This window comes from Agelaius tricolor, unplaced genomic scaffold (assembly GCF_023055355.1).
Source record: "Agelaius tricolor isolate 1412-34295 unplaced genomic scaffold, bAgeTri1.0.p SCAF_3, whole genome shotgun sequence".
Lineage (NCBI taxonomy): Eukaryota > Metazoa > Chordata > Aves > Passeriformes > Icteridae > Agelaius > Agelaius tricolor.
Window position 1 is genome coordinate 34,423,283 of NW_027269263.1, and position 144,179 is coordinate 34,567,461.

A 144,179-nucleotide genomic window follows, 5' to 3' on the forward strand; every position below is an offset into this window, starting at 1 on the left:
GAGGAAGAAAAAGGAAGGAGAAAGGTATACAGTCACCATTCTTGGATGCAGTGATGAGATTTGATTCTTGCAATTTAGATCTCTGCAGGTCGAGGTGATGGTGGCAGCCTTGGTCTGCCTGGGGGAAGCCCATGAAACACAAAGTCCAGTGTGTTAATATATGCTCAGGCTCAGTGGGAATGCCCAGGTACCTCCTCTGACAGGGCAGATTTACACTGTCTGATGCAACACTGTGGATCATGTGGCACTTCAGGGATCTTTGATGGTTTATGACACCTTCTAAGATATGACACCTGCCTCTCACATCAGCACAGTTGAACCAATTATACCCCATCACAAGGGATGAACCTTTAGACCTACCTGTAAATGTCAGAGGTAAGTTTTACACCTGAGCCAGTTACGTAACGTAAGATTCTGGGATGATAAAAAGCACTATCCCATCTCCCAAGATCTGCTTCTTCTCTTCCCATATCTGGCTCAAACCCCTGTTTGTAGCCTCTGGTGGAGGGTGTGCATCCCCTCTGCACCTGGGCTCTTCCCTTGCATGTCTTTGTCAGCAAAGCCCCTGCTGCTTTTGCAAATGGCCAATTGTTTGAGCCATTCACCTCCAGCATTTCAGTGTCTCACTCTGAAGCACTGATTTCATATTCCAGAATTCATTCTCTGGCCACACAAAGCTCTCTGGAGTTCATTTCCATAGTCAGCCAGTAAAGAGGCCTAGAAGGACTTCCCAGAAGGCTGTGGAATAAATAATGGATGTTTCATCTCATCTCCTATGAGAGATGAAACACCTGTTTTGAGTAGAACAGTCTCCCCTATTACTTTTTTCTTAGAAGGCTGGGAGAGCTCCTTCCTCCAGGAATAGGTTAGTTTATGAATGGGAAATGCTGAGCATAACTGCAGTGACCTCTATAGATAGTCCTGAGAAGCTGTTGTTATGTATGGAACTGAATTAATAACTGCAGACACCTGTCTAAACAGTGATTGCATGTAGAGAATGACACCAGATGCAGAAGGAGATGCTTGAAACTTCCTTCAAGAATTAGTTTTGGAGTCCTGAGACCTTCAAGGCTGCCTGCAGAAGACTCTGGTATGTGCATGCATAAAACTTAGTGGAAGTATTTAGATTCACAGATGAACAGTTTTCCTCTTGTAAACAAAGCATATTTTTTACTTGACAAGTGGAAGTAAAGGTGACAAGTTGCCACCTGTGAAAAAATTAAATAGGGATTTTAAGTGGACTCTTTGTCTGTGGCTAAGTTTTTTAGAAATCCTGGCTATGGGCCAGCTCTCAAGAGGAATATTCTTAATGTTTGTTTTCTCTTATGACTGAGATTGGATCTTTAGATAATTTTGAAAATGCCACAACATATTTTTTTATGGAGAGAACATAATCATGTTTCCTTTATCTCCAGAGTCACTGGAGCACAAGTCTGTGATTCTCATTATATGAACAAGATGTTCCTAATGTTGATACTGCCTTTTCTTTCCAGTATATTTGCCAGGGTTAGGTATAACACATGGGATCTCTTCTGCTTTGTATATTAGCATGGGTAAATTTGCATTTTCCTTTAAAATTTCTAATCACATGTAGCTGGGATTCTGTTCAAGCAAAGACATATAAAGTGTTCAATCAGTTTTCTAGGCTTAGCTTCACATTATTTTTCACAATAACATTGTTGCAGAAGGACAGACTTATCCCTTGTTTGGAACATGGTAATGAAAGAGAACATGAGGTGTTAATTATGGCTGGTGGAGACCCTGGTCCCTCCCTTGCTGGTGGAAGCAGTACAGCTCTCCTGGAGTTTGAGAGCTGTCTTCTGCAGCACCTGAGCATCTGCACAATTACTCTGCTTCATGGATCTGGAAAGAATTTTCTGACACACTTGCTGCAGCTGTTGTGATCCTATTTCTGTTTTTATATTGTCAGCTTTTTGTATCCATGTTCTTTCTCTTCTGTCTCCACTACCTTGTCTTCCAGTTTCTTCCTAAGGAAAACATTACTTTTACTACATTTAAAATTATTTGAGTCCTTCTTAAGTGTTTGATCAATGAAATTTTCAGCAGCTTACCTTTCATATAGCACCCTAAGCTACGACAGAGAAATGTCTGATTATGATATTTTTATTACAGTTTTACACAATTTTTATTACATTTCAGAGGAAAACAGTGGTGCCCCCAATAAGCCAAAATTCCTGTTACAGGTGATTTGGATAGGAGATAGTTTGGTACTTTACATGGTAGCAGCTTTCTCACTGTCCAGTATACATAGGGTCACTACTACTGTCTAGTACATGTAGGTCACAGAGGGATGAAGCAAATATGGAGCAGCAGCAACAGCAAGGACTGCACAAGTGGCTGGTCTCCATTTGAGATCAATTATGATCACCAGATTAGTCAGGGACATTCTCCCCTCTTTTGGGGGCAGAGACTGAAGCTGCATGCCCACCTGGTACAGCACTGCTTATGTGGTGTCATTCTCTGTGCTTCTCTGCTGGTGTCTGCTAAGGCTTGGCCTTTTTCCCATCTATTATTTTACAGGTGATCCCACCTTCTTTATTGCTTTCACTGTATCTCTGACTGACTCTTTCTTCTTGGACATCTGCAACTTTTCTGGGGACTGAGTTCCCAAATAGAACTCAGTGATGTATCTAGTGAGCCTGAGTAGAGGCATTCTATGTCTGGCCTCCCTAAATAACCCATTGCACAAGCCTGCAGTAAACTCTGCTTCAGTTGTTACTGCAGAGAACACTACAGGTCTGTGGATGAGTGCTTCCAGGGAGAAGTCCCCTGTGCAGGTGTGCTAGCACATTGCTCAGAACACTGAAGCTGTGACCTCAGGCACTACTGCTCACTATTTGGTACATAGTTAATAAAAGTCTTTCTTCCACATATCAAGATGTATAACCACAGGGCCTGTTTTTCCCTTCTGCATTGAGGCTTTCACCAACCAGCTCATTCTTCCTTTGTAGGTATTCTCTTTCTCTTCATTATTCAAGTTATACTATCTTCCTCCTAAAATAATGCAATTTCATTCTTCTTCCTTATGGTTCCTGTATTGTTTACACTGTCTAGTGCACACTTGCATGTGAAATTATCTTTACTTGCTTGTTTTCTCACCATTTCTATGTCCTTAGCCATCACAACACTTCCATCTTTTTGTATCCACTCTGAGCTCCCCATTCTTCACAAAATTCCATCATGCTTCTTAACATCTCATAAATATTCATTAATATCTAATAAAATTCCACCCATTTGCATCCTGTCTCCTGAAGGCCTCTGTCCTCCCTGAGTTATGCATTCCCCTATGCTCTTTGCTATACTTCTGGTTTTTGCTCCTAAAGATAATTAGTGACTTATTCCTATTCTCTGTTGGTCCTGTCCTATCAAAATAAGACTATTGTAAAACTCACCCAACAAACATACTTCTTCTGCACAGGCCCTTCTGGCTGGAATGACCTTCCCCAAAGTAGCCTCATCCATCCTGAGAACCTGCATGCTAGTCTAAAATCCATTTAAATAAAGGAGAATTCTACTTTCTTTTAAAAAAATCTTTATAGTTCATTACTTGCCACATGAATTCCTGACTAAACAATTGCTTTCTGAGAGTTTTTGATGGAGCTGCTGTCCCCTGTCACATATCAGATGAGCCCTGCCAGCTCTTTGGTTATCCCCTCACTGGCTTCACCTGCCAGATTAGGGGTTGGAGAGAAAATAAGGAATGATGTGGGAGAATTTGCTGTCTTATAAGAAACAGCAGGATTAGAAGTGCAGCTGAACTGCACCTCTCTTGTGTAGGGTCTGCAGGCTGTGGGTAACTTGTGCCTGACCTGAGGCACACCCTTGTCACACGGCTGGAGGTGCTGGTGTCACCTGTGGCAATTGTGAGAGTCACCAGCGAGGCACAGCACCATGCACAGGGAGTGGGATCTGCTCATAAGGGTCTGTGAGGGAAGTTTTGGTAAAAGATTTAGTCTGTGTTGAAATGAAACACTACTATTCTTTTTTTTTCCTACACTATTCTTCTTTTTTTCTTTTTCTTTTTTTTATGGCACACAACGTGTAACTTATATTTTGTCAAGAATTTCAGACACCTAGGGAGGTTAGTGTAAGTATTACAATAAATTGGAAAGGATTAATTGAGAAAGCACACCATTTTGTGAGGTGTTAGGTCGTGATTAAATGCTCTTTACTGTGTAGTCACATTTTATTACAACTTACATATGTTCAGAACACTGATAGAAAAGAAAGCATGTCACCTATTTACAATCACTACACATTTACATTATATTATTTACAGATAATGAATCTAGTAAACTATATGAGCAGAAAGTATAGCAAATATCAATATGAAACTGTACAGGGCTTAATCTCATGTCCTTTACTGTAGTTGCATTTCACTGTAATAATAAATACAGTTCTATATTTACACATTTTACTTTAAAAATCTGTTAAATGAATTTTAACAATTTCAAGTTAAAAATATCTGATCAAAATATTTCAAACATGCTTATAAAAATAAGTCACAAAGCCTTTAGGACCTTCTGCAAGCTAGAAAAGTTCTGATAAAAGATTTTTTTAACTAGCCTTCAGAATTACAACATTATTTTGCTTCTCAAATTTCTTTACAAACTTCTTAAATATAGCAAGCTGAAAGGAACCTCACTGACATTAAGCAGAGCAGCACAGATGGACCCCAGTTAAATTAAAGCTAAGTAAACATGGTAATAGGTATTGTGCAATGGTTGACTGATCCTCTGTTTAATCCAAAGTGGTTTCAGGCATAGTTTCTGCAGCTGTCTGCTGCACTGCTTCAAAAGCCACAAGAGATAAAGGATTAAGATATGTACCCAGCTGACTTTATCATACATAATTTCAGAATTGGTTCATTTTCTTTTTCCTGAAGGATGAACATGTCAGCCAAAGTCAACTGATGCCATCTGTAACTGCAAAACTAAAAATATGCCAGTGTGAATGGACAAGAAAATTAAGGCATTTGCACTGTTGGCAGCAAATTCTTCATTGTGAAAATCCATTCTTGGAGTCCCAGGTAGTTTTATGTACAGGAACAGATGAACAACAGAGATCATCTGTAACAGATTACCTTAATTGCTGGGCCTAGCCTAACCTTCCTAATGTTAAAAAATTGGTCTCATTCACCTGGAGGCTGAGTGGCCATTAACTGAGCAGTGAATACTGGGCTATTAAATGTTACTCCCCAGGGAGCTCTTTTTAACAACAACAAAAATAGGTAAATTTGTGTATTTTTCTGTCTCAAACGATCAGCTTACTTAAGCAAAAGCTGCCAGCTCTGAGAAAACAATACTGGGATATCCCCTGATGGCTTGGATGAGGTCAAAGAATTATATTCTAGGTGGCTTTGTTGTCTGAGATATTTTAACAGTAGACTTGGCAAGGACTGAAGTCTCTTCTTTCTAACTAGGATGCTTCTGATGTGTAAACATACATGCCTTGATTCAGCAAAGTATTAACAGGTTTAAAGTCAGAGAATTCTGTTAATCTAATCAAGCGTTTTCCTAAACTAAAGCCATCAGAAGTCCCTGGATTTCAACAGCTGCTCCAGTATCTTTTTTGGCAATACATCCAATATGAATTTAGAAATTTTTGGTGACAGTAATTTCACTAGCTAATGACCATCTCTATCAACAATTTTCACCTTTATTTCTATGCTGCATGCCCCTAATGTCAATTTCCAGTTAAGCACACCAGATTCTCCTCTCAGATGAGTAGTCCTCTGCCTTCAAACTTCTGTATCCCAGAAGTAGCTACTTATAAACTGTGATAAAATCACCTATTTCTTAAGTTCTTTTAAATTTATGATATTCATATCCTTCCAATTTCACAATGTTCTTTACAACATGTGAATGCAATAAGTGTTTGCAATATCCCAGGAGTGCTTGCATCAGTGCTTAGAACACAGATCACAAAACCTCTTCACTCCTACTTGATATTGCCTTGGCCAAGGATATTGGCTATCCTTATCCAAAAGGACATGGTGACCTCTAAACCTTCAACTGACTAGTGACTAAGAACTAGCAGCTTTCTAGAATCACTATTTCATGAGACAGAGATCATGCCATGAGCAGGATTACAGTTTTTGTTCCTAGACAAATTACCTTAAAGTAACGTTTCTGTCTGAGTGCCTTTGGTGTCCTTTGAAAGTTCTCAGCATGCCAATTTTTTATATTGATGACTTCCTCGGTAGTATTTCCACCCTCTGATTAAACAAATCATCTGTCAATTTTATCTTCAGTAATTCTGGGAGTAATTCTACTGGCATGAAAGCAATTCAGGACCAAACTGTTCAGAACCTCATTAGAAAAATACCCATGTGACAATGTCTTGCCATTTACAATTACATTTTAAATGCTTGACAGGATTTTGATTAACTTCTTTCACATCATGTTAATTTTTTAGCTTTTGCTGACAATCAAAAATGTTTTGTCAAGTTAGATGACTTCCAAAATCCAAACCCAGTGCCAGTTAAACCATTTAATCAGCTTTATCAAACATGAACTTCATTAAAGGTATTCGGCAGAAACGTTTATGGCTTGAACAGGACTACTCTTCAATTTAGATACCTTGCTGAACAAATGCCATACACAAATCCTTAGAAAAAACAATCATGGCACTGAAAAACTGTAATTAAAACCAAATTGCAATAAACAGGAAAAAAATAACCCAACCCTGAAAACATCAGGTGATGCTTTGAAAAAATATTACAACTTTAATATGCTATTTTTGTTCTTGAGCAACTGATGCCCTTGATAGATATCAGACCTTGATAACTGAGTAGTGCTACTTTAAAAGAGAGCAGCTGACATAACTGCACAAACTTTACCAGCTTTCATTTCTTCTCTTCATCCCAGCATTTCAGGAGCAGGCTGAGCAGGCTCAAGTATTGGATTTTCAGCCTGCCTCAAGTTTTGTCATTGTCTGTTTTCTGAGGTGTGTCATAATAATTTAGAGGCACTCTACACTCGTATGCACACATTCACACTTAACTTTTGGGATTAAAAATTTTGTAAACAGAGGTATTTTCTGTACTGTTTCTGCAACTAGCGACAGGGAACAAATGCGACTGATGAAAGACTGCAGCCTTCTGTCATTTGATAAGAGGGTGGCATTAGGGAACTGCTGGTGGGCATATCATATGATATGCTGGCACTTGTGAAGGTTACCAATGCCTGTGTTGAGTCACAAGATTGTTTTTCTATGTCTTCTGAATTCACAGAGATCAGACTGGCATGTTTTGATCTCCTCCATATCAAAGTTTGCTTTCGCAGACTTCCCAAATCCTCCTTAAAATGTGGATTGAAAAGTATATAAAGCAGTGGGTTTAGGCATGCTGGCAGTGGGACAATCACTAGAAGTATTGACTTAATCACTTCTGGGCTGATAAAAGTGAGGTTTAGTAAGGAGGAAAAAGATAAGAAGGCCACAGGGCAATAAAGAATGCAATTAGTAAAAAGTAGCAAGGCTATATGTTTGACCATAGAACAATCCCAAATGTTGTCTGGTTCTCCCTTTTCTAAACTGCAGTAGAGCTTTGTATAAGCAACAGTCATTACCAGAAAGCAAAGGGAGTTCAGCAATACCAGTGCTACCATGTAGCCCATAGCAGTGGACTCTCCAAAGGGGAGTGGCAAACAAAGCGGAGAAACCCCATAATCACTTCCAGTGAGAAGGGGTATCACGGCAATGATTAGTGCCAACATGAAGCAAAAGGAAATGGCGATTTTTATGCTAGCAGTGGAGGATTTTGTTTCAAACTTTGTAGCATGCTTTGCAGAGAAGGCACGTTCGAGTGCAGCTAGGGTAAGGAGGAATATGGAAGCCTCTGAAGCAAAAATGGAGAGAATGCCAGTTATTTGGCAACCAATTCCACTTTCCCATTGTGCTCCGTACTGAGCAAAGCTACCAAAAGTGGATGCATCCACGCCAGCCAGTACCCCGCTGGCCAGGCCCATCAGGGCATTTACAATGGCCATTAAACCAATCAAGAGCTTTATGGAGGACATATACAATGGAGACCTGAAAACTGTAGCAGACACCAGTGCATTACAAATAAAGGTCAAACCCACTATGGTCCACACTCCAATTCTGATCAGCCAGCTACCAAACAGATGGTCACATGGTTTGAAGGGACCTGAAATGCCAAAATAAAAAGGGTAAGGGAAGCCCATGTAAACAAAAAAACACTTGTGCTTTCTACGACCCTAAAGCTCATGCTTCCTGCAGATTCTCAGCCCAGCCAAAGAGTGAGTTTTAGTATAAAAAGGGAGCTGGAAATTTACTCTTTCTCTGCAGAAATCTGAGACCTTGATAACTTGCTGCTAAATGTGTGATGCATATTGCATTAGTGGTGCACATGAGTCTTTGTCCTTCATCACAGTAGCTTTTGTGCCTGGCAGTACTACTGCAATGTGAATGTCAACTCTTGCAGTTTCAAGAAATGCTGTGATATTTGTCAGTGTGTGAAAAAAGCTGAAAATGTTACCTCTAACTAAATTAAAACAGGTTCCTGATGAGTCCTGGTGATGTAATGGATATGGGGAGATGCACTTTGGCTACCTCATAACATGTCATTACACAGTCCAAGAAAATTGTGTAATTGTCCAAGAAAATTGTGTCTCTCTTTGCATTTGGGAGTGCTGCCTTTTTGGATCTCCTGTGTCTGAAGTCAGGTCATTATGACTGAAGCTTGCTGAACACTTGAAGTACTCTCTGTATACTGAGGTGCATATGCTGTGCGGTTGAAGCTGAAGAATGCTCTGCAGCCAGAGAAACATTACATGCCTTGGTATGAGCCAGCTAGGCAAGCCCCTCACAGTAGCCTGTGCTTTTCCATGAAAACATAAACCCTGCAGCTGAAATGACCTCCCTATAACTACAGCTGTGGCCATTAAGTAAGCAGAAGGATCTATTGCATCTATTGCAATTAAGCATTAAGTAAGCATAAGGATTTACTTGCATCTATTGCAAGTTTTTCTAAGATACTATTTGAAAAATCCAAGCTAAAATTTCTGTCAGGTCTGGTGACAACTTACCTTGAAGACAGAAATGTTTTAATGAACTCAGAACTTATCTTGAGTCCATTAGGGAATATGTGACAGTCAAACAACTCTATTCTTTGACTTCCTGCCTTTTCTATTCCTCTTTATATAACTTAAAAAACTTTGCTATTAGTTGCTGTTGCAAACAAGAATCATGGCTTAAAATGAATGCTGAAGTACAAGTTGTCACTTGGGGTTTTTTTGTTCATGTTTCACAATGAAAGAATGGCTAGTGATATGGCTCAGTGTTTGCTGAATCAAACAATCAAAACTTATGACCATAACATTCTACGAAGACAATAACAGTGTGCTGGGTGTCCTTTGTGAGGGACTGTGCACACCAATGCAGTAGTGATTGGTATTTCCTAGACATAGACCTAAACTATGTGTTGTTCAAGTTGCTCATGTGTAAAATAACTCTGTGACGTTCAGAAGAATTACTTCAGCTTTGCAAAAGACTGAGAGAGCAAAGATTCTGCTGCCTTTATCATCTGTATGTTAGTAGGAGAGTCTTTCTCATTTTCTTGATTGGGTATCAATTCTGGTGAAAAGGGGCCCAGAGCTTGGTGACTGGGCAAAGCTTGCTACACTCATAGTGGCTGAATAGTTTTGTAGAATTCAATGCAAAACTGTATATTACAGTGCTATGTATTTGTATTGCACTCATCAAATTACTGCACATCATGTGGCTGTCCTAGTATCTGATGCACAGTTTGTTCTGCATCTCAAACATCTACCAACACTGTCCTTGAATTCCTATCTGTCTGGCAGTTTCATACCTGGAGAAGGTGAGCATTGCACTGAATGATGAGATTTCAAATCTTCTTCAAAGTCAAGAAAAAAGTCCTCAAAATCACGTTCATCTATTGGGGGGAGAAAAACCCAGAATTGTTACTGCAATTTTCAGGAAAAGCTCTTTTAGTAAATGTTGCAAAAATGCCTATGGTATTTAAGGTCTGGTCTTATCTCTTTCCCTGCTGAATCGTGAGCAGAAGCAGACATATATCTACTTGGTTTTGAATTAATGTACTCAGGTTTATTTTCTGTAAAAATAATCATGTACAGGTACATGATTATTCTCTATTGCCTAATTTCAGTGTGATGACTGCCTAGGAAGGAGTTTAAAATATGAATTCTGCTGTTGTGCCATATTACTAAGAATTGTCAAGCATTCTGTGTTTCTTTTGTCATCACTAGCACATATTCTTGGCTCTATTCTTGCTGAACTCTGAGACTTACTGGTTTGCAGGGGCAGAGACAGCACAGAAAGCAACAGGGCGGTGTCAATGTATGTGTGCCCCTACATAACAGATCTAGTAACAGACCTGGTGCTGAAGGGGAAGAAAAATGCAGTAGTCTTGTGTTCTGCAGAGCAAATGCCCTCTCTGGCAACCCTGGTTATGTGCATAGACTGGGGAACAAGAGGCTTGAGAGCAGTCCTGCAGAAAGGGACCAGGGGGTAATGGACCATGGCAAGTTGAACACGAGTCAGCAGTGCCCTGACAGCCAGGAGGGCCAGCCCTGTCCTGGGCTGCATCAGGCACAGCATCACAGCCAGGCAAGGGAGGGGATTGTCCTGCTCTGCTCTGCACTGGGGCAGCCTCACCTCAAGTGCTGGGGGCAGGTTTGGGTGCCACAATATCAGAAAGATATAAAGCTGAAGATATTAGAGAGCTTCCAAAGGAGGGCCGCGAGGATGGTGAAGGGCCTTGAGGGGAAGGTGTATGAGGGGCTGAGGTCACTTGGTCTGTTCAGCCTCAAGAAGAGGAGATTGAGGGGAGACCTCATTGTGTCTGCAACATCCTCACAAGGGGAGGCAAAGGCACAGGTACCAAACTCTTCCTCTCATGACCAGGGACAGGACTCAAGGAAATGACATGAAGCTGAGCCACATGTAGGTTGGTTATAAAGAAAATGTTTTTCACTCAGAGCACTGGAAGAGCTCCAAAGGAAAATGGTCACAGCACCAAGCTTGTCAGAGATCAGTAAATGTTTGAAGAATGCTCTCAGGCACATGGAGTGATTACTGGGGCTGTCCTGCACATGGTCAGGAGCTGAACTGGATGGTCCTCGTGGGTCCCTTCTAATTCAGCATATTCTATGATTCTATAAGACAATATGTCAAAGTAGCCACATATTTTGGCTATTACTCATCCTGAAGTCTAGGATGTGTTCCCTTTTGAGGCTTGCAAGAAACTACGTCTTTGCTGGCTTGCTCTTGTATGGAGTTACATACCAGCTGATCTACCCTGTCTCTCATATAAAGGGAAGATTTAATTTACCACATTATTATAGCTATTATTTGGATGAAAAGATGAGTGCATAAGAAAGTGAGATTTTTGAATGGCAGACTTAAAATAATGTGTTTGCTAAGCACAGGAACACTTAAATAACATATTATTAAGCAGGAGACAGGGAGAGGCCACGCCTATGACTGTAAAGACTTTTGGATTTATTTAAAAGCACAGGTTGCTCACAGGTAGACTTAAAAGCCTAAGATGATGGTTACCTTGAATTTGTAACAGTCCAGAATCCTTTCTATGAAAGTCATCAAGGCTGCTATTATCATCTTTGTTCCATTGGCTGGAGATTCTGTAGTGGTTCTCACAAGCTCCAAAGGCACAGCACTGATAGGCATAAGGCATTTCCATGACCCTGCAGAAGAATTAGGCAGCATACCATGATAGTGGTTAAGCAACAGAGTTACTGGATTGCACTGCTCCTCTACAGTTAACACAAAGGAAATAGTTTAAATATCCACAACTGAAAGCAAACCCATCTCTGAATAAAAATTAGTCATGATAATGCAAAATGAGAATTCACAAATAAAATTCCTCATTGGAAATGCAGATGGTTTCTAGGCTAATTTTAGAAAAAGCATACTGAAGTTTTCTTATGTGTTTTCATAGGAGATATGAAAGTGGGAGATCTATGCCTTGCTGTTGAGTGAATGTTACTCAGAACTGTATTTCTGCTTTTATGATTTTCAATGATTTTACTGTGCAAATCAACAGTTTCTCCAACAGTTACTTTCTTAATGATTTCTTTCAAAAAAAAAAGCACATCCAAAGATCACAACCTGCCTACCAGGAAAACCAAAACACTTCCAAAATTGAATTTCTCCACTTCAGGAAGTATGAGATCTTTTGGAAATCAAGCTTTATTCACCTCTCTCCACCTTGAACTCATTTCACAGTAAAATGGCAAAAAGGAGATTGTTTCTTGATCTTCTGCACAAGAAACAGTGTTCTAAACCAAAAGGTGAGTGAATCAGGCACTGTGTGTGAAATGTCACTGAGAGCAAGGTTTTACTTTATTAATTATCTTTAAAAGGCGAACAGTCATTGCAGGACATAGGATACTCATTCTTAATTATTTTAAAACCGTTTTTATTTCTAACACTAATATATGTCAGTGAGTTCCAATGTTTATGAAGGCTCCTGTTGTCAGAAAAGTGCACATTTCTGCTATGCTGTGAATTTAATTCCTTTGTGGATGTGCAAATTCAGGGGGAGCATGGAAGAGCTACTTTCTGAGTTCTTTAGACTACTTCTATTCCATAGATATATTTTATGCTTTGGAAGCAAAGCTATTTAATTTGCACAGTTCACCAACAGCACATAGCAAAACCTAATAACTCACCTTAATTCCCAAAGCCCAATATAGCAAAAAGTTCAAAGATAAAGAGGTGATTAGAAGTTATTCTGAATTAACTTAAAAGGAATAAAGTAGAACTAGATCCTCCTATCAGATTACTTTCAACAGGTTAATCATGTAAATTAACATAATGAGTGTAATAAGCAACCTCTAACCCCCTGGGAAATCTGCAGAGAAATCAAGCTGAATCAGGCCCAGTGCCAACAGGACTTAAACTTGTGCACTGGCCAAAAACTCGGTACAAAGGGGAACAAACGGAATCCTAAGTTCTAAAGTGATTTTTTAAATTAGTGCATTTGGGAGCTTTTAGGTTATATAACCTTACATTTCTGTTGGAAATTAACCACAATAATCTGTAGTCTTGTACCCAATACAAAATTTTTAGGGTACTCAATAAAAGTTCAAGATAACCAAGATCCAACTGTCAAGCAACCACAGGCCAGCAGATTTAAATATTTAATTTCTAATGCATTCATCTGCATGCCATCCTTTAACATAAGGAGATTATCTTGATTAAACATTTTTGAACACATTTCCCACAAGCCCTTCTTAAATAAACTAGTATTAAACCCATTGATTGCTAGACTAACCCATAGCTAATCATCTGGGATAAAAACAATCCCAATCCCCAAATAGAAATTCCCTTTTTTTTGGAACAACAAAAACAATTATCAAAAGTAATGCTGACAGTTCTGCGAGGTGATCCCTGCAACTTGTGGCTTCAGACCTTTGGAAGGACGTTGATATAACTGGGGGAATGAAGAGTTAGTGGATATTTTAGGCACAAGAGACTGACAGAAATGTATTCTATTCTCTGATTATTCAAACAGCTCTATGACAGATTTCCAGATCTTGTGCTCCTCCCACCCTGCTGTCCTCTCATACACTGGAAATGTGGACTTCCCACATTGTATTGGTCCACTACTTTGATCATGTAGCCAAAAATATCCATGGCTTTTAAATGATATTTAAAGACCAAGACTCCCATTTCTTATCCTCTCTGTAGGTATTTCTAACATCCATTCTTAAATCTGGACAGTTTATGTTTGTTTTTTCTGCAGCCTGTGTTATTAGGATATACACATAATCCTTAAATTAGCAAATGCTGCTTAATCTGTGTGCAAAGCCCAACTGCACACAATGGCTGCAACCCAGAACACAGAGGACAAAACATAATTTACAAAGCAGGGAAATAAGTATGAAATTTTCTTGGTGACAGAGGGGTTGTTTTTTTCCTCACAAAAGCTACATTTAACACAAAAAAAAAAAAAAAAAGAAAAAGAAAAAAGAAGGAACTTTCAGGTGTACAGTGCTGGAGGCAGTGCTTTTTATGGCTGGTGCTTATTTGATGTGGGTGATTAGATTTGGACTTTGTCAAATTAAACTCTTAGAAACACTGCCTAACTTTATTTTTATGTACTCCTTATCTTACTAATGATATCTGTATCTTTGATAATTTTTTTCCTCTAGCAAGGAATGCCTCTTTTTTCTGTTTTTAGATTAAGCAGCAGAGAACACAAGGTCATTTTCTCCCTCACAAAGGTGTGGAGTTAATGGTGAACAGGAAGGCACAGTTATGATGAATGGAGCAAAGCACTGAGTTCTTTTCAGCACTGAATCAAAGCATCAGATAAAGAAGGAAGGAGTGGCTGGCAGCCTGACTTTGCCTCCTCAAGGCTTGCTGCAATAGGCTGGGCTCAGCTCTGCAGAGTGTGCTAGTGCTATTGCTGATGATGGGGAAGGGGATGCTCAGCTCTTTGATGTGTCTGTTTTGATGAATTTAGATGAGTAGGAGTTTTTATACAGGAATTTGTCTTTAATGTAACCACTGGCTGGTTACAACAATTGTAAATGGTGAAATTTTGTTTTAGATCTCTGTTTAAGTTTGGTGCTTGGTGCATTTTCTGTGCAGTGATCCTGTGTGAAATCTTGACGTCATTTTGATTTATGGTAAAAGTCATGCAGACTGTAGCTCAGGATTTTACCCTATTCTCTCCTGACTGGGTATAATTTGTTCTTATGGATGTTAATTAACTCTAGATATCATACTTTGAATAAATTTTAAAAAAGAATTAAGTTAGTTGGACACATCCTTGTTAACAATTTGCCCAGATGAAGTACACTGTACTTTCATTTGAGTAATGTACACAATTTTGCTGAAGGGAAATTCATATAGAGTATAATTTTGAGAAAAGAATTTAAAAAAATCTTGGATTATTCTAGAACTACTGCAGCACCTCTTATGCCTCTAGGTCAAGGTATATGCATCACTATATATTTGCCAGGTTGGAGTAATCACTTGTGTTTACATTCTTTTAAAGAAATTTCAATTATTTTAGAATTGTCACCTGCCTCAGCATTTGGGCAAAGCCAATGAGAGAAGAAAAAGTATGACATTAGCTCAGTCATGATTTTTATGGTACTTGCTCCTTGGCCTCTGAGACCTGTCTCAAGATCTGTAATGTAAAAGAGGTTTAAGGCCTCTAGTACTTTGAATGCTAATGTTATAGTTTCATGCACATGATGAAGAGACTGCCTAATTTCCCCTGTGACAAACTACAACTTTTGGGTTTATTAAGACCTTTAAGGCATTGTTTCCTGACTTTGGAACCATTTTTTGCAGCTCTTATCTCAGTTTGTGATAACATGCCATCACAGAAATGTTCTAGGGTGGATCCCTCCAGTGCCGCACACAGAGCCTTAATCAGCTCCACACTTCTATTCATCATTCCCCTCCTGAGAACTCCAAACACTCCAGCCCCTTTCATTAATGCTCACTTCTTGAGCTGTCTGCTGCTCAGACTGTTGGGCCTTTTCCAGTGCAAAAGGCAAATCTAGTGAAAACCTAAGGATGGGCTCTCCATCTTCAGAGATACTCAAAAGCTCTCTGGGTGTGGTCTTGGGCAACAGGCTCCAGGTGCTCCTGCCTGAGCAGATGGTTGGACAAGACAGCCTCAAAGGTCCCTTGCAACCTCAACCACTCTGTGATTTTCTAACTATGTGCATACTGTTTAGCTGCTTCATATTTTCTGATACCAAACTTTTTACAGGAAAACATGATAAAGTATATGCTGCACTTGGCATCTTCTAATTAAAATATAAAAATGAAAGGAGAGTTAGGGGAAACTCCCAAATACTCTGAAGTCAGAGACAAAATGCTCTTTGCTGTGACCCTGAAATTAGTTTAGCTGGTTATGGCATTGTGCTAATAAAGCCAAGGTCATGGGTTCAAGCTCCATACAGGCCATGGTCATCCAGTGAGTGGAAGAGCAGGAAAACATGATAAAGTATATGCTGCACTTGGCATCTTCTAATTAAAATATAAAAATGAAAGGAGAGTTAGGGGAAACTCCCAAATACTCTGAAGTCAGAGACAAAATGCTCTTTGCTGTGACCCTGAAATTAGTTTAGCTGGTTATGGCATTGTGCTAATAAAGCCAAGGTCATGGGTTCAAGCTCCATACAGGCCATGGTCATCCAGTGAGTGGAAGAGCCGCAAATGGTCATTAGAGGACACTTCCTTCCTATATCACAGAGGACCCACAGAAATTATTGGTATCAAAAGGTGTTAGTAATACTGGGAAAACATTATCTGAATCTTAATCAAAAATAATGTTCAAACATAAGAGGTGAAATCTTTTGGTCTTTCAGCAGTATATTCTTCCCTTGTATTTGCTGTGTTCTCATGATGTTTAATGGGAGTTCTGTGAGCACAGTCCCACAGAAGAAGGACATATCACTAAGCTGCCAGCAATATTGTTTTAACAGCTTTTGAAACATATCTCCAGGAAGCAGATGTGGCTCGTACTAAGCAAGTACTGGGGTTAATATTTCAAAACCTTCATAGTTTCTTCAGTTGAAAGTGAGCATAATAAAATAAGTCTATCATTTTTATCATATTTGCTTTAGTTTTAATGGCACAGATCAAAGACTGACAATACGAAGTAACATGCGTTACACACTGACACACCTTCCATTGCACATGAACACAAATGTGGCTTATTAGTTTTAATGATATACTCACTTGAGTTCTGGAAAATTTTCAGATGTTATCAAACTTTGTAGGGCATGATTTCCTGTTAATTTTAAATGAGTTAAACCATGTAGCCCCGTCACAGGAAAAGAGGACAAAAGGTTGGATGACACATCCCTGCGTAACAGCAAATAAAAATCAGCTTATGGTTTTCATTTTTTTTTCAGCACTAGAAGTGTCACATTGAAAAAATAGGTTAAAGTTTTCTAACTCAATAAAAAATGACTGTATTAAACAGAGGCCCCAGTGAATGCAGCAAAGCTGCAGCACTGCTCAGGAGTACTCACCTTTATGTCTAGCAGGAAGCTAACAGTAACATCTAGCAGTTAGTTGGGTCTCTGTTCCCAAATTTTGACTCAAAGCATTCATAGTGACAGTTTTGAGACTAGCAAATGAATTTAAAACCTTCTCCCTAGACTGTTGGAATTCAAAGGAGCTGAAGAGCTTCCCAGAGTTTAAAAGATTCAGTGGGATGCTACAGGGCATTTTCAGGCACAGCTGCCCTGAAAGCTGCCCAAGGAGCAGGTCAGGTGTGTGGGGAAGATGTGCATTTCAGGAAGGGACAGGTCTGGGCTGGAGCAGAGGGAGATGACAGTTCCAAGCTGGTTTGTCTGAGTGGCTGAGGGAAGACAGAATAGTGCAGATGAACACAGATAGGTAACTTGGGGAAGGCAAAACAGGTGAATGAAAATGTGGTAAGTGATCAAGGAGATACAGCAAAGTAGTGAAAGAGGGGGAGTCCAGAGGTACTGTTTTCTATTTTGTTCTCTCTCTCTCCCATTTATTCAATGAGTCTTTTCAGTCCTCCTCACAATTATCTACTCTCTATACTTCAGATGGGCAACAGTCAAAGAGGAAGAAGCAAAGTCTGATGCAGTTGAAATGCTTTTATGTACAGGAAAGTCTGGACTATACACTGAAATCTAAAGCCTAGGCATAAAATAAGGTATGTTGATGGACTGGGCTTCTACCTCTCTGGTTTAGTGTGTGTCTTCTTGCACACAGCACCCTTAAAGACCAAAGGTGAAATTCAGGTCCTACTGCAATGCTAAAAGTGACCACTGACTTGAGGGGGACCAAGGCTAAAGACTCCCATTTCAGGAAACACTGGTACACTGTGTTACTGTTTGTGTTCAAGGGCTTTATTCTTTAACCCCCTCTGACTGCTGTACATTATTGTCCAAAGCTGCAATTTACTGCTCACCTCACAGAGTAGGTAAGTTCTGAGAAGGGCCCCAAAAGGGATATTATAGACAAAATTGTCTGTGTGGGCATTTGTCAGTGCACCATTGAGAGGGCTTTGCACATCAACAGAAATGAATACCTCTCCAAATTTAGGTTTAGTAGCTACCGGATTATCTGTGAGCAAATGCCCAGCATCATATATTTGTGTCAACCATGTAGCAAGACTCCAGAAGAATTTTTTATCATATCTTCCCCATACAGCCAATGCCTCAGTGATTCATATCAAAAGAGCATTACAGTGACAGTTGGAAATAGGAAAAAAAATTAGTATGCACTGAGAAGTGCTTGTGAACAAAACTGGCTGCTGATGTTTTGACCACTAACTGCTCTGGCTGAACTTACTAAAGAGGAAAAACTATTTCATCAAATGAGGAACAATGAAATAGAGATGAATTCTGGAAAAAAGTTTCTTATTTAATTTTTAATCCAATTCCTGAGGCCTGAAGCATGAATAACAGAAAATCTTTACCACTGCTACAACAGATTAACTGCTAAGAAATTGAATGATAAGAGACAGATGCACTGATAATCTTCATGGACCTCAAATGATTACACAGTGTTGTATGCAGCTTTGCTGTAATACCTAAGTGAATTGGGGAAGTACAAGAAAGCAGGCATTTAGAAAAGGATTCAACAGACCAGATGATTAGAACAGAGAAACCCTCAATTTCTGCTGGGCACCAAGTTATTAAACTTTTGCATGCTCTTGGAAGAAAAATGCAAAAAATTGAATGTATAAGATATTCAAATACTTACAGTTTGATCAGAGATGGTAAAGAGGAGAAGGCATTGGGGTGAATAGTTTTAATTTTGTTCCAAGCTAAATCCCTACAACAAAAGTGAGTAGAAAATTACATACCCACTGAGTGAATATTGAAGTTTTCAAACACTTGGTTAGAAGGCCTAAATATAAAAAAGGTATCAATTACATGCCAATATTTTCAATAAGCTCCTATATGTCTCATGGTGCAAAGTATTTTTAAACTTTTTATTAGTCAGTTGTGGTGTTATTAAACTGGCAGCTTAAATTGTCTCAATTCCTGCCACAGCCCAAGGCATTTCAGTCTGCTTCACAGCCTCCTAATGCAGCAGAAAAAAGGGTAGGTTATATGGACTAAGTCTTCTAAAACATTCTCATGTGACTAAGAGCAGCAACCCATGGTCAATAGGCTTAACTTCATAATCTCAATTTTCACCACCCCTAAAAAGTCAAAGAGACTGAAAGCAACTCTTTAAAAAATGTACGGCTTCAATTCTGCAAAAAATTCCAACCATTAGTAATTTCTTGATAAAATCACTCCTCTAGCACATGAGTCTGTGTGGAAACTGGAAACCTGCACATGACTGGACTCCACATCTTAAGATGCTGCTCTCTGTAAAAAGACTTCCCACTCCCCAGAGCTGATTATAACATGAACCTGCCAACAGATACCAGCTCTGCCCCAGTCAGTCTCTCTACTTCCACCAGAAACATTTAGAAATGACAGTTTCTATTGCTATAAGCTTAAATATTTTAATTAATTGCTGCAGGTGCTAAACCTCACAAAGTTTGCTCTCCTTTCCCAGTTATGAGCTCATGGTGAAAGACCATAGTGAGGAAAAACTGAAATAAGGATCTTTTGGGGTACATCATGAGCAGACATTATGCAGCCCATGTTTTTGAGAACCTGTGTGAATGTCTGTCAGGGGGTACTCACAGAGAGCGAAGAGCAGCCAGCTGCCAAAACGTGTCTGCTTTGATTTCAGCGATTTCGTTGTGATGCAAGTCACTGAAATAGCAATAAGGATCTCCTCAGTTTCAAAGACACTTGGAAGGCACTTTGGGGTGTTTTGGATTGTGCTTATGATCCACTTCAATAAAGTGTATCTGGGGTATGTCGAATCAGCCAGCAATAACCAAGTTAATTATACTCAAACACACATGGATGATTCTTTTTAAGCTTTTCAGGGTGGTTTAGCACTTACATTTTCTGGAGTTTTTTACATGCAGTAAAACAGGGTAAATCTTCCAGCAGGTTATAAGACAGATCCCTGAATTATACAAGAAACAGATAGATTAACATCAAAAGAATGTTAAAAGAAAAAATAGCTTTCATTGTATACCTTCATGCTCAATTAAAAATAATTTCTATCCACAGTGACAGAAGTGTACAAACTCACTTATTTCTCATCTGTCACATTTTGATTTCTAACTGAAGAGGAGAGAGGAGGGGAAAAGGCAAGATTTATTAACTCCATATCCACATTTGCAAATTCCTTTCATTGTCTGAAGATTTCCTGCTTGAAGCGTAGACTTCTGTTGAGTGTTTTACAGCAATGATATTGGCCATCTGGATTTATGTCAGAGATTTCATATTTATCATGTTTAAATTCTGATAAATACTTTAACAATTTTAAATAATCTACTAAGCATATATACTCATATTTTCTTAGAGAAGATCCTGTATTTTTCTGATGAGAGTCACAATCAGCTTCCCATTCTACACTTTTAATTAAGCAGTATTGTCTCTGATCCTTAGACTGCTACATCTTATAACTGAGGGAAATGGTCAAAAAATATTGGACCTAACTTTGAAATCAATCACTACATGGGAGGAAAAAAAAACCTTAAAAAGACTTGAGCCAAAACTCAACAAATTACAGAATAACTGAAACATCTGGACTGATTTACAGTATAATATAACTAATCAAAACCAAGCCCAGGCAATTTGCAGAAACTGAAGGGGATAAAAAAAGGAACCAGACACCAGCCCCCACCACCCAAGAGTCACATCCAATATATATATATATATATATATATATATATATATATATAAATACATGTGTGTGTGTGTGTGTGCGTATGTGTGCATGTTTGTGTTGTTCAGGAAAACAAAAAGGGAAATGTGCGTGTGAAAAGAATAGAGAAAAAAGCTTATGCCTAGAATTAGAAAAAATGTCCTTGTTCACAGTTATCCAGTATTATCACATTAAATAGATTCACTTTTCACTATCTGAAATTCTTCTCACTTCTCAAATTCCCTAAAATTGGTTCACCTCCACCTATTTAATCTCTTGGTAAAACTGTAGTTTCACTGTTATTTTTCCAAGAGGGGCACTTGGACTATTTTATATTTGATTAGAGGAAGTAGTGCAAGTAACGACTGTGTGCGTCTTTAAGGTATTCTACTCTGATTTTACTCTGTAGAAAGGCAAACATCAGCATGTTTGGGGTGTGGGGTTTTTTGGTTGGTTGGTTGGTTTTTGTTTGTTTTGGTTTGGTTTTATGTGTGTACAAATCGGATGTTACAGAGTAGGGTTCAAGTGAGCTAGAGGCTTTTAGGCCAAGGTAAAGGATGTTTTATATGTCTGGCAGACACTGGCTATTCTGTCATCCACAGGTTTATCACTTAGGTCTTCTTAAAAATATGTTACCAGCTTGAATTTTGTGCATCCCCTCCTCACATATGGAAAAAAGCCCTGAACTTGACACCCTTCTCCCTTCAGTTTCTGTCAGAACTCAAGGAAATATTTTACTTGTTTATTTTTCAGGTCTTTTTTCCCACTTTCTTAATACATGAGGCTCTTGGCAGCAGCAGAGGGCAAGTGGCTTTGTTCCCTATGCCCAGCTGTGCTGAGGGAGCCTTTCCAGGGCTGCTGGGATTGTGCTCTCTCAGACACCTTTCCTGCAGGTGAGCACACATCCAGGGAGCCTCGAGCACATTCACCTCAGTAGGATGCACAAATTGCCTTCCAAAGCACTTGGATGTGAGTTGAGTGTATTTGTTTGTGAGTGTGTCTGAGCCAGGGAGCCCCTGCAAGGTCGCAGTCTCCACGCGAGGCATGGGTGGTGGGTTCAGTGCACCAATATCCTCCATGGCACAGACAGAACTGATGTGCAAAGCAAAATGGGAACTCAGCAGGCTCATTCCAGTCTGGCAGCAATGGGGAAAGAGCAGCTCTTGAGTACCAGAAATTGCTGATAAATCTGTTCCCTCCTCTTTTAAGTATCAGCTTGAATTATATGCGGTAATACTCAAAACCCAAAAATGAGCATTTCCAAAGGACAGTCCTACTCTACTATGAACTCTGTAAGTTATTGATTGCTGTATTATTTGTTTGCACTCTGTTTTGAGATTATTTATTGTTTTTGAATGTTGCAGGACATATTTAAACTTAATTCTGTGGGCAGACTTTTTTTCTGGCAGTAGACTGTCTTTTATCATTCTGGAAATGGTTATATTGAGTCCATTAACTAAAACTTAATGTTTTCTGGAAATGTTCTTGACATTCACTCTGGTATTCAAATAATGCATTATAATTAGTGCTATTTCAATGTTGGCCAGAGAACTAATACCGAATAGATTCTTAGTGATGTAATACATAGAGGAAAGTGCTTTTGGCTCATTCTCAAAGAAGTGGACACAATGATTACTTTCATTAGTGATTAGGCAAACTCCAAGGAAATTTCCAAGCTAAAATGATATTGTGTATTTAGTATACCAAATATGGCCAGCTATGTCAAAGAATAGTCTATTAAACCTTCAGTCAGCTACTTATGTCTGGTTGGGAAAGAAACTAAAAGAGGAACATAGCAAGTGCTCAAAACTGCTGTCCTTACTTATATTTTCTATTTACTTCAATGAATTATTTGCCTTAGTGAGAAAAAAATCCCAAACTACTGTAGGAGAGACAGAATGAATGAAAATAAGTTGGTGTGTCTTTTTTTCAACAAAATCAAGAACCTTTTTATCTTTTCCTAAAAATATACTCAGTAAATATCTTTCTCAGCAATGTATGAGAAATCCTGATTGGTAAGTAGGTTGTAAACTTTTTAAATAACACAGGGGCCAACTCCCTGAGCTGAATTCCTAAGAAGTAATGTGATACACAGAAATAGCAGTAATTGGGTAATTTTGAAATCATAATAGTTTCATTTCTCTATTAATCTCTTGCATTAATGTCATGTTAATAATCTTACTGAAACGTACAGCACTTGGAGATTAGGTAACTGGTCACAAGCTGATTTGGGGAGAGAGGTGATCTGTGCTCCTGTGAGTGTCCTGTAGAAAGAATTTATGAAAAACAATTACTTTTTGAAGACTGAAAACCAAAATTTTTTTAGCACATGCTTTACAATAAGTCAGTATACAAGAAAATAAAACAAAGCAGAAATACTTCTCTAGCACTTACAAACTCTCCAGACTTGTAGTCCCTGTCAGATCAGGAAACTCTGTTAACTGTGAAGCACCATTTAAAGTCCTAAAATTAAAAAAACCAATTTCAGCAAAATTCTGGTGATGGAAGTGTAGGAAAACTCTAGTATTACAATATAAAAAGAAAACTAAAATAAAAAGTAAACACATACAGAGTTCTTAGTTCTGGTAAGTGCTGAAAAGCAGATTTTCCAACGAGCTGGATAGGGTTATCATAAAAATGTCTGAAAAAGAAGGATAAAAAGACATTTAATGAAAAATATTTTAAAATATTCTAAATATATTATTATACTATTATCAAATGAGTAAACTCTCTATGATGAATCACAGACTGTGCCCCTCTGGTTGTAGCAGAGGTCACTTCTGAGCTTTTCTCACCCTCTAATCTATATTCACCAGCCACATGTCACATTTTGGACATTCAATAAGTCCCTGTTTTCCTGTTTTAATGCCAAAAGCCAGTCAACAAAATATTCTCTCTTCCTCCCAGGTTTGCAAAGACAAAATTTCACATATGAAGAATTTTGTTATGACCTGAGACAAATGTAAGGATAGCACTTGTAGAAGTCAGAACTTCCCCTATTGAGAAGAGATTCCCTTGCCCTCTTGAAGTCATGCTGCTTTTGCTCATGGAATATTACTCAAGATGAATCATTATTTTTCTTACACTTATTTTGCAATTTCTTAATTTGAAGTTGTCCATTAAGTTCATTTTCATGTAAGACGATGCGAATTCAGAATGGAGTCCATCAAGAGTAATTTTTACCAGCATTTATGTTGCCAGTAATGCTAAGAGATTTAGAAGTAACCATTCAAATAAAAGGTCAAAGGCCAGGGACCACTACTTGCTTCCCTTAATCAGTGCTTGAAAACTGCCATTCTTTCCATGAAGCTGGGAAGATACGAGCTTGTTTGCTTGTATGGTGACGTGCTACAAAGTGTACTCACAAAAAAGCTATTAACAATTAGCCATAAATATGATACTTAGTTCCACATTCTCCAATACAAAGAGTCATTGAAAAGATTCTTATCACTTACATTGTAATAAGTGAAGGATTACCCACAAATGCACGCTCAGGTATTGACTTGATGTTATTGCTATGAAATCCCCTACGGAGAAAAAAACGTTTATATGTCAAGGAAAAAAAAAGTCAAGACTCAGTCTGTAATCACAATGCACAATGATGGTTTTCTGTTTGTAGAAAGAAAAGTGTCTGTATGTAAAGGTAAATCCTTGTTTTCTGGAATAATACAGAACTGAAAAAAACAAAAGCAAAGGAAAAAGAGAAGAGAAGAGAAGAGAAGAGAAGAGAAGAGAAGAGAAGAGAAGAGAAGAGAAGAGAAAGAAGAGACAGCAAAACTGCTGAAATTCTGCACTTCTCTAAATGAACAAAACTATTCAGATGAAGAAAACTTCAAAATGGCATTTTAAAATTCAGGGTATATGCATGTATGTATATTGATATAATGTGAATATATACAGGTATATGAACTAAGAACATCAATATTTAGATATTAGTAATTAAATAGCTAACAATATATTTCACCCTGTGCTTGTTAAACTTCAACTATTTTTTTGCTAGATGGCACAAGTTTATGAAGGAAATTATTTTATACACTATATTGTAATGTTGATCCTCCCACAACCACCTTTTTGTTGAGATATTTTAAATGTGGACACAAACAAAATGTAATTGTGCCAGCTGGGTAGAGAGCCAAATCTTTGTCTCATCATTAATTACTGGATTTCATTCATATGAGTAATTCTCCATTGTGAAAAACAAAAGGAACAACTAAGATTTCAAAAGAACAATGATGATTTGTGTGGGAAACTCCCATTAGTTCAGTCGGGTATGAAGAAGGCTTCCCAGCTTAAATTTATGCATTACTAAGCCTCCAATTGTTCACTGAGGCAAGCACTCTTGGCCATTACTTGAACAGGTCCCACATTATTGGTTTTAGCTGTTTAGGCATTGAGCTACTGGTGATGAGCTGCAGAGTAAGGCTTTACATCCCTGCTTGCTTTGCATACAGGCTCTAAGCAGAATGAGCATCTCATCTAGAACCAGTAATCAGATTGGTTTTGAATGGGTTCCCTTGCATGGCAGAAAAAACCCAAGGAAATGCCATTACTACCTCCCAGAGCAATATCTGCTACTAGCTGTGCACAAAAAGGTCACAGTTTGTGTTTTCAGCACAAACTGTGAGAGAGACACGAGGTCCCACCCAGAACCAGCCGTACGAAGGTGGCCCTGCAAGGAGCTGAGCCTCGGTGGGGCTGGGCTCCCACGAGGGTCTGTGGAACACATCCCCTCCTTACAGCATCAGCTTCCAGGGCCACACAAAGCACAGAACCACATGGTCTCATGTCTGTGCTGCATTTGGGGTGGCAGGTTGCAATTTCAGACCCCAAATGTTTCTTGCACATAGTTGATACTCAGAGGTGAAACCCTGTGGGGGCCAGTAGCAACCTCAGGCACATCAGGCAGTTTGCTGGTACATTTGGTGTAAACTGAGTTACCCATTTTTGGCTGCTGACTCCAGAGGGCATCAAAAAGGCAATCCTTTGAGGTCACTGGATTTCATACAATTATTTTATGGCATAAACAGCAGCTGAGAACATTTGGGCTGGGAAATTCATAGCCCTGCTGCCTCTTGCAGAGCTGCATTCTGGCAACACTGGAGGTGCTGAGCAGGAGTCTACAGTATCTGGGGGTACCTGCTCTGGGAAAAATCTCAGGTGGCTACCTAAAGTTGGCTTTTAGATCAGTTTGTGATGTAGCAGGGGTAAAACCATGTCCAAGTAGTATGTGATGAATTATTTTTGTTAAAAATCTATGCTGATAGTACCATTAACATGGTAAATAAGTCAAAGGAAAGAGTTCTGAGCATATGCATTAATGTGTACCTTGTGTGTATGATGTATGAACATAATTTAATTACTTTCAGTTTTTTATAATTCCATTGTTTTTCAAAATAAATTTGAATAATTTAATTTCATTGTTGATTTTCCTGATGCAAACTATGCTTGTGCATACAAAAGTGTTTTATTAACAACATTACAAAGAAATGACTATATATATATAAAATAAATTGCTTTTAATTTAATAGAGGTGAGGGAGAGAAGTTGGTAAAATTTAATTAAACTTGATGGACTAATAAGGTTGTCATGCCTTCTTAGCTAGAAGACTAATACACTGGATAGTTTGCAAAATCTATCTCTTTTGTTTGGGACTAAAAGTGAATTTATTATGTTTGTTGTTTATTGTATTCCAGAAAGCAAGTTCCTGGAAAAGACCCACTGCACAAGGCAACATAAAAGTAAAAGTTGTCAGAACTTGAATGGCCTAAACTGAACACTGAAAATTATTTTTTATGTATTTTGGCACGCTTATTAGTTTTTCCTAGGATATCAGTTTTTAAGGATTACTGATAAAATCACCAGCATTAAAAAAAGAAAAGAAATAAAGAAATCACATACTAGACAAAACATCCTTCTTCCTAATATGAGCCCTGTACTTACAGCTCTTTTAGGTTTGTTAGTGTCCTGATAGCAGTGGGGAACTCGTCCAGACTGTTGTAATTTAAATCTCTGTGTGAAAATAGATATTATTATTTCGGTTATGCACTGCATAACAGATAACATAACATTGTTGGCATTTGTAATGAACTATCATTTTCTATGCATTGCATAAATACATACAGTAAAAAGACAGGAAATCCTCAAAAGTGTATGGATATTTTCCAACAAAGTCTATTTAGAGCACATTATCATTCCTATTTTTATCAGCATTCTATTTTTAGTTACATTTTAGCTATTCTGTAATAAAAAAAGCAAGTAAATTCAAGTACTACTAAGGGATTTGCTGTTTTATAAATTGCCCACCCTTAGCATTACATTAACAGGGAAAAAAGTCTTTCAAAATAATATTCAACGGTTTTGGTGATCTGCACTTTACATGCCTAATACATTTCTCTATAAATATTTCTAGCTGTATTGTTAATTTTAAGACTTGATAACAGTCAAGAGAATAGTTCTAACCACACAAATTGTAAAAAAGATAGTGTAGCTACCATAGTGACCTCTGCTTTAAGCAATGCTCATGCTGTAGCAGTAATTAGACTTTATTCTGGTAGGCTGAATGGATTATAATCCTACTTCTGCCCTCAGCATGACATATGTATCCTTTAGCATTTAGGAGATGGCTGAAACTAAAATTGAGATATGCCAGTTTACTGTGATGCTCTCTGGCAACACTTTGTGAGGAAAACAGCCTGAAAAACTGGAGCAAAAGCCTTTTTAAACAGGCAAAACCCAAGCCACAGTTTACAATAGACTGAAATTGAAATAGTATCAGGCTGAAGTAATGCAGGCAGGAAACTGCTGTCTGAACTCAACAAGGCTTTCCTTCCTGCTTGTAAATCTCTCCTGCTTATTGACAAAAAGAGATTACAGGCATGTATGGTTTGGTTTTGCCCTCTAGTGATATGTGATTTCCAGACCTACGCCTCAATGCAAACAAATGATCTTAAGGCTGGTGTCCATCATTTACACCAAGATCTCTTCAGATTGTCTTGAGACTATCTGGGAACTGGTCTGTACATTATGCAATTACTGTGCTTGAGGCAAGTGCTACACTGCCCTGTTGCAGGGAAGTGGCTGCACCTACATTTATTGCCAGGTTTGTGACTGTGCTCTGTGTTTTCATCTCTCTCGTGCCAGGTGGCTGGGACTGAGTTTGCAATTACTTATTCCATTGTTCTGTTTTTCCCCATTTGTGACCAAGTGCCATGTGAATATCACTTAAATAAACAAAACAAACCATTACATTTTCCCTCTTCCCTTCCCGTCCCCCTTTCCGGTGCTACACTTAGTGACTTCCTCTCAACTCACAGGCGGCTAAAAGCCCAAATTTTAAAAGTGCAATTCAGTGGCAAGGGATCAATGCAATCAAACTGGTGATAAAAAAACCCAAGAAGCCCAAACCTCCTTGCTTCCTAATCTCAATGACAGGTGAAAGTGGGCAGTAAACAGGTTTGTGGATGGGAAAGCAAATAGTCACCTTTAGACTAGCAATATCCATGTCTAAAACAATTTGTTTCTTGTAACTGGGTTTTTAACCTCTGTCCTGGTTGGAAAAAACATCCAAAATCACAAAAAATGATGCAGCTGACTGCAGCAGGTGCGAGAGGAAGCACATGCAAAGTTTTACTGTCCCTGTGGCATTTCTGGGGTCTGGGTGACTCCAGCAGATAACATCTGTATTTGACTAACTGTAGCAAAATAATTTCTGCTAACCATTAGCACTGCATTCCTGTTTGGTATTTTATGTAGATTATGTTTTTGCTGGAAAGCTCAAAAAATTTTGAATTGATCTAAACAGAATTACAGTGGAAAGTTGAGGAAGTTTCAGTCTTCACCAGTGCTATTCTTTATCAGAGCTCTCAAAAGATGAAAACTTGCATACAATTGAAACATTTCTCCCACTTGTAAAGCACATGTATAATTTGACTACCTAGAACTTTTGCTTTTTCCAGGTATAAAAAAATAAACCCATCTAATTTTATAACTTTCCTCTGTGGTAAGGTAGTTTCTCAGTGTTAAAGCTTTTCACTGTGACAGTTTCCCAATCTAGCTATTAGCTTTATTGATTGAACAAGACAAATAAATAGTACTAAACTAGGCAACCATAAGTTCATGAATAGTCATTCCTTTTTCTATTCTCAACACAGTTTTCAGCTGTCTTTCAAACAATTTATCAATTGACAATGCTTATTAAAAAGGCAAACTAATTTTATAGTCAAAAATAGGATTTACTACACAGAGTCATTGTGAACTATCACTTAGATCCTGTAGCGATTAGGCAAGCCAAAACCCACATTTGGCTTTTGGGCTATTTTTATTCTTTCAGAATATTAATGAAAACACTCTAAAAAAAAAAGAAACAAATAAGAGGTCAACTCACAATGTCTCTAGGCTGTGGAGCCCATCAAAGCATTTCTTTCCCAGGGAATAGATTCTATTGTTATGGAGATGTCTGCAGGGGAACATTAAGCACACAGTCAGGAAAGTACACTGCACACAGTGGACTAAAGCAAAACATTTTGATAGTTAAATCAAAATTAACTTATTTTCAGGCATGCATTGATCATATGCAATCATGCTTTTGCAGGAGCATGTATAGGTGACACCTCTACCAACCACCACCCATTCTCCCAGTACCTCTCCATTTGGTTTCACAGAAGGGATCTGTTTTTAAACCACCTAGACTGTTCAAAAGTGTTGTATCCTGTAGTTCCAGGCTGGGGTTTGCATAATGAATCGACATATTCTCAATGATTGCTAATTAGTTAGGTAACATGCCTGAAAAACTGTATGTGGGGTGTGAGATGTATATTTGAAAGATTTGTATTCAGAGAGTGTTAGAGGGTATGGCCCAAAAGAGCAGCCATTGAGGAGATGGATAACACAGCAGACAGGTAAGGGGCATTAGGCTTGCAGAATGCAAAAAGACACAAAGCCATAACACAAAAAGTTGTAGCTTCCCTTAAATGAGTAAACCAAGTAATCTTAGAAGTGCTGTAACGTGCCTTTCTTTGAAATTATGAAAATCAGTAGCTACTTCCTAAAATATTTAGCACTTGAAAGTAATTTTTATATTTTTTAACCAATTCTAACCCCTCCTCCCTGCCACCCATCTCAAGTCTCTGAGTTCTACCTATTTCTGTCTTTCAGATTGACATGGAAAAAACCCCACTCTGAGTGAAGCTCATTAATGTGAGTAGATTCAACTTGTAGCCACTTCAGGTCATTTAATTAAAAAAGAATGCCTTTTCCCCAGATTTTTCCTTTTATTTTGTCCTCAAAATCCTACCCCTGTAGTAGAGGGAAACTAAGGGAGAAGGGCTCTAAGAGAAAAGAAAGGCTGTGAATGAGTGGCTGCCTGGGCATTCATTATATTCTGAAAATATTGTTAAAGATCAGAGGCTCTCTGAATGTTCTACAGAACCTAGAGAAATTGAGTTTACCTGTCTATCAAAGGCAGGGATTCTGACAGCAAAATAAAAATGTTCTGTGGGTTTTTTCTTCTCTAGGAAGAAACCCAATCAGCTCTATATTTTTAATGACTACTCTGACCTTTAATGCTTTAGTTAGCATGAAGAGTGCATCTTCAAATTCTAATTATGTTTGGATCTTTAATTATAAAGGTTTTGACTTGCTCCAATTGACCATGCACTTTTCCACTGTGTAGAAACTTTGCCACACTGCATAGAGTAGCAACCCAATGAAAGCAGAACCACACACAAAGATTTTGATGAGCCAAAAAGATCAGCTATTGTAGGTTGTGAGGGATGATTCAATTATTAACCACTATAAAGCCCAGATGATTAGAAATGAGTAAGGCAGAGCTTAAATAAGGAAACCTAACTGAGCAGAAGCAAGCATGGTATGAAAAGAAATTATTTTATCCTGCATTTCTTAACTGTCCTCTTACCACTACATTTCTGGTAGGGGTCTAGAGAACAATGTTCAAGACAGCCTCTTGTCTTTTCCATTGCTGACATAAGTCTAGAAGGTCAATCAATCACAAGTCCATCCATTCTTTAACTTGAAATGGATCGATATTTAATGTAAAGAGAAGGCAAAGGCTTTGCAGCACAAGTCAGGTGTTTATCCCCAATTTTGGGGCCCCATGGAGGCAGAGTTAGTGACTATAGCTGTCAATGGAGAACCCTGATGTGTGCCAGGTTCAATGCTCATACTGGGGCTAGAGTATGCTACCACATGCTAAGTGTCTTACATGGTTTCTGACAGCCTGTATAGCTTGATTATATAATTCTCTCTTTAATAATGTTAATGTTTTCCAAAGCATCCTGAAATTACTTCTCCATTAAGTTTCTCCAGCCAGTCTAGATTTTTTCAATTTGGTACATTCCCAGAAGGTAAGAAGCTGAAACCATGATTCATAGTACGCCTTCCCGATTTTGGTGCCAGCTGTGCACGTTTCAGTTAGTTGAACCGGTAATGCAAATGTAACCAAATACACAACTGCATATACTTTCTATGACAGGAAATGCATATTTTTTCTACTAGATGGCATTCTTTCCAAGTTCCCCAGAAAGATTTCCGTTCATTTCCTGTTTCTAATCTTCTCTCTTTCAATCTTAGACAGCACACAATGCACCCCTTCCTGTTTGTTTTGCTGACCAGATAGGGTGATTTTTAATTCCTTTGAATATTTTATTGAGATGGAAACTTTGAAGTAGATCAAAACAAGTGGTTTAGCAAATGCTAGTCAAACTGTACCAAGATGCAAAAAAAATCTGTTTCTCCAAGAGGCCAAAGCCCTGCAAGAAGACATTGTGTATAAAAAGAAATCAATAAAGCTTACAGAACTACCAAACTGGAGAGGTTTCCAAAGGCATAGTCAGGTATGTAATGAATTTTATTCAGTGCCAATGTCATTGCCTGAAGTGCTGGTAAACTCCTAAAAGCTTGGACAGGAATTTCTGTCAAGGAATTATCGTCTAGCCACAGGTGTCTAAGGGAGACCAAGCCATTGAAGCAGTTGGGGGGTACATAGTTGATGTGGTTGGCATCCAGACGCCTAGGAGAAGAAGAAAAAGAGAAAATTGACTTCAAGAAAAGAAAAATGTCTTTGCACAATAGCTATAAGAAGTTGTCACCATGAACATAACCCCAAAGGATGGGCATGGATTGCCACTTCCAGTTTTCATTTCCTGGAGATTCTACATTCCCATCTTGCTTGCAGACTCATGCTTGAGATCTAAAATCATGTTTACGTGTCTGCTTGTCAGCTGGCTCTGCAGAGACAGCTCTCCTTTGGAGCCATCAACTCACTGAGAGCACACACTGATCATTTTTGAGCAGTCTCTCTAAAGACTGGGTATGACTTTGTCTCCTTTCCAAATTGTTTGAAACTATAGAACAAAAAAGTGCAAGAAACTCATCCAGAGAATCTCTTCCAGAATCTACAAATCACTGAGCTGCAAGATAATTTGGATTTTCAAATGCTAAACACCCATTCCAAAACCCATAAATAGAACTCACTTCTGAGTCTCTGGAGTTTCCTGCTTTACCTTTCCTTTAATATTACAAAGTTATAGAATCACAGAATGAGCTGTGTTGGAAGGGACACTCAAGGATCATTGAGTCCCACTCCTGGCCCTGCACAGGACCATCCCCAAGAGTCCCATCATGTGTCCAAGAGCATTGTCCAAACATTTTTTGAACTCTGTTAGGCTTGCTGCTGTGAACACTTCCCTTGGGAGCCTGTTTCACTGCAAATATTGTTTATCCACTGCAAATATTGTTTATCCTAATAATTCTAATGAGAACTGAAGTTCACATTTTTTAACATAATGTTTTTTACCTAGAGATTAGTATTGCCAATGTGATGTATTTGTGTTGAAAAAGAAGTTACTAAATGCACTTCAGCTGCTGCAGAGCCAACAGAGGGAGCTCAATTGCACGTTGTACCTATGCAGAGTCTGCAGGTGATGCTTTGTTCTTACACTTGTGTAATTAAGGATAAAAGCTAGCAAACCTTTTCAGATGTGGTGCTGCAAATACAATGTGATCTATTCACCGGCTTTTGTTTTTGCTGTGTTTTGCTTTTTCATTGTGAATCTTTCAGGGAAAGATTTAAAAGTGCACTTCAGATTTCTGAAAATTTGTGAAACACCCAGTTGGGGATGTGGGCCCTGATAAACTTTTTCTACTTTTAATGTATTGCAGTGACTTATACCTTTTCCATAACATGAAAGCTGTGCTCTAAAATTTTTCATGAAATGTTTAGAGAAGAGTAATTAAGTGAATGGTAAAACAGAAATAAATTTAAATAGATGTTTGAAAATACTACAGAACAAACAGCCACACCTGGGGTACAAAGAAGTAATTCGGTACAACCTAACTTTGGTCTCTTTGAGAGAAATGCAATACTCTTTGTGGTGGGCATACTAATCTCTTTATTTAAAGCTGCTTCCTCATTTACAGTCATGTAAAATGTCAGGTCCATTCTATCTCCTGTTCCATGCTGGCCCTACCTACTTCATGAGAACAAATAATGACTGCTAAGGCTCCGTGCCAGGCTGGCAAATAACTGAGACAAGGTCAGTTGGAACAAATTTATAAGGTTCAGTGTCAAAGCCCTTGTACAATTAAATTTTCAATATAATAACTGACATGTCAGGCAGCAGAGACAGAGCTTCCAAAATAACTCAGTGGTCTGTCAACAAATGGGTAAGGCTGGAAATGTTTAGAAATACTCATGTTTTTCTTCCTCCTTTCCTCAGGCAACAACCATGTTATTCCTGTGTTTTCAAATAAGGTATAATTTAAATGAGTAGATGAGATTTCTTTGTGCTCAGTCAGAAGTAAATTTCTTCCCTGGGTGATGCTGGTATGTAAACTAAGAAGTTACAGTTGCCTTAGTTTGACAGTTTCCCTGATTAAAGAATGGAGGCTTTATTCAAACTCCATGTGCTGCAGTATTGCAGTTAACATCTCAGTGTTCAATAGGAAGGCTGCCTGTGCAGCCCTGATGTCCCTGCTCACTCCATGGGAGTTATTCCCAGGATGGCTGGCTGTGTGGAGAAGCCAACAGTTACTTGTTTGTATGTGACCCTGTGGCTGAAATGGCAATATTTCTGCTGTCGTCAGTGAAACCAGGATTTTTATCTTACCAATATTTCGTAGCAAATCAAGGAACAGATTTTTTTTTTAATAGCTGACGTTTCCAAATATAAACCCACCACTGGCTATGTAAATAAAACCCACAGAACAGAAAGAAAACCAGAACTGCTGTACTGTAAATGAAATTCCAGATAGTTGAATTATTGTTTAAATAAAGCTTGGAAGAAACAAAAAAGCTGCAATGATTTGTGCTTCAGGTTCTGTAACTGGGTTACATATCCTGCTAGTACTTATAAGAAGTACTGCCTCAAGTGCTCTTTCGTTATCTAATCTTTTTTAAATTTCCAAGCACCGTTTTCCCTCTTGCAGATATTAAAAGGTTTCAGTAGTGGTTATGTTTCCTGTCATACTGTAGGTAATGCACATTGATGTATAAAGGACTGATCAAAATCACCCTTTTCAGCCAATTGTTTTACATGTGTTGATCAAAGTTTTGGCACTTTCAGAACTAAACCCATTAACTCACAAACATGACCCTATTTATAACTGAAAAATATATGTAGATAACATGTGGTGAGTTTGAAAGCTGCTATTATATTCCAGAGAGAGCTAATTTAGGGAAACAGAAATACTTGATCTCTTCTGATAGGCAGCATGTAAATAAAGCAGCCACTATGAAATTCACCATGAGCTCACTTAAAATGTCTAAACCTTTCAAAGGAAAAGCTTGAGCTGTGTGGACTGTAACCCACTAGTGTTTCCTGTGACACACTGTGAATTCTGTGACCAAGCGCACAAATTATGAAAATATATTGTCCATGTAAAATGAAAACCTCATTTACTGGTACAGACAAAGGCAGTTGTTTGAAAAAGACTTGATTTGCATTTCTTAATCAATTTGATATGAATGGATGCTAATTTTCATAGAAGTGGTAGGTTTCTAAGGGAATATATATATATATATATATAAAAATATAATTTTTTCCCCATTTTCTGTATCTTTTCTCAAAAACAGCTACAACCTGGGTATATTCCACAACCAAGAAATTCCTTAATACCTTGTTGGAGTGCCTTGCTTATTCATTCAGGTTTAAATCAAATGCTAGATAGGAGATCAGGAAGGACATTTCTCCCAAGGCATTTTTCCCTCTGAAATGAACAGCTATTACATGGATTGCCTCATTTTGAATGGATAAGGGCCAGAACACAATGAAAGGTCTGCAGAAGAGGGAAGCCACAAAGAAGTCAAGGATAAAGTGTTTCTTTTGATGTTTAAGTTTAAAGTAGGAGAGGTAAGACCAAAGGAAAAGGGACTGTACCTAAGAGGTAGGGGAGGCCGAGGAGGGGGAGCACAGGAGACTGATGTTGGGCATGGTGGATTAAAGAAGGTGGCGCTTCTCCCTCTTGTATCACCTTCCTCTTCTCCTGACTCAGCTCTGTAATGCAGGGAGCTTCAGTCAAGTTTCTCCATGAAGTATGGAGCAGTGATGGACAGGGCCTGTCTGGGGAGGGCATAAAGGCCAGGAGAGGGTCACTTGCAGCCCACCATCTTTGTTGGTGTGTTGGCACACAGACTCTCTCAGGGGTTTGTTCACAGGATTGACTAAAGTACCATTTAGGTAATGGCAAGTGACATCTAAACTAGCTTTGAAAAATGAATGTAATAAAAATAGAGCTAGCTGTTGTGAGCCATGTTTTTCAAACCTTGTCTTTTAAGCAGGATATCCCCTTTGGTCCACAGGGGAAAATGCTAGGACTATTGTAAAAAGCTTAATTACAAGACAACAGTCCAGCAGTTCTCATATCTCAGTTTTACAGGACTCATACAAAGAACCCTGCATGGCAACAAGAAGACCAAAACGGACAAATAACAAGGCACAGTTTAGGAGCATTTGTTTCTATCCCACTGCTCAGCTTTACATGAGGAGGTTTCTGCAGCCCTGGGAGCTTCTCAATCCATAGTGTTTCTCTTCACATTCAGATGTGCTGCTCAGGGGTGTTGGTAAACCTGCATTCAAGATGATGGATGCTATCATGCTGCATACAGACAAGATGCCAACTGCATTGCTACGTTTATACAAAGATATAAACCTTGGCCCTGATACTGGGTACTTTCAATCCCCACAACTGAGGAAAAGTGGGGGCTAGCAGATGTTGGGTTATCCCAGGAACCTGGCTACAGACTCAGATCATGACCCCACAGACAGACATGTTTGATGTGTCTGGGAGCACCCGCAGGTCCTCAGCCAAATGGCTCAGAGTGACCTTTCCTAGCCTCCCAAGCAAGCTGTCACCTGCTGGGGACAGTCCCAGGGGCATGTGATCTACCACATGAACCCCAGGAATACATTCCCCAGTTCAGGGGAATGTTCTTTGGCATGGGTCAAAAGCATGCCAAGGACTCTGTTAAGAGTGCAGCTGGGCAGGGGTCCATGGCCAGAGTCTGGGAGTGCTCTGAAGCACGGCCTGCCCTGCTTGTGATTACCACAGTCCACAGTGGGCCACTGAATGGTCCCAGGACCTGACTGGAAATCTGCTGTAAGCCCCTGTGCTGCCAAACACTCCAAGAGCAGCCTCTTGCCTCCCACATACCCTGGCGGGCTTCAGCCATGCAGGATGATTTCTGGCTAGCAGTTCTGAGGTTGAGAAATTTGTCTGTCTTAGAGATGTGATAAATCTTCACTCTTTTAAGATTACTCATAAGACAGGAAAGAGTCAGATGCCTGGTGCCTTCTATTGGATGAAAGAATACATCACCAGCTGTCCTGGAACTGCTAATCTAATACAGCCTCTTTGCACCCCACTTTGAGAGCAACTGACTGGTTGAGTTAGAGGCTGCACATTAAAAAAAAAACAACAGCAAATGCATTTTAGGTAACCTTGCACCTCTACCTTCCTCTCCTTGGTTATCAGTCCAGAAAAATGTCTGTGACTGAGAGGAGTGGTCTGATACTCTACCACTGCTTGGTGTTTCAGTCACTCTTCTGTTGCCCACTGCCCTGGGGTGCAGCGGCCGGATGGTGAAGGTGTGCAATAAACCAAGGAGACTGCAATAGCGAATTTTGAGACATCTTTGTGTATGTGTAGACATCTGCATGGGTACAAACAACCTCAATTTCAAATGTGGGAAATTCCTCCTCTGGGAGTTTGTGGGTACCCGTTGAGGTACCAGCTTTCTTAAGAAGGATAATACCTTCTGTAGCCTTCATTATCATGGGGTGTGACATGGAAAACCACAACTAAGGCTCCTGTCTTTTCATGAAAACAGTTCTCCAGAGAGAATGTAGCTTCATCAAAGTTGTTTGGTCTTTCAATTAAAAAGCAGGATTATTAACAGAAGCATCAAAGTGGAAAATAATTGTTCAAATTTAACATTTCTGGGGAAAAAAAGTGCTGGGTTTTAACTTTAAGTGTGAACTAGAAGAGTTGCAGAACTATGTGCCCTCAAAGTCTTCCAGTGCTTTTTTGGGCTAAGTATGGAAACTTCTCTTGAAATGTCAAATATTTGGGAGAGTAGGGGGACAATGAAAAATCCATTTGCTGACCTGTTCTAGACAGGCAACTACTGAGAACATCTGAGATGAATTCTAGATAATATTTTGTATCAAACCTAGTGTCAGCATCAGGTGGTCTATAAATACTGAAATACCCAATAAATAAAATTAAAGTAAATCTACAAATTATGTTGGAAAATGCTAAAAAATTTCATTGACACTACTTTGCTGTTACTTGTAAAGTCAAATTACTTCACTAAATTGCAGCTTTGCAGGTTGTTAAGGGAGAAAAGATGGTTTATTTTTTCCATCTGTCAACTGTTTAAAGTGCTTTGTATGCTATTCTGCCCTATTTTACACTGTCAAAGCAAAAGTCCTTTAAATGTCACAGGAATGAGAGTAAGTGATACAGTAAATAACACTGCTTTGAAATGTTCTTCATGACTGGTGTGGCATGGGCACTGAGATAGCACCCAACCTGTTCTTAATTTTGACTATTTGTGTGTCTGACAATGCAGCAGTAAGAGCTGTTTAGACATCATTAACAATGATGTCTAAACAAGAAAATAAATAGAATGGAAGTTTCATCTATAGTATTCACTGCAAAGGGTTGTGTTACAATAATCCAAATAAAAGAACAGCAGAAGCTTTTCCATATGCAATGCCAATTACCCTTTCCTCCTTTATTTAGCAACATTTGAAAATGAAGATCTGCAGCTTTTCAAGTGGCTAGTAATATCAAAGATTAACATATATGGGAAAAAAGTAAAAAAATATTAATGATATGTCATTGCCAGTTTTTGACCATGCCCTGCTCGTTCAAACATACTGAAATTACATGTAAATTCCGTTATATAAAGGGTGAAATTAAAAATAAGGTGATTGTACTAGAGAAACAAAGATACCTATTTAAACAAATACCTGCATTAAATGAAAAAAAGTTTGACAGAAAATAAACTGCTAATTAAAAATGACACTTGAAAAACACATCAATATACATATGTGAGGAGTTATTGAACTGTAACTTCATATATATTAAAAATCACTAAAAGTTTTCTTGATTTAAACACAGAATGGAGATATTGATGATGTGTGAAACGCAACCTCAAGAGATTTCCTTCTTATAGTCTGTTCTAATGAAATACATTTGCTCAAGGTGACTAATAGTGATGAGAGCATTCAAGGGACTCTTTGAACCCTGCTGCCAAGAACTAAGTTGTGACACATCAGTGGTTGTGTGTTCCTCCCTTTCAGTTAAGGTATCTGCACAGTCTGTTGTGCTTGACAGAAATAAATGCCATTTCAATTGTTAGGACCAGCAACCTGGATAATTTGTGCTCACACTAGATTTCTGAGGAAAAATTATGGCCTATACAATAATACAGAAACCCTTCTGCTCAAAACCACATTTCAAAATCAGCATGTACTCGTTATTTCCTTGATCCTCCTGCCACACAGGGAACTGGAGTCCTATGCAAACATTGCCCATGCTCTGGTAGCTGAGCTGATTTATTAATCAAAGCAGCACATCGCTGGTTTTAAAAACTGAACTACAAAGACTTTTATAAAATTGGAGAATATTTTAATATTGTTTCAATCTTATTTTTTTGCTTCAGTGACAGAAAAAAAATGTAATTAATTTGTTTAGGTTTTCTCATGGATTTTTCTTGTCAAAGGTGAAATTCCCAAATCTTATGTGTTTTGGGTTAACTTTTGTGCCTATTTCTTATTTTATAGTAATTATTGAGTCATATCTGCCGTCTGAATAAGATTGATCTAGAGTTAAGTCAAGCCTTAAGAAATTTACGAATATTTGTCACTCAAATTTGTTGTATCATTCTACATACTGGCAATGCAACTTGGACAATAAAGTGGGAGAAATTGTTGCTTGTTCCTGCAACACATCAGCTCTTATTCTTCGTACCACAGGCCATTTAACATCAATTAATGGTTCTATCAATACCGACACCTATACTGTCATTTTTTAGCTCTAACTGGATAATAGGGAGAGGATATCATCCAGAAATACCCTCGATGCAAAAATTTGTGACGAATTTGCATTATGAGAGAATGCGGAATATTTGTGTGTGCATATGTACATATTGTGCACACATGCACAATCAAACATGGATACTTCTACAAAAAGGATTTTAACATAATCCTCTTCACATTTATTAAGGTATCAAGGCAGTTGCTATGGTTTGCCCCTTTGCTTGACTGCCTTTCTTGAGGAAAAACCACAAAAGGAAGATATTTGAGTCCCAACACCAGCTTTTTTCCCCCCCACATGTATGTTAACTAAAGCAAAGGGTTAGTGAGGCTTTGAGAAATCATGCCACCTGCAGAACTAAACATAATAAATAGAAGAAGTTGTTATCTTATAGAAACTGCTCTTGAGAAGGCTTTTAACCTCTTAATTACATTCTTGAAAAGACTCCTGCTATTTCAAAGGCTTCAAGAAATAATTCCTATTGTAAATCAGAAACCAATGCAAAACAACCTTGTGAACAGAAAATTGCTAGACTATATGAAACAAGAAATTGAATCTGTGCACACCTTTATCTGGCAGACACAACCCCTTTTAAGCAAACAAAAGAATAATAGTTTTCTTTTCCTCAAAGAGGTCTCTTTTGCTAGTGATCGTTTTTCAGGTGATAGTAGTTTTTCTGTACAAACCCCTATCGTTCCATCTTGGGTCTGCTAGGCAGCTGTCTAAAGGTTTCTACTGACCATTCCTTTTCTCCCTCTGTTTTAATTCAGTCCTTTAAATAGACTGCACAAATTCCAGTTTACTTCTTCAACTTCTTCACCCAAGGAAAAAAATATCTGCAACAAAGCCTGAGTGAGACTGTCATTTTGTTTAGCAACTGTACTGAAAATTCAACAATCTCTTTCAGAGTAACAAAGGAACTCTTGTTGGCTTGGCTTATCATGTTTTGGTCCAGAATGTGTATAGAGTGATGTGATCTCAGCAAGATTTTTTTGTTTGTTTAGCAGAAACAAAGCCTAATATAGTCACTAGACCAGCATTTTCTCATGACTTTTTCAAAGATCAAAGGAAAGAACTGTAACCTCAAAAGTATATGGCTGAGATATTTCTGTCTGTGTCTGGTCAATAAAGAAAAAAAGCACTGACCAAATAACAATTATAAGATAATTAATTCTTGGGGCTCTTCCACCTTTAGAAACCTTAACAAATGCTTTGTTTATTAAGGAGGCAAATGTAGTTCAAGACAGGCATAAGAACATGGGAGCTATTACAGTATAATGTGTGTCTGTGTAGTGCTAAGTTATACAGAGATGACATGATTTTTTTGTAAATAAACTAATTTCATTAATTCTGATCTTCAGATTTTGGCTGAACAATATATATATAAGATATATTAACCTTCTGGTGGAACTTCTTTACCTACACAAAAAAAATAAAGTTTGTTCAACATAGCACATTTCTCAACCAGCACATCTTAACTCTAACCAGATTGGTACAGATGCTCATTCTATCCCTGCCAATGTCAGACTTTTACTTGTTATGTTGTTGATCAGTGCACCTTGTAGCAACATTTCTTGTGAAAGCTATATGAACTTCCAGATTGAATTCTCTATTTGGATCTTGTAACATTTTAGGAAAATAGTTTCATTTGAAAGTAATTCCGTGACAATATAAGGTGGTCAGCTTCAGCTAAAGCATAGAGAAGAGTCCTTAGACATTTTCCTCTGAGCAAAGAAATGCTTTTCTGTTTTCAATCATCTAGATATTTCATGCTGCAGATTCAAAATCAGTAGCTTCTTTAGAAAATTTTGTGATTTACTTTTGTATCAGGTGACAACACAATTTTGTGGGTAGTTCAGAAACTGACTCAATTTACTGCATCCTCTGTTTAGACAGCAAAAGATCTTAGTGGTTTCAAAAAATGAAGTGCAAGTGCAGCAGAAGAAACTCTTGCTGCCCAAGTGCCTGAACAGGAACATGGCAGATGAAGTCCAGTATAGACAGGTGTCAAGAGAGGTGCTGAGGGAAAATGCAATTCCAACCTTATGGGACAAGTTCTTGAGTAGCTACTAGCATGCTAGAAAGAAGTCCTGCAGTTGCGATAAGAATGAAAATAACAGCTTAGCATTCAGTAAAGGTTAAAAAAAATCACACAAAATGAAGTTTTAAATTAGTAGGAAAGCAAGCGAAAACCCATCAATTTTTGCTCTCTATAAACCCATGGTGCCAAGCTCTTTAAACATTCTGTACAGGGCTTATCCCTCCTTCACTCATCTAAATACATGAGAACTGAAAAAGGGTTCAGCAACATGACAAGGATGACAGAGGAATGGAAAAGCTTCCACATGACAGACAATCCTAACAGATTACATCTGAAAAATTGACTAATAGAGATACAAGAGAGGTATATAAAGTGGTGTACATGAATACCAAACTGCTGCTTCCACCTTCTCCTGATGCTGCAGAGAACATCAAATGTGGTGAAAAGTTCCAAGTACATATCAGAAGGTATCTCACCATGCTAGCTGATCAGCAGACATGCTGTCACAAAAAAATCATGAGTGTTTCACTGGCTCAAACTACAATTGTACAAACCTGTAGAAGAAAACCCTTTATCTATCAAAGCCACAACAGACTCAGTGAGTCCCTGAGTGCAAATCTCTGGCTGCTGGAACAGTTTACCAAAGCAGTATTATACTCTTTGCTGGACCTTCTTGTTTCCCTTTGGCACCTATTATTGCAGGCTGGATGCTGGGCTAGGTCAGCTTTTAGCACTACTTGATACAACCATTCTTATAAGGCAGAAGCACACCAAAATAATTTCATTCATACCACGAAGCAGCCAATCTTCACTCCTGGTCCAGCAGTTCTGGCAGCAGTTCTGTTAAAACTGAAGCTCGTGGACTGAGTCAGCATGGACAGTCAAGAGCTATAAATACAGAGGCCTGCCTGAAGCACAGAATATAATTAAGTATCCTCTAGTACACTTTGTTTCATGAGTTATTAGTGTTTTCCATAGTGCTTAAAAAGAAAAAAAATTACACCAAATGAAAAAAAAGAAGGGAGTAATTTGGGATTCCTTCTCTTCCCTGGTAAAGAATACTAACAAGAAGCCACGTTTTTGACAGAAAGCATTGCAAGCCAATGAGTGTCATCTCAGATGTTGAACCAGTCTATAATGCTGCAAAGAAGCTGCCAAGTGTAATGAAATTACTGGATTGAAATCAATTGCTTTTGATGTTTAATTGACAGTACAATTCTCTTGAATAGCAGCTCAAAGAGAATTAAAAGAAAAAGTTGATTCAGCACATTACAAAGCAATATTAACAGATAATTATTAGGTAATTGTATATTACTGCTCATGCAAGGCTGGAAATTGATTAACCAGGGATACTCACAGAGACTGCAGGCTGCGCAGGTTCTGGAGCGCTTCGGTAGGAACCTGCCGTAGCTGGTTATTCTGCAGCATCCTACATTGTGAGCAGCACAAAAGCCAGAATCAGCACAGTAAAGATGATTTCTTTCTATTGCAAATTGCCTTACAAGCTTACCTTCATTGTGCTGGTCTTACTTCAAGATTACAAAGAAAGTTAGACAAACAGTTCATTCCCCTGCCCCTGTCAAAGGCCTGCTCTCTTCAAGGCAAACAAATACCTGTAGCATTTTAGCTTTGTTAACAGCTAGATATCAGCTCTGAGCAGGATTTTCAAAGCAGCTAAGGAAGCTAAAAGAATAAATCTGATTTGCTTTCAGTAGGGCTTTTAACTTCCTAATTGCCTCCAGTGATTCTGATATTTTCATTCTCATGCACTGATATTGTTCCCCCTCTGAAGTGATTCTATTCTGATAAAGCTGTGGAAGACCGAATCTTGAAATCCTTACTCAGGAAAATGCAACAATGGCAAATCAACTCTTAACTGTGTGAAACATTTATGATTTAGTTTGAATAAAATTTTATCTCTATAAATAAACTGCTAATTTTTTTTTAGTTAAATAAATTTTCCCAAACCAAAGGTTGCTAGCAATGACTTGACTAATCTTTTTTCTCAAATATCACATCATTTACCTTGCAAAGATTGAAAAATTGCTTTCCACTCCTAAAGAATATTTCTCCTTTTGAATATGGTTTCATTCATACTACCTAACACTCTTGTTTGGACCAGCTCCTATATATATAAATATTCTATGTGGATAAGTCCAAAGTAGTACATGCTGCCTTCAAAAGGAGGCATATTCAATGGGACATTGTAAATGAAATAATTTCTGGCAGGCCTAAATCTGCTTGGGCCAATAAGAGGTAGAGCTTGCCAACTTAGAAGTAGGTGGAGCAGGAATCTCTTCATACTTCTTTTCCTGCTAAGTGTTTTTTCAGTAGAGATTTGTACAGTAGCACCAGGCCAGGCTTGACACTGCTTAAGAGGCTGGTGCTCTTGCTAATAATACAGTTTCTGTGAACTTTACATGGGCAAAGATTCCCTCTAGTGTAAACACTGTGAGATGTAGCCTGCTAGTAGTTTTAGTAACTATATGTACTGTTTTATTACTCCAAGTGATACAATTTTGTAACATTTTTAATACTTTACATAATAGTCATTACAAGGCAAAGAAAAATATATGAAATGTAAACTGTTTTAAATTACATTGTGTTGTATACAATAACATTTTCCCCCCCATGTCTCCCAAGAAAAGGAAACCCCCAGTTTTGTGTGATGATGAAAAATTCAGCTCAAATCAGGACTTTTGAGATAATTAAAGAAACTATTAACTGAATCAATTTTTACCTTTGATATTGTACAGAGACATCTACAACTTGATGAGCAAGTTGTTTTTAGAAGGCTATTAATGTTTTCCAACTTTTGTTTAGGATACTTTCTATGTGAAAAAACAAAGATTTAATGATGTTCATATGTATCTTCAATTGAATTGTTCAAAATGAGCTGATCAAAATATGTAATTTACTTGATCAAAACTTCACTGGTTAATTAGTTCCCTAGAGCATTTAGGAAATCAGAAATATATCAAACAACACACAGTTTACTTACAGCACTTTAAGACTGAAAAGGCCAGCAAATGCTCCCTTAGGAATGTATGTCAAGCCATTTCCTGCAAGACGTCTGCAAAGTTTGAAAAAGGAAAAGAGTGAATAGCTTCTCTCTTCATGTGGAATTAATTTGGGTGCTAAAAAGTGTAACACAGCTATGTTTGAGCAACTGATGCCAGAGGCAGTAGTTTAAGAGCCTATTTTTTTCATTAAAACACTTTAAAAAAACCCCAACAAACCCCCCCCCCCCACCCCAAACAACAAAACAAACCCAAAACAAACCCCCCAAAAGACAACAACATAAAAAGAGAAGTCTGTAACTGCACTGTTGATTCACTGAGAGCTGGACTGCAGCAAAAATATTCAATTTCATTGCAAATTTGGCTTATGGTTTATAATTGAATTATTCATATTCTTTTCAGGGTTTAGAACAACCGCAGCAACTAAAATACAGACATAGACAACCATTAGCATCATAGGATTTACGGGCATGAACTTTTGGGACTGTGCACGTATGATTTCTGTGAACATTTAACTCATTTGCACAAATACAAAAATATATCCACATAGCAATGATTAGAGTTCATTCTGAAATAACTACATGTAAAACTACTGTACTGGTGGAATAACAGGTTTCTCTGTGAGCACATGTGTAATAGGTTGGCAAAAAGTATATTTGTTAAAATTTGTAGGGCTTTTCCTCCCCTACTTCTACTGCATCTTGCTCTCAGATTGCCTGAAGGTATTTTACAGACCTGGGTAAACAGACCTAGGTTACACCAAATAACTCTGTAAAGCATATTACTGACTGCATCATTCTGCTGTAAGGTTTGTGTCTAAGAAAGAGAGAATCTATTTGAAATGAAATAATGGCATTTCCACGTTCCCCATCAGTGCAACTCAAGAGGATCCTGGAAATTAATCAAAGCGAGGTTGGATGGGGTTTTGAGCAACATGGTATAGTGGAAGGTGTCCCTGCCCATGGCAAGGGGTTGAAATTAGATGGTCTTTAAAGCCCCTTCCAACCCAACCCACTCTATGATCTTGCATTCAGCCTTCTGACATCACAACTCTGCCTGAATTTGCTGTGATACCTGTACCCTACCTGGAAATCTCACTGGTGAGGGACAACTTCCTAGTAAAGTTACTTTGAGTCAGTAGGGCCCCAGTGTATACTCCTGGCTGACAAAACCCACAAACTGATATGATATAACCCCTTTGCAGAACAAGTTAAGCCAAGTGGAATTGTATGCTCCCTCAGCCAAGATATTGCACACCAGGATTGCAGAGCCCAGCTGATGTGATACTAGAGCTGACATTTGATTCAGCCCCTGGCCCCTCAGGAAAGAACACAGGATTAGTTCCAGGAATTTTCTTAGGTACCAAGCTGCAAGACAGGAACCTACAGTGCTGAAATAGGCACCAGATTTGCCAATACTGTTCATGGAGAAGGCCAGGTACTTTTGACTGGAGTCCCAAAGATCCAGCACTGACTGGCCCTTAAATGCTGTCATCTTTTGGGGCTGAGTTTTCCTGGAGCTAACCACAGGGTCCTGTGCACACCTTGTTTTTAGTCACTGCTTTCATACAGAAAATAAAAAGATATATTTGGCTACATGTTAAAAAAAAAAAAAAAAAAGAAAGAAAAAAAAAAAGAAAGAAAAAGAAAAGAAAAGTAAAAGATCTAGATCTTAGCTCCAGAGATTTTTCAGGAATTTTCAGTCAGTGGAAGAGGTTCTTTCCTGTACGGACATCCCTGCTGAACTACGTAACCTGCAATGTTGAGCTAGCTCTCTCTGTTACATGAAGGTGATTGTGCTCTGCGATGACAATCAGCATCAGGCAGAGCTGCTGGGCCTGCCTCTCACTGCAGACTGTAGTGGAGTCTGATCTCCAGACATCTGAGAACTGGGCATATGCAGCTGAATTCCTGCAGGCAGATGTGTAAACCAAACCTGGTTTGCTCTTGCTCCAAGATGAGGCACTTACAGGCTCAGATGTGAGGGCCTTTTTTCAGATGTGTGAGGGCCCTCTGCAAGCTTTAGCTTTCATTCTGAACACAAATGGCAATGACTTTTGGGTTGTTCTTGGATCAAGCAGGCATGCATTAGGTTAGGAACAACAGATTGTGCTCCTGGAAGTAAATGCCTTTTGTGGATCACTAACCAGAAGAGGCTGAGACATGTCTAATTCTGATTTCAGTTCTTGTGATATGATTGTTTAAAAGAAAACCTAAAGAGTACTTCATCCCTACAGCACCATTTTGCTCTGCCATTTTAACAACATGATTGGACACAATTCTGGACTTGAGCTTGGCATGGGCCAGAAAGTTATGGGTTTCCAAAACCTTATTGGAAAAAAAAGAAGGTGAAGGTATTGAGATTTTCACTTCAGTTACTGACATGAGTGTCATGGAAAACTTGGTAAAGAGCAGAGAACTAAACCCACCTGTCTGAAGACTCAAGAGCATGCTCTTTCAGGCCTCCACTCCTTCTTCACTCACAATTGAGGCAAAGCACACTGCCCAATGCACTACATGTTAATACCCCCTGTTTGGACTTAATACTCTTCACAAAGTGGGCTAGATGAGAAAATCAGACCTATTTAAAAGCTCCTGGAGGAGGGCTGTGCCAATTACCAAGCATGCATCACCTGACTGTAAATGCAGGACTGTGGCAATGACACTGTGCAGCTTGAAATTTTTTTTCAATGGCTAAATACTCACTTTTCCCAGCTTTGGAGCTTCTTAGTGGCTCTCCACAGCAAGCCTTAATGTTTGGCGTTTTTTGAAAATGTACAGCTGTGTTCCTGAGCTGTTCTGAGTGGTAGTTACCCAAACCGTTAAACCAAAATGTAATTTTTGATACTTGGGGTTTTTTTCAGACTCCAACCCTTTAAAAAAATTTTTGCTTCTTTTCCTTTTAGATCACTACTTAATTATTCAAAATGTCTTGTACAAACAATTTAGATAGATGTAGAAAAAACATGTTAAACTCTTTGGTAGGCACAGCTTCCGTATTTACTCCTTATGAGTGTTTTTCAACCTCAGGTTGTTCTTGAAGTTCTGCTTTGAATATTTTTCAATTTGAAAAGAGCTCTCACTAATTTTGCAGACAGTAATTAGTGCTATCTTATATGATATTCCTCTGCTGATGCAGCAGCAGATGATGCTCTTCATGTACAACCCTACGTACTTCAGCACAGGGTTACATCAAGTATATCACAAATGCCATGTATGGATATGTATGTCCTTGTAGTAGTCTCACCAAACAACCTGACAGCATCAGGAAATGAAGACATCTGGCAACAATTATTTTTGATGTAACAATGTTGTCTGGACTCATTTACCATGCTAAACCTTTTTCCATGATGCACTTTTCATGATTGTCTCTGGAACAAGCTCAGCAAAAGCACCTATCTATCCCCAAGACACACTATGAAACCACTTCTGGCACAATCATAGCATCTTCCCAGCCCATTAGAATTCCCCATTACTGCAGTATTTGGTAAAAATAATCAAAAATTATTTATTTGGATGGTTGTCTAATTCTTCTAGTATTCTTGGATAAAAGTTAGTGTATCAGTCCTTTATGGCATGCCTCAAAGCTCAGGAAATTGGGTTTATTTGTTCCTGATAATTTTTAATGTCTTCCTTTTAGAAATTTCTTGCTATTACTGTGTTTCTATTCTCAGCCTTGGAATAAGGGAAAATTTATCCCATTGTTGACACTACAGTATGTATCAAGTGTCTACACTCTTATCCACTTCAGCTATTTTGTTTTCTATTACCTAAATTACTTCAGGGAAACTGCTCAGTATTTTACTGAATTTTGGATGTACTTCAGATTGTAATTTTTGTCTGAATGGGTAAGCATAATTTTCCCTGAACGAATGAAAATGGACACAGTACGTGTTTCTATAGCTGAGTATTTAGTTAATAATTTCTGAGAGCAGGAATGAAATCGGTTGTTTTTAGAACTTACATAACCAAATGGTTTACTCTTTTTGTTTGAACAATTTTGAATATCCATTTTAAAAAGTTCTTTTATTTTAAGCACATCTGACATTAGTTTAAAAATCTCTCATATTAGAGATATCTCATTAAGTACATTCAGGCTTAAATATATCACATCTCTTTAATGAAAAAGTAATCCAAAAGGATCCTATTTTTTGCATTATGTTGTTTCAGATTTAGAATTTACTTGCACTGCTTTGAATAATCTTGCAAATTAATGGAGGCTGGAAAAGTTTACAGAGAAGAGCCACCACATATCTCCTTCAGCACCTGTTACTTGCTACGCTTGGAGTCAGAATACTTTTGTCTTATGCATAGTTTTTATACTACTGCAAGTTTCTTTCTAAAAGATGTAAAATAAGTGAGCTGTGATACCTGTACCCTAACAGGTACACAGAAAAGCAGGTGACCTCTATACTTTTAAATGACAGTAGTTTATAAAATATCTTCAATGCCACAGAGTTGCCACTGGCAATCAGTGCTCACTGCTGGAATAGTTGTAGCGCTGGAGGTCATGTTCATGGCCTATGGTCAGATCTAAGAAAAGGTGTGTCTGGCTCTCCTTTGAGTGCTCCCCATCTGTTGACCCCTTTGACATATTCTGACCTCTCCTGCAGTGTCATAGTTCTGAGAAATGGTGGTCATCCAGTCAAAAGAATATTCCCAGACAAGAGAACTAAAGCTCCAAAAATTATCAGAAACTTTGTTCTCATTTTCCTTTGATTGTCTGAAAAGAAAAAACTTCATTCATCAGAAGGAAGCAAATAAATATGAGTTGTGACTGAGAACAGTCAATTTTACATTTCTAGTACAGTAATTTTTCTTTGCCAGCTCTAAACAGCTTTTTGTGTGGAAGTTTTCTGCACCAGGACAAACTTTACCTGGTACCAAGCATCTCCTCTATAACTGCTGGGATGAAGGTGAACTTGAAATACTACAAAATCTTCTCTACAGATAAAAAACTGTGGAATTTAATAAAGACAACACATTTCTGTAGGAAGAACCTGTGGGAAATCTAACCCATCTACTTCTCAGTCTACAGAAGACATTGACAGTACAATATTGGTAGTGGCTGCTTTCCTTCTCTGCTTAAGTAAGATCTAGTCCAGCAAATGCTGATCAAGCATCTGTGGAGTGTATTTCCAAATCTAGTAGTATCAAAACTAAAGAAAAGACATGAAAGGGAGGCAACTGTCTCCTTGGGAAAAAGCATATATTTACATTGATCAATATTCATGTGTTCTAAGAGGATTAGCACAATGGAATTTTCTGGGACAAGTTACTTATCAAATATTGCAAGGTGTTGAAACATAGGAGAATAGATGACACTGGATCTCAGTGTGACTCAACATATAACGGGAATAAACAATGGAAAAGGAGTCAAAATTCACTATTACAAAGTGAAACTGTTGTATTTCAGAACAGATACAATTAAGTAGAAATTAATCACACTCAAATTTCTGATAAATATATTTGACTCATAGTATTTGCCAGTAAACTATGATATGAATACCAGACTGACTTAATGTGTCTAGGCTAATGCCAGTGCATGCCCTTTAATACAGATTAGGTTATATGTCATTGCATCACTTGTGTTGCATTATATTTAATCAGTTCAATAGTGTATGTAGTGCAATATCTTATACAGAATGGAATGGTGAGTTCAATCTGAAATCTTCAACTGTGTGAAGCTACAGAGGGATTTCTGCAAGAATAATTCTGTGAACTGAAATCCTTTCTGTATGTCTCTGACTCTGCATTTTACTTCTGTTCACTAATTGGTTTGCTGATTTTATTTAAGGAATAAGAGCAAAGACTGCACATGCTAAAACAATGTTATTATGGATAGGTCTACATCCATATATCTACTTCTGTATCTATATCTATGACTAAGTTAATATCAACAGAGTCACAATCCAGTCAGCTTTATATGATTTTTGGAAAACAGATGTTCCACTCATCACTTACTCCATTATATGCTCCAGCTAACAACCTCTCCAGACAAAAAATTGAAAAGAAATTACATAGAAGAATCTTCTTTTTGTGAATATAAATTGAAAATTCAGAAGGCCTGAGACAGTGAAAAACCCCAAAAGATGGGACTGTTCTGCTGTATGTGGTACCTTCCTGAATTTGGTGCTAAAACAATAGTATGTAGAAAATTCCATTAAAATTAATGTAATCATGGACTGTGTCTTTTATACCTTGTGTACAGATAAGAAACTCTCTTTTGTAATTTGAAACTTCTTTCTTAAAAGCCTGCTCTGCCTCCTCCAACTGCCATAATTGTTCTGAATACCTGATAAAGATCCATGATGAAATATCAGTCTCATTGAAGTCAGGGGAAAAATTTGTGCTGACACAAGTAGAAGTGGGGCTCTCATTTGCATCCTGCCACAGTATCATATTTGCCAGTAATTTACTTCTCTCTCAGGAGCTGCACCAATAACACTTCTATCAATCCTAAACCTACAACCCAATTTCTAATGGAGGAAATGGCTACTTGGGGAGGAACAACATGGAAGTATAACAAAAAACCATAAATTTTGAAATCTTTTTCTAGAACAACTTGTTCCAGTATAAAAAATTGCCTTTATTCAAGGAAGAATTTACCAATCTTGAATCTTGCCTCAATTTTGTTCCTGTCAAACTTTGTTAAAGGTACACAAGCACACAACTACATATATATTTACTCCACTTATATAAATATATAGCAAATATGTAATTTATATATTTTTATTTCTAATTTTCTTCAGCTTACATATACATCGATAAATAGGTGACATGAAACATTCTGCTGCTTACATCAAAAAAGCTATGGCAATATGGATATTCATATAGCACTTAACCAAAGTCAACTAAAACATTGAGTTAAGAGTTTGATTTTATATGTATTAATGATTATTCTCAGGCTAATGCAATAGAAATGTATTAATTAATAGATGATTAATTGCAGTGTTAATAATTCACAGATGATATCAGAGCATATTTCAAAATGTTTTTTAAGACTTACTTTGCTAGCCAAGGAATTTAAATGTTAGTGTGTATTTTAATTATCTTTTTATATTTCTATCTGTCATGTTAATTAAAACTATAAAATTACAGTAATATAAAAAGAAATGTGAGTCAAATTATCTGTTAAAAATCTGATGGTCAGAGAGATCAAAGAAGAAAATGTAAAGATATTCTCCTTTCTTTAAATAAGGGGAAAAGAGTGTGCAAGTCATAATTGTGCTGCATGTTACGCTTATTGCTACTTAGAATTTAGTTGAAAATTCAAATACAACACAGTCTGCTCTTGCTTTAGGGCCTAATTGCCTTTTAAAATGCATGTGCCAAATTCTCACAGGGTGTAAACTGGAATAACTCCAACAGACCTAAAGCAGTTGGAATGAAATCAGTGTGTATTTGATCTTGAACTGGCTTTGATGAAACAGATCATAGATTTTTGTCAGTTAAGAATATGGTTCAAAACATACGGTCTCTCTCTCCACTTAAAAAAGGCACAGACTCTTTCTGCATCTGGCATAGTTGTGATCCAATAACCGCTAAAGACAACTGATCTGTTCCTTTGTGAAGCTGTCCCTAGCCAGCACTGGCAGCAGCAGCTCCTTCTGCTGAGCAGGTATCCAAGTACCTGACTTCCAATTGCAGCAAGGACAACTGTCAGGAGGGACTCCAGCATGGCCAGGACATCCCACACTGACTCCCAGCTGTGGATCTCACGGATACAATCATCAAGAGGCAGTACCTCTATGGTTGAAGAATGTTGTCATCAAATCACAACCCTCAGAATGATCTTAAAATTGTTAAAATTTCTTTCTCAGTATTTAAATGTGACAGCAAGATGGAGCAATAAATGGTGGATCATATACATAATATTTCCTAGGCTGGGTCTCCCAAGTGTCATTTACACTTCTGATGCTGGTTTTGGTTTCATCCCAGTAGTGTCAGTATCATCAGAAAAGGCAGGAAATAATAATCATTAATAGCAGGAACTGGCTGAAGTGTACTGCAGCACCCTGCAGTATGATCAAACTGAAAATAATGAAAAATGTGTTAGCTGTTTAGTCATTTCAGTGTGATAGGCAAAGAACACAAATTGTGTAGATCCAGGTTTTGAGATTGCTGCTGTCTTCTGAGTGGTTCAGTGAGGCCACAGCAATTAATTACTGGAGGAATTCCGTCTCTTTGAAAATTCAAATAAACAACTTAGAGGGAAGAATCTGGTTCTACTGTGCTCGAGAACCTATTAGACATAAATGTGATGTGGTCTGAATTCCTTACCCATCATCCTAAGCAAGTGAAAAAAATTGACCCATGTAGGTACCAAAAGTTCTCACTGCACTGAAATTAAGCAGTCTACAAACAGGCTGAACTTCCACTGACAAAAAGAAGGAAATTATTTCTGCATACTTGCTACTGCAGCACACACAGCATGTGTAAGACTTAAATTAAAATCCTGCCTCAGGATCTACAGATATATAGCACGCTTCACCCTAGTTTAATTAAGTGTAATGTCACTATCTGTATTGATCACAAAACACAATAAGCACTTCCAATGACTCTTTTTGATGTTCTAAACTAGTTCCTAATGAATATTGCTGGATAATAAATTACAGTACCAGAAAGCATTTATAACCTACAAGCCAAAACCAAAATTCAACAGACACTCAATAAGAGTAATGCAGTAGCACTGACAAGGTTTCTTGGATTTCAACCTAGAACATTTATTGCTTCTTCTTGCAAGCATATCTGAATGTTTTCGGTTTTCTTTTATCTTTTCCCTATCCCACCATCTCCCCTTCTTCCCCTTTACCCCACAGATGCAGAGCAGTTTCAATGTCAAGGTTGCTCTGTGCAATTTGCATTAACATTTCCAGAATAATTATCTGTCAGCACAAGCTATACAATAAGCAATGCAAGCAGCTCTGATTTAGTAAGGCATTTGCTCTGTTGTTTTTCTCTCTCCCTCTTTTTTTTGTCCCTGTTCATCATCTTATTCTTGATAACATGGCCAAAAAGGGTGGTTTGGAGGATGTCAGGCTGACACATCCACGTGGGCAAGTGCTTTGCTGCTACTTGCTTTGGTGGCATCAAAGGGATGGCATCAAAGGCAGTGAGAGCTCCAGAACAGCAGGGCCCTTGCTTTGTGGATGTAAAGGTTACAAGCTGTTAGCTCATACAGTAGGAATCCTCTGTGCTTGGGTTTGTTCTTTTTTAGTAAACCTAAACTGTGCATGCAAAACTAGGGGAGAAAACTTGTCATTCTTTCCAACTGATTAACTAGGTAAACATCTCCTTACTGTTTTTACCAACTTATTTCAAGACAACTGGTGCACTTCCCTCTGTCAGGACTTTGGGTGCAGCTCTATATTAAAGCAAAGTTGGGAAACCACAGTCCCCAGGTATGAACAAAATCTGTCTTGCAGCAACAGAATTTACAGTGTGCCGTGGGCCATTTGCTGGGCTGGTGACAGATATTTCTCACTGACAAACACCATGTACTGAACACAGTGACACAGTCTGATCTGCATGATGCACACATGAAGTGAAGAAAACAAATTTGCAATTTATGTGAAGAAGCTGAATTCACAACTTAGGTGTTAGATTGCGCATGGGTCTGAACTTATCTGGGGGATCACAAGTCATTTAGCAGTAACAGTTCTTGAAACTTTAGCTGATGGAGGTGACACAAACCAATTTCCACCAGGACCAGCTCTGCTAAACCCTGCTGTGCAAGAACTGTAAAACTGGTATTGAAGTGACATTGGAATGTGTGGGTAGTTTGAGACCACTAGATGATACTCTCTTTTTATTTTAGCTCTGCATGTCAATTGCCAGCATTTTTACTCTTGCCTTAGGGGTTTTTAAATGTATGCAGATTAACCTTTAGGAAATATTTTAGTATTTAATGTTAATGTTCCAAGATTGTTGAAGTAAATTACATGATTCTCCCACTTTCTGAAAAAAGTTTTGGACTATGGCTGCAGCACTTTCATGTTTTCTACCAGCTTATGTTATAGTTTAAAGTACAGAATCTGTTTTCAATGCTAGTCCTAATACACCAGTACAAAACGAAAGACTGTACTGGACTCCAAGAGCAAATGCTTTCAGTCTTTAAAAATGTACATGACCAGAGATCTCAGTCCCACGACTCAGAGTCAGTGGGGAAAAGAACACCTAGTTCCCATTAACCCTTTGAAAACCTCTTTGCAGCAAGAAAGAGCAAACAGAGGGAGAAGTGAAAAGAAAAAACAAAAACCAACCAGCTCATAACAGATCATGCCTGATAATTTAGGACTTTTTCACATATACAGTGGCTTCTTGACCATTTTTGGAGTGTAAAGGGATTTCAACACAAATCACGGTAAGATTCACATAGTACATCTCTTATGTACTGTATCTGCAGTTTTGTACTTCTGTATTAGAGTAAACTGTGCTTTTAAAGGCACTTTTGCCTGAGAGATCACTATAATAATGCCAAGATCAATCTAAAAACTTTGTAGATATATTTATTTGTTTTCAAGATTATTTTAAAATAACCATATGTGCCAGAAAACATTCTTGCAGTGCAAGTAGATTGAAAATTATTTGGGGTGACTTCATTACTTGATTTTGTAGAAAAGAGGTTATTTGGGACTGTACTGCTCTGTAGGAAAATAATTGTAATACAACAGCCTTTTGGTGCTCTTTTACTAAAACACCCAATTGAAGTTGCTGAAAAATAGCAATTTACTAAATATCACTTGAAGGTTTGCTTATCTGTGGAATGTTCCTGGGTTTAAAATTAAAATTAAAGCTTTATATATGTGCATGTGTGGGTGTCTGTGCATATATTTATGCATATATATTTATATGTGGATTTATATCTAGTTGGAGAAATTTTGTAGGTAGGTCTGGTTCAAATAGGTTTAAATCATTATTGGCTTTCTTCCTCGTGTTTCATTGAGACATTAATTTCTAAAATAAAATAGTTTCAGGCACTGCTTTGAAGTGCAAGTAATCACAAAATATTAGGTCTCCACTCAGATGTAGTTGCCTCTAAAACTGTTGAGTCCCACCCTTTAGATTTTTTAAAAAATGTTTTTTCCATTCATTACTCTAATTCACCACTCTATTAGAACAGGCATTCTACACATCCTGTATAACGACATATGTCTAGAAATAATCCACATGAGAGTGAGTCTTGGATTCGGTCAGACTGATAAATATCTGCAGTTATTTTGAATTTATAATGAAGAATTTGACTTAATAGTGTTGTACAAGTTCATGCAGAGCAACTTGCTGATAATCAGGCAACTGAAACATACTTCTTTCTTGGTGGGAGTTCTGTCATATATGCTTTAAGAGAAAATTAAATCTGAAAGGCCCATCATTTTCACAAATAGAAGATTTGCTCAGAATTCATTATTTTGAGAGTTAGAAAGTCTCAAGTACTTCAGCGTTTTCCAAAATTTTCGGAGGAACATGCATTGAAAAAACACTTTCAATATGTTTTACTTTGGTGATCATAGTCTTTGGTTAAGAATAAGTACCAGTCATGATCATCAGGTTTGCAAGAATGCTGCATGGAGAGGTGTCTAACCTTGGCTGTAAAAGTGGACCAGACTTAGCCTGGAAGGTCAGAACTGGCTAAACAGATCTGTCTTATATGCCGCTGTTTTGGAATCAAAACAATTAGTTTAACTGCTTTAACAAAACCTCAGTTCTTTCAGGATAATCACTTAATAGTATTGCCAAACCAGGCAGTAAGGATGTAATATCTAAGCTAAAATTCAGGGTTCAGTCACGTGCTTTTATCAGATATTTGAACTAGATCTCTAATAAAGGGATTAATGAGACTTTTTTCGGTACTAGAAAAACCCTAAAAGCTGGATTTCAAGCTCCTGCTGTTGTGTACTTCAAAGAACAGATGAACATTTCTAAGATGGATTTTAATTTTATGAAACATTGCTTTAGTAAAGATCATGTAAAAACTTACTTCAACAATGTCTGAATTGTGGGCTAGGTTTTTTTTTCAAGAGTACCTTTTAACTAACCACACAAACAAAGCACAGATTTCTCAGGTAAACTGGAAAAAAAAATCATATGGATGGGAAAAAAAATTTCATATGTATAATCACTGCTCAAAAATTAATATAGGGGAGCATGAGAACTACAATGCCGGTTCTCCTCCACTTCAAAACTGAATAAAATTAAAAATTCCCTTTCTATTGTCTATACATTTTTCTATATACTACTAGGCTGAATTGCCTTGCATGCCTCTGAACACCAAACAATCTCTCAGCACAATGAGAAGTTGCCTCACATCAGTTGCCTTCCATCTTCCAAGGCTTCCGTTTTTTAAGCTTATTTTAAAAGTGAATACAAACTAGAAGGAATTAATGAAACAGCACTAAACTAATGAGAAATAGAAGTGATTGGCTGGTGTGAAACAAATGGAAGAGTTAATTATATATATGTAGAACAAAACACAGTAAAAAAATAAATACCTTGCTGGTATTACCAGCAGGTGAAAGACTGGAATTACTAAATTTGGAGCAGAGGCTTGTAAGAATAAAGGTTTAATATTTCCAGTGAAAAAGGTAGGCCCAGCACAAGGAGAAGGCAAGAACACTTTCGAAGGTCTTGATTAGGAGGAAGCTGATATACACCACACAACAGTTCTCCAGGCAGTGACTTAACTCTTACAGTTTGGGCCATTTACCTGCCCAGGGAGGTGGAGTCACCATCTCTGGAGGTGTTAAAAAAAATAATGCATGTGGCACTCAGTGCCATGGTTTAGTTGATAAGGTAGTGTTAGGTCATAGGTTGGACTTGATGATCTCAAAAGTCTTTTCCAACCCTGCTGATTCTGTGATTCTGTGATCTAATCATAAAATTAAATAGTGAAGGTAACCTGGATGTATTAGAATTTCCTTCCAGGAAAAGCCCAAACTTTCATTTAATTTCTTTCCTTTAATGGCCAGAAAGCAATTGGGTTGGCAGGTTTTAGTAGGGTTATTACAACTGACAGGAGATTGGACAAGCAAACAAGAACATGATGAAGAACTCCACAAGCAGGGGCTTTGAGGCATGATTCACTCCATATGCAACTAATATTCTTAGCACTTGGTGTGTGAAATTCCTCTGTGTTGTGTTCCTGTTTGTTGCATTATTTGAAAGTTGCACTAATGGCAAGACAGATATTGATAACCAAAGAAAAGGAGTAAGTAAAGGAAGAGAGACAGAATAAAATGAAATAAAGCTTTCCAAATAGAAGTACTGAGAGTAATAGAAATAAGACAGGAAAGGAAAACCTGCTTGCAAATAGGGTATTGTCTGAAGTTAACATATAAAATGGTTTCAATTTTTTTAGTTTGGTTTGGTCAGTTGTTACTTTTTTTGGGGTTTTTTGGTTTTTTTTGGTAGATGCTGACTTGAAAGACCAAGTGGCAAAATTCAATTGAGAGTAAGCTAGGACACTGAAAGTTGTCAGTGCAATACCTACCTAAATTGCAGTGGACTGTACACATTTCATAGCTTAAAACAGATAACATCTTTGCAAGAAGGGTAGCACCATGACTTTGCACACATCTTATATGGATTTTATGGCATGTTAGCAGCTAAGTGCGCTAAAAAAAAAAGGTTTTCAGTTCTAAAAACTTAAAACTCACATTTCATAAAAGGCTTTTAATCAATATTTAGAGCTACTCAGGAAAATACAGGTGCCAGCTTTTTTTCACAAGATCTATGGTGCATCATTTATGGAGTCTCCATCACTCCTCAGAAACCTAAATTTTCTTTTAAGCTTCGGCCATTATAACTAGAGTCACTGCCAAATCCAGGTCTCATGAATGCACAATACTTTTCACTTTTGGTTAGTCACAATCACTTCAAGCCAACATTCCTCTTTTGATGTTGTGCTTGATCAGCTAGTTTTCCCAATGCTCTTTTTTCCCCACGGTGAATGTAGTAGATAGCGTAACTAAGCTCTTTGCAGGATTCTGTACTCCACAGTCAGCCTTCAGGGATGCTAAGTTTAAGAGCAAGGAAACAGTAATTAAAAGTGATTAGGGCAAGAAGCCTCCATACTATGAAATGTGGACTCAATTGTCCTTGACACTGGCAGAACAAGGCAGCAGGTTTTGGTTTTGATTACAGCTTTACTTGGGATTTTAATAAACATGAGCCAGCATTCAAACTTTTAATATCCTGCTGCTTAACTATTTCCAAAAAGCAATCCAGCTCTTTTAAACAGTCCTTGTTTAAAAATTTTAATTTGTTTGGCTCTGTCTCTGCTTAGAGAAGTTGTAGCCTCATGGTAACTCTTTTATAAGTTCATTTCCAGAATCACAGCAATTGTTTTTTTTTTCAACTAAGTGTTTCCGCATGTGCCAAAAGTGTCAGGCTGACAGCTTTCCTGCACCGTTTTATCTGGTTCCCACAGTAAGCAGGAGAGACAAACACAGGAATGTGTCTAGTGCTGACTAGGCCCATCAAGGATACAATGATACTTACAGCTCTTCCAGGAAGCGCAGATTGTGCACAGGGTTTGAGGGCAGCTTAGTAATGTTGTTCATACTGAGATCACTGTAGGGGAAAACAGACAGAGGCTTAATATGGCAAGCCACAACTGTGGCATCCAGCTGTTCATTCCACACATTTTTAAGTACTGCATTAATAAAAATTAGTTCCTCTGCCAGAATTGATGAATCATTATCTACTTAGCACATTAAACATTCCTTTTTCATATGTCAGACCAATACAGGCTGTAGCATGTTCCTCATTTCCAGAGATTTTGGAATGTTTTATCACGCTCTATAAATCAGCTAGAACACTAAACAACACTTTTAGTCGACATTATTTTAATAAACCACTGTACTATATTAAAATGTACTTGGAGTAGTAAGGGAAAATTACTATGCTTTTTGTTGTTGTAGCACTGTAGTACACTTGGTTTACTAAAGTAGACAGACAAAAGCAAACATATACAAAGGATCTGCATCATCCTTAAAATTTCATGAATATGGAAACGCTTTGCTTTTGCCATACAGCCTGTTGCATGGTCATACTGATCTGCCTTGCCTCACACAGGCACATCAGGTGTCCCCAAAACCCAACTTGACTTACAGAAATGACATATTTCCAAATAATAAACATTCCCTTTTTGAGTGCTCTTTTGTTACAGGTACTCATATTGCATTAAATAAGTGAAACGAACCATAAAACAAGGGTGTAATGTGATCCTGCTCTGTAACACACTTCCTGGTGGGCTTCCATGGTAGTTCCTGGTACAGGAAACAACCACCAATATCAGCTCTGTCAGAGCTCATTCAAGCTATGTTTTAGACTAAATTTAATATAATACCCTTTTATTCTTAACTTGCCTATTCACTGTTTTCCACTGTCTTCCCCATGCCCTACAGTATCATAATTGCTTTTCACTGAGGGCCAAGACTGTAAACAAATTGCATAATAAAATTCTGTGTGGATGATACAACTTACACAACTGTATCAAAATTTCTGTAGATTCTTAAAACAAAATTAGGAGACCTGCATACTTTATGCAAGCATTATACAGTAATTTAAAACTCCCCACTATTTAAACATATCTACACATTTGTAGCAGTGCTTATAGTTTCCAGCTACTTTGGGTACTATTTAGATAACTTTATTTCTTCCAGCTGTTGAGAGCTTACAAGGTAAATAAGTTATCTGTACTTTGGTGGGTAGGCATCCTATTCCTACTCCATCTAGTTCTTATTACTCACAGTCTGTTTCACATTACAGAATATATGCTTTTACTCAGCATAGTTAATTTAGATGTTTGATCTTTCGGTGAATTTTAAAATGTATAATTTAAAAACATACTTCACATAGAGATTTTAAAATAAGGGAAATGTGTTAATACTTTACAACAATTATCAAATCAATGTTGAGTAAGGTTTCTGCATTCACTTCAAAAATCAAAGCATAATTTGAGAAATGTGTACTTATTAAATTCATTTTTTATTGTAACACTTTATCACCTAATTCTTTCGTACTGTGTAGCAGGTTATTGCCCTTTCACTTTGATAAAGGCTCAAAGGATTTGTTCTGGCAAAGGAAAAAAACATGGACTTATTTGGCAAAAGAAAAACTCATCTAGGTAGTGAATTATATACTACTGAATATTAAGATAAACCCAATATTTTAACAAGATCATTTTGATTATGATATTTTCAACACATGTCTTAATGGGTTTTTGAAAACATGCCAAATCACATTTTAGACTAAAAAAGCCAGCCCTGGTGGAAGATGGGAATGATTCATCTTCAGACACACACATATTTAGGGCATTCTACAAACCCAGCATTAACCAGTGCTCTGGCTGATGAGACAAACCTGAAGTCTGCTCTTCTAGCATATTAACTTCTGTTACTAGCAGGCAGTACTTGTCTGCTTGTATCACCCACAGGACCCCATGATTAAGCAGTCAGAAGCAGCCTACACAGACCCTAATATTTTAAGAGGATTAGAACAAGAGTTGGTGGCTTTCATTATGTGCTTTGATGACCAAAGAGAAAATCAACAATAAGTGCATTTTCCTTAATAACATCTTTAGACCCCAGAGGTGGATTTGCCAACAGTGAACTGCTAGGTCCTATTCTTTTCAGACTCCACTCATGTGGTAAAGGATGTGTATCACATCATATGATGGAGGACAGCCTCTCCTTTTTCCCAGTGTATGCTGCAGCAATTTCTAACTCTTTTTAAACCTACCAGTTAAATAATTTCCTTCTGTTAGATTGGTTAATTTTTTTGCCCCACATGATTCTTTTCTTGGAACATAACATACAAAGGTGTTTTTGTGCAACCGAACTACTAAACATTACCTATGCATATTTCACAGAATCATGGAATTGTTTGGGTTGGAAAAGACCCTTCAGGTCATCCAGTCCAATCTTCAACCCAGCACTGCCATGAGTTTATCACTAAACCATGTCCCTAAGTGCCACGTCTACGTATCTCTTAAATATTTCCAGGGATGGTGGAGGTAACCATCCCTGGAATGGGGATAAAGGAATTATTTCCCAAGATAACCACCAATATATTTCCCAAGATAACCACCATAAAGGAATTATTTCCCAAGATAACTCAATAACCTCTTTTTAAAGTAGCTTTTAAGATACCAGCAACTAATACACAGGGCATTACAGTCTGTGTTGGCAATGTGCTATTCTTGTAGCTGTAATGGTTTAAGAATATAAGGCAGACTATGGTAGTGAGAGGTAATATATTTGATGAGGCTAGCTGACACAGTTGGAAAAACTGAGAAACTTTCAGGCACAGAAATCAAAGTTCTCTACTTCCAGCTGTACCAGTTAGCTAAATAGGTGACATTATTTCTCCCAAAAAACCCACATATCCCTTACACTGGCAAAGCAGTGGTTCGTCTGTGCTCACAGTTTTTAGATTCAGAATATTCTTTTGTTTCAGAATTCCCATGAATGCATTTAATCAGATTTTTGTTCACTGGAATGAGTGAGAGAAGAGAGAGAAGTGCCATGGCACGAAGTTACTTCTGGGGTGATGCTCAGAGAGGTGAGACAAACAAAGAGGTAATGCAATGCAATCAGTCACTGGGCCTTGTGTGAACAATACTGTAAAATTTGGGCTTCTGAACAGAAATTCCTCACAGTGCTCTAGAGACAAATAAAGGAGGTTCTCAGAATTTTGGCTTGCTAGCATTTTACACCTGCCAAGAAGACATGGTTAGGATGAGATTTACAGCCATTAGCTAGATCAAGCACAGCTAACAGCCGGAAACAGCTAGGTGGTAAACTCTAGGGTTACATATCATCACTGTGAAAACCAATAACAATTGCAGAGAATATGTCCTATGTCCTGCACATATGATGGTTTCTTTCCTTCAAATGGGTTTTCTGATTTCTCCTTTCAGTGCTGGCCTGTAAAAACTAGCAATTTGCTCTCTCTAGGAAAGAGAAGGTCATGAAAGCTGGCTTGCACATTGGCATTTGCAACATAGTGCTTAAAAATATTAAAATCAAGGTATTGGAACTTTAACTATCCTCAGTGGAATAGTTCTGATTTTCTATCAAATCTTGGTAGTCTCTTACAAACTACAGTGATGAAAAACTTAGAATAATTTGAATACACAAAGCCTTTAAATAACTCAGTGTAACAGACCTACGCCCATCTCCCAGCATCACAGCGCATACAAATTCCACTGATGACAGTAGGAACAAAATGGTAAGAAGATTCCCTAAATTTACAAATGCTCTGAATAGAGACAGCCATAGCCCCACCTTGGTGAAAACCACCATGAGCTGCCATATCATACTGAAAAGGTAATATGCTATTTTGAACAGTGAGATGAATGCATTGTCCCTTCTCTCATCAGCATTTCTGCAGCCTGATTCCAGCTGCTGACTATAAAGGCAACACACCTTCAAATGAAACTTTCATCTTTTCAAAAGATAAGGAGCTTTGCTTTAGTGACTGCTTTGGCAACACGGCCCACTATAATGATATCTTATTCATACTCTGTACCAATCAATCACCATGCAGTGTCTCTGGTGACTTGTTAAAGGAATCCTAGCTCTGATTAAATCTTTGAAGACCAGAAAATATTGAAAACTGCACCATGCATCTACCTGTTTTTTTTTTCTGGGTGAGTGGATGAGTAAATGAGCATTTGCAAAACAGCATCCAAGAAGGCAAATACGGCAGGTCTTTGTTTCTCCCAGTTTTATTGTCCGTGAACAAACACACTGAGAAAACGTCCAGTTACCATCTTAACAGTGAGTAGTTCACAATGAATTCCAGAAAGCCAGTAAAACAAGTTAAGTGAATTAGTTCTTAACATATAATAGATGAGTCTGCAGGCCACATTACTAAGCTTTTATTAACTGTTATTACAAGAGACGTTTCAGTGACTATTCATGATGGAAGATTGGTTTATCACATTGTATTTATGTCTTTTAAAGGAGAACAAAAGTATGCCTAGGGATACATGCTAAACTTCTACTAGGCTAAATATCTATTATACTGAATGGTACTAACTTGTTTATCCATTCCAGGTCTAAAACAAAAATCCAATATTAAACATAATTAATTTTGTAGCCAAATTATTTAAACAGTTGCAACCTGTTTGATTAAAAAAAATCAAAACTTATTATTGATTTTGATTCTTCTAAGCTTGCCTCATCCAACATGTATTAACAATTCTTTTTATGGAAGTGTTTGAAAGATAAAGCACTCTCATAAAATATTGTCAATAGACTGAATGTTGTCCCTTAGTTGTTACCAGTTGAGAACAGTTTCTAAACTAAGACAATTTCCTTAATTCGTTTAGAACAAAATTTGACACTTGCTTACACGTAGTAACACAAAATAATGAAAACAGGTGAATCCTACATCTGCTCTTCCCTTGCTCTGCCTATCCTTTCAACACAGCACTCTTGTTTCTAGCACTGGCAGGATATAGGCAGTATTAGCTCCACGGTACAATGGAAGAACATGTTGGCTATTGACTGCATGGCATCTACTGATGCAAATGCTTCATCCTGTATGGAAAATATCCTCATATGCTACAGCTACATTAAGGACATAAACCTATTTGCCAACACTGTAGTAATAGAAGCTGCTTACAAATAAATTACTATAGATGTTTTCTTTTGAGAATATCAATAAATAAATAGAATAATAATTACTATCATTTTACAGAAAGGAAACTAAGACATCTAATGCTAAGTGACATGTTCACAGTCAAACAGATGTTTATACAACATAGAGGAAAATGACACTGATGATGAGTTGTCCAGCACTGTTTTCATTAGATCACACTGTCCAATCATGGCCTTTACACCAATTTCCCAAAGTTCAATGCATAAGCTGTCAATAGACTAAGAAAAAAAAGACTATATTTTCATTTTAATGTTCCTAGATTACATTATCTTTCAAAGTCAATATGAAAATTGCTAGTTATGCATTTGCATGTGTAATATACCCATGCAGAGCAGCACAGGACAGAGTATGAGCATGCATAAATAAGCACTGTAAGTGTTTTCTGACATTAAACCATAGCACTTTTCATAATTAGCTTCAAATTTCATCTGTGATTCTTTGAAGGATGCTATAGCAAACGATGATTAAGATATGAATTTCCACTAAATGATTCACGTTTGAAGAGTACATCTTTGTATTTGGAAAAATCTTCTGGAAGAAGTAGTACATTAGTAGGAAGAAGCAGTAGAGAGAGCCATCATGGACATAACACAGAATAGGAAATCTCACAATCAAGGTATTCAAGGTAAATAACAAGTGACAGTAGCATGGATCTTTCTGCCCTTCTGCATATTGATAATGACAAATGCTATTATTAAATATTAAAGAATCCATTACCCTGTGTAATATTATTTGCAATAGCAAATTAACAGCTACAGATCCCATGCTACAGGCATACATGGAAGGGGTGTAAGGCCAAAAGAGGATTGATTGTTTGTTACACATTTGTTACAGAAAATTTTGTTACTTGAGATCGAAGCTCACTCCTTCCAGAGACCCAACTCCTTCGTATTAAAACATGCCCTGCCACAAGCAAATGATCTTGTGTGGTTACATGCAGTGAGCCTGTGTGCCTGCACACCTCACAGAGTTTCATGCCAGTAAAGGGACAGTACGCCCTCTGTCCATCTCATACCCTTCCTAGTCACACCTGTGGTGCTGGTTCCAGCCACCACAGTTGTAAATAGATATATATGGTAAGGATCAAGCACCTTGAATTTAGGGAAAACTCAAAGGTGATCCAGCAAGGTCAGGAGGGCTCCATCTACATCTCTTCTGTGCTGTTGTGCATTGGCACATATAATACCGGATCCTGGCAAACAGGCTGATAGGTCACATCTGGATTCAACACAAAGTAACAAAATGCTTTGGCCAGACTTTTGTGTTCCCAACACCTGTCACTGAGTTCCTCTGATGTCACAGACAGCAAAATTTGGCTTATTACCGCAGAAGCTCTGTAACACAGGGATTTTAAACACCATGCATTATTCCTGAACACAGGCAATTCTTCCATATAAACAACCATCAAAGTCTTACTTATATCTGGACTGCAGAACATTTGTAAAGCAAACAGTATGTGCATGATTAATCTTTTCAGGAAACAATTTTGCCATTCAGTTTATCCAAGACTCCAGCAGAGGGAGCAGGTCAGAGCAAACAATTAGGGTCAAAAAAAGAAAGTAAAGATCAAAGATACACGCCCAGTGCTGAATTAATCTGACAAGTACCTGACATATCATTTTAGGTAAAAAGATTCTGGCTCTCTGGGTTTTTTTTCTAATATCAAATTCATGATGCCCACTAGATAAAATTAACCATTTCATTTCAAAGCTGATTAATGGCTGTTCATATGAGATTGAAGACTCAGTTTGCTAAGGAATAATTACCAGGGTAATTTACAAAAACATTCCAAGATGCCAATCATTTACTATACTTAGCTCACATATTAAAAAACTTGAATAACTAAAGGAGTATTTTATAATACAGAAGCCAGCAGAGGCAGTTAAAAGAGGACTGGATGGAATTCCTCTTCCACCCATGCCCACAGATTGTATTAGTACATTTTTACTTTGTGAGTTACTGCTTGTTTCTGCTGCACTAGGTCAAACACATTATATGAGTACTGCATACATGATTAATCTTGTTCAAATACTGAAACAATATACAACAGGAAAATAATATCAGTTTTTACTGTAATTTATGAAGACAACTACTGGCATATTTATTGTGTTTTTCATTACTTGTTTGTTTTTCAAGTACTGTTTATCTTATTTTGATGAAGAATAGCACAATTAAATTGACAAGAGATATGTATGAGATGTAACCAAGTCTGGGGAAAAGAAATCCTTGGTTTCAGAATATTTTCTGCCACTCCAGATGTTGCTTATTTTTACAACTATTTGTTATATAAATAACAAAAACCCATTTTTTTTCTTTTTATTATTTTTTGTTTTTTTTTTTTTTTCTTCTCCTGAATGATTGGACACATTCATCCATTTTAGAAACAGTGTGTCCAGTTTTCTTCTAATTCCCTGTCTATAATTTCATCCTTCTTATTTCAATGAGGCTGTTTCTAAATTATGGTTATTTATATGAGAAGAGAATATGCACAAAAAGCACAGCATAGTTTGATTATTGACATGCTACACCTTGTCTACAGCAGAAACTAATTCAAAATATATCTGGGTGTAAACAAAGATTCAAAATATAACCCTAAAGTTATAAAGTGCAAATTTCTAAATTAACTATTATGGCTCACCAGTAGTGAATTGGTCTGAATAGCTAACCATAAATTATGTACATCACAGATTATATGTTATTTAAACCAATTTTAAAACTCATCTTCACCAAAATACTCAAGATAACTTCTGTGAGCCTGCTGAAAATTAATTATTATTAGCCTGATTTCATTTCTAATAAGATACAGTGTAAGTAATTTATTTTGTGCATCCTAACGTGCCTCAACTCAATTTCACAGCACGGATTTGAAGAATTTAAACACAAAGAGCTTTGAGACCATCTACTATAAACACATTTCAACAGTGATGATGGAAGCATGAGTATACAAAGATCTGTGAGCAACAGATCTGTGCCTTCAGGACAGGAAATACATCTACATTGCACAGTGCAAAGGTCCCCAAGGTACAGCTGAGTGAGCTGGGTCCAGAGCTGGAAGATGCATTACCACGTTAGGTATCTTCAGAGAGACTAATTATCCCAGGTACAGCAGGATGATGCTATGGCTGTTCCAATTCTACAGCACCAGATCTCTGCACAATTCCACTTTGTGTGACATAATGTAGCAGGTGTCGTGGGTATATACACTGAGTATTCCCAAAATAGCTCACTGCAAATTACACATACTCTGGGTAAAATTCTGGTTTAGTAAATGAGATAGCAAAAGTAAAACTCAGCATGAGCCCATGCCTTTAATCTCAACAGCTCTTTTTTTTTCTTTTTTCAGATGATTTAGCAGTAAAATGCTGATAAGTTTCTTCGCTACTCTTGTCCTACAAGTTTCCATTTTCCTATGCATTGGTGCTGAATCACAGACTCAGAATCATAGAACTGTTTAGGTTGGAGAACACCATTAATATAATGATGTCCAGTCATTTTAGCAGAGCACTGTCACTTCTGCTTTTACTATCGCTTAGTTGTACCTTGTGTTGTTGAACAGTAATTGAAGAGTTTCAGCAAGAAACTGATGCTATGCTACATTACACCTACTAGAGTTTTACTTGAAGTACTGATTTGATCATTTTTATGCTGTTGCTTAGCTGAAATAATTATCTACAGAATCTTCTCTTTATTGCATGGACAACCCAATGGATATCGTATCATCAACATACTCGGTTTCATTCAATGTTGCTACCAAAAGAATTTCTCCTGATCTCTCCCCTAATCTAGAACTGCTCATTCTTTGTAATGATGCTCTTTAACCAGAGTTTGCAACTGATCTATATTTAAAAAAAATATCCAGCAGGAAAAAAATTGGTTTTAACTGAAACCAGTTTCCTGAATTGGTTCACTATGTTGGTGTTTGTGCCTCCACAAGTGTAAATATAGAGGAGAAACACATAAGAAAGGTGAAGCAGAACTGGTTTATTTCAGTCGGAAGCTTTGACTTGGACTAATGCAGACTGATCTTATACCTAGGATGTAAATATTGTAAACATTCCTCAGACATAGGAAGTTGTGGATTTTTTTTATATACACATCTTCCCTTTATGTCTCTGACAAAACTTGTTTGCTGAAACACAAAAAGCATTTAGATGTGCCAGCTCCTGGCTGGCTGACAGTCTCTTCCAACACTTCCTATAGAGCTCAGAGGAATGACAAAGCTGTCAGATCTTTCCCTGACTGGTTGTACATCCACATTTCTGCAACAGTAAGTGCCAAGAAATACGTAGCTCGATTCTCACAAAGATAATGCACATAAAAACACTGTATTTCTCCATCAGGTAATGATTTATTTTTTCTTAAGTAATAAAAATTCATATTCATCATGAGATAACTTCACATGGACTGGTATAAAACAGTCTTAATGTAAATAAATACCAGATCCTTAATCTTATACTCACATTACTTGTATCTAGTCTCCACACATTTTCTTTGCTCGTAACTGATTGGCTGCCCTTCAGATAGGCAGACTACCGAAATACCTGAGCTGGCTTTAAACAATCAGGTCAAGGAGCAGGATTGAGATGTTCTAAGCCACCTTAACAAGGAGAAATCTCCAGTAGAGAGACTTCATGTTTTGTGTTGGGCTGGCACATATTTTTCATGTGCTTATACCAGCATAATCATAACTGGAAAGAGCTGTACTCTTTCTAGTATAAAAATGTGTTCTCTTTTGAGAAATTATTTCCTTTTACAACTTAAATTAATGGGATCAGAGCTTTACAATTAACATATGGAGGCAAAATACTTCAGAACTATTTCTATTGAGCTTAGTTCGGCTGTTCAGGGGATAAGCCAGTATTTAGTAGGAGCAGAGGCAGCACCTTGATCCAGAAAAAGTGATCCCTGTTTCCTTCCTTTTATTCACAGATCTTACATAGTCCACTGTTTGGCAACCTCATTTTGAGGGCAATGACCCACACTTCTTGTGATTGTTACAATGATCAACAAAAAATCTTTTCAGGGCAAGCAACTAACTGGTGCTGTTCTGCCTAATCTTCTGCCCTGTCTCTAATTCACGCTTCAAATATGAGTTTCGGATCTTCCTGGAGACAATATCACAAAACATCAGTAGCCAAAACAAACCTTTACCCAATGTAAACTGTTGCTGCCAACTGTATTGCACCTGTGTGCACATGTGAAATAGTGTGTCCTTACTGCACTGTCTGGTCTGCCTATTTTGCTCACAAAATGAACTTTCCAAGATCTCTTTTTCTGTTCCAAATTATAAAAATGTTGAAAACAATCAGTTGCCCTCTTATTTACAAGTCTTAATACCTCTAATACAGCAAGTCAATGTCAGCACTAGAACAGTGCCTGGGGTAAACACCTGGCTCCACTGGCAGCAAAACTCCCAGTGACTCCCATGGATGGGAGACATCATCCCAGGCCTACCAGCTCCTAATGCCATGTTCTACCCAATAGGCAGTATTTCATGGTTGTGGAAATTATGCAACAGCATACTGGCTTGCCTGAAATAGTGCATGTAGTACTCATAGGTTCACGGGGAATTTTTCAATGTGTTTTTTTAACCATTTTATAATTTCTAAAATCTGTTGAAGGCAAGATGTCATGTAGGTCACTAAGGAATGGAAAGTGTAGCATTTTCAGCTGTTAGAGCCTTTCTTTGTTTTCTGTTTGGTTGTCATGCCTGATCCAATGTTTTTTGGTACTTAACTTTTCATTCCTGGTATTTTTTCAAAGTGATGAGCTGATTCTGGTCAATTTTCCTTTCTCACCCTCTCTTTTCCATAGTCTTTGCTCAATTTTTCTTTAACATCAAGTTCAGGTTTCCAATCAGCTCCATCAGAAAACCAGTAGGATTACTCAGAATAATGTACATTGTGATGGAGTGAGAGACTGAAATGTTAATGGTTAAAGGCTCAAACAATTGGCCATTTGCAAAAAGCAGTGGGTGTTTTGCTGACAGTGTGCAAGGTAACAGCCCAGGTGCAGTGGGTGTGAGCACCAGAGGATGACCACCACAAATCAACCTTTGTTTAGCAAGAAGCTGGGATTTGAGCCTGGAAGAGGCTGATAAGCAGCAGATCCTGGGAGTGCTCTTTATCATGTCCTTCTTTATGCAACTGGCTCCTGTGGAAAACTTCCCTCTGGGGGAGAGATACTGGGACATTCGCATGTAGGTCTGAAGGCGTTTATCTCCTCTGATGGGCATAATTGGCTCAACTACTCTACCGAGAGGCAATTGTCATGTCTTAGGCGTCATAAACCATCAAAGACCCCCAAAGCACCCCCAGACTCATTTCTAGGTCCTTCCACCCGAAGACTGCACGTGATCCACAGTGTTGCATCCGACAGTGTAAAATTCCATTCCCACCTCCCCCCCCGCCAGAGGAGGTACCTGGGCATTCCCACTTGAACCTCACCATTTCTTAATCCATTGAACTTTGTGTTTCATGGGCTTCCCCCATCCCTGGCAGACCAAGACTGTGACCATCACTTCGATCAGCAGACATCTAAATTGCAACAATCAAGTTTCATTGCTGGATCAACGCATGGTAATTTCTTTTTACTCTTACACTTTCTTTCTCTCTTTCTTCTAACTTCTCAAAATATATTGTAAGCTAGAAAAAAAAATTCCATTCAATGCCTTGTAAGTGCCTCTTATCCATATCTGAATAAGTTCAAGTTGCCTAAGTTTATTTAAAATTTGCCAAGTACCTTATTCTATCTTAATGTTCTAAAGTTTGCAAGTAGAAGTTTGGTATTGAATGTCTGGAGAATTGTTTTCTCCTGTGCATCACGTAAAGTGACTCAAACAACATTCCCCTTAACCTGTGGAGAGGAGTGGGATGTAACAGATGGTTCTTTCTGGCGAAGATTCACCATCCTTTTTTAAGAACTAGAAGCCTCAGAAAATCTGGGAGCTCTTCTATAGGTTTCATTTGCTTTGCAATGAACAAGTAGCACAGATGAGCACCACAACACCCAATTGCTACGTGATATTGGCTTCTTATGACACTGATCACCTCACATGAGATAGTACCTGCCACATGCTGCTACTGCTGCTCTCCTTCCCCAGATGGTGGCAAAGTGGATGCCAGCATCAAAATGGTGCAGATAGAAATGAAATATGGGACAGAAATCAAAGCACTAAGCAGAAGCAGGTCTTCTGCTGAGATGTATTATCCTATTTTCCACATTCTGCAGAATCCAGTCAGCCTTCCTTTCCCTTCATGAGGAGTTTGGAGTTGGTGGGATGCACAATGATGTCCTTCACATCATATACTGGGTATAAAGAGACTACAGCAGCTCACATCCTGGCTTTGTTCTCCTGTCCTATGTGGGGAGTAATGTCAAGATTAGAGGTGAAGAATGCCCCCTCAGTCATGGCCTTGTCATTTCAATCTCAACTTTCACATACTTGTGACAGACTGGAAGACAGCACCACAGTTTTACATGCATAAATACTGTTGCTATTAGAAGGAACACAGAAGAGATTTTGTGGGCATTTGTTCTGACCGAAAACCACAAATCTCTCAGGAACCTAATGGATAAAGCCCCAGTATATCATTGCATAATCCACAAGAGATTCTGAGATCCCTTTTTCCAGAGCTGTGCAGCAGGTTCTGCCACTTTTCATTTGTACAATTTCATTAAGATCTTCAGAATTTTCATCTTTAATCCTGCTGATTCTGAACAGCATGGGCAAAAGCAAGGACTTCAAGCCATCCTGATCTTAAATTACAACTCCTTTAACTAAAACATGATCATCTAAGGTTCATCATCTTTTTTTCCTAACTCAATCCCATAATGGATATTTTTAAAAATAAAAACATATGGTTTGAAAATGAATTTTTAAATAACCAAAGAAAAGAAATAACATAAAAACAGGTTTTAGAATTTCTGTGGATTAAAGGACATTATTTAAAAAAATTAAACTCAGGTGATTTGTCTTGTCACATGTATAATGTATGAAGTTCCTTTTCTTTGAAAGCCACTACTAGAGAAGGATATGGTTGCATGGTTAACAAATGCTATAGGGCAGAGAGACTTTCTTGGGCAATTTTTCAATTCACTAGAATTTTTAAACTCGTATTTCGCCATTTCCAGCTCCCATATTAAAACTCTATTAGCAGAAAGCCCATTGAAAAACTGATCATGAGCACAAGAGACTTTTTCTGGAAACACTTCTATTCAGTTCTCATGCCTGAACAAAAGCAGATTGGCACATTCAGTTATATACAAACGCCTTTCAAAGGGGCCACCCCCCCTTTCCCATAGCCACGCGTTTCAAGGCTCTATATGCTGAAGGAAGCCAGTGAAAGGTTTGAAGGGGTGGGGAGACCAAGGGCTTCCACCGAGATCCTTCAAAGTCCTCGTTCTCTATAGTGGGAGGATTTCCCTCTAAATCCCTTTCAATAGCATATTGATGGCTTTGAAAGCTTAAATGGCATTTGTAAACCATCAGTAAATCTTGAAAACTGTTTCTGCAAATAGCCCAACTCCAAGTCTCAGATTTTCTCATTAATCTGTACGTAAGGCCACTGAAGACTTTTTCAGAGCCTAGATAATGCCTGGATTAAAAGGTCCATTCAGAAGGGAAAACTTTAGCATTCACCTTGTGTACATAGCCATTTCACCAGTGGTATTCATGGGTTGTTATTTCAACTCTGCATTTGTCCTGCAAACAAGACATTTTGCCACAAAGACTTGGTAGAGACATTCTTCAGTGAATTACTGAAACCTAGCCCCACTATTTGTCATGGTTTGTTATTTTTATCAAGTGTAATCAGTTCAAAAAGAAACCGTAGACTGACAACTTTACAATTATGTTACTATTTTAAGACTGGAAGGTATGTCTCTTTTAATTCAACAAAGAAATTGATTAAAACACAACTTGATTGCTTTATCTAAAGAAACAGTCTAAAATTTCCCTTAAACAGAAGTTTTTTGTTTGTTGTATATTTGAAGTACAGACAAGAAATTTATATTAATCCTTATTAAGCATTCATAATTTATGGTACTTTACAAAACCTTTATATAATTAAAAGGTTTATAATTTCTAACATGTTACATACTGCTTTGTGTTTCTTTAGGACAATGCAGTTTTAATGTAACTTTCTTCAAGTAAAGCTAATGGACAGGCTTTAAACCCTCAAAACCTGTGCTGCTTTCACACACAAACATATTTTAGGCTGCTCTTACATCCCAGGGAATTTTTTTTTTTTTGGCATTTTGTATCCAATAGCTTAAACCAGAGCCAAGGTATGACCTACTTTGACAGGCCCAAGGCATACTATTATTATTATTATTATTATTATTATTATTATTATTATTATTATTATTGAAATAGTATGGTCAAAATGTTTAGGCACCAAAGAAAAGAAGAAAAACAGAACAACATCACACATTGGAGACCCTAGGCAAAGTTTGAGATGCCAGTAATGCAATGCTAGTCAATTTTTTTTATATTAAAAGAAAAAAAAATTCAGACCCCTGTCAAATTTCCCCCAGTCCAGACAGATCTCATTGTTTGAACAAATAGACTTGTCCACTGTATTAGAAAATTTACTCTGAATGTCAAGAACACATAGACTGGGGATCACTGGATAACCCTCACCAGGATACACAAAGATTATCCTTCCCACTAGTGGTTTTGGAAGGGAGAAGCTTAGTCAAGTCCTTCCTTCCTTCCTTCCTTCCTTCCTTCCTTCCTTCCTTCCTTCCTTCCTTCCTTCCTTCCTTCCTTCCTTCCTTCCTTCCTTCCTTCCTTCCTTCCTCCCCTCCCCTTCCTTGTCACAATGTCCCAGACTTTTTTTACTATCAAAGGAAGAAACCTTGTAATTTAAATTTGAAAACTCTCTGCAACTTGGATATGGCATCACAGATCATCCACACTCAGCCCAGCTCACTCTAAACCTCATATGAAGCCTGTCACACAAATTGAAAAAGGTGTTTTCTACTCCAAATCTCCCCCTTCACAAAGGTTACTGTGTTAACAATACTGCAATTCTCTGTGTGTCTTTAAGATTTCTTGGGGAACCATGCCATGGCTCTGGGCTGACTAAAAGTAAACTAAACTGCCAGATTGTTTTAGCTGTGGTTCATCACTTGAGATCGCTTGCCTGGCTCCCAACCAACGCTGCTTGCACAGTAGAGGATGCACTTCCTGTAGAGCCCATATCATGTGTATCCCATGGAGACATCCCAGATAACCTGGAGTGTCTTAAATGGCTTAAGGCGGGTATGGATGACCAATTAAATTAGAAGAAAAAATGTATGCACAATATTTATACTAGAGGGAGAACAAGGAAAATAAATGAAGAAACATGATTCCTAATTTGCACCAAGACAAGTTTTCTGACATCAGAAGTATACTGTAGTGCCTGGTTGGTTATTCAAGCTTTTCTTTTAGTGAAAGAAACTAGTTTTCTTTACATGGAAAAGTGAGAAGCTGTCTTTACTTTTGTCAGGACAAAGTAAAGACTTTTAAGACTTGTGACTTGATTGTTTGGCCTTCTTTTATAAAATATAAATAGGTAGATCTTTCTAGAAATACAGAAAACAGTAAGGAGGACTTAATAAAAATTACTAAAACCCTAATGAAGGTGAATGAGATTTAGGCTGTAAGAACAATTGAAACAATTTTGAAATCTTTGATCTCTGTAAATCAGAATGTGTTTCCTGAAAGCAGAGCTTAGAGAGTCCAGTTTCATGTAGGTTTCAATCTTGTATTCAGACTCCTTTAGGCTCAATGAGGTGGAACAAGTTTTTCTCCCATGCAGTTTCTTAGGTGTCTCCAGACAAAAACCATCCTTTTTGGTAAGGTTAGTGCTCAGGTAAGGTCAGGCTCAGTGCTTTGCTGATGGTTTCCAGATGGCTCAGAACAAGGGCAGAGCTCACACTATCTTCCTAAAAAAATCTACATAGATCTGACTTCATATGTGTGTGGAGCTCTTCAGGAGTAGGAGTGATATTGCAAAATTGTGAAACTTGTGAAACTGTTTTTCTTCACCATTTTGCCAATTGTCTATTTCCATATTAGCACAAGAAAGTGGTAACAGCTCAGCCTCACAATGAACAGAACACTATGGAAAAAAGACATTCATAATTAGAGTCAGTGTTTTCCTCCTGTAAGAGCTACAGATAATCTGATTTCCTCATGCTTTTCATGTCAAAAAACTCTAAGGATTTAGGAAACTAATTTCTGTGTACCTCAAAAAGAGGCACAAAAGCAGTCTCCAGTCCTTCCTCAGGTTTAAGAATAACAGCTGTAGGAATCTAAACTCTAGCTCACATCTCACAGAAAAGGTGATGTAATTCAGAAGTCTGAAACAGAATTGCTATGTCTTCTCTTGAGAGGGCCAGGGGAGCAACTTCTGCCCACCCATGTGCAAGAAGGATGTTTATTGGCAACAGGTGGGGGGAATTGCATGCCTGCTGTCTTTTCCCTGCTGCCCTTTTTGTACAACAATATTGAATTATGCAATACTTTGCAAGGAACAGCACAAGAAACTTTTGCTAAGTAGGAGTTGAGGAGATTGTAGAGTGGGAGACAATTTTGCTGTGGCCCTTAGCAATGCAATAAGGAAACGAAAATATAGGTTTGAATATCAAATCAATGGTTTATCTGTGAGGCAGTGCTGCCTCCTTAAGCAAAACAAATAAATATTCCCAGGCTAAACACAACTCTCAGTGCTATTTCAATGAATACTTCTACTTTTTCATAATTCTTACATCAGTTTTAATCTTTTGTTACCATGTTTTCACATGGAAACTAACATAGCTTTTGCCATCGTATGTTGGAATACAAACACGGCAGATTATTACAATGTCAACATATTTTAGGATGTAGAAAGACAACTGAAAAATTTTTTATATACTTCAGTTTAAGCCTGCGATCATATGGGAACAGAGCTTTTATTTTTCCTCCAAATACTATTCAATGCATCTTGCTGGCAGGGGAAATTAATTTTCCAAACTCTGTCTTTAAAGGATATTATTTTTTTAATAGGAGCGTCTTTGAGATAGAACACATGCCCCTGTTTCTCTATCCACACCATAAAATGTTTTTCCCATTCATCACCAATAGCTGCTTTTCTTTTTTTTTTCCTATGAAAGCTTTTATAAAGCCTGCCCCTATACTTTAGCTGTTCCTGACATAGTGGATCCACAATCCCAATTATGGTTGTGGACTGCAATACAACAGTAACATAAATGATAAGTAGAGTCCTTAAGCTTATCTGACTTTTTAAATAAAACTTTGAAAATACAAAGAGGTAGGTGGACAGAATTATTAAGCAAGCTGGTTGTAACTGCCTGTTGAACTAATCAATTCATATAAAGGCGAGGAAATGTAGGGGAAGACAGATATTAAGAATGAGGGATTCTGCAGCCTATGGAATTCAGTAAGATCTGAATGAGCAGTTTGCCTGGATAAAGATGGCATGCCATTGTGTCTGCATATTAAGGGGTTTACTGTGAAACTTTTGCAAGACATCTTGATTTATACTGAAGTAGAATGGCCAAAGCCAAGGAGGAGTGACAGCTCCCAGGAAACTCAGCTGAGGCATACTACAGCACAGCACATTTGTCAGGCTACCAGTCACAGCTCAGGCCCACAGAACCATGCAATTGTTACCTAATAGAATCAGGAGACTGGGATATCCAGTAATTTGGCTTTGGCTATGGTTACAGAGTTTTTGATTTCACTATTATGGCCTCAGAAAGCTTCATCCTGAAGTCTTATGGCAGCAGCAGATCTAGATATTTATAAACCACTGAATTATTCTAATGCAATTGTGGAAAAAGATATTAAAATGCCTTGTGAAATCAAACACCATCCTCTCAGAATGGCAGATGCACTGTTTACATGGAATATGCTTTTTCCATAAAAGAGAACAGAAGCTAAATATACAAAAACTCCTGTGAAATTAGTCTTCAGAAATATGCAGCTGTGTAACATTATAGATCCTGTTGAACAATGATATCCCAGCCCAAAAAGGCACCTTAATCAGGGCCTCTCTCCTATGGCACCATCCTATTTTCAGTTAACAATGTTTTCAGATGAGCCGAAAAGGGGTACTTTGCTCCCACCATTATAATTTCTGCTATTCTTTTCTTTACCCTTTACAAAAGCATGAAAGCACTGGATTGCTAATTACTTCTATCTAGCCTATAGGAAAATTAGTTTATCTTCCTGATCAAAGCAAATTAGGCAGATCATGGCTGATTAGAATGCAACAGTAAAATCTCCATACTTTCTATTCCACCCCCTTTTCTCTCAGAAATGGGGCCTGTGTCAAATATGTAGGTATTTCCCACGACCAGTCTGGACTCGGTTTCCAACGGGCTCTGGGGCTGGGACAATGGTTCTTACACAGACACTGAAGTTCTTTAGTTCAGTCATTGTGCAAGGAAAGAACTGGTAACCCCTTAGCTAGCATTAGATGAAACATCTAGATTTACATATTTCCCTAATTGCTTTTTTTGAATGTGAGTGAGATTTATCTGACCAGAGTTAAACATCTCCTTCATTAGACTACTGAAAACACAAGCCTATGCTTTTCAGGCAGAGCTGCACTTGGTTCTAACCATGGCATTAAAACACTGGTTTCCTCTACACTGGGACAAAGGGATGTCTACCTTTACTTCTCAAAGCACTATCTAAAGAAGGCTTGAATACTTGTTTCCAAGGTGGCTGCTGCATCACATTGCAAAACTGAATACCCTTGCTCCTTCTAAGTAACTGCATTTTTCATCACTCTAGTATTTTACTCTTCACTTTTTACCCTTCATAACTCATTCCCCTTCAGTTTGTGTTCTATGGCTTTCTTAGATGAAAGCCAAGCTATATGGCCACTTTATTTATAACCAATTACTATAAATTAACAGTAAATCTCACATTTAGCTCCATTTAAACATCACTATGCAGCTGCCCATTTGAAAATAAAATGGTTGCCTTTTTTCACTTCAGTGGGCACAATACAAAACATCCATTGAGCTTCTCCTTTATTGCAGCTGCCAATGCCCAGCTGACTTTTAACAAACCAACCAAGCGGAATAACAATGCAGCTGCAACATTTTATGGTATTTCTGTTAGTTCTCTTTTGAGACTGAAGGTGTTAATTAGGAATCAAAGAATACAACCCTGCCGGCTTTCTTTCACAAACTATACTCTGGCCATTCCAGTTTTCAGGAGGAAAATAAATCTAATAAAAGGACAAAAATGTTGTTTGTCACACCAGTAACGTGTATTTAAGATCCTTTGATCACAAGCTTTTTATGTAGTCTTGTCAGACAGGCTGAAAATATTTTTTCCTCTCTTTTCTCCTTTCTTCAAGCTTTTCTGAATACTGATTCCAGGATTGTCTGAAAAGGTGAAAAAAAACGATAGAAACTGGAATGCTTGATGGTTTAAAATGGGTTTGCTGAGAAAGCCAGCTTTAGATCAAATAAAATAATTGCTCACTTTTCTGATTCAGGTGTAAGTTGTTTTGAAATAAAAATGAGCTGTTCCTGTTACAGAGTTTAATAATTCTTTAATTAAAAAGTATCATTTAATATTTCAAGCTGTTAGATGTTATGCAGATGTTTTAATATTAGTACATCAATTCTTTTGTGGAATCTCACTTTAAACCACAAAATATTGAAAAATATCTGAAACATACATATAGTCACATGTACCATACAATATATATTTGATGTTTTAGTTACACTTATTAACCATAATCATGTTAGATGCATTTAAAGGTAGAAGTATGCGTCACTATCTTTAATCTTTAGACAAAGTTAAAACCTTAAAATAGGTTTATGAAGTTAGCACAACTGAGAATTAGTCAAGCTTGCTAGCTTACCCAGCAAGAGCTTTCACTGTTAAATATACAAATCATGCCAAAATCCATCAATCCTGCCAAGGAAGGGCAGAAAGAAGATCTGGTTATTGATTTAATGATAATGAATTGAGCAGGCTCTTAAGGTTACCTGCAGAGTTTGCTAAACTGTAGAACAAAGTCAGTTTTAATAAACACTTTTTACAGAAGCATATATAAGTTTTTTTTTGCCTTAAACACTACATAAGAGAAACATCCAGCTCTTCTTACCTGGTTAAACATTTAATATAGTTTCTTATAATGTTAAGTATATATAGAGGGCAGTGATTCTAAAACATATCTGAGGGTTTTGATATTTGATAATCCAGAAATACAGAACTTCCTTAAAAATGTTAAAGTACAAATCTTAGCAAGAAAATTAAGTTCTGATGAATGCTGTCATGCTGTATGTCTCATGTAAAGTGCAGTTTCTGGCTACTGTAAGAGACTCATATTGACATGATTCAGTTATAAAGGCACATGTTCTTTAGTGCCCCAAGAGTACCATTTCTTACATTCTGGAATTTTAGAAAAGCAAAACATAAAATTGGAAGATTTAGGGGATTTTTGTAAAAAACAAATATGTTTGCCTTTTTTCTTTTGTAAAGGGATGATATAAGATGATAACCTATTAATTTGGTTGGTTGCTGTAATTTTATCTGTTTTACTTGTTGAGCATTGGTTGTGGATGTACAATTTGGTTGATTTTCACAGCAAGCAATGGCAGCTGGAAGACAGAAGAGAATATTGTCTTTCTGCATATGGAATATGGTAAAACCAGCAAATATATTTGAAATTTGCTGCTGCAATCACTTCTTACAATGCTTTTGTTCTGTTGTTGTAGCATAATAGTGCCATCGCATCCAAAGGAATGGAATTAGTTTTGTAGCAAGATATCAAGTATCTATACATAAGCCATACTTCTTTCTATAGAGTTAATAATTATTATCAATGTTAATAATTTGTTCTGGATGATATATTTCATGGCTTTTTCAGAGTGAGGTGACATTTTCAATGGTAAGGTCATATCTAATGAATCTTTCACTTTCTTAAATGTGGCCTTGTGTGCTCTACAAGCTTTTTACCCAGTCATTATTTTGAAATTATCTGTGTATATATATCTGAAATTTGGTGTATATACTTCACATTTACTAGACTCACAAATTCAAGAACTGTGAGTATTCAAGACTTTTAGAGACATGTCTGGATGAAAAATTTTCTCTCGTTTGACTACTAAATTGAAGCACTGTAAATGAACTCAGATTCTCTGAGAACGTTTGGGTGCTCAGTTTTGCTAAATTCTAGATTCATCTGGAATATGAATTTATATTGTGTCTGTTATAAGCATCCCCAATGAAATTTTTACAACATATTGTTTATCAACTATACCAAATTAATCAAGGGAAAAGACTTTTGTTAATGAGCACATGACTACAACTAAATCAAAGATAAGAAAATCCTGTCCTTATGGTTTTCTGTAGGGTCATTTTTGCATAGGAACCTGGAATGGTGCAAGGGCACTTGAAAAGTTTTCTGATCCCCTTCATCAGCTCACTGAGCTCCCAGTCTGTTGTCTCTGTCCATTTAGCTCCACTGGTCTGGCTGTTTCTGTGGCCACATTCTAAAGTGCATCAGTGAAATGAGATATATACTTCTCAACCAGAAATGTGTTTCTTTTTAACTAGATTTCACAGAACTGGTTGGGAGCACAGTCCAACAAACAGCTGAATCAGCACAGCTGAAAGACATGAAGCCTAGAGCAGGAGTGGGGGAACAACTGGCTCCAAGGGGAGGGGAAGGCCAATATGAATGTCTAAACAAGTCTCTTTTTCAGAGAGATTCTTAATATGGAAGTACATTTTTTCCTGAGTTTCCTCTTCCAAGTCCAATCTTCCAGAAAACTTTGAGCACTGTCTTCTTCCAATTCTGTGAATACAGAAACTTAACTAGCAAAGACAAGTAACTCCTACACAGGGAATTCTGCTGCAGAAAGCAAGTTCTTTTCCCAGTGCTCTGCCCTGCTAAGCAAAATCATCAACGGCACTTGAGCCAGGACTCTCAGAAGTCAGCACACATGCTGGCACCTTGGAAGTTCACTTTTGGTGATCTACATTTTCAAAGTTTTTTCTCCTCACAGATCTAGCCAGTCCTAAATCTGTTTCCTTTCACATCTTGGAGAAAGAGCTCATTTTGGTTTCTTCTGTTTTTGAAAGATGAAATTCTGTGCTTGTGGGACCAAATGTGAAAGCATATAGATTAAACATATTAGAAAATAAAGCATACAAATCACCCTTTTCCTGCCCTCCTTCTCATTTCTTTCACTAAAGCACTAATACTGCAAGATTTCATTACATACCCTCAATTACAATCTTTGGACTGAACCCTACGTGTCCTCAATGTCTTCATTCTGTTGTTCTTTCAGGCAGAGTAATTGGAGTAAAGAACAAATTGGCTCTCAAAGGTAGCTTCTGCAATGATGGCACTGATTTCAATTACTCTGTATTTTTTTCCTTTTGGTAAGTCAAAAATTTTTTAAAAAATATATTCGCTAGACACTCACTATCTTTTTTGAGAACTTTAATTTAAAGGAATTTAAAAAATCTCAAACAATTCACTGTAAGAGCATACAACAAAATAAATATTATAAGGCTCAAACATATGCCAAGAAGCTCTTTCCAAGCCTGTATATAGGCACACACAAGATCTCTATGTATTCTCTCAAGTGCAACTTAGAAAGGAAATAGTGTTTATCTTCTCAGGTAATGTCTAAAAAATAAGACATCTAATTCAGATTCAGATTCAGATACAAAAACCTTTGGAAAAGTCTCTTCCTAGATCTGGAGTAGTAATCTGAGAAGCTTGAAAAAGCTTTGTTGTTTGGTGTAAGGCAATAAAGATTGTAAGGATAAATTTCATAAAATCTGTGTAGGCACTTTGAGATGCAAAGGACAAACAGACATACTAGGAAGGGAGCAGAAGATATGGGGGTAATTGTCTCACAGCTGACTGCCTGATGTCACCCCAGTCACAGCACAATCCATCTTTCCTTCCAGACACAAACCAGCTAGGTTAACAGCTGTATCCAAAATAATATCACTGCCAGACTCCCCTGAATGCAGGATATCTTTGTATCCAAGGAACAATTTAATGTACAGCTAGCTGAGCAGTATTTCCACTTTGTCAGAATGAAAGATTCAGATACTGAGAAAAAATACACTAATTTTTGTATCTTAACATATTTTACACTTGAAAGATAGGACTTAATTGGTGTGTGGAGGCACTGCACTATAGAGAAGCACTGCAACAGAAATCATTACCCTGAAGATGCACACACTGGCATTAGCCTAAACTTATGTCTCCAGAAAACATAGTATGTATAAAAAATCAAATAATTTTACTGGTGAGATTTAAATAGAGCTAGCAAAGCTTGTAGTTATATTGTCATGTCTTCTGCATGTGATAGTTAAGAACATAGACGTAATTTTTTTTAAGATCCAAGAACAGCCAATGACTCAAACAGCTGAACTAAACTCACAGTCCTGACAGACTGTCATTTTTAACAGAACTGAGGAGGACTGGATCAGTCTGAACAGCCCTCATCCACCTCCAGCCCCCTTGGGACAATACAATGGTATATGGCAAACCTCCTCAGAAGCCACAGACATTTTAAATTCTCTGTTTGACAGTTCTGATTAGTGGAACAATTCCCTATCTATACACAAGCTGACTGCTTTTCTAAGAAGCAGTGTAAGGCCTTTCTGAGCTGTGAGCTGTGTCTCTGTCTTAAGTAAGCTATGGAGAAAGATATTTTAAAATAGTGAAATAAACCTCAAGCCACCTTTTCCCTGAATTTCAGAAGCCGCATAAACTCTACTCCAGTATCCCTTGCTGAATTCTTCTTTGTGAGTAGCACAGCCAACAGCATCACATGCTCTGTGAAATACTGATAGAGTAGCATGAGGGACAGAACAGGTATTCAAACTGGTAATCAGCCTTTTATTCATTTTAATATCACTCAACCTTATGCATATACTTACTCAGTGACATCCCAGACTTGTTTCTCTACAGCAGGAATCTTGCATTTTATTAATTTATTCACAGAAAACTGCACATTTATTTAATGTCATATGTTTGAAGATATTATTCCATTGGTTTAACATGCACTTTCATTTGTCCAGTGTTGCAGTGTGATATTCCAATAGTCCAGTTTGAATATTTCTCCATCAATATTGTGCATCTTGTTAATTAATATGTTAATACTCAAAATATTATGTTAATTTATTTTCTGAGTGCTTGAAAATAATTTTAAAGTTAGTTTATGATGTCATGCTAGCAGTAAATATAACAATTATCTTCTTATCAAAACATTTAATTGCGTATTTTTTACTAAAATTGGCAGTCAGAGACAACTGCATGAACAAGACTAATATGAAAAAAGAAATAAAACCAGTATTCACAGGAAATAAAACCAGTATTCACAGGAAATAAAACTCTCAATTTTACATGGTCTGTATTATCTATTTTGGTGGATGATATAAAAGAAAACATAAATTAATGTTGTTGGGGTTTCTTTCTATACTTTTAAAACCAAGTGTTACTGAAATCAATCCCTGTAGTTCTTTCTTTATACTTCCCCTGACACAGAACAAAACATTCAATATGTCTTTTTTAACTACAAGTGAAGAGATACGTAGAGTACATCATTAAAATACTAGCTCAAGAATTATATGCTCTGAAGCAGCACTGCAGAATCATCTTATGATGCAACTTCAAAGCTTCTATCTCATACTCAAACTACTGAAAAATTCCACCTCATATTTCATCTTCATCAATAACTGTGCCATAGTGTATAAAGAAAAAATTTGAACTCCCTTTGTCCTCTGTCATTCTTCCACTTGATGCAGCCCTGTTTGTTTTGGGTCAGCTTGCACAGCCTTGGACCGTGCATTCCCAAAGTGCACCCAGGGTCACTGCAGGAGCAACAGGCCTGCTCTAATTGCACCTGAGGGGACTGACTTGGGCATTTGCTTGTCACTCTGCTTGAAGATTTCAATGATCCAGGAGCAGCTCTGAGAGTTAAACAGCGTACAGATACACCAGCCGCTTCCTCTGCTCCTTAGACCCATCCTCTAAAGTGTCCTATTGGTCGGTGCTGGCCCAAGGCATTCCATTGTAAACAGACTCAGCAGCACAGAAGAACACTCAGTTAATGTCTAAACCTCCTAATAAATGTTAAATTACTAAGTACTTTAATTTCTAGAATTTTTTCTGATAAGCCATTTACAGGTAGAGAAAAAAACATTTATTTCTAACACTAGCAGTGATATTACTAACTGAAAAAAACATAGACATAATCCTTTGCTGGTAAGGTGTATTTTTGTCCTGTATGTCTTTCTGTTAAAATTCTCCTGTGGCTGGGACATCCATTCATTTACCAAAATCCTATTGTTAAATGACGACTCACAGATTTCTTATTTTCATTTGGTCATTATTGAACAACCATCTTAATACTGCTCTATAAAAAATGTGAATACAACTTAATGGAAGCTCTCCACTCTAAAATAATCCAAACCACTAATGAATGTCTTTAACACTTAATTACTATCATTGATACTTTGGTAATTACTCATTCACTAAATACTAAAAAAAAACCTGCTTGTGTACTCACCATATGGAGATATTTGGATAAAGAGTGAGTAATTTCCCTTAGATTAGACTCATCACATCCCAACAGAATCCTCTACAATAAACTAACTGTGACATACCAGGGGTTCCATCCACATCATTGAAAGAAGCTTCAGTTCTAGCTTCATTGGAGACCAAATTAGCTCATAATTAGTTTTCATAAACCCTTATCAGAAGTGATTAAACCAGCAGCACATTGAGAGCAGGGAGCATTTCCTTATAGACTTCCCACACAGAGATACAACACTGCAAATAATACCATCCACTAAATCTGGATATTACAAATTCCTTGTGAAATCTGATGCTCTTCCAGCACTGCATTATGGAAAGACAGGCAGGAACATAGAGCTGCATGACTACAAGACACCATCTCCATGATTGATGACAAATGTAGAAAACAGACCACATCTGGATTCAGGTTTATGGGATTCTTCACAAATTGACCAGAGGCAGCCATTGAAGGCAGAACAGCTGAGGCACCAATATGTACAGAAATGTGATTCTGATAACTCTATTTGGTATGACAGTTGTTTCTAACTATGAATGTAATGAATGTACTACAGCACTGTGTAAGCATCCTCCAAAAAACCCTGTTGCTCTGTTCACTTAATGCTATCAACAATGGCCGCAAAATAACTGAAAAACAAAAGAAGTTCCTTCCTGCCTGAAACTCCTGCAAAATTTGTACAGTTGACACAACTCCCTGACACAACACAACTCACATGCCAGAGTCTGCACCCTGGTGCAAACAAGACAATAACGATGATCACTCAATGGTATGCCAAAAATCTTTTTTCCAAAGAAAAAACTGACTTTTGTTTATTTAAAAAAGATGGACAGTGTGCATACTAATGATACAATAGAAGCTTTTCTGTCAAGAGTTGGTACTTTAAAACCAAAGCAAATGCTTAAATTTAATTATATTAATTATTACTTTTCAAAATCTTTAAAATTTTCAAATTCAATTTATTTTAGCAATACAAATTCCACACAATTAAGTTAGTTCCATTAGTATAAGCATAGCAGAAGCTACATGAAATCTTCCTTGGCATAAATCTACTAATTTACCTACATGGAATGGCACACAGAAATCTGTGTGAATGGGTGTCTTAGGTTGTTCAAAGAATCACTAGCAAAAGCAGGTTTAACATTAAAGTGAAAGCATGACAAAGCTCATTGGCAAGGTTCACTCTACTGCTAACTAGATGGTTAAAGCACACAGAGAAAAATCAGACTAAAACATAAAAATCGACAAAACTTTTCTCTGCGGAGGCTGAGGATGAAAAAAAGGGTAAGGATTAAAAGGAGTAACAGAGACTCTTCCTCTTAGTCCCAAAGTTTAGAGCAAATCTGCCTGCCAATCTTAGCCCTAGACTTGACCAATGGCTTGCAACTAAAGATTTTAAGCACATTTAAATTTAGCAGCACTTAATAGCCTAATTTAAACAATTTGTCAAAAGATTCAATAGAATTTGCTATAAGCACAATAGCAACTCATTTATAGAGGTATCTTATGAATCTAACCCACTTAAAAATCTAAGGGAGAAACATTCACAGCACATTTGCTATAGCATAGGCACATTCACACAAACACCTAAAGGAGTATGGACAAGGTATAGGTCTGTGAAAAATTCCTGTTTAAGTGCAGTACTCAGATGATTTTGCATCTTCTCTACAGGTGAAGGTTTGAGCCTCAAGGAGTGGGGATATTGACCCAGGTTCTATGGGTGGCACTTGGCAGTGATCCTCCAAGTATAGCAAACTTGAGAGTTCGCTGGCTCTGAGAGGTGTCCCACACAGAGGGAATTTCCTGATCAGAGCCTGCTGTGAACATGGAGAGCTCAGAGGGTCTTACTTATGACTGCTGTTTATAGGGTCGCAAGGGAGCTGGTTTAGTCACTTTGGTAATTGCTTTAGTTGGCTTTAGTAATTTTCTGTTGTGGTCAAAATTCGGGTCGGTAACTTTGAAAGTTTGATAGCAAAAATGTTGTTCCACTTGAATTGTCATTCAAGAAAGAAAAATAAATTTCCATGGCTGTTCACTAAAAAACAGGAGCTCATTAGACAGAACTAGTTCCTGGGAGCAGACAGGGTTTCTGATAAGAAAAAAAGGTTAGCCCAAGTGCTGTTCATCAAGGCTGTGGGCTATCAAGCATCTCTGAGATCATAGTGCATATTCAGTAAACATTTTTTTAATTCTAAAAACACGTACCTCAAGATTCCAAGAATGTGTTTAACTATGTTCTGTACTGTCTCTGGCCTCCAGGTAGTTAGCATGTTCCAAAGGGGTTGTCCTGGTCTTTCTTTTCACATCTTCTGTGTTGGCCAGAAGGAAGTAAAGTTCTGGCACTTGACAGTTCACACTACTTTATATGTGCAGGTATGAGACACAGTGAAGCCTCCATATGCTGAGGAGCTTACAGTCTTCCCAGATGCTATTCTTTGATCAAGAGCTTTCACATTTTCCCTTTTCAGTGCTAGGCCTAAAAAAGACCACAAGACCCTTTTCCTGCTACCAGTTACTCTTCCACAGTGCCTCACACTCAAGTTTTAAAAACACCTACCAGCAGCACTGCACACCTTTACTTTTCACCCCACCATAATTATATCCTCAGGTCTTATCTCCACTAAGGAAACAAACATTTCTGATGATAACTCTGCCACAGTAACTGTACACTGCAAAGTCTTACTGCATACACATGGCACAAATGTGAATTGTGAATTTAGAATTTAGTGCTAGACTAGAGTGCCACTTCTCCTGGGGGTTTACAATGTTTAGAGTTGGTTGAGCTGCCTGATGAGAGGTACAAGTCACTACTCTACGGCACAGACACAGGCAGATTCCCAAGCAACCTGCTGTCTCTTTGTTCTCCATCTACTTTTTGTTGCTCTATTAAGCTTCCTGTAATTGTGTGTGCCTGTTGCAGTTTACAGTCAATACAGTGAGGCTTTATGCAGGGACACTCTAGGACAGGAATGTACTCCCTGAGACCCTTGTCAGGTCACAAAGTTGAACCTGCACCTCTTTTGGACTGCTTCCAGTTCCTTGTCTTTGCACAACTTCAGCACAACTGCAGGCAATATTTTCATATTGCACCAAGCGTATGGATCCTGTATTTCCTTGTCAGCAGGTCAAATATTACTCTCAGATGCCTGCACAGGCTTACTTATTCCAACAAGAAACTTATATATCACAGAATTCAGGTCACATAGACAGCCAGGAGCAAAACTGAAAGGCAGGCATATACCCTTTTGAAGAGAAGAAATTTTCTTGGGATCTCCCTTATTTTACCATGTCATACTCACAATTAGCACATAATTAAGTATTCTTAATCTACAGACCTCCAGCTTTTTTCAGCCACCACCAAATTAGTCAGATGCAGGCAGTTGTCCCAGCCATCACAAATAAGGAGTAAGACTAGAGAATAGCTGCGTGACTTGAATCCATAAATTACTACATCCAGGAGCAGAAGGACTTAAAGGTCTCTTTACCTGAATCCCAGTTATGGCTAACTGATTATAGTCCTTGTTCCCAGAAGCAGTTTCTGTCTTTTTCTCATGCTCCCAAAATGACAATCTCTTGAATTAGGGTGTTTAAGAAACTTTGGTTTCCGGGTCTTCATAAGGATAAATCTTATTTCTGGACACTGGACAACTTGGTCTCACCCTCCACTACAAACATAAATGCAGCCTCATCATATGTGAGACCAACAGGAGAAATATTTAATTTCTGAGGCAGCCTCCACACCAAGCTGATTAAGGATCAAGCTCAAAGGCAAGTTACTCATCAAGGTGGTTCAGAACATGTAACGTTCAATCGTGGATGAGAGAGAACTTTGTCTTATCTTACTTGCTTCCTTTGCCAGCTGTGACCTTCTCCCCTCAGGGTAGACAGAGACTCATTTACAAACTCAGTGAATGCCAAATCAGTGCAGCTACACTTCCCTTGATGCTGACATCATCTCACATCTGTTCTTTCATTCACTTACACTAGCATTTTTATTATCACAGGATCCAGAAGGCATGGTTCAACTGGCATTGTAAGATGCCTACTGCTGCAGAAACGAGGGCTAAGAAAGTCCTATTTCTGTGTAATATCAGTGTTCTAACTGTTCTATCCTCAAACAAAACAGGCTGAAGTGTTAGGTGAAAAAACTAACAGAATAAAAAAAGAAAGACAAGTAGTAGTACTGAACACCAGCTTTACTTTTCTACCTCCTACCTCCCCTTCATAAATAACAGCATCAAATTATTGTACACTTTTCATGGGAAAATCTGTATGACACAAGCACAAAAAAAAGGGTTAAGTTTATTCGCAATCATTATGCACATTGAGTCCCAACCCAAAAAATACTTCTACATTACTTAAGTAATTAGAATTCAAGTTTAGTTATTTCATTAAGCATGGTTACTCTCAACAAAATAGAAAACATTTAATCAAGTGTTTTTAATCAAAAGCAGGGAGAGATTTTGTACAGTGGGAATTATAGTTGTTTGTGCTGCTTTAGACTGATAGATATTTTTAAAAATTTGTCTGACATCTGTCTATGCACAGACATTTCCATGCACACAATACTATATCACTGTACAAAGCCAACTATACCTCTGAAGTATAATGCAAAAAGTTTCAGCAATTTTTAATCCAAATATGCCCTTAAAATTATTTCACTGCAACTAAATAATTTAATATCATTGGAGAATGGTGCATTCCAGATAAAAATAAATATTCAAATCAGTCCATTTTTGAAAACAATGGTATTAAATGATTTATGATATGCATAATGCTTTAGGCTGTGCAATGAGACAGTGGTGGAGAACAGCTTAATGAAACTATTCCCCACAAACGAGCTGACATGTGGGAAAGGGATGATTGTTTTAGAATTATTAAAGGCCTTGATCAACAAACATTTGCACATGTGATTTCAGTGGAACCATTCCTGACACTGAAGTTAAGTATCTGGATAAGTATTTGCAGGACTGAAGCCAAATCATACAATTGGACCCAAACTAAGAGCCCATTTGTTACCAATAAAATCCCAGTTTGGGAGTGGCTGATTATTATAATTATCATTGTTGGATAACACTACACTTCAGATTAATTATTTTTTGCAGCAGTGACTAGACATGAAAATATAGCTTGTCCTTTCAGGGAATGACCTCAGCGCTGTGGCCACAGCCCCTAAAACCCAAAGCTCATAGCGAAAAATTAGAAAAACGCAGCAAAATAATAAATCTGGAAGGTGATACAGAATGTACTGTCTGAGCAAAGCTGGATAAAATGGCACCAGTTCCTGGGAACTTGCATTGCAATCCCATTTCATTACTGCTTAGAGATCCGGGGATTGCTGGTGCTTAGTATAATATGAGCTGGCTGGGGGTCTTTTCCACCTAAATGGCAAAGACATTCCAGGACAGTATTTCTACTTGGGTGCTGCTGCTTCTTTAATACTCATTTTAAGGTCTCTAATTCAAAAATTACCAGATATTGCCTGTAGAGTTTCGGGAAATAAAAAAGCGCTAGGACAAAGTCAGGAGTACCATGAGTTGCTGCCCTATACAGCTGAAACAGTTCACTATCTTCGTACTTTTTTTTGTTTAAACCTCAATTCCGAGAGACAGAAAAAGGTAGCGCTCCTTCAGCAAGTGTCAGTAACATCATTTCAGGCCCTACCTCTCCCCAGCCATATTTATGTCTTTTATGGTTCTCCAGGTGATAAATTTCTCACATCTGATCAGTAAAATTGTACAGAAGATTCTCAGCTTTTCTCAGCAAACATTACAGAGAATAAAGCATATGGATTTGCCACATGAATTGCTAAATCTCTGAGGAGTAAGCATGCTTTGATCACATCTTATTTTTTTTTAATGATGTTAGGGTATTTTCTTCTAACCAAAGTCTAAAGCTGTTCTGGTATGTCAAAAACACCACATCATGTTCTGCCTTCAATCAGCTAACTTGGAGCCAAAGGAACCACACCTTATTTACCATGATTTTTCCTGGGAAAATAAGCAGATCTGCTGGACAGTTCAAGTATGGAAATCAGGGACAACACCATAAATTGTATTAATCATGACTATTTAAATAGCCAACAGAGAATTAAGAAAGCAGCGCATGCAGATGAAATATTATCTTGGCCAACACACAGAATAAAAGAAAGTGATCTGGACTACTGAAAGATTGGTAGCAATTTGAAGCATTTGAGAGACAAATGACATTGCAGAAAAAGCTGGGTTAACAAGGGAGCACTTGAGGGAAGCCTAATCTCTGCTGGCATGCTGACTGGGAAGGTCAGGCCAGTGCACGCGTTCTCAGCTGGAGTCAGGCTCCCTCTGCCCGGCCAATTGTCCGCTGTGCTTCAGACACCAACCAAAGCAAAGGTGCCTTCACTCTGTCAGCGCCTTGTGTTCTCCCAGCTTAAAAACTGCTTCCTTTTCCCTGTCAATTTATGCAGTGTTTCCACAGAGCAAATGCTAAAGGAGAGAGGTAATGTGTGAGAGCCTTTTTTTCTTTCAGAGCAGCAAAAGGCTCTTTAGGAAGCAGTGTAAAGAGTTATTTTTAACACAGTATTCTCAAGTGAGAAGAATGATAGTTCAAAAAACATTTTCAATCAAAATTTTTCTCAAAGAAACTGACTTTGACTTGACATACTATGTTTTGAAATTTAAAGCAAATCTCTTGAAAACTGGCAAACATGATACTTTGCATAGTGTGTTACTTCAGTTTTTGTTTACCTCTAATTTATTGTCAGGTATATTTCACCTTTGCATATGTGCTATTGCCACGAGTAGAGAGGAAATTTTATGTTTCCTTTTCAAAAGGGAGATTTAGCACCAAATTCTAAATCCAGAACCTGGATTCACCTTCATCCTCAATCAGGACAAGATTCAGATTACTAACTGAAACCACATGACAATTAATTAATTTAAGGTCTATAAAGTTTGTAGCTGTGTAAAGAAGTACTTCCTAAGAAAAGACAGACATTTTATGAAATATCTAACTCCTAAATCTTGTCAAGGGATCTGGAAGGTGTAAGAGACTTTATAACTCATGCTGCTGTTTGATCTCTTTGAAAAACCATGGTCATTCCCAAAATACCTCTGATGAAGATGCAGACAAGACCTGAATTTGCATTGTGAGATCAGAATGACTAAAAGGATGCAAATTTACCCCAAAGGATTGTTCTTAATGATTTTGGGTATTCCTGACACAAAAATTGCTATATTTCTTATTTCAGAAGCATTGTCAGTTTCTGGGAACATACTTCTTTACCTTCAAAATAGTAAGCAATCTTTTCATTCAGGTTCATTGCCATTTTTTTTTCTTCCATTTTTTATGTTTAGTCATTTTAACACTTTCAGAGTCTTTTTTGACTGTGCTCTACAGGAACAGTTATCATCAAATACAACAGCATAGCAATGAATGAAGTGGAAGGACAAAATTTTCTTGAAGATTGAGAGATTTGAAACCTTTTAACAGGCATTGATATCTTCTTTATAGGTTCTACTGCAATAATATCAATGTTATCAATGTTTTGAGAAATAATTTTTCGTAATAAATTATTTCTATGAAAATTTAAAAATTATATGAATTGTATTTCACCAAGTGTTAGCATGATATTTACAATATACCTAAATTTAGACTTTTTATGTCAACTATAATGTAAAAGGCAACATGCTGCAATATTTATATTCATGCATATCTCTGTCAACCCATGATGCTTTTATTTTGCAAAAATTCTGCTTATTATTGACAGGTTTTGATCACAAACACAGTATACAAATTGTTAGACAGCCCTGGCAGTTAAAATAAATTTACTTTTTTGTATTGTCCAGGCCCAAAACAACCTAAAAATCTGTAAGTGCTGTCTTCTATATTGTCATCAGAAGAGATTGAAAAGAAAATCTGTTTTCATTACTTGTCATACTAAATATTCTTGAACCGGAGTTTCCAACTTTCACACAATTTTTAAGGAGTAATAAATAATTAGGGTTATTCTAGGGTTATATAAGTATAGCAGGACAAGCCTGTGGTTAAACAATGGAGTTAGAATTTCTTTAATGGCTGGCTTGTCATAAACTTTACCTCTAACTTTGAGCAAGCCCTTCTCCACTTCAATTTTCCACATCACAGCAAATGGTAACAATATTTCACTAACTCATGGGTTTGGTTTGAGAATTAATGAGGGTCCTATGTGCAAAAGACCCGTAGATTCTTTCTTCTTCTTTCCACTGTGAACTGATAGGAAAGTGACCTGTTCTTAATTTGAAACAGAGACTCAGTCCTGCCCTTCATCAGCACATGGAATTCTCATTTATGTCAACAGGAGTTGCATTGAATACACCAAATACATTACTTAGCTTAAAAGTAAATGAAGAAAAAGGAATGGAAAGAAACTCATGGATTCTCCTTGCCTGCTCTTAAAAAGTCTAACAGTTCATGGCAGCAGACACATAATCATAAATAAAAATATTTTTGATGGGAGGAAAGAATTGCTGCCTGGGATTATAAATGAGAATGGAGAAAATTGTAGCAGGTCCATCTGTAGAGTACATTTAGCTCTGCTGCAAGAGCACCATCGTAAAAAAAATGATGGTACATGTAAAATTCAGTCACCATAATACATCATGCTCTACAGACATTTGTTTCAAAATAAAACAAATCTTTAATGGCCTCAGCATTTCAGCTTTTTCCACTATCTCCAGTGCACACCAAGAAAACCTTTTTCTCATATGTGAGTGTTAAACTAAGATAAAAAGTTCAGAAATAAAAAAAAATACCCAAAACCCAAAACAACCCAAAGCTTTAAAAACTCAAACTTAATCCAAGGTAGTACTAAACACTGGTTTTGGTCAGATGAATCTATGGTGCAAGAACATAATTGACTGAAGAAGATTATTTTTTTCTTGAAAGAGATTAACTGGGAGTACACAATTTTAATCTCTTGGTCTGATCTGAGGTAAACGTTGTCACAGCAGAAAAAGATATTTTTGAGTTTTCTGGGGGGGAAAAAAAACCAAACCAGAAAGGAGAATAATCAAGAAGCAGCTGATTGGCCATTACCAAGCTCAGGGAGGCAAACATGCCTATAACAAGCAGGCATGTTTTAAAATTTGCCATTGCTTAGCCATCTACAGACAATGAGACCTGACAGTTCTTTAGGGAAGGCAGGCAGGAGCCATAGTTCTGCATAATTAGGCAATAATTAATCAATCCAAGGATAGCAGCCTTGTAAATTTGGAAAATGGTAAGTGTAGCTGCTTATGTGTATAAATTGGTCTTTTATCCTTTATACTGCCTGCATGCAGTCCTGGTCATTTAAAAGTCTGCCTATCCAAATAACATTTTTTCACTTCAGAGTGTATGTCACTGAACAACAGAGGATTTTTGACTGAAGAAAGACATTCCTTCTGAAGGACAGAAGGATTTAGAAACAAAAGGGCAGACTAGATCACAATCCTCCCATGAAGCAGGTTACCAGAGGCAGAAGAACCCCAGCAATGGTATTTTGACATTACCACACATATGCTCTCTTTTTTTTCATAAAACAGTCAAACAGTCTCATGTTTTTCTGGTTTTAGCATTCCTCCAAGCAGTGAGGAATTTAGGGTCTCTACTTCTTATCTTGGGATGTGTACAGCTTAAGTATGCCTTTATACCATCACTGTCTACCCTTCTGCTTATGGCTTTCCAAAGCACCAGAAAACACCGTATCTTATGTATACCCAAAATCAGGACCTGCTACTTCTGGAACTAGTGACAGACCTTGTACACGTCTTAGGACTGTATCTTTATTACACATAGCCAAAGTTTCGCTCTACTTTAAGTGGTTGTTCAGTAATGCTGACTGCTGACTCCCGCCTCCTAACATTATCAATAGCTTTGTTTTGAAATGTTTCTGATAAAATAAGCTAAAAATGGTCTTAAGAAAAATTTCAGAATAGTATTTACATGCATAGTATATATAAAATAGGTCTTTCAGCTGCTCACCTTAGTTATAAATGTATGTTATTTTCTTTAACTTAGGTTTTCCCCTAATATATACTTAGATTTGGTTGATTGCACTTAATTTCCACCTTGTCCATGTTGCCATGTTTATACTTTGCATAGAAATCAATTTCTAGCTTACTTTATTCTGTCTTTCAGATGTAAGATATGTTTTATGTCCTTTGAAGCATGGTGCTAACAGAGAAGTGTGCTCAGAACGATTACCTTAGCATGCCAGACACAGAATGCTGTGAAAGCATCTTCACAGTAACTATAGTAGCAAGCATGTTTACAGCATGTCAAAATATGGAGACTGGACAAACACGTTCAAAACCAGACATACTTTATGCTGGGCATGAAGAATAAGCTGTAAATGAACAACCACAAAAACTATGCAATCAGTAAGGAGAACAGCAAAGGAACACTTAGAGCACCAGCACTTTCAAGACACGACACCACGAGAGGCTAAATGACGAACACTGAGCCAAAAAAAAAAGCAAGCAAACAAAGTTTCACCAGGGTTTTGGGTGGATTTTTTTGCTAATGCAGAGTTTCTCCGTTCTCTCCGGCTCTGTCCCTGCACGCTGTAGCTCAGCGCGCCCGGGATGCAGCGCAGCCCGCAAGGAGCGCAGCCCGTGCCGGCGGGGATGCCCTGTCAGGCGGGCGCTGCGAGGCCCGGGGAGACTCCCGAGGGGCGGGGTGCGCCGGCCAGAGCCCGGATCTGGACACCGGCACCTGTGTCCGGACACCGGCACTGCGGTCCCCGAGCGCTGTCCCCGGGGAGCGCGCTTTATTCACTCACTGCCTTCGCTCCACCCGAGGGGAGATCTGTTAACGATTAAATCGGCAGCGGCCGCAGTTCAAAGCCCTGTCCCGGGAAGCAAAGGTGAAGATAACGTCCCGGAGGATCGCATCGAGTTTCTGCTGTTGCAATCGCTTTTAATTACCCTCCAAACGGCACATCACACAGCGATCCTCCGGGCGCCGGAGCGGGCACCGCGATAGCCAGACAGCTATAAACGCTTTACAACGCGCCCGCTGATTAAAAAGCGATTAGAAACTTATTTGAAGTCGGGTGTTCTCTCCGGGCACGGAGCGCCTCCTGTCAGCGCCGGAGGCCGGCCCGAGCCCTCCCTCCGCCGCCGCCGGTGCGCCCTGGCCGGCCGGCCCGCACTTACAGGTAGGAGGTGAAGACGCTGAGGTTGGCGGGCACGGCGGTGAGCCCGAGGTCGGAGCAGTCGGCGCGGAGCAGCACTCCGTCCAGCTCGCAGCGGCACGGCGCCGGACAGCCCCGCGGGCGCTGCCCGCCGCCCCGCGCCCCCCGCCGCAGCCCCGGCGGGCACAGCAGCAGCAGCAGCAGCAGCAGCAGGGCGCGGGCAGCGCGGGTCGTCGCCATGGGGCCCGGGGGGTACCTAGAGCCGCGGGGCGGCCGCTCTCATGCTCCGGGGCGCGGCGGGGGCGAAAGGAGGGCGCCCGTCTGGGCTCGAGGAGCTCCTGCGGCCGCCGCCGCCGCGCCGCTGTCTGTGGTAGCATCTCAGCTTACACGCTGCTTTAAAGCCCTGGAGCCGGCACCGCGCGCCCGCTGACGCCGCCCCAGCCTTGCCCGCCGTAGCGCAGCGGGCCCTGCCCGCGCCGCCGTGCGAGAGAGCGGGCGGGCGGGGGCGGCCGCGGGCCCGGCGGGCGGGCGGGCGGGCGGGAGGAGGGAGCGGGGGAACGCCGCCCTCAGCCTGCCCTCCGTGCGGGCCGCGCCTCGGCGCTCGCCTCGGGCCCTCTTCTCACATTCGCCGAGCGGGTCAGGCTGCGGGGCACCGCCGTGGGTCACCCTGCCCAGGCAGTCATCCCAGAGCGCATGGCACAGGATTGCACCCAGGCAGTTCCTGAGTACCTCCAGTGAGGGGGACTCCACAACCTGTTCCAATGAGTGGTCCCCTGCTCGGTAAAGAAGTTCTTCCTCATAATCATGTGGAACTTCCTGTGCATCATACAATCATAGAACCGTACAATAACTGAGTTGGAAGGGACCCCTTGGGATCATCGAGGCTTAATTCTAGCCTTTCACAAGGCACCGCAAGAATCACACATTGTCCAGCTTCTGCCCATTGCCTTGTGTCCTAGTGGTTGGCACCAGTGAGAAAAGCCTGCCTTCATTTTTATTTATATTTATATTTTCATTTATAAATACCCAGTGGGCAGGAGGGAGGGCACTCCCTCCTGCCCATCAGGTATTTGTACACATTTATGAGGTGCCCTCTCAGTCCTTTCTTCTTGAGAGGGAATCCTTCCTAGGGGTAGGGATGCACCTGGTGGACATTTCTAGGAGGTGGGAGACCAGGCAGTTGTGGAAGTGGGGATATGGCCCTGAGGCCATGGGGTGAGGGAGGGGTCTCTGGGGTGATGGGACAAAGGATTGGGTGCTCTAGTGGGCTAGATCTGTTGGGAGATCTAATCTTTCAAGACCTTATTTAGTTGGTGGTCCCATGCAGACCATAGTCATGGTCATTGATGGGGATCCAGTCTCTTCCCTCACCACATAGTTCAATCACAGGCTTGCCAACAGACAACAATTTTCTAAAGGAGACTGGCTGCTGAGGGAAACTGAGTTCACAGTGAGGCTGCCATTGAAAGCTCTTGAGATGTCCCTCATCCAGCTTCTTGCAAGAGGTTCTCCTCAGGGAGTGCACAAACTTGCCTTTGTGCTACGTGTCTGTGAATGAGTGAGGAAAAGGTGAGGATAGCAAGGTTTTTAAAAACTTTTTCCTCCAAATCACTTTTCACTGTGAACAAAGTTGGCCACAAACTCCAAATTTGAGACTAGCTGTGAGTGCTAGAACCCAGTCCCAGCCCAATTCCTGTTAAGACAGGTAACTAAATTGTTGGTCAGGCTACTCAATATGCTTTGGAGAACATTAGTTAAAGGTTTTCTGCTACACTCTCTTTGAATCTACAATTAAGTCTGAAATGAGAGCCTAATGAAAAGGTCAGCAAAATACATGCGTTTATATTTTACCCAGTTTATAACACCTGTTTTCACCTCTGGACTATAATCTGGTATAATCTGAGTTGAAGAATGATCTTGTACTGGAACTCAAGTGTTTTATTTGAAATAGTAAAAAAGGAATCTGCTGTCTGGCTAGTTAGGCCAGAATGTTTTGGCCTAGGGGCTGCTGTGAAACTTTTCCCCAAACATCACCTTGTCCTAAAGATAACAAAAAACAGTGGTTGAAAGCATAAAGTGCCTGTGAGAAGTGCCTGAAGAGAGAAATTCTCCAGGAAGAGGATTTTTCATTCTGTGTCATGCTATGTGTCTAGGAGACCTCTTTCCCCAAAAATTCTGGCCTTCTTTTGCCCACGTCTGTAAGTTTATATTTTTCATAAGTGTAGTAAAACAGTATTTATGTAACTTGAGGCTTTAATACACTTGGGTTTTTTTTTGTGGTTGTTGTTGTTCTAGAAAGCCAAGTTAGACAGTCATACATTAATTAGTAGTGAGAGTTCAACTGCAACAGTCATCCTCTGTATGTTGTTTTGAATAAATATGTTTGTTGAGATAGTAGCTTTCTTTAAAATACTTAATGTACTTCTATACAGTTTTACTTAAAGATTTTTTGAAAGTAAAGTAGCTTGAAAATGAAAAGAAGGATTTTGTAGGAATGGATGTGGATAATTCCTGCCTTTGTACAGATAAACTAGGCTGTACAGTTTTTTCCTTTTCATGTTTCTCACAGGTCTCTGGTTCTCCATGAAGGGAAAAAGGAAAACAAGAGCCTGTTTGGTGACATCTCTGGGAGGTGCTGTTACTGTTCCAAAGGGCCATTGGGACTGTAAGATTTCCTGCAGGTTCCATCATCTCACCATAATGTCCTGGTCACTTGAAGTGACATCCATGGTACAGCCATCAATGGTCTTTGGCTTTCATCAAGGCAATAATCAAAATCCCTCAGGGATCTCAGCAGAATGTTCTCTTGAGCCTGTCTTCCTGATACTCAGGCAAAACCCCTGATCTTTTGAATATGATATAAGATGTGGTGATGCTCTAGCCTAAGGTTTACCAGTATAAAAAGAATCTTAATGAAATATTACCTACAAGTAAACAAAATTATGTGTTGTGTTATATATTCTTAGCACACAAAAAGTGTAACAATTCATATGTTAAGAATGCACAGCAAATATATATATATATATATATATATATATATATATATATATATAAACATCATTACTTACAGCATGACAGATTTTAGACTTATGTAAAATTTGGGTTTAAAATATAGGACTGTAAAAAGAAAACTATCCATCTAAACTATTCCCTGCTACTTCCATATTGTAAAATTAATAAAATAATTTTTTAAAAGTGTGGCTAAAACATTTGACAATGGAAAAATCATGCTTAATCCTGAAATGTTTGGTTGTCCCAGTCAAAATGGAGTTTATATCAGAAGTGCTAACAGATCTTGCACTAGCAAAAGGTAGCAGCTAGTTTAAATATTAAGGCAAGTCCAATACAGAGCCAAAGTAAAAAGCACAGCAGCAAAGAAAACTAGTTTATAGCTGAGTGTAGCATGTTTTTTCCTTTCCTGCCTGTGGATTTAGGGTAGGTTCCTAGAAGGCAGTAAGTACAATTGTGTGTTTAGACTGTGGAGAAAACAAAGATCCTGTGCGGGGTGGGAATTCTTTTTCTGCCTATTGGGATAAGAAATTCTTCATTGAATGTACTGAGATCCTTGCATTGAAAGGGTCCAGTGGGCAAGTGTGCAGCTCCACAGCCCTGAGGCTGTTTTGCTGGTGTACAGTACAGCAACTGCTCAGTGATCTGAGCAGAAGGATCCTTTCCTCCTTGCAGAAGACCTCCTTTGTCCTTTTATGCCAGCTAGCCTTGGAGAATGGTGCCTTAAGTTTTATTGCTCTAGAGGCCTTTTATTCAGCAGAAGGGTATTTATGTGCTGTGTTCAGTTGGTCCCATATTTACCTATTGGTGTATGTTCCTGTTCATTTGCATCATATTATCTGTCCCATTTCATGGAGGACCTTGAACTAACACAAGTATTTACATCCCTTTATTAAGCCATACAATGCTCTTCACACCAAGGCAGATGGCACTGTTTCTGTTTTACATAGTGATAAGAGCTGGTACCTGAAATGTAGGGTGGTTAGGGTAGAGTGGCTCTTTGAGGCAGAATGAAATACAGGGTTTTTTAGTTGCCCTGGCTCAATATACCACCTCACTACAGCTTTTCAGTCACGACAATATTATGGACGGTTTTATTTTATCGTTACGGATTTGATTTTTTAGGTTTTCATGCTATTTAAAACATCCTATATCATGCCTTATTAGAAATAGTCAATTTCATATTGATTCTTTAATTTGGCATACTGCCATCTAGCTGCACACTTTACTCAGCAGTTCTGAACTCAGGGTGGTGGAAGAGCTGTGGTGAAACATCTGACAGCAAGGATTTACTTGGATTCATCTGAAATATGCTTCAATAGTTGAGTTTCTAATGGGAAGAAGGGACAAAACTAGAAAAAAGGTATTTTTACTGTTGCAATTCATATGGTGACAGCTGTCTTATATGTATAATTTTGAAGCAAATGCTGGCATGAACATTAATCTGAAAATATCTGATAACAAAGTTGGCAATGTTAATGCAAAAGTCAGGATTACCCAGACACATTTTAATAGTTAGAAATTCGAGAAAGAAGCAAGGGGAAAATATAAATATGAAGGCTGCAGATTTACTGAATGTTTTTTGGAGTAAATGAAAACTAATTGTCACAGTAATTCTCTGTTTAGCAAATAAAATATGTGTGTTAAGGTGAAAATGTGAAAATAAGGTATATGAAAAGAACCTCCTATTATTTTGAGTCGGAGTGGATGTGGCATCATTCAGAGAATCACAGCCAGGCTGAAAAAACATTGAGTATTTCACCAACACAGAAACTATGTGCTTTAAACTTTACTTTAAATGAAGCTTTTAAATTCTAGCACTTACTGGTCTGTTACCTTGTCCTTATATGTCTCAGGTAAAGCCAGAAGAAGAAGGAGGACAACATGTAAGTTGTGTCTAAAGATGCATGAAGAATGGTAGGCATTAAGTAAGATTTTTTACCAGAACAACTAATCTTTGAAAATAAACAAGAGCTCCCTTTTTGCCTCGCTAAATCTTATTTTATCAAAATATATTTAACTACCCATTCAAAGATTGTCTCACTTGTAGCCCCAGACAATCTCTGTCTCCTGAATTGCATAGCCTTGGGTCCCTACTTTCTCACCCCACAAAAGTAATCAATAACTACCTGTTCCTTATAATAGCAAGTGTCAGAACCAAACATTTAGAAACACACTACTGTGCATTTTAGCTCTGTAGTTTAAGTTCAGAGAGCTCTGCATTCTGTGGTGTTTATCAGCTGAACTTTGAGGGAGGTCTTTAAAGTATTGCTCACTTAATGCAGCAGAAGTTCGCCCCATGGAAGTCAATCCCTCCACTTCTGTGAGGAAGTTGACTCCAGTTCACAGAGGGTTGCAGGATTGTTTTTGTTTTCCTTAAATGCTCGTAAAATGTCAAACCTTTGAATATGTGTTAGTGTGGAGAGGCATGATGTATTACTGTGTCCTGTATGTGCTATGATCATCTGCTCTCTGCTCTGGGTAAAAGACAAGAGTACATGTGCATGAATAATTTTTTAACTTAGCAGCACCTATAGAAATTCTGTCCAATTCTTTCCTCCTTCTCCCTCTGTGTCTGTGTGGCAAACACCCTGGGGTTCCTGCGGTTTTGAAGTGTATTTGCATGATACTGTATAATGAGTGATTACATTGTTTTTTAGTTGTTTGAAGGAGGTCACAATAATATTTTTTGTACTTCTTTTTCTTTTTTGTGGTGGTTGTAATAGCTTTAGTCATTCTGGGATCAGCTGCCTTGCAAAAGGAAGAAATGTATGTAGGAAAGAATCACCTAATTGTGACAAATTGTCAGAAGGCTTTAGATGTGGTGTAATACTGTGTTTTCCTGTAAATTTCCCTACAGAAGAGGGAGAGGCCTGTATTTTTATTTCTTTCTCTGCGTGTTTGTCACCTGAGGTGTAAGCACAGAAAACGCAAATTTCTTTGCAGAGAGGGAAATCCTCTGAAAATTTTGATGAGTAAGACTTCAAACTTCAAAGACTTCAAAGATTTCAAACATCTCTGTCCTCTTGACAGCAGAGCTTTTTCTGTCATTGACTGGAACTCTGGAATAAATCAGATGGAAAGCCTAATGGGACTCCATTTTTCAAGAAGTTTTTGAAAACTATTTGCATACTGCCCAGTGCAAAATTAATTCCCAAAGCTTTATAGTTTATCAGAACAGTTGTTGAAGTGTCCTTGTTTCTGTGGCTCACGTGCTTCATCCGCTTTGTACCATGGTGATAAACTGTTGGGATACCTTATCAACCTCTGCTGAGTCTCTGAAGTTGATCCAGTCCCATCTGCAGTAGTATAAAATGAGACAAAGAGGGGGAAGGAGCAAAATACAGATCTGTGACCTTCAACACATCCACAAAGCCTCCACCAGTGCCTGCCAGAGTTACATGGATGTACAAGGAATGCTGTTTCTTCTGCATGGCTGGCAATCATGCAAAGCCTTTATTGTAGGTGGAGGAAGGGAACTGGTCAAGGATTTGAATAGACCAAAAATCAGAAAGGAAAAGTGGGATTTCTACAGCTGCCAAGAAGCTGAAGAGAGAAGGAGCCTTATGAAGGGGGGCATGAAGCAAAGGGAAGAAGATTGCAGCACAGATGTTGATAGGAAGATGAGAGTGAGTGCAATGAATCCTTGTATTTGGAAAAAAGAGAATGGGGACACTCAGAGCAAACAGGAGTTTTAGAGCAGGGGAATGACAGGGAGGTCTTTACAGAGAAGAGGAGGGAAGGTGGCCCACCTTGAAAAAACTTGCAAGAGAAAGACGCAAGAGGCCTTGTTACCTGCAGTAAATTCAGTCAGCTGAAATACACAACTCTCAAGTTTCTATGATCTTCTTCTACAAAACTACCCCGATAGTGTTACTACTCTATGAATTGCTATGTATTTGGGCTAAACTTTTTTGAAAGATGTAGAGATATATTTCTGGACTGAATGTCAGAATCAGGGCCTTACACAACATCAACACGTTTATAACATGCTTTGCATTGCATTGCTCTTCTGTTCCTTGGCAAGGCTGGTTAGCTGACTTCAGGGCAGGCACATTTGTTTGGGGATGTGTTTGTCTTTGAAGCAAGCTACTTATTTGTGAGAGTTTTATATTTATGAATCCCATGTCAACAGAGAGTCAGCACAGACCCATGACACTAACATCTCCACAAAACAGAGAACAGGATGTGGCTTCATTTGTCTTCATCTGTGATCATTGAAGACAAAGAGGTACCTGCTCAAGGCAGTTTCTGGCTTCTGGCTTCAAGCTGGAAGAACCCTTTTCTCTGTCCATTGAGATCTCCCAGGGAACCTTACAGGCTCTTCAAGGCTATTACAGTGTCCCATGCTTGGATGGTTTGGATATCCCTCCAATTGCTGTCATGAGAATTGAAATTTCCTAATGCCTAGTTGCTGCAGGAATTTTGTTTTAAAAGACTGCCTGGAAGAAATCCAAATTTATGTGGACCTGGACCACAGAAACCAGTGTATCTATTTCTGCTAACAACTTGGGCCTCTGAGGGTTTGGCTACATTTCTTTAGCAATTAATGGAGACAGTAGGATATGAGGAGAAAATGTTTGTACCACCCAAGTTTAATCTCCCAGGCATCTTTCTGAAGCTGATTAAGTGTAATAGACCCCTCCAGAAAGTGGTTCAAAGCACCTACATTAATGATTTCATGTATTTGTGGATAGTTAAATCACTATGCAAAAGTATCCTGGCATTGGTTACAATTAGTGTTACTGCTGCAATAGGATCAGAACCCTGAGAAGTTACATGCACGAAACACTGACAAACAAGGATGTATATGAAAAGCTCAGGTTTAGTATGTTCTGTTTATGCATATTTTTTGTTCTGCATTTGCATTTTGAACCCCATCAGGCCATACTCTATTATGCTAATTTTAATTTACGTCTGTGGAAATTTTAACTCATGAGCCCCTGAGACTGGTGAAACAAATGATTGAAAGTAAATCAGTACTTATCATTTTGGTCTAATGCCACTTGGAATCTGGCAGGAGCAGCAGTGCTATAGAAAGGAGCAGTTGGTCAGGTTTATTTTTTCTCTGAAATATTTCTGTGAACTGTGGTAAAAACAGATGGTATTGAGAATTGAAAAAGAGAAAGAAAATGACAAAAGAAGAGAGCAATGCATGGTATTGAAAAATGATTACTTTTCACTTTGGCCCCTTAGAATGGATTTCGAATGCAACAAGTCAAAAACAATGTATTTGTATGTTTCGACTTTCATTTGCATTTTAAGTTTTCCTTTTCAGGAAACACATCTTTATGTGTAAAACAAACACATACTTAATGCACTGCAGGAGGAGTGTTGTGTTGCTTGTGGCCATGCAACAGAATTCAACTATCCTATTATTTTCCTTCAGACTTCTATCCCCTCAACAGCTTACAGCTTGACCCGTTTGTAACAGAGAGCAAAATTTGTCCCTTCTATACAGTGTCAGAGGTCAAGGATAAATGGTCAATTATGCATTATAATATGTATATATATTAACATTGTGTTAAACTTTATTTAGGACTGAAGCATATTATTTACAGGTGAATTTAGAGGTGAATACAGGTTTCAAATCAGATACCACTCTTTAGTAATGCTCATTTGTGCTCAGAAATCTTCTGAGTATGGTATTACTATTTATTTGGACTTTTAAAATCTAACTGCTAATTCTGACACAAGCAGTTTTTGCTTTCTAACTCTGAACAACTTAATTAAAAATTGAGAACAACTTAAAAAGAGTTTCAAAAGTTAGACAAGGTAAAGGTATTTTGAAATCCTAAATTCAGATTTACTACACTGATTGAATTAGATTATTTAATATATTTTATTTTGGAGCTTTAATGTTTAGAATTTCCTCCTGTTTTACAGTTGTCCAGCAGTACATCAAAAAACTTTTTCCAAAAGCATTGCTGAAGAGAAGCTTCTTCTATGCAGTAAGAACTCTTAATTTATATTTTTTGAGAATATGTCTCTAAGGGACTGCATTAAATTTAACACTAAGTTAATTTTATCATAAAATTATTTTGACGTGTAGGAGTTTGGAGTAATGTGAGTTATTTCATCTCTTACAGCTGCTTTGAGCTGACAGATACAAAGAAAATGTTATAACAGGTACATAGATGTTTCTCAAATACAACTTACTATTTACTGCAGTCCATCTAAATTAAAGAGGCTTTTGTGGTAGTGCCATAAGGTTTGGTGTGCAAAGCCAATCTTTCTATCTCAGTAGCTTGCCAGAGTAAAACCTAGCAAGTTTAGAATTGTGTTTAAGTGAATTGAAACTGTTCAGATAAATCTCTGTAAAAGTATACCCATAATGCATGAGAAGTGTGTTTATTGTTGCTTTTACACAAAGACTGTGTTGCAAAAGGGGTATTTGAAAAAAACCCCAACCAACTTAAAACCAAACAGCACAAGCAATTCGATTTCAGTAACACATTACAAGGATGAACTAGTTCTTGGGAAAGTCACAGATATCTATTATAAATCTGTTTCTTGTACTTTGTATGACTTTTGGGAGTCATATGGACAATATAAGTGCACAGATTTGCTTGCAGCACTGGAGACTAAAGCTGTGGTTGAACTGAAGAAGTTGAAGCAGTAGCTGAAGTCATTAGTTTGACTTTTGAAAAAGAAGTGACAGATGAAAAGGCATATGAGGCCAAGGGCTAATTAATACATTCCAACCATATCCCCATATCCCCATGAAGAAGTTGAATGGTTTCCCATATGTTTGTGTGTTCATACCAATTAATTTTTTTAACTGCTTATTACTGGAAGCTGTGGATTTTATTTATTGTTTTGCCAAAATCACACACACCCAAGACACAGATACTTCTGCTTGAATTAAAAAGTAATTTAGCTACCATCTCTTATCAAAACTTGAGTTTATCTGTACGGAATCTGTACGCTTGATGTTGCCTTCGCACTGCTCCCGCCGTCAGCGAGACAAGACCAAGCCAAAAGCTTGAGCTCCCTCTCCTGGTTGCTGCTGGAGCTCTGAGCCCCTCGCCTCCAGGCGTTCCGGGCAGTAGAATTGAGAAGATTCGAGTTGCAGCTTATTTCAACCAACTACACTTTGAAGCAAAAATACAATCAACTGTCTCTTAAAATGCATTAGGTATAATCTTCAAAATGCATCAGAAGTATAAAACTTGCACTTGAAATGCTCGGGCACTCTGAAGTAACAGTAGTGTTATGGTGAAAGAGCATCAGATAGACCAGAAAAGAAAATACTCGACAGAAACAAGTTTTTACTTTCTGTGATTTCAGGTAATCACTAAAAGAGAGGAGCGAGAAGTGGAGAAGTGAGGATGCAGATTAAATAATCCTAGTTCTTTCGTAAAACTCAGCAGTAAACTAATATTCCTCTCTCACTTCCTTTTAGCCACCCCCTAATTCTAGGCATAATTTATGTCATGTTTCATTGATTCATTGATTTTTTTTAGATATCAACTGAATAATCTATGAGAAACCTAATCCAAATTTGGTCCTTGAGCTGGAGATTAAACGAGGTAACCTCTTTAAGTCCTTCCAGCCTACATTGCTCTGTGTTTCTGTTCTACACGTGAGATAAAGATTAAACTTTTGAAAATGAGTTTGTATAATATAGCTTTTAACTCCATGTTCATCTTGAAAGGCCTTTCAGATTCCAGGGCAAAAAATGGTATTCTGCTTGTGTAAAGAGAAAGCCCACGTCCCCTTTCTGCACTTTGACCCTTTACATGCCAGCAGGCCTTTCCTGGAGGAGAGGTGTGATACAAGTGCAGAGGACAAGGCACTTGGGCACTTCCCTGGGCATTAAGGAAAATGGCTGCATGTCCCCTGTACTAACTGCCATCTATTAATAAATCTGTGGAAAACCACATACAGCTCATTTTAAAATCAATCTTACACATCATCTCTTAGACAGAGTGGTAGTGGTCTCTAACATGCTTCTACACTGAGCAAAGGCATCACAGTCAAGATGACAAGGAATGGTTTTAACACCCTTCATTGTGACCAACAGTTATCACAGAGCTGCTTGACACAACTGTTCACTGCATGGGAGAGACAGCAGACTCTTACTCCCCCAAAATTGTGAACAGAAGTACATAATTTGTTTGAAAGAGAAGTTTTCAGAGTCAGAGGAAAGCAGGGCAACATAGAATACACCAAGAGTGAGAAGATGGTACAGAGTAGAAGCATTACCTAGGCATTCTTGATATTTCCCTCCTGTATAGCTCACCTTTTTCTATTAACAATGGAATTAGTTTGAAAGTCTGGTCTTTGAAGGCCTTAAAGTTTGTGAATGTTTCCTTCTCTTCTCTCACTCCAGTGTCCAGTGTGATTTTCTCATTTCTTTAGGCCATGGATGGAGATGGAGTTTGTTTTTCACCTGATGAGTTTGAATGACGTGAAAAAGCAGTGAGATCATCTTGACGTAACAGATTCCCATCATTCTGCCATGGACATGATTTTCATTAAGGGTAGCTGTCAAAGAAAGGACATGCTTTTTGAACTAATCTTCTGGAAAACTTCCTTTACAAACATGATACCACAGTTCTTATGAGATGTATTTCAAGATGGGTTTTTTGGGAAGTTACTAAAGCCCAGTCTACAAGGGGCAATTCTGAAGGAACCCTCTGAACTTTTTAACAAACTGGGTGACTAAATCTGTCACATATTAGCAGTGATGAACCCAACTACAATATAAGCAGATATGAGAAGGAAGGTTAGAAAACACCCTGGTAGTTCTATGATGATAGTACTGATGAGAGCACTGTATCTTCAGATAGCCTGATCAAAATACATTTGATTTATTGGACGGTTTTTCAGAAAATAGAAAAAAATCACAATCAGAAGATACAGAGGTAATTTGGAGAAACCTCATGAGATTATTTTTCCAAGTTACCCTTCTATCTACCTGGAGGAACTGGCATTGCAAATGTCATTTTTAAGACTGGCTTTGAAGTCAGTGTATGTTTTACAGGTTGCTTTGTTCAGAGATACTTGTTGAAAATGCTGAACCTACAATGTAGTCCACAGGATTTATGGTAGTTCTGGCCCCAAATTGAGCCTGTCAGAAGAGTGAAGAGAGGTGTGCAGCTGATATTACCATTTCCAGATGCTGTTGTAACACCTGCTAAAACAGATCTTGGATTGACTTTGTAGTATAATGTAAATGCACTAAAAATCATTTCAGTTATAATAGCACATCTGTAAATTTTTTATCCTTTTGATACTTAAATTGGCATGATAGCAGTTGATAGTACACAGAAACCAGAGAATACTGGTTTACAGATTTACAAACCACCTGCATCTTCAATATCTTAGCAGGCACCCAGATGTTGCCAGGACAACAGAATATAGATATAGTTAGTCTGCACATTTCTTATATGTATATATGGATTTATAAAACTGGAGATTTTTAGAACTCATTGCTGCTATGTGATTACCATAGAAGCTTCCCATATAAACAGCATTTATTAGATAGCTGTGAATCATTTCACTTACATTCAAACCCTTAAGGCACCATTTACCACTCTAAGCTCTATACAGGCAATGAATGGAGAAAAAATCTACTTTGAAAGGACCCTCACCTTAGGTACTTCTCTGCCATTATGCCTGGTTTTGAGACACATGATGGAAAATACTGGAATTTGAAGGGTGAGGTTTCAAGGTTTTGTTTTTCTGTCACCAAAGGGAAAAAAAAATCTAATAATTGAGGTGGGTTGTAGTTATGAATGGTAGAGATCACATTGAGAAAAATGCAAGTTCAAGGAATCATTTCCTTCCACAGTTTTCTTAACTCTATAATGTAAGTGTCAATCTTTCAGGCCATACTCTATTATGCTAATTTTAATTTACATCTGTGGAAATTTTAACTCACAAGGGCTGTATTATGACACAGAATAGAGGTGTTTACATGCCTCTATATTTCTATATTGAAATACCTGAGCTGGCTTTGAGCAGACAAATCTCTCAGGACAAATGCAAAACTGAGTTAGCTCATACCGTAGACTTGTAGAATCAATTAGATTGCAAAACACTCTTAAAATCATTGAGTCTAACCATTAACCTAACACTGCCAAGTCCCTCTAAATGATGTCCCTAAGCACCACATCCACAAGTTGTGCAAATTGCCAAGTGGCTGCATTAAATAGTTCTGCAGAGTGGAGATGCACCTGAAAAATCAAAGACATTGCTTTCTGAAACAAGAAAAGGAGCACAGCTTTAGCCATTAGATTTATTTGGCTTTTTATTTTCTGGCACATTTTTGATGTACTGCAGAACACCATACTCTGTTGACATGAATCCTGGGTTTTCAAGATGTGTTGTAAAAATATGAATATGATTACCCCACTCTCAGCTCTATCTGTGTTTTAGCATATTTGGTCCTATCACAAAATGCAAATGCATATGCTGCCTGAAAAAAAATCCTGTGAGAAGCATGCACTGTTCATTAAAATACAGTCTACATTCTATGAAATCTAAGGTTTTTTCTAGCTTCGTTTTATATTAGGTGTATCTTCTTTGCCATCGTAAATACTTTTGAAATAATTTCTTTTGCACATTGTGTTTGTCAGCTGTAATAATAACATGGGATAATGTTTGCTGAAATGTACTGAATCCCAGCCAGTAGCTTGTGCCTTTACAGTCATCAAGTAGGTGTTCCAAATTCTGAATAATAGGTTTTATGGAAGAAGGCAGGTGAACCAACACCACTGGCTTTCCTAAGTAACTTTATTCAGAAGAGAAAGAAAGATCACATTTGGAGGTTGAAAGTGTGCACTGCATCCTTCAGCCAAGGCAAGGAGAACCGGCCAGCTTCTCAGAGATACCTTACTCAAAATATTTAAATAGAAATACAAATAAAATGTTCTTTAAGTTGTAAGTAGCATGGATAGAGTTACTTACAAAGTTACTTTATTATTGTTTCCAGATGTAAATTTTTAAATTCAGAAAGGGCAGTTAGCATTTGAGTTCATTAAAAGTGATGTAGTTCAGGACTCATGCAGCCTCATGCTCTCTTTTGGATGAGAAAGGGAAGGCAGGAATGAGAATTTAGTACAGTTGAAGGCTCTAGGCATGGATGGAGTCCTAATGTGGAGCTTGGGTAGGATGTGTTACTTGAAAAGCAGCATCTGGACACATACACACACAGCAAAAGTAATCTACAGTAATCTACGGCCAAAAAGAAATTGGAAAAAAAAAGTTCTTTCAAGCTGACTTTTTTCCTTGCTGCATCAAAACTAATGTACAGAGAGCTGTTTTCAAAGGAGGCAAAGGGAGACACAGCTTCGCATTTCCCCCTGAAATTCAGAGCCTACTTCTCTGCATGCAAGCAATTCTGAGGAAAATGACTGTCAATAAACTCAAATTCTCAGTAATTGTGCACTAAAAATGATTAATTTTTCCTCTGATTGTTTGCCTCTGTTATCTCCTGAGCTTTGCCTACTTGCTGTGCTGATGTTAAGGATGAGTGTGGTCCCTAGAGGGTCATTCTCATCGAAGCCAGAGGGCCACAACAGTCATGCTCTATCGTTATGGGCTTCTTCAGGGCTTGTGAAGGCATGGAAGCACCGATTAAGGAACCCTGCAGCCTAAAATGACACACAAAGCAAGCCAGAGCAGGGCAGAATACAAGCTGAGGCACCACCAGGCAGGCCCTGGTAAGCAGCCTACAGCAGATCCTTCTGCAGCCATTTGTGAGAAGTGGTGCCTGCAGCTGTTCCAAAGGTAGCACAGCCCTTGCCAGTATCTTTTAGTTGCCTCTTTTTAAAAAAAAAATTTAGTGAGAAGAATTTGATTTATTTTCAGTCTGCATACTAGCATTTCTAATGGAGCATCAGCTGTGAAGCATCTTCTACTGGTGATACTGATGAGTATAAACTTAAGAAAATCTATTTTGACTTTTACATTTTAGGCCTAGTTTGGAGGGGTGCCATTTACAAAAGGAAGCACAAGCATATTTAACTTGTAAACTGAATAAAATTGATACAAAATCTACAAGGTCTTTGTGAAATAAAAACACTCAAAGACCAGAGTTTTACAGGGAGTATTTTAGTAAAGGACTGCACAGTGAGATATGCTTTATCCTGTGAATTCCTTCAGGACACTGACTGTTTATATCTTTATCACTAAGGAATATATGCAATATTCCTAATTCTGTGACTGTAGACTCGCAATTGCTGTAGTTGTCAAGGGGGTGCCACATGTGGAACTGAGTAACTCAAATTATAGGATTGTTATAAAAAGATCTCTATTGAAATGTTCCAGCTTTTAAAGCTTGTCCCTTGTTTCAGCACATAAATTTCTATGAAGGCAGATTTTGTCTGTAAATGGATGCAGCCAAATGTGTAGCATGTGTACATAAATATATGTTACTTCACCAAAATAAAATTTTCATGAGTAGAATTTACTTTGGCTTTTCTTTTTCCTGATAGTGTTACTGGTTTAAAAACATTTAACCAAAATGCACAAACTGCACTTCACATGAAATCCTCAGAAAATACAATAATGCACCACAGGAAAAAGAAAATGAAAATAATCAATTAATAATTCATAACATTTAGGTTGCTAAAGCCATATCTGCTATGAAATTAATAGAACAACCGACTCTACAAAAAATATAACAAAAATGTTATGCCAGCACTGCCTCTCCTGAAATCATTCTTGGATGACCTTCAGTGTAGGATTTTCACAAAGCAAGCCAGACATCCTGACATATCTGACTCCATCCTTTTGTTGTTTGTTTTATGCAAGTGTCTACAGAAATCTTTCATTTCTTAATAAAAGTATGATTTTATTGTTGACATTAATCCTACTGAAGTTGGTGGAAGTGTTCATACTGATTTCAGTAAGACCTCACTAGTCCTTCAGTCACACAAATATCCATGTGTTTTCTTGAAATAAACCTGTGTTTAAGGATGCAATTGTAGCATTTTCTGATGCAAAAGTTAGGCTCATAAAACATATGGCTATCAAGCTTCACCTTATGAAAATCTGCCCTGCAGTGCAAAGGGATAGGGAAGCTTAAAGGCACTAAATACTTAAAGGCATTTCTGGTTTAAAGATGACCATGCATTACTCATTTGTGGCTTTACTTCATTCAACACTCTGCCCTTTTATGCATAAAGTCATCCAAGAGTCACAACTAAAAGGGACATATTCTAGGGGCCACAATTCCTTTGACACATCTTTAAAATGATACGATAAATATAAACTGCAACTGAGAGGATCTGGTAAACCTGATGCAAAAATATCTAGACTTCCACACTCTCCTAAGTACCTTCAGATGGCAATAGGCATTTCTGGAACTAAGTATTTCTAAGCTAAGCTATTTTGCATTACCACCACTTAGTTCCCTAAGCTGAAGATTGCTGAAACTGCATTAAATGAGGTGTCTAGTTCCTGAAGAAGCAGCCAAAAAAGCTATTTTGCACCATTACCACGATTACATCTCGTGCTGCTTAATATTCTTCAGTGTGACTCTGATTGCCTTGAAATTGCCACCAGGCCCTTGCAGAAGTGCCCCCCAGAGTGAGTGGGAGTTGGCCCCATTTGAGTTCTGCTGGCTTGCAGGGCTTTGGAATTCCTGCCTCATACAAAGCCACCCTTCCACTGACACTCAGTGGTTGCACCCTGGCCTCTTGTTCTCTAGAGCAACACCAGTGCTACTGTCCTGTTTGCTCACAGTATTCTGCCAGGAGGGGAGAAAGAGGAGCTGCAGGCTCTCTGGAGTCACTGGCTGTCACTTCCCCTGGGAGTGCTCCTGTGCTCCTAGGGATGCAAGAGATTGCATCTAAGGGGAAACATAAAGCATCACTTTGCAGCTTGCCAAGCTGGGGAGACCAGGTCTCCTCGATCAGGGGAGCACACACCAATTAATGCTAGCAACAGATCTAGGCTTGGAATAACTGCTTTGTCTGATGGAGGCAGCAAATTGTCAGATTGTACAAGAGCTGCATATCCTTTGTTTGGCAAAGACATGTTTAGCAAGAGAAGTAAGAATACTTCTGTACAGTATGCTTTCAACTATTTCGTTAATTCAGATTATGTTTGAATTTAAGAGAACAAATAATCTCTCCTTTTTGAGAATGATATGATATGATATGATATGAAAATTAACTTAATTGTTTCATATAGCTTAAAATTATTTTCCATCCTGGGAAGACTTTCAAGATTGTGATGGTTCTGTTCATCCATTATTAGGGCACTATGTTGAAATTTCATAATGGTTGTGAACTTAACTATTACTTTGACATGAATTGTTCTTTTTGATTGTTTCTAAATATATAATTCCATTTTAAAGATAGTATTTCAGCTATTGCTGCCATACATTTTAAGATGATAACTTAGAAAGGAAGACTGAACTAACAGAAAATGAGTTAGAAAATAGTCTAAATAACTATTCTCAATACTTTTGAAATGCTTTCCTTTTTTAAAAAGAAATTCAGTGCCTTTGGCTCATCTCCCCCAGACAATTTCAGTTTAAATCATTTTGTATCTTGTGGTAAAAGCAGCTTTCTTAAATTTTCCATTCAGCAGCATTCCTAGTCCTGGAGGAGTAGGAGCTCATTATTATTTCTTCCGATGTGATGATGGATAGGCAGTCTACTTTTGTACTTTTAAAATGTTATCTGATGGTTAGAAACATCAACATAATACAGTATCTTGAAACCCACAAATGCCTTTGTTATTTAATAGAAGAATGAAACAAAAATACAGTTTGTTTTCTTTTTCCAGCATTGAGACCATGCATGTCACATTATAGAGATTACGTAGTATTTACACTAGTGGTATCACATAAGTATCTGTATCAATATTAGTTTCCAAAGTAATTGATTTTTAGGTCTCTTTTAAACATCAAAGATCTGTTAATGTCAGTCTTATAATAAAAACGTTAAAAAATCCACTAGGTGAAAAAAAAGACTTATAATGAGATGAAACATGCTCAGTTTTTCGGTTTGTAGAGAATGCTTCAAGCGTTTTATGTTTTACAAACATTGTTAAAATCCCATCTGGTGTTTGTGAAGCATTTTACTATCTCCTGCTGGGCCAGGCAGACATTGGTTTTCATGTCTGTATGTTTCCAAAACATGAGGAAAAAAAATTGAATGGACCTGGACCAAGCACAGCATAATGATAGAATACTATATTTCCATTCTTCGGCATTTGGGAACGGAGACAAATGTCCTTGATTCCAGAAAAGATCCATCAGTTCCAATAATGCAATTTCATGTGAAAAATGCAAAGGAGTAAATTTCTCTAAGTAGTTCAACATTCAACATCTTGCACATGATATATTTTTGTGAGCAATAAATATATCATTTCTGTTTCAATTATGTATTTCATTTTCAAGGGAATCAATTTAGAAAACATAAAACCTAGATGAAAATGTGTTCCATTTTTATTAATGCATTTTTTGTTTATGTAGCTGATTTTACTAGTGAATTTTGTGTGAAAAATAAATAAATATGAAAGCAGAAATGCAAAGTCCTTCTTATTTTTTATTCCTGGAGCCAGCATCATGCATACTGATGTTCCATTTTCTCTAAAGTCAGTGGGAGTAGATCCATTTCTTGTCTTACACTGCCTCTAAAACTGCTATAGTGTATAATTATTTCAATTTGGTTACTGAAGCAGTAAGATAGGAGAAAAGAGAATTAGTTCAGAAGGGAGAAGGGTCAATGGGTCTGCACTAGCTGTTATTTGTAGAAAGGAGATAATTATCTAAAATGACATGGCAGTGATAGCATAGCTACTGCTTACAACTGCATTTTAATGGCTTAAGAAATATAAGTATTTCCAAACACATTTGTTGCACTGAAGGTCTTAGAAAGCCTTTCCCACATTCACTGATAATTCATAGAAAATGTAGATACATTGCCAAAACAAATAAAAAAATCTTAGATGAACAGAAGTACAAAAATAGACTGATTGCTTTTTAAGATGCAGCAGTCATAACATTGGAATACCAGATGGAATTTTCCATAGACACTTTTGTGGCTTTTACCCGATAAATGGCTGGCATTGTATCAGAAAACCTTTTCTCTGTGTTCTTTTGATTGTATATTTGCTATTTTCTCAAAAGACAGACTATTGGTAGGAGTGTAATTCTTGCTGCATTTGTTCATCCTTCATTCCTCCACACAGAATTTGCACACACTGGGCCCATCTTCCTGCCAGGAAATGTGGGGAGCAGGTCTACATGCAGACACACATTTCATATAAACTTGATGTGTGAACAGCCCAAGGGATTGATTGTGTGTGCAGATAGTCAATAGGCACATCCCCCCTTACCTGCAGTCTTGACACTTGTGAAGCGCATTGTCCCTCTCATTCCAAGCCCTCTGGTCTCCCTCTTTGCAGTTATATCCGTTCTTACAAAGACTGTGTGTGAGTGAAAGAGATCTTCTTATGTGTGCATAAAAAACTTGGAAATTAAATTGTTCTCTGCTTCTCACTTTTGTTGACCAGTGTAGAAACTCACTTCCATTGCTATTTAAAATGGTATTTTCAAACTGTTACAGCAATTGTAAATATCATGATAATCAGAATTTGGGATAAAAGGCATTTATTTCTATTTGAGGGACTTTGCTGTGTCTGTATACACAGTGTGAGATAGCAGCTTTATGCTTAGACACAAATCTGCACTGTTAACACTCTGGGAGACAGGATGGAGGGGTGGACAAGCTCAGCCAAGCTAGTTGCTGTCTCCTCCATAAGGCAGATGTGCAGTATAGGCATTTGTTCCACAAAGATCTGAATCTCTGATAAAATGGAACTGAAGGAAGAACTGGAGAAAGGTAAAAAGCTGAGAGTAAGAATTGCTTAAGTCTGTATCAGCAAGGAATAAATTGTCTCTTCCAGCCCCTTTACTCTCTTTTGGGGGGATATGGTGGTCAGTGGTGAGCTGGTGACCAGCTGTGGAGGTGGGGGTGGGAGGAGTGATGGTAGAAAGGAGGCCAACTGCAGCTTCCCAGCAGGTGGGAATGATTACGGAAAGAATGACGACCTGTACTGTACAAATTATTGATGGTACTTCCCAGAGGAGCTGAGTTAATAAAGCTGCAGCCAAAATAAACCACATCCCTTGCATCTTGTCTTTCTTCCTGCATGTCCAGAACAAAGCAATGAGAGACTATTGCCTCCTCTTCTCCCCATGCCTTCTCCAACATGATCAAGTTTTCTTCTACTCCGTTCCACATAGCTGTATCATGAAGGGATTTAACTCTTGTTTTCTTTTAAAAGAACAGAAAGATGAAGACTGAATGGATTCTAATTCTCCTTTTTTAAAAGGCTGTATGTGCTCAAAGTGAGAAAGGGAACAGAAAGCAAACAAGAAGAAGTACTACCTGCCTAATGTAACAGTGTGTTGGTTTTGCCTTTAGCATCTATTCCTAGATCTGTGCAGAGCTGCATTTCTCAAGACTGGATGAAAATTACAGTGTTTGCACAGTATGATCTGTGAGTGGAGTTGACATCCAGCCTCCAGGTGATAGTCTTTGGGAGTCATTGTGCTTTTTAATAGTATGGACATGTAGAAAAGGAGTTGTTCTGAACAAGATCAGTTGTAGAATGGAACTCATTGAACGGCTGAATACAAATCCAAATTCCAGCCTTCTCAGTGTTTCTGGTTGATTTATAGCTATTTTTTTTAGTGTCTCTCTTGTAAAAGTTTATATACTGTCCATTTTATAGACAAAGTTACTTTTGAAATATTTTCCACAACAAACAGCACATGACAATCCTGATCCTCACATCACATATTTCCATTTGCTTTTACAGCTCCAGTCTTAATTTTCCTTATTTCCACCACTGATGCTAAATGGCTTTGTTTGTTATAACTTGGGTTCCAAGTCCCATCAGTATGGAAGAACATTTGAACTAGAGAGGACTGAATGACTGGCTTCAACACCATATTTGTATTTAATAGGTTTGGCTTGCTATTCCTTTGAAATTTAGTTTGTCTTCTTCCAAGACCATCACAGGAGCTGCACGTGCCAGAATACTGTTTTATTTAGACATCAAACCCTGATGCGGCTGCCCTGGATATGATTTTTTTTTGCACAATTAGTTCTACAGTCCATCTAGTCCACTACTGAAGTATCAAAGTTCTTCATGAGTATTTAGAAATAAAAATATCTGTGCCAATATAAGCTTCTCCTTTTTTTCCTTTTACTTGGTCCAGGGTGTAGGAAAAAGATCCTTATTTTATAGATTGGCCAAATGAACATTTGAGTACCTGCATATGAAATTAAGTGTGTCTGTATTTATGCTGAGAACTCAAAGTGAAAGGTATAATGATTATACACCTATTTCTGAAGGTGGTGACACTTCTGCTCATTCTTCTATAAGTCTTATGATCAAGGTTAGTGTTTCCCAGACAGGGAAGCTGTATCATTCATAGGGAGTGATCTGCCAGCATTGGGTTTATTGTCCTGAAATTAGGTGTGCTGAAAAAGAAAGCTTGGGAGCCATTTATATAGGTCAAACTATGGTTAAACAACATTTGAATGGAAGATAATATTTATAAGAAGGTTTATTGGTTTATTAGTAAAGAATTTTCTTTTAAGCTCAGGAGGCAAGGAGTTGAAAATTGAGAGCTGAAAATAATAGGCAAGGGCTGCACAGCTGTTTACTTGCAAGTCAGGAGTTTTGTCTGTAGGCCTTTGTTGCTATTTGGGCATCTGTTGTTACTGTAAAATCTTTACATCTTCCTGTAACAGTACTTAGTCTTTTAAAAGCTGAGCTCATTTCCAAAGTGAAATCAATCAATCTCATTGCTTTTTCATGAGCTTTTTACTTCAAACACCTTAGCATATGTATATTCTGTTTTTTCCTTATTATATGCCATTTTCTACTGTTTGGACTCAGAATCACTGGGTTAAGAACTCCTTCTAAGGCACTTTTTCATTTTTACTTGCATTAGTAGTGAAATAGTGAGCAGTACTGGCATTAGAACCTCTCGCATTTGGTGGATTTAGTGCATGTCTAGGAATAAGAGCTGCAGGTACATTCTTCTGACCCAATTGCTCCATTTTTTTGGAGGCACCTATCACAGCCACAAGAGTTAGAGCTTTGATTTTAAATAACGTCTTCTTAGCTTCTGTTAGGAAAGTTGCCCACCAAAGTTAGTCTGTTTCCTAAGGAATGGTCTACATCATGAGAAATGTTCTGTAATTACTGACTTAATGGTAAGCAAGTGAAAAATTCTTTTCACAGATAAGGACTAGAGCTTTTAGAAAGATAAAACATTTTGCAGACTGCAGAAGTTTTGCAGTCTTGATGATGATCTTGGATAAAGTTAAAAGGAGTTCTATTGATTGAATTCCAACATTTATTTAGACCTAATTGTACATAGCTCTAAATATCTTGATCTCTATTTCCCAGTAAGGGGTGCAAAATTTCCCTTAAGTCCCTCTTGTTACCCTGGGTTTTACCTCATTTGCGAATGTAGGAGTCTATGATAAGAAAGCCTTTAGGGAGGGGGTCACATCTATGTTCTATGAAGTATGATTGGATAACTGAAGCTTTACTTATCAGAAGTTTTGTATTTGTTGTCGCCCAATTTTTCTTACCAGCTACTGATCCTCAGTATGTAGGAAGTTTGGCTAGTGGATCAGTGACTGGGGATAAGGGAGCAGGCCAGAGCAGGCCACCCTGCCTCAATCTCCAAATTTTCTTAGGAAATAATAAAAAAAACACAGCATGGATGTGTACCAGTGAAGGATCTGTTGCTGTCTGTATACAGCAAGATCTGCCCCAGCATTAATAACCACAGTAGAGACCAACATTCATTTCAGCAATTGTTTTTAAGCAACTGGGTCAATGATATTTTTGACAATGTGAATGGCAAGCATTAAAATTGCTTTCACAAAAGCGGTTAGCACATTGTACCACTAATTATATGATTACAGGGGAGCTATTTATCAATTTACTTTTACAGGAACTGTTTATTTTGGACTTAGTCTTTGAGTTTTGCTGTAGTTTGAACCAGAGCCTTTCACAGAAGGAAGCTGTTAGTAGTGACTAGTTTATAGAGTTTGGGGCCCAACAAAAATACCTCAGAATTATCCAAGGCCAGACGAGGTTTTATGAAAGTCTCCTAATTCCACACATGAAACTTGAGTTTAGTTTCAGTTTAAAAGTGAGCAGATTTTTTTGTTTCCATTTATTTTTTTATTTCTATCTTAAATTTGCATTTCAGATCATGCAAGCATAGGGTGACAACTGGTGACACATAGAAGAGGATGTATCCTTTGCTATATCCACCTCAGTTCCCTTCTCATATAGCCACCTATTCTTTGGTGAAATAAGGACTGTCCACTTTGTGCCTGCTTTCTGGCACATAATGGCTTTCAATGTAAAGACTTTGATAGGGACAGGGCAATAAACCAAGCTGCCTTTTGTTAGGACTACGAATCAGGGCTATAATAGCTCCTGATCTCCTGGTAGGCCTGCTAGTGATGGCAGGGGCAATTTTGCACGATAGGTGATATATGAATGTTGCATCAAAACTGAGCATGCCCTGTGCTCAAGTGAATTAAGAATGCAGAGCAATGAGGGATTAGAGGGAACAGCATGTACTAAACCCATAGCCAGAATGGCATTAACCAACACTGGCTGGCCTTTTTGCGAGCCAATTTGGGATTATATGGAATGGACTGTTCTCAAACTTGGGATCTTATGCCCTGTGCTCCCTTTGGAGAAGTCTGTATATGCAGAATAAATGCAGGGCAGTGTGCCCTGAGCTTGTAGAAACAAGTTGCATTCATTTAACTTAAATTTTAAAATAGATTTCAGATAAGAACTCTGTGAGGATGTTTCCCTTAGTTTAAGTATGAGATAGGTTCCTGACTTAGTGACCTGAAATACAAAGGTTTTCAAAGCTTTTTGTATAAGAAGTCTCACAGAGTACTGTGAACACTATCTAGTTAAGCCAAAACAAAAGAGCATTGAATTTATCCACAGATTCTTATTTAAAGAGCATTTTTGAACACAGTTATACTTTCATGAGAGTAAATAATTGGTTCAGCCCAGAAATTAGGCACTTTTAAATTAGGCACTCTAGACTGTATCCCACATCCTGTGCAAAGTGCCAAGGTTAGCTGTGCTAAGCATGGGGAGAAGGGATAAACAAAAAAAACATCTGCAAGAGACCTGTACAGGCAACATTCTGCAGAGGGCCAGAATGAAACATTAGAAATCTTGGTTTTCTTCTGAAGGAACAAATCTGACTTACAGCTTCAAAGGGTTTATATTTGTAACCTTGGATGCCTGTCTAGAACCTTTTCATGAAAGACTCTCAAATTTCAGCATATTTGATTACTTATTTATTGATAGTGTGACAGCCATCTGCTTTCTTAATTGGTTGACAGCTTAAGGACTCACAATCTGAGGACTTGAAAGAGTTGAGATCACAGCCATTGTCTTTTGACTCTGTCATTTGTCAGAGGGGCAAATCTGCATGCAGGCAACTGGATTCTGAAATGAACATTGCACTCTTGGTCTCTTTGTGATCTCATCAGGAACTTGGCCATAACACACAGAGGCTTTGAGTTCAGGCTGTCCTCATCAGTTTTGTTGTGCCAGGCGGACATGGAGGTGATGGTGTAGAGCTGCAGTTTGTTCCACTTTGGGTTGTTGATGTGGGAGGGCATTTACAGAGAGTCAGGAGTTCCATATAACCAAGGGCAGGAAACGATAATTTCGTACTTCCCACAAAATGCATTTAAACTACACCCTGCCTATACTACTGAAGTGGCGACACCATCCAGCACTCTAAGTATTTGATCCAAAAAAGCCAAGAAGAAACCTGTTTGTGTGCTTCCTCTTTACATACATCACAGTGATAATTCTGGATTTTTGTCCTTATTCCAACAAAAATACCAGAAAAAATAAGCACAATGTCTCACAACTCCTGTGTCTAGAAAGCTGAGTTCCATGAATATATGTTAAATGTCTCTCTGAATGTCTGTTGCATTTAGTTACTTAGAGGTTTTAAGCTAGTGGAACATGTTTTTCCTGGATCCTGACCATAAATAGGCTGGAAATATCAGAAAAAGCACTGAATCAGTCATATATATATATACTGGGTAAATTTAGGCAACTTCAAGATTAGGCAACAGTTGAAAGAATTGATGAGTCTTATTTGGATTCCAATTTTAGTCTCAGGGTCTCAGGTCCAACTTCAGCTTTGCTTTAAGTGTCTGCATCCCTCCTGGATATAACATAAAGGCTTTAGAGAGCACTAGTGCCTCTGTTCAAGTGTGCTTTTGCATGAGGAAAAGATGATATTCTTTAGTGTTCCTCAGGCTCTGTACTATGGTATGTGTTGTGTCTTTTTCACTTTTGACTAAAAAAGCCTGATAAGTTTATGGTGGTCTGTACAGATCTCAAATGTAATTAGTTTTCTCCTTCCTCTATGCTTAGGGATCAGCTACTCTGAAGAAAATGTTTGGAGGTCTTTGGTTTCTCCAATGTGATTTTGTTGAGGTCTCATTATTGCTTTTGTGAAGTAAGGTGTAAGTTAGAAGAGTGTATAATATGTGTTTCTGTGCATGTAAATCTTATTTGTCTGAGCTAATTAATCTAATTTCAAATACCAAAAAATCTTCATTTCTTAGCATTTACTAACCTGAGATTTGTAGAGTGAATGAAGTGAAAAGAAAGGGCAGTTGTTACAAAAATACACAGGGACCTTCTTTTGAATAATGTTGACCTAGAAGCTGTGTACACATATTTCTTTTGTTAGAAGAAATGTTCTAAAAGGTGAATACAACAGTTCTGTACTTTCTCAGGGGAAACTTCAAGTAACAATTATATTACTACTATTCAAAATTATCTGTATATATATTAAATGGGAAAATGTGTTACATTCAGTAACTTGAAAAGAATATTCTTGCTCCTAAAACTTCCCTTAAATCTCTCCCACCTGTCAAAGCAGAGAACCTGCAGTTAATCTGTGAGGAACACTAAACCTTTAGACAGCTATCATCAACCTTTAGGTTGCTCTCAAACTCTAAACACTGAAATGGTGAAAGTAGCTGATTTGAGTTTAAGAGCTTACAGCTCAGGGTCATTTTATAAACCACAGAAAATAAAAAGGTAGCAGTTGCCTGTTGTCAATTATTCAATGAGAAATTTCAGCTTGTAAAATACAAGTAGTAGAGGAACAGATATTTGAGTCATAGAAAAGACTGCAAAAAGATAGGTACCTTTTTTCAATCACCCATTCTGAGAGAGTGTGTCTGATACTTATGTTAGTTTACATCCATTCATTTCCAACCCAAAATTAAAATTCACTTTAATGTGAATTAAGTACTCTGTCAAGAGGACTTGCCTGTTGTATATCCATAAATACCTGTGCCAAAGAATTCATCTCTGACATGGCTTTCCAGCAGCTCACAGGGGTGATAAGGCAGAAATCTGTGACTGGAATACTTTTGCTGGAAGCACTGCCTAGCTTGCAGCACTGAGGGCAGAGAAGCTGCTGTTGATTGTGGCGCTGCTCCTCACAGTCTGGCTGGTGGTGCTGAGAGCAGCTGGGGGCACTGGATTCCCAGGCCCACCGCAGCATCAAGCATAGTGATGCTGTCCTTCATTTAGAGGGAGGAAAAGGGAGAGTTAATTTTGGTCTAACATGCAAAACTTGTCTTTTTTTTGTAGTGCGTGAAGCATAAACTCAGTGGGAGGTCCATGAAACAGAGCCTGGCTCTGCCCCATTAGCATTCTGGTCATACTTTAGAACAGCATAAGCAGACTTACAGCTTTTAAAAATGCTGTTTTGCCCTCATCTGCCCCACAGCTGAATTCTCTGTAGAGACGGGGTGTTGTGCCATGCTAAGGCTGGGGGCATTTAAATTTCTTAGCTGTGTATTTTCTAGTAATTATTCTTTTCTTCCCCCCCTGCCCCCTGTGCCTTCCCCCCAGCTTTTAGAAATCAATGAGAAAAATTAAAGGCCATAAATTCATTTTAGGATTTACTTCTACCAAGTAATTTCCCAGCCTATGTTCATATTTACTTTTTTTTTTTTTTAAATAAATACAATTTATAGTAGCTTGAAAAACTTGTGAGTTTAGTGTCTGCTCATGAACATGGTCATGGAAAAGTTCACTGACATCCCTGGCTTCCTCTGCAAAGAGGGAAAAAGAGTTGTGCCTGTTACTTTCACCCTCACAAGTTGAAACAGGCTGTGATCAGCCCAGCCATCTGCTCAGGTGAAGTCTGTGTCTGGCAAAGCCAGGGTCCCTAAGCAGGACAGGGCATGTTTTAAAGAAACCCTCATAATGGAAGCCAGCTCAATCCAAATGACCCCTACTGCAGGTTATTTTAAAATTATGAATTATTTCTCTTCTGTAGCGATGACATTTCTGTATTTTTTAGTTTCTGAATGTTGCAGGAAATGTATTGCATTGACTGAATTGATTGATTGACTGAAGGAACTGAAATGGTTTTCTGCTGTTTTGATTAGAAGGCATGGAATAATGTGTTTCATAGTAACAGTTTATTTTTAATTCTTTCTGCAGGCAACTTGAACTTAGTTTTCAAATTCCTTAGATAGGCTTTTTTTTCTTTCAGGCAAAACTATTCATGCAATTGGGTTTGCACTAAGCCGAAAATAAAATATTCCAACCTGTTTTGGGCTTATGCCCTCTAGAACCACAATTATGTCTCTAAACAAGAAGTTGATTTTGAAATAAGCCGCAGGTTTTAATAATTCTCAATGTTCCCTTCAGGTTCCCATTCTGTGTAGGGAGTGTTGTAACTAATCACATCTCTCAGATCAAGGCAGAAGTACATTAAATATGGATCAGAAATGGATCTGCCTGCAAAGGTTGGCTCTACACTCTCACAAAGCTTTGGAGGGTTTAGATCTTGGAACCTGATTTTGGTCAGGATTGTTCTTTGATATCCTCAGATGAAAGGGAGACTATAAACGTGAAGAGCAAATTCTTCTGCCTTGGTTATACCAGTGTTACTGAATTAGTGCCAATGTGGTCACATGCTGCAGCAGGGTGGAAAATTTGGCCAAGAGTGTTTATTGTAAGTAGCAACAAGGAAAAGAAACCTATTGAAGAGAAGAAACACAAAACTGTAAATGACCAGGCAAAAGGCCTCATGCTAACTTCATTTGCCAAACTGGTGGTTTACTCCAACATTAACAGTTTATGCAACCAAGCCAAATTCGCTGTGTAAAACATTTTATTGCCTCTCCTGCCCTTTGCCTTTTCTAAGAGATTGAAGGGCACACATAAACTGCTAAAAGACCCAAAATTGTTTAGCTATCTGTATTCAGCATCCCTACAGGTTTAGTTACTACATAAAGAGCAAAGAAAACCAGCTAAATATTTTAAAAGGATAGAGAAGTTTTAATTGAAAAATATCCAGGGCCTTTATTGTAGTCTTACGAGTCTGCACTACAGATTTCTAATAGCAAACAATAGAAGTGAAAAATAAGAGGGTTTAATGCATTAGTTATGGGTTGGCAATGGACATATATGTGGTGCTTATTCTCTGCCTAGCATGGCATGGTATCAGCCTTGGGTCCCCACTAAAAGAAAAAAGCGGAAAGTCAAACAACAGTCATGTCAAATTAAACCTCTTTTTGTTTAATTTTTCAAAGTGATTCATTTAGCTGGTTGGCAGAGAGTCAAACTGATAGCTAACAATAGTTCATTTATTTAATGCTGCTTTCAGTACCCTGTAGCCACTCGACTGCATCAGAACTTATCTTCTGTAATTCTCTGTGAGCTGTGAAGATAGGCCAGGAAACTGGAGTAGGTCAGGTGTGCAGGAAGGCACAGCTCACATGGGGGGGCAGTTTGTGCTTCATGAACCATAGGATCGGGAATGGATTTTCAAGAACAGTTAAAGCTTACTTTTAATCTGAAAAGCGAATAAAACTGATATCCTTATGTTTCATGTTTGCTGAGTCTCAACAGTCCAAAAATACAAAAATAAAAGAACTCAGTCTATAAAGTAAAAAAAAAAAAAGTATTGTGTAAACTGCCAAAGCTGCAAATTGTGAGAGCAAACAATGAAAACGAGATCTTTCTTGACTACATTTTCTCAACATTTATAAAATTGGATAAGTTAGTCTCTTGGTGATTTCTATTTAATTCTATTTTCTTAATAGAATTGAAAAACTTGAGTCTGATTAGAACAAACAAGCAACTCTTTAGTTTTGTACAAATGTGAGTAAATCTAGTAATAAGCAGTTTTTAGGTTTGTGGGGCTTATAGAAATAAAATTAAGCAAAGATTTTTATGTCAATAAAGTCAGTTGATACCAACCTAATAATCAGAAGGGAAGCAGATCAGTTGAGTAAGAAGATAATATTTATAGTAAGTGTGAGTGTTGATAATAAAGTTTTTTCTGTTCTGTTTAATAGAATTTTGTGTGACTGTTGAATGGTGTTTGAGCAAGGAGTTCTGGCATAGGTTGTTCACCTAAGGAAAACAAGAGTGGTGTATGACAGCTCTCTGGCATATTAGAATTGTATATCATGCAGCACAACTACATACAGAAACACTGTAGGGAGTGGGAAAATATGAGCAGTCTCCACATGTTAGACATCTGTTTAAATCCCATGTATAATTTTTGTTTATTTGTTTGTTTGTTATAAAAACTGGATGAGTTTAATATTGCATTTCAGTTTTTACATTTTCCATCTATATTTTCCATATATTCATGCTCACACAAGGGGATCTGTAAAAAAAGATAACATCTCTAAACATAGGAACCATGGACTGCATATTAAATAAAATTTTCTATTATTCAAGTCTTGTGAGGATTACCTATGCTTGCAAGGAACAAGTTTTCCCAAAAGCCAAGTAATCCTTTCAGTGCTATTCCTATAACTATGTTCTATGCATGCCAAAAGCTCTTGTGCCTGTTGTTCATGTCTAGTTTTATGAGTGTCTTTTACCACAGGCAGGTATTTCAGAATAATTTTCAAATGCTGTTTTTTCTTTAAGAAACATAGTTACCTGTTATTCAACTTATATTTATTAAAATAAATCCTTCTGATAGAATAGAAGCTTTCTTTGCTTGTTTTCATAAAATGTGTATTGCTTTTGCTAAGTAGAAGGATTCTGTCAAAAAAAAAAAGACTGGAGAAAGAGCACTGTCCATCATCCCTGATTCTCTGGGTCTATCTTTATGTGATCCTTGTGTTCAAACCTGTAATTTTTCCTCTCTGAATTACATTTTATTATTCCTTGGCTGCTGTATCTTTAATGCATTGAAGAGGGCTTGTGTTCTCTGATATCGTGGTGAGCCAAGCCCATGAGAATTTTTGGTAAGTAGGAATCCACAGTCAGTCAAATCAAGAGGGAATTGCCATCAAAAGGAACCCTTCAGTCTAACAGGGAAAAGAAACAATCTTTTCTCAAGAAGGATGTACATTGTAGAAACAATTCAATGTCCATTAAAAAGTACTTTACTTATTTCTGGTGGGTTTTACAGTGATGTGAAATATAATGGAGTAAGCCAAATTCTAAATGTGTATTACTCACCACACTGCAGTGAATGCATGATGAGCACTCCTCCACTCCAGTGAGAGTGCTGGAAAGGCTGCTGGTATTGAGAACATGCCCATTATGATGAGGGTCAAGAAGCACTCTGCTGTAATAGAGGCCTGCACTGCAGAGGGGTTTAAAATAGAAAAACACTTAAGAAATGTAAAATCAATACAGCATTGGTTAGGGCTAACATAACGGCAATGTAAAAAGCAAACCAAACATAATTGTATTGTTATTTATTACCAGTGTTGTTTCTACTGATGTAGATGTTATGTAGATAGAATTATAAATAACATTTCCTCCCACAATTTAAAACTAAATGCCTGTGTACAGAAAAAGCAAACCCACAGGAAGGGAGGGGCCAGGGTTATTCATGCCAATGTAAAAATGTCCTACTATTTGGGGTGCTGGTTGTGTTGGCATGGGATTTACAGGACATTTTATACTGTTGAAGTGTATATTTTGAAAATATAACCAGAGGCTAAAATCCAGTCATGAAATTGAGTTTTGCCTTTGACATCAAAAGGGCCATGGCTTCACTCAGGTAGGTACTTTTGTCAAAGTATGAAAAAATGCATGCCTGGGGAGAGTATTAGTCAATAACTGAGAGGCAACTAATAAAGTTTTATAGTTAATCTTAGATGTTCTTTTAGTTCTGGAAATAAACAGAAGCCATTGTCAAGGTTATGCTTAAAAATTGGAGCCCAAAGTGTGTTTCACCTTCCCCCGTCAAAAAGTGCAGAATGTTTGGTTGACTTTTGTTCTGGAATCACTTCACTTAAATAAAAGGCAGGGAGCGATCACAAGAGGAGATCACAAGGAATTTTAGTTCAAAACTTCAGAGTTTTGGGTTCCACAGACTCCACATACAAGCATGCAAAGGTGACAAAGGGAAGTATTTACTAAAAGGAGGCAGCTTCTAGACTGGATTATAGCTTGTGTTCTTTATTCAGTGCAATGTGATAACTCCTGGATACTACTGGGGTCAAAACATTTAGAAAACTGCATGTAAGTCAATCATTTCCCCAACAGTGTGGGAGTTTTTTCATTAATTGCCATAATTCTGAATAAAAGTGCAAGGAATCATGGGTTATAGCACTCTTACTTGCAGAACAATATTGTTTTCTCAAATAATCTGGTTCATCGCACACACTAGAGAAAGAAATTTAAGTGGGAATATGTCATTATGAAAGACTTTCATTTTACATTTCATTTAGTTGTATTTTAGAAAATACCATTCTGAAGACAGAATCACATCTCTGTGCAGTTACTGCACTGTTACAAATTTCTTCACCAACAATTTCTGACACAACTGGAGAGCATTTGAAAGAGTTAATAAATTTATAAGTCGATGGAGCAGTTTGCATTTAAGGAAGGCATTATAAAAAATAACTTTAAACTGGGCAATTGGAAAATTAGTTAGAAGGATGCAGAGATTTAGATCTTTATGTGGAATTAGTATCTCAAAAGGCCAGAGTTTGGCAAGTTTCATTTAGTGAACACCAACAGCTATACAAGTGACCACCTGTCATCTGAAGCACAGAAATTATCTGTAAACATACCTCAGTCATGAAAAAACACATTAGCTCAAGCCTCACTGAAAGTAATCAGCTGCCTTTCATTTAACCACCAGATGGGCATAGATGACCACAGAGAAGCAGTGGACAAACTATAGGTTAAAAAGATGATTACTTTGCAGCAATTCTTCACTTTGTTCATGCACTAAACAGAAGGATAGAGACACCTAGGGATGAAGAAAAGCTAAAAACCTAAAATAATTAGCTGAATGGTAAAAAGGTTAAAGAAACCATAGCTGTTGACACAAAACAAAAGAGTAATTTGCTCTGCTTTTCAGTAAATTGATTATTACTGGCAACAGGAGAAAAATGAAGTGTAAATGGGATCGAAATAATGGAAATAACTATAACAGAAATAAAAAAAAAATTTACAGGTGATTTTACTAAAAGGGCAACAAATATAGCAGTTGCTATCCTTTTAGAGAACTTGCATCAAAATACAGACCTAGTAGTAACTATTATAAATCACACTTACTGAATTAGTGATAGTACTAGGTCCAAAGACAAGAGCTTCACCTGTGTGTAAGAAGAGGAAGCTGCCGTGTGCAACTGCAGGTTTGTCAGTCTGGCTCAGTAGTGCATGTAGTTTTAAAACAGGTTTTGAAGGGAAAGACCATTAAAGCTAGAGATTAAAGGGAAGTGGAATATTGGTTTACCAAAGCAGGATGTGCCAAACTAACTTAATCTGTTCTGTTTTCTTTCTTCTTTTTTTTTCTTTTAAATAGATTGACTTCATTTTCTAAAGAAACGAAATAAAGGGGGCATATTCTGTATGTCCTTTTACAAAGCACTAATTATGCTGCTGAAAAGAAAATTGCTTACTTGCTTGGAGAAAGTGGAATTTAAGAGCACAACTGTGAGATGACCATGGTAGGTGATTTAGGAAACTATTACCTGTATTAAGAGAAATCTTTTCCCTGATAGTCATAAAAGAAAAGTGGGAATGGAGTATTCTGATAGTATAGAATTGGGAAGCTTGGCCAATGGAAATAACTGCATTGCCTTGAGAACCAGGGAACTACACAGTATTTCAGAAAGGTACTATAGAGAAAATATGCTGTTGTAAACTGAAAAGTCACCAGCTGGAAATGGAGATTATAAGAGGCCTGATTTCTGTTAATCAAAATACTATATGGCTGGAAAACTCCATTCACCATTTTCAGTGTAACCTTTGGATCTTATTATGCCTTCCTTTGCTGAGCTAAAAATTGATTTATTACCAAAAATCTCTTCCCCACGTGGATATTTGTAGAATATGATCTAGTCACTTTCTTAATTAACTAAATGAATAGAGATTCTGCCACTCTGTCACTGCAAATAAATTATTCCCAGACCATTTTCTGTTCTTGTAGTTATTTTCTGACACCCTACCACCAAGATTCCTTTAGAAATGCAGACAGCGGTGTGTTTCAGCAATGATCTAATTAATACTGTATTACTCAGAAATTACCACTCTAATACGGTTATGCATCCCTCTGTTGAAGGACTGTGTTCTCTATATACACTGCACTGGAAATGGACATTAGTCAATAATCATGATTTTGACAAATCTTCCAGTGATGCTGTGGTTTAGGATAATAACCTTGTTCTTCTCAATTTGACTTGCTGTCTTCATTCCTCATATCTCTCTCCTTGTATTTAGTCATACTAAACCATTTGTTTGTTTATGAAGCAATAAAGAGCAGTCTGTAGAGATGGTTCGACCCTACTCTTACATGTTATTCCTATACTAAGTGGAAGGTTATTTGCAATAAGTTGTGAAAATGAAATGCCAGCTTGGATAAAAAGGCATTTTTCTTGGCTTTGTTAGAAATTGACTCTACTGGTGACAAAGTAAGAATCCAAAATTGTCGATATCTTTATGAACAAATTATATATATATTTCAGCATCTTTTGTATGTGTATCTACACATATACATGGCTATGTCTTTATATATTTTATGCATACATAATTAAAAAACAGTGTTGATGTGTGTAGGTCTTCATAGACACCCCCATTATAAAGCACCAAAATCAAGAGATTTTGATCTTGTTTATTAGCAAATCCCTAGTATTAAAAATTATAAGCATCAATAATGGGATTAATTAATAGGTCCTTAAAAAGTAAATCCAGTAAATTAATCCTACAGGAATTTAAAAAATAGAGTAAGTTATTATGAACTAATGTTAAGGCTAGAATAGCAAGAACTATACACCATGCAGAAACAGAAATCTTGCCCTCAAAAGTAAATCCTATATACTTCTACCATTTAAAAATCTGTTTTACTGTATGGCAGTGCAACAAGAAGTTGCATGAAAGCTGCTGCTACCTGAACTCCACTTCTCTATAAACCATAGCTCTAGGCTGGCTCTGGTACATTTAGACCAGTGCCCAAAAACTAATCACAAATGAAAGGCTCTGGAGACAGATGAAATGGAAAATGAGAGGAAGCCAAAATACAATTAACATCATAGCAAGGCAAGAATTGGCTTGAAATACCTTTTGCTGCACTGCCCAGAGTACCCCTGGAAAGTGGACACCTTTACTGTTTGCTGCTCCAAAGGGAAGTGGAAGTGACCTGGGCCGGGTCGTAGTGATAGAGCCATTGAGCCATTGACCTTTTACAGGTCTCTTTGCTGGCACAGGAAATAAGGTGGTTTTCTCTGCCCAAATATTTCTTAGTGCCACAATTCCTCCCAGGAATAGAGAGAAGGTGAAGAATAAGGCTGACACTGTCCTTCCACTCCCTGAAACTCATGCCATGTCCAACAACCTACATGATCTGTGCCTAAGCCCAACACTTTTCCTGCAAGCAGCAACTCAGACAAAAGATAGGTTATACCAAAAAAAAGAGAAGACAACCATTAAAAGGGAAGATGGAGAACAAAAGATTGTCACAGGGAAGTGAGAATGAAGGGCTCATGTTTCACAGTGGACAAGGAGGCACAGCTAACCAATTCCCTGTAAGTCAAATGCCACTATGTCTGTGGTTCAGCATTCATACATTTCTCCTAAATATGCCACATTCTATCACCATGAATGACCATTAAAAAGTTATACTAATAAAATATGGTACTCTTTAGGACACCAAATTGGAGCTATAAGTCATTATGTGGGTTAGGCCCTTCATTTTTATGTAATTATGTACATTTCATGTAATGCGTGATTGAGTAACTTACTATCTCTTATGCCAAGCAACCGATTCTTGGAAAAACAATCCAACTTTTCCATGTCATTAAAATGGGAAACAGTCACAAAGACTTAGCTTCAGAAAAACAGTTTTACTGGCAATTTGCACTGTGAGATGTATACCTTAGTTAGACAATTAAAAATGTTTTGAACTGGTGTCCAAAAACTACTCTGGAAATAATTTTCTATGTTAAAGGTTAAAGTACTAAGCAGCTCATTACTGCCAAAGTAATGACAATACAGATGTCATTGATTTTAATTCAGATCTCCTGAGTGATGTATTTATGAGAAAATACATGTGAAGTGTCCATTTCTGAGCATCCCTGTAAGCCATCTGCAGCAGGAGCACTTTGTGGAACTTTCCACTGCGTTGCTTTCCCACTCTACCGGTGATTTCTTTCGTGTCGTTCTGCCTCAGTGGCTGTTAGGTGAGGGAACTGGATACAATGCTGGTGCTCTAATTAGACTGTGGTGATCAGTCAGTGGAAATTGCTTTGCTGTCCTTGCACTGCTTCATTTACCTTCCTGTTTGAAGTTCTAAATCTTTTCTGTCAGCCTCTGCATTCCATCTTTCCATGTACTTTACTAGCTGGGTTTGGGATACGGATTACTATCTCCAAAACTGCCTGGGTACCCAAAGCTTTTTTCTTTTTTTCCCTTTAAAAAGTAATACATTTTGCTAAGAAAACATTGTAAGAGATTCTTTGTATTTTGCTAAATCCTGCTGGTCTTTACTGAGGATAATATGTACTGATGGTGATAAAATCTCACACACTCTAAGATCCCTTGGCCCCAAATAATTTCCTCTACCATAATCCTTAGGAGTGAATGAGTTTTCAAATTAGTTGCCATTATGTGATCAAGATTCCTCCAGATTAAACTGGTTTGCTGCTCAAAAGAGCTTGAATCCAACCTTTCAATCATGTACTTTTCAAACTTGTAGTTTTGCATATACAGTTTTTGTGCCAACTCTTCATATTCTTGATTTTTTTCCACCATCTTCCTTATTGAAACAAAGTCCAATTGAACATTTCTGAATAAGCCCTGGTATTATCAAACTTCATATTTACATGAACACGAATCACACTCAAATCAAATAAAGCTGCTGGACATGACACCGCAGACTACAGACCTGACCAACAGGTGAACAAAACAGAGACCTGTTATACATCCTTCCTGTAAACTAATTTTATGCAACACTTTTCAAGTGAGGAACACTTGCATATTCAGTGCCTTTGCATACATAAATATGAAGAACCATTGAGCTCTTCTGTCTTTTACTGACTTTTATGCTAAGTATGGAGAGGATTAAGCCCTTTGGTGAAAGCCATTTCTACTGGCATAACATTGTAAGTACGAGCTATAAAACTAGAAATAATTTTAAAACAAGGAACACAGAGCTGATGTGGCATATTTGTAAATCATATGTATCAAAGAAAAAACCTGCCAAGCTGTGTATCATAATATAAGCCTGGAGATATTTCAAATACAGATGCCTGCAGTTTTAAAATATTTTTTAGAATATGATACCAGTTTGTAATTAAAAAATGTGTATGAGGAAAACTTTTATTATTATTTCTGGAACTAACAAAGAGTGCTGTTTTTCTACTGTAAATATTTAATATATTGAAGTCAATTTTAGCTGCTTGGTTTCTGCCACTGAATTCAGCCTGTATTGACAGGCCCAGAAAGAAACATTTTTTTTTTTTCTGCTAAAGTATTTGGATATTGAAGAATAAATGTTCTATAGACAACTTCTGTAAATTTTTGTACAAAAAACCTCATGCTGAGTTACACTTAAAAATGCTGAAAACAAAATTAATGCTAGATTGCTTACTTGATTAGAAGTAAATTTACTTGAGTTTACAGAGGAAAGAAAAGGTAAATAAAAATTATCAAATGAAGAATAAGTTAGGAAAGTTACTGAAAGATTCAGGAAAAATACAAAAAATTACCCAGTGGTAATGTGAATTTTATAAATTATTTCTTCCTCTCTGATGATTTCCCTCAAGATTGTAATAAATTTAAGTCTTGTATAGAGCTGGCTATCAGCACTAATAGCTAATCAGGAAAGGAAGCAGAATCGCCAATTGTCATCCTATGAAATTTCACTGCAAAGGGTTTTTGCAGTTGTTAATGTTTCTAATCAAAGTTTGTCAAGCGATGCTGCAGGATACAGTTGGGAAGAGCACCCTGTAAAACTTGCAAAGCCCAGCCCCTTTGTGTTTTCTCTTTCACAGCTCTCTTCTAAACAATGCCTGCAAAAACCATCAGTGGGTAGACTGCTAGGGTGCAACCATAACTGTAGGGCAGGCGAAGATTCATTTCACCACTTATCACCATTGGAAATATTTTCAAGCCTTTTTAAAATCTCTATCACTTTTCTCATTCTTTTAGAGTAAGGTTTTTGGAGGAGAGACTGTGTTTCTGTTGCATTCTACAGACATGATCCATGGATTCCTAGGGTTCCTATTTGTTAAGTTAATCTAAGTGGAACTTTTTTATGCATTCTACTCCCTGAGAAGATATGTCACGTTTGCTCACATATGCTAAATACCTTATTTTTCTTTGCCAATGAGGTTTCAGGTGGCACCCTGAAATAGTATTTTTTCCCCAAAGATAAGTAAATGGGATTTAGCAAGGCACGCAAGCAGACTGCACTTCAAGTGTGTATAGCATGTCACTGCTAGGAACCAGTCCAATACATGTTTCAGTGCATAGTTATGTGTTGTGCTAAGCTGTGATGCCAGACATCTGCTTAAAAGTCAGCATGGTTTCAGAGCTTCACTGACATGGGTCTTACTATGCTTAAAAGCCATTAAAATCCTATGATGTAAAAGTGTACTATCAATTCAGGCTCTTTACCCACAAGACAATATGCAATAAGTATTTTTTTCCCTGGAAAAGATGGAGAAACAGGGCACTGGATTCATAACATAGGAAAATATATTTGTTAGGCAAATTGAGACCAACCATTAAGTATGGAAAGAAAATGCAAGCTGTTTGCTTCCTCTTTCCAAAACTGTGCATCTGAATGCATGGATGAGATCTCTGGACTTCAGGGCTCTTGAAAAGAATTTGATTCTTCAAGCATTTCTAAATGTAGATCACCTGAGAATGTAGCCAGGCAAGCAACTGTCCCACTTCAACTACTGTTGAAGATTCTTTTGTGCTACCGTTGTGAAATTTTGTGGGCATATGCTCTTGTCTTATGTGCATGTCACATGATTAAAAAGGCTGGAGCACTTTCTACACTTAATAAAATCTTTTAAATTTTTTCTTCTTTCTTTTCTTAAAACACACTTCTGGCTCCTAAAGTAGAGTAAGGAAAAATAAATATGAGATAATCCATCAAATGGATATAAAACAGTGAATTCTACTTCTAGTTTCTTTCAACAGTTGGAGAAAAAACTTATTCTTATAATAATGAAATCCTGAAGTCTGCATCACAAGACTGATTAGTCTTCCTGATCATAAACCTCAGCAGTAAAATTATGACCTCAGGGAGTTAGCAAATGTCCTCATGCAGGGCATAATCCCAAATATCATTCATATGTAGTCACATCTGATTAGCCTAGGTGAATGGTAAGCTCATTTTATATTTAAATTACAGCACTAATAAAAAATGTATGAAGGTGAGAGATTGAGAAGAGGGGGCTGCAGGCAAGTGAAAGAGGAAAAAATTCCATACTCTATTTTTCAGAATGTATTTGGAGTGTGCAAAACAAGTCTGAATGCTCGCATACATTATCTGTCTTTAGAATCAAACATACATAAACTTGCCATTGGTAAAAAGAATGGCCTAAAAAGTTGATTCAATAAACATTGAATACTGCCTTTGATTTAGAGAATGAATCTGTTCTTTTGCAATCCTGATGAAGCTCTTGCTGATCATTGACATGGGTGTGAAAAGAGTAAGTAATGGAAGCAATGTGTTTGTACAACTTCATTGAATATACAGATTTTAATAGACTGTAAAGTGAACTAACGCAAATGCTGAGAAGGTACAGTACAGCATAAAGATGTATGAAAGGGGGAACAATCTGGAACAATCAGAGATGAGGTCTTGTTTCTTCTTGCATGAGGATTCTTTTCCCTATTCTTTTTCATCCTCAGAAGAAATATGGTGTTTTAAAAGACAGACACTGGTGACATCATTAATGAAAGTCTATATTAACTATTTAAAAATAATTATATTTGGTAATTATATCTCATTGTGGATCCAGTACCAGGTCGCACAATGCAATTTCCCAATAACTTCAAGAGATGACTGGTTTGTTCAAAAAAAAAAAAGAATTTTAGAATTCTTAAGGGTAGAAAAGGCCTGTAAGTTCATCAACACCACCACCATGTTCACCACTAAACCATGTCCTCAAATGCAATATCCACATATTTTTTGAGCACTTCCAGGAATGGTGGCTCAACCATTTCCTTGGAAAACCTCTTCCAATGCTTGAAAACATTTTCCATGAAGAAATTTTTCCTAATATCTAATGTAAACCTCCCCTTGTGCAACGTGGGGCCACTTCTTCTCATCCTGTCGCTTCTTATCTGGAGCAGACACTGACTCCCAACTCACACAAGCTCCTTTTAGGTAGGTGTAGAGGCCAATAAAGTCTTCCCTGAGCTTCCTTTTCTTACACTAAAGAACCCCAGCTTCCTCACTTACTCATCAACAGACTTGTGCTCCAGACCCTTTACCAGCTGTGTTGCCCTTCTCTGGACTGGCTCCAGCATCTCAATTTCTTTTCTGTAGTGTAAGGCCCAAAACTGAACACAGGACTCAATCTGCAACCTCACCAGTGCTGAGTACAGGGAGATGATCACTTGCCTAGTTCTACTGGCCGCACTATTTCTGATACAAATCATTAATTTTTACGATATCATCGATGTTGCTCAAGTTTGAATGTTACCGGTCAAATTCTGCTAGTTTTACTTGGAAAAAATAACTGCCTTTTTTTTCCCCCGTGGTTGGCTTTGGTCTGTTCTGTTTCCACAGCATTAGAAAAGGTTGCAAAATAACCACTAGAAAATTTGTGTATAGTAATTTTTCAGTCTTTTCTTAAGTGTTTATATTTCTCTTTCATCCTGTTATTCATCATCAGTATTTATTATTCATGAAACTAGTAGTTTGGAGTTCATCTGAATGTACATTTACATAATGTCAGGAAAGACCTAAGTACAAAGACAAAAACTTCAGTAGACTTAACTCCAAAGAGAGGGTGTGAAAGGACCTGTAAAAGGCCCAGCAAAAAATATGAGATTTCTTCAGAGAAGGGGAAAGGTGAGACAGATATCCATTCCTAAGACACAGGTGTGCAGACCTGACTATACACAGTAGATGTTCAGTCACTGAGAAGGTAACTTCAAGACTCTGAATCAAATTCCATGTAATTATCTCTATGCAGCCAGAGTTTAGCCTATGGCTGCAAATCTCATTGCTTCTGCACTTTCTTGGAAATTATGACCAGACTTCTGAATACCCTTCAGAGAGCACTCAAAAGTTAGTTCCTGAAGTACTTAAAGCATATGTTGGGTATAGGAAAGGACGTTCTGTCAATGGCACTTTCTTGTGGTGGTAGGACTTGTGAGGAGTAAAATGATGTAATGTCATGGACCAGGCTGATAGTTATCACATTTAGTTAGCCTATTAGGTGATGTCTTTAAAGAAATGTCACATTATCTATATATATATATATAGATAGATAGATAGATAGATATGTATACTGTTTCTAGTATTTATGGTTGGCAGTCCACAGATAGAAGCTGAAGGTTATTTTAATTATAATTCACTTTTAAGGGCCTGCTTTTGCAGGAATTATGTCAAGAAAAATGTTGGCAAGTTCACAACTGCAAGATTGGGCAATAAGGGAATTTAAATGATTTGTAAAAAAACCCAGTGACTAAGTGCCTATTTCACTGCCTGTTGTATCCTGTTATATCCAGAGAATGGAAAAAGGAAATTCCATATTGACTAGATTGAGCTGTACTTGCCATCTCAGTAATGAAACCATCATGCAATTCCTTCAAATGAAATCTCAGTTAAACTGCACAACTGTTTCTTTTTACTTTCACACTGTAAAAATCCAGAACAGCAAGTGTCCAGGAAAATACATTCATTGGAAAGAAGCTACCAATGTCTGTGCTTTTGACTGTCATCTGCAGCTTATTTCACACACTCCCCCAAAAGCAAGAAGTCAAAAATGGAAACTGCATGGGTGGTTTATTACTCAGCATTGGGCTCCAAGTGAATCTTCTTGCTGCAATTGTCTTCCTGATAGAAAACAGATTGATAATTTGCTTCTCAAGTCCATAATTATTTGAACTCATTAGATTTCAGAAAATTTGAAAATGTTTCAGATTGTGCATATACCCTCACATGTTCCTGTATTTAATTTTTGGGCCTGGGTGCCCTCTTCCTGGTAACGGATATAGTAATTTACAGCTTTGAAGGTATAAGGAGGTGTACTAGGTAAATGAACAGATTCTGATTTACATAGACTGTCTGTTACAATGAATTTGAAATATTTTTGCCAGGATATGAGACCTGAATACTTAAATTTCCAGTTAAGTTATTTTCCATGATTGTTACCATCTAATGCAGTTTTTCTGTAAATGTTCAATGTAGTGATGTTAATAGCAACAATTTCCCTCGAAAGAAGGTAATTTCTTTATTTCACTCTCTTTTTAGAGAGATCTGTCTGCTCAGTTTCTGTGCCACTGCAGTTCCTGTGAAGAGTTTTGCAACCAAAGGCAGCTATTCTATTCACACAAAGAATGTTGGACAGGTTAATACCATTGTGCAATATTAATGCATCATACTATAACCAGCACAAGATCCTGAACATAACTCTGCCTGAAAAAAGAATTTTGATGCCTTGCTAAATAGCATTTTCTACTCTCAGGATTTGTGTTTGTGAAAAAAAAAATATATATTCTGGATATAGTAAGGAAAAACAAGCAAAAGTGAGCAAACATAACTAAAAAAAAAGGCTCTCTAGACTTCTTTTTCACCACTTTTCACCAGAAATTTGATTTTAAGTTTTACTAGAATATTAGCTTTATACAGAAGTTTAGTAACTCACATTGGAAGTCAGGAGTCAATGACTGACTATGCTGGGGAGAAGGAAAGATGGAGAGGATTGATGGTTACACTTATGTAGTCTTTCCTGGAGTTCTCTTGGTTCTGTATAGCTGCTTATCCCTCAATATTAGCAGTAAAGACCATTCCAGCCTTCACAAAATAAAATCCAAATATCTGTTTCTGAGTAGGTCATTAATTTTCAGGGACATGCCAGCTACACAGTAGGTGGGAAAAAATGTGGTGGTGCCTGGGTGTGATGCCAACAATAACTAGCTATTCACAGCTCTGATTTCTCACCAAGTAATTATAACTTTGCTCTACTAGGGGAAAGAAAATAATACTAAGAATGAATTTTTTAAACACATTTACTCATTACCAAGTCGTTCTGAAGTTTTCTTTGGGGAAAGGCACTGGTAGCCCTTCTTATTGGGTGGAAATTTCCACTAAGTTTCTAGGGAACTCCAGACATGCTAAAAATACAGTGTCTATAAACCTCTGTGGCAAGGATTATCCTCTTTTCCTAGTAGGATGCTTTCTCTATATTATGTAGACATCTCACCGCTGTATCATGGTGTTTATGGTCTTTTTGGCACTGTTTGCTTCCCAATTACACTTTGGGAACTCCTGAAGGTGTCTGTTCCAATATTCGGTAAATTTTCTCCTGAAAATGTCACTCCTTCTTCACATCATAATGAGGTATTGCTAATATAATGCTATTTGTGTAAATTTATCATAGCTACCTTTGTCTGGTCAAGGATCATGTGGATACAGTGAAAATCAGGTTCATATCATATTTCATTTCCCTGTAAACTGCAGTTTCAACTACTGCTAGACTGTATAATTAGTTTGCAGTCCTTGTAAATGCAGAGCTTCCCAGTAATATTATAGAAGTGAATTTTGCATTTTTTTGATCTGTGTTTTCCTACAGATCCTTTCTAAGTCTATACCTGTCCATTGTTGCAGGCACTTCTTCACTTCCACATTTTATATGGAGGATGTTTATTCTTTTAAGTTATAAGGATTTTGGCATATAATCTTTGGTCAAGATTTGTTTTGAGGTGCCTAAAGTGAAGCCTGAAGTCTCCATTTTGCTCCAGTTCAGTCACTGGGAAATGTGGAGAGCCATGCATTAAGGAAATTCAAGCCATTGTCCAAATACAGACTTGGGAGTTTAAATTCCTATTTTTGAAAAATTTGACCAAATTAATTAGAGATTTTGATTTATGCAGAGGGACCACTCTATGTCCTTGCTCTTCTAGATAATGGAAAATGTGCAAAAACATTGAAGAAGATACAGGAAAAGATTGAGTGTTGAGGTCTGCATTTTGCCCTAATATTTTGCTAATGTTATGGGTTGGGAATGAAAGATGTTAGTGCCTCAAGTAAGAAAGGAGACAAAGATTACCAGCTGGAGAATTTGTGGGATGAGTAGTATCTTCCAGACTACTTATGGCAGAAGGTACTTTTGGCCAAAAAGTTACTCACACTCCTTGAAGAGAACTTGGGACTACTAGAAGAGCAACCATAAGTCGAGTCCAGCATCAGGGATGGGACATGATGGAGCAGGAGAATATGGCACAAGAAATTGCAGAGGTTCAGGTAACTTGTGATGATGAAGATGTAGAAAACAGAGTTTGGTGGAAAGGAAGATCCAAAGAAACATCCAACAACAAGTAGCAGAAGAGAAAGAGGATACCAGAAGAGATATAGGGTAACAGAATACAGCTGCTACAGAAAAGAAAACATGAAAGGTGGAACAAAAAGGCAGAAGAGAGGAAGAGAGCGCTGATGCAAGAAAATAACATATGAGTATGAAGGATGGCTGTGGACTAGAACTCAATGGAGAAAATAGACAATACATATCTGATTTGAAAAAGAGTTATAGATGAGATGAAATAAGTTTCAAACAAGTAGAAGAATCCTCTTTAGACCCTCGTGGAAAATGGATGGTGTGATTGCTATTACCCACTGAGAAGAATCAATGGGCTTTTCTCCTGAAGAGGCCCAGAAGACAGAAAGGCATATTGATTTTCAGGCTCTGGGATGCATAGAAGTTGAGACAAACTGACAAAAAGTCTTTATTGTGAGAAAAATACAGCATTACTGTATTTGCACTAGGCCAGACAGGTAGCATTTTAAGAGAAGCAAACCAGGGAACTGCAATAGCATTGCTATCTTTTCTAGTGAGACAGAAAAAAGCAATGATAATATAAAGAACTGGGATACTGAGATGGTTTGTGGGTTCCAGTTTATAGTTGTAGTAGTAGTTGTAGTTCCAGTTTATAGTTTGTAGTTATTAGTTGATAATTCATAAGGAAAGTTTTAAACAAATGGAAGAAAATGTTGGGAGACAATGGCATAATCTCCAAAGAAAACTCTTGTTTTATTTCACAGCAACAGTGAAATTAGGTAAAGAGTAGAAAAAATACAGCAAAAGGGTAGAAAATTTAGTAATAAAGAGAAATTATTAAAGAGTAGAGTCACAGTCAAGTAACTGCAGCTACAGCTAAAATAATGTAATTTAGCCAGAGAATTGAATGAAATCAGAAAGAAAGAATTGAAACAGGTAAAGACTGAAAGAACTAAAAGATAAAGAACCTAAAGCTCAAAGTGAAGGAATATGAACAGTGGATACATTACATGAATTTAAGTATTATAGAGAAAAAAGGATTGTAATAGAAGATCCAGAAGGCTGTGAAATACCTGTTGAAGGATTTACAGTACTCAGAGAAGAAAGCAAATGCACCAGGCAGGCATGACACATGTTTAGATGTAGAATGCTGAAAAATAATGAGATAAAGGAACATACATAGAAGACATTAGATATTCAATCTGGGGAAGAAATTAAGAAAATTATTTTATGAACAGATCTTGAAGGTCAGTTTTATATGCTGCGAGTGTTCCCTTTAACATTAATGTACAAATGATTTTGCTGGGCGTTGTGTTGGGGGATATTAATCTCCAAATTGGAGAGCAAATGCTATTGGTAATTGTAAGACCACCAGCAGTGCTGAGAAGAGAACAATGCAGCACATTTGGGGACAGATTTTATTTAGCAGTTTCACAGTAGAAAGTGGTACAAAAGTCTGGAAGATGATCATGAGGTTTCGTGATGCTATAAAGGGAAGATGTATTGCCAATATTCAGCATGATCAGACTATCATATGAGAAGGATTGAAATACTTTGAGAATTACAATGATAGATAGAAATGGGTGTATATTACAAGGAAAATGTGCAAATGTTTCTTAAACACTTGAACCAGGGATTCATTAGTTGAAGACAACAGACACATTGAAAGATGTGCAAATGCTAACTTAGGGCTGAGAAGAATCAGGAACACTGGCTGATCACAGGACCACCCTGAAATGCAGAAGTTGGAGAAGACACGTGACCATAGGTCATGCTATTTCTGAGAGGGGAAGCAAGGCAATCCTTGCTGAGCAACTGCCCTCACGCATGCCTGTGGAAGTGAGCTGCCCCAAAACAGAAGAAGGGTGTTTTATTGATGGGGGTTGAGATTCTGCTTAGAAGAAAATTTAAAATAAATTCTAAAGAGAAAGAAGACTGAAAGAAAATGTCATGGTAAATACACTGTGTGTTCAAATCAAACTGGGAAGGAAAAAGAAGCATTTTAGTCACAAAATTGCAAGATTGTGGAGCAGTCCTGCTAGTACACCAGGCAAGATGCTAACAGTTTTAAGAGGAGCTTAATGAATGCAAGATGTCTGCCACGTAGGGGACTCAGTGACCCAGATGTTCCTGTCCCTCAGTGGTCAGCCAGCACCCTAGATCCACCACCTGGGCCCCAAGGTTGGCTGTGACCATGTTGCCAGCAGCCCTGTGGCCAGCTCAGGCCCTGCAGAGCCTGGTGGGGCAGTCAGGGTGGAGTCCTGCCCTGCTGCCTTCCCTCACTGTCCCCAGTGATGGTCGGGTGGGTGGCAATGCTGTCCCTGCCACCACCACCAACCTGCTTGGGGGCTGCAGAGCTTCACCCAGCAGAAGACACCTGCCTGGACTGTGTGTGTATGGTGGATGCAGCTCCTGACTCACCTGAGTGGGCACTTCACCGGTCCATGGTGATTCTGTCCTCTGGGGCATTCCTAGAACAAGGAAAACCTGTCATCTAACCCAAGGAGTGTTACAGAGCCTATGAAAATATTGATCCAGATCCTAAAATTCTAATAAAAGTGACAATTACAAAGTAATTGTTCACTTTGGGTTGTGCTAACATTTTCTGTAATTCCCTGGTTGTAATTTCTTCACTGGCTTCATGGCCATTCTAAAGAGATCAATAGCAGTGCAGATATTTTCTGGTTGGAGAAACAGCAGCCAGGAACTCAGAGGCCCCCCAGCACAGTGGGGACAGAGACTGAAGCAGAACTGAGCTCTTCCCGAGGAGCTGATCTGGGGGTCTGTACAACATCTGCTTGGAGAGACTTTGAGAGAGATACTCCATTTCTTAGGGTAGCCTGTTCCACAGAGGGTGAAAACCAGGCCTGGAGACTGCGTCAATGCTTTGTCCAGGGTGCAACATGCTAAATAACCATATAAATAATAATGTCATTGACATCAGATTTAAGTTTTTGATGGCAATGCCTAGATTGGAAGAAAAATAATACTTGTGTTGGTAATAAAAATGTCTTTTAGAAAGTTTAGAAAAATCAGTCATTGAGCTAATTGCCAAATTGGTCTGGGGGGCCTCAGGAAAAGAATCTATTCCCTGTATTTGGCTGAAACTCCTTCAAATGCTTATTTCTTTTGCCTTTGCCTGAAGGCAATACTTTTTCCTGTCCCTTGCAGGAAATAAACTCTCTTGCAGTGCTGTAATGCAGGATTGTAAAACCCTCCATCAGAATATGTGATGGGAACCAGGCATCTATCCTGTTGCACGACACAGCATATCATCTGTGTCTTGCATGCACTTAAAAGTAAGAGCTATATCCATTTATTTTCCTGTTGATACTTCCCTGGCAGTATGACTCAGTGCTGGGGAACACGTTCCCTGAATTACATTTTTAATAAATCTGATCAGAACTTTCTGTACAAGGACTCAGTTGATTCAGTTTTCCATTTTTAAATGAACTGAATATCATATCCTTTGATAATTTAAATGAGTGTAGCTTTTGGAATGGCCTGTGCCAGCTGAGGATATGCCTCCCCTCCATCTCTCCTAGCAACACATAACCTCAGCTCACTCTGGTATTCAATGCTTTATCTAGAACAGGCTTGGCTAAATTCTTCTGCCTGCTTATATAGTACAAACTGATTTCAAAATTGCTGGAGTAACCAGCAGAACTTTTCCAGTTGCGATAGAGTTCTCTGCCTGCAGAAAGATCATGGCATTATGGAAGCATTTTGTGCATTGGTCATGTTTCCACCCTTGAAATAGATAAAAGCCATTTGCCTTATGTGAACAGTAGATCAGACTAACACTGAGGTATATTAATATAACACTGAGGCTCTTCATGCAGTGGAAAATAAAAGGACCTACTTCTAAAAGCAGATCTCCTGGGGTTAAGGAATTAAAATCAACTTTTTTATTTTTTCCACCCTTTTCTCTACCATCTCCAAATATAGACCAGTTAGAGTGGAAAATCTAACTCTTAGTGCAAATATATTGAGTACACAAAATTGGTATGTGCCTATATATTGGTAGGTTAACCACTTTTCATGCCCTACTGGGACTTCTAGACACATGTACTCAGACAGCTATTTATGTGCTGGGATTTCTCACATAATTTAGAGGTATGCAAGTTCATACAGCCAGTTTAAAATATAAATTAATTTATATAAACATGTGCAGCCAATACAAAATTCTGTACATGTGACAGCACTGAACTCATAAGTTAACCAAATGAGATGAACAAAGTTAAGTCTGAGAGTGTATAAAATCAGCAGGATTCTCGACAAAAAACACCAGAGACTTTAAAATAAAAATGGAAATGTTTATGTTGGATGATATTGAAAGTGTAAGCAATACCAGCAACGTCAGTTCCTTCATTCTAT

General features: G+C 37.9%; 1 protein-coding gene across 1 annotated transcript; it reads right to left on the reverse strand.

Moving 5' to 3' along the window:
• Nucleotides 1-4,155: 4,155 nt before the first annotated feature.
• LGR5 (leucine rich repeat containing G protein-coupled receptor 5) lies at nt 4,156-96,250 on the reverse strand. The gene is made up of 18 exons (XM_071423423.1): nt 95,822-96,250; nt 58,908-58,979; nt 44,391-44,462; nt 42,747-42,818; nt 31,601-31,816; nt 29,174-29,245; nt 26,731-26,799; nt 24,246-24,317; nt 23,360-23,431; nt 23,185-23,253; nt 22,983-23,054; nt 19,978-20,043; nt 19,710-19,781; nt 18,769-18,840; nt 16,759-16,884; nt 11,587-11,732; nt 9,857-9,940; nt 4,156-8,170 (listed from the first exon to the last, which is right to left on the reverse strand). The coding sequence occupies exons 1-18, from the start codon at nt 96,037-96,039 to the stop codon at nt 7,080-7,082; spliced, it is 2,733 nt and encodes a 910-aa protein (XP_071279524.1). The 5' UTR covers nt 96,040-96,250; the 3' UTR covers nt 4,156-7,079.
• Nucleotides 96,251-144,179: the final 47,929 nt, after the last annotated feature.

Excerpts from the sequence above, each read along its gene's own strand:
- LGR5 (XM_071423423.1), bottom strand. The coding sequence starts at position 96,039 with ATGGCGACGACCCGCGCTGCCCGCGCCCTGCTGCTGCTGCTGCTGCTG. Across the intron at positions 16,885-18,768 it reads TTACCATCTCTGATCAAACT|GGATGTGTCATCCAACCTTT; the intron begins GTAAGTATTTGA and ends GCTGTTACGCAG. Across the intron at positions 8,171-9,856 it reads GCAATGCTCACCTTCTCCAG|GTCCCTTCAAACCATGTGAC; the intron begins GTATGAAACTGC and ends TTGGCATTTCAG.